This window comes from Odontesthes bonariensis, chromosome 21 (assembly GCF_027942865.1).
Source record: "Odontesthes bonariensis isolate fOdoBon6 chromosome 21, fOdoBon6.hap1, whole genome shotgun sequence".
NCBI classification, from domain to species: Eukaryota; Metazoa; Chordata; class Actinopteri; order Atheriniformes; family Atherinopsidae; genus Odontesthes; species Odontesthes bonariensis.
In genome coordinates, this window is record NC_134526.1 from 21246315 (window position 1) to 21368210 (window position 121896).

The 121896-nt window shown below is 42.6% G+C and overlaps 4 protein-coding genes across 12 annotated transcripts in view; 2 read left to right on the forward strand and 2 right to left on the reverse strand.

The window, feature by feature from the left end:
- Window positions 1-9888, reverse strand: part of atf7ip2 (activating transcription factor 7 interacting protein 2) — a 14743-nt gene extending 4855 nt beyond the window's left edge. For 2 of the 5 annotated variants that reach the window (XM_075453335.1, XM_075453333.1), the window contains exons 1-6: window positions 7686-9888; window positions 6392-6481; window positions 5487-5768; window positions 1749-1812; window positions 770-901; window positions 463-531 (exon numbers count right to left, since the gene is read on the reverse strand). In XM_075453335.1, coding sequence (XP_075309450.1) covers window positions 463-531; window positions 770-901; window positions 1749-1812; window positions 5487-5686 — 465 coding nt within the window. In that variant the 5' untranslated portion in view covers window positions 5687-5768; window positions 6392-6481; window positions 7686-9888. The remainder of the gene's footprint in view (window positions 1-462; window positions 532-769; window positions 902-1748; window positions 1813-5486; window positions 5769-6391; window positions 6482-7685) is intronic. The other 3 variants (XM_075453334.1, XM_075453337.1, XM_075453336.1) reach the window with 3 other exon arrangements.
- A 31209-nt stretch (window positions 9889-41097) lies between these two features.
- On the forward strand, window positions 41098-54512 carry nubp1 (nucleotide binding protein 1 (MinD homolog, E. coli)). Its single transcript, XM_075453612.1, has 10 exons — window positions 41098-41180; window positions 42558-42662; window positions 42757-42890; window positions 48994-49062; window positions 49304-49336; window positions 49443-49533; window positions 49626-49780; window positions 52467-52577; window positions 52812-52998; window positions 53355-54512. Exons 1-10 carry the CDS (start codon window positions 41150-41152, stop codon window positions 53405-53407), a joined length of 969 nt encoding a protein of 322 aa, XP_075309727.1. The 5' UTR covers window positions 41098-41149; the 3' UTR covers window positions 53408-54512.
- Window positions 54513-55831: 1319 nt separating this feature from the next.
- Window positions 55832-76626, forward strand: ciita (class II, major histocompatibility complex, transactivator). Of its 2 annotated transcripts, none has more exons than XM_075454992.1 (22): window positions 55832-57200; window positions 65616-65675; window positions 67279-67314; window positions 67479-67538; window positions 67938-68039; window positions 68148-68210; window positions 68891-68932; window positions 69728-69955; window positions 70462-70512; window positions 70627-70740; window positions 70831-70884; window positions 70998-71215; window positions 71380-72683; window positions 72909-73445; window positions 74687-74866; window positions 74976-75047; window positions 75126-75206; window positions 75300-75383; window positions 75513-75596; window positions 75697-75780; window positions 76014-76097; window positions 76184-76626. In XM_075454992.1, exons 1-22 carry the CDS (start codon window positions 55850-55852, stop codon window positions 76257-76259), a joined length of 4965 nt encoding a protein of 1654 aa, XP_075311107.1. In that variant the 5' UTR covers window positions 55832-55849; the 3' UTR covers window positions 76260-76626. The 2 variants fall into 2 exon arrangements, with proteins under 2 accessions (XP_075311107.1, XP_075311108.1); XM_075454993.1 differs by lacking the exon at window positions 55832-57200 and adding an exon at window positions 59951-60107.
- A 4958-nt stretch (window positions 76627-81584) lies between these two features.
- Window positions 81585-103407, reverse strand: LOC142371597 (protein CLEC16A-like). Of its 4 annotated transcripts, none has more exons than XM_075454293.1 (11): window positions 103279-103407; window positions 102883-103016; window positions 101792-101940; window positions 100200-100305; window positions 98033-98156; window positions 97668-97827; window positions 97129-97179; window positions 96660-96776; window positions 83525-83825; window positions 82239-82350; window positions 81585-81880 (listed from the first exon to the last, which is right to left on the reverse strand). In XM_075454293.1, the coding sequence occupies exons 1-11, from the start codon at window positions 103401-103403 to the stop codon at window positions 81745-81747; spliced, it is 1515 nt and encodes a 504-aa protein (XP_075310408.1). In that variant the 5' UTR covers window positions 103404-103407; the 3' UTR covers window positions 81585-81744. The 4 variants fall into 4 exon arrangements, with proteins under 4 accessions (XP_075310408.1, XP_075310407.1, XP_075310406.1 ...); XM_075454292.1 differs by having other exon boundaries at window positions 83525-83822; window positions 97653-97827; XM_075454291.1 differs by having other exon boundaries at window positions 97653-97827.
- Between the last annotated feature and the right edge of the window lie 18489 nt (window positions 103408-121896).

Consider the following 121896-nt stretch of genomic DNA (forward strand, 5'->3'; position numbering starts at 1 on the left):
GAGATCAGAGGGAAGAGGTTGAAAAGGGTGCATTTGTTCTCTTTCACAAGCATTCTATGAGCTGCTTTGTTAAATGTGATGTGATCCCCACTTTGGACGGGAGGTGTTGGAATCGTTTTTATAGAGAAATGCAGCCGCACTGGTGATGTTTTGGCTTTTGGCATTTTTTACAGCGTATTGAGAAGCAAGCAGCAAACGGCCCTCTGCCGTCTTTGCAAGTACAGTTTTGTCGTTTGCGAGCAGAGGCGCATTTTTCGGGTGCTTCTTTGGGACACCGGAAGCAAAACATTTCAGTCGGCAGCTGAGGCACTTGAGTAGCAAGCGAGAAACGGAAATATGCGCTCAGAATCAGTGGCGTAGATGCCGATTTAGGGAACCAGTGCAACGTCAGCACCGAGACTCGGTGCCCAGCCATACCTGAACAGTTCATGTGTATGCATGTGTGTGTTTATGCTTGCAAACCTTCTTCTGTGTCTTTCTAATGTAAGACAGAGCCACCTCTGCTCTCCTGGACACGGTATCTATTCGAGCCTGAGGAAGATAGGAGCATTTTGTAAAAATATTGAAACTGATGGAAATTATATGGTGGGGGACTGATTGTTCAACACAATGGACAACACTACAAAGCCTCTAAATAACATAGTGCTCAAACAATGAAATGGGTTGAGTCAGAGGCTTCTTCAGCTGTGCCCACAGCAGTAACTCTACATAACTGTGATTCTTTATGAGAAAACAATAACCGATAAAAGCAAGGAAAACAGCTCCCCACCTCTAGGTTTTTAATCGAAATGTCAAGGCTGACGTCGTTATTCAGCTGTTGAATGGTTTCGCTTAAGCCCTGCAGCTTGGTTTCATTCTCTGCCACTGCTCTGTGAACCTCGCGCTCGATCAGCGTTTGCACCTGTGGAGAGACACCCACAAATAAACATGAAGGTTTGGATTTTCAAAGTGAAGGGGACTAAACACAAATGCAGTCAAAAGCACCCCTAAAAATGACTGAATCTAAGATTGAAAGTCAGAACACGGTAAGCACCAATTTAGCCTGCAAAACAATACCAACTCTTACTTGGAAACCTTTTCAAATTGAGATATTTTTTTTTAGCCCTCTTTCACGCACAGAGTAGGTGAAATTGTCAGAGAGCTTGAATCATTTCAAGTTGGAGCTTGACGTAAAACATTACTCTCACATCACTCAGTGACGATTCATAAAGAGAGTGAAACCCTATGTCAAACACCCGCGGTCTTGTGCCGCAGTTTCGTTTTCCTATGAAAGCCAAACTGTGGCTCTACAGTCAAGGCCTAGAAGGAATTGTGGATTTGATGAGTTAATGATTTGTTACACCCTTCCAAGTGTTTCAATTCATTAAATAACTGCATTAAATCCTTATCCAGAGTTTGGCAATATTTAGCAGAATCACTCTAGGAATCAACTGACTCCTGGTTTACTGCTGTATGAACAAAAGCGAGAGGGCTTAGCTACTAAACAATGGAAGGACAGTCTATGGGAGTGACTAGGATTTGAGTTGGTATTGAACTCGAACTTTTCAACATACGTCAAAAAAAAAAAAAAAAATTCCCCAGCTCAAGGCATTTAAAAAAGCGTGAGATGCAGGAGATATCCTTTTTTTTTATTTTAGACTTTAAAAGGAGAAAAGAAATCGTTTACACATAACATTAAACTTCCATACGTGATATACACTCACAGATATAAGCACAGAAGAAGTAAGAATCGCATCGTTTTCTCTTACTTCTGACTTTGTCTTCAGATCGCTGGTTTCAGCTGAAGCCGATGTCGGGGGTAACCTCTTCATTCTTCATGCAAACACACACACACACACACACACACACAAAAAAAAAAGATGTCAAGAACCACTACGTATGAGGTTGGTAACATCCACTGCTTTACACGTACGCGAGTATAAAAATTCAGCTCTGTTTGTGCTGTGCACAACTCTTCCCTCAGAAACACAGACCTGGCAACATAAGAGGTTCAAACATTCCATCAAAGACACACATTTAGTGGATAAGAGGAGGGGACAAGAGGAGGGGACAACAGGAGGAATTTCTGTGTAAAACTGGAACCTCCACAGAGCAGCCACAGCAGCACAGAGCGAAAGCGGCAATTACACGCCAGAGAAAGCAAAATGCCGGTGAAGAAGTCTGCAAAATTAGCTTTTCAACTTGCGAACAAGTCTTGATCCCCTGCCACACACACACACACACACTCACACCCATTATTAAGATGTGTAACACTGCATATTTGTTCAGAAGAGTCTGAGAGACACATTAGTAATGAGCAGAATGAGGCTGGCAACGATTGCAGCGCAAAACAGACAAGACACACTAAATTGAATTGTGCGGACAGAGACATTTGCATAGAAGCTGTAAAGCAAGCTATCGAGTATTAAATGAATACACTAAAACAAAACCCTTCAAATCTCAAAGGAAACCGGAGTAGTATTGATTCCTGATTTCTTTATGGTGAAACTACCTATCCGATCCAGATGAGTCCCTGCAAGTTTATACGTATGGATAAAGAACTAAAAAGGCATGTCATCTTATCTTGTGTTAACACAATCGAGCACACATAACACCTTAAATGACTCGTACAAAGATAATAAGCACATTTAACATGGTTTTTAATAATCCAGATGAAAATTAAACCTGACTGGTCCCTTTTCTTTTTTCTTTTGTGGTCCTCTTGGCGGGAGATAAGAAAGGTCTTCCTTTTGTCACCTTGATCTCCCCTTTAAAGGGAGGTTAATAGAATGTCAAGGAATCCATAATTTTCAAGGTTTTGGAAGGGGAAGAAACATTTGGTCTGTCCTAAACCCCAACTCCTCCTCACATTCCAACTGGTTCTTTATCTATTCAAGCTGACAGCCTATAAATTAAAGGTCTGTTGGTCTGGTTAGCACCAGGGTGTTAATGTCTCTTCCCCCGAATGGTAAAGTATCAAGTATCTTTAGCCCCTTTCACACTGCGACCCGCTATCTTAGCGGGTCCAAATTGCACCTTCGACCCGCGTCGAGCAATGTGAACGCTTGGCGTGTCAGGGTGACCCGTGTCGCCTGAAGCCGAGTTCAGGGGGCGTTGCCTAGTGGCAGAGCGTCACACGAAACACATAAAATGCTGGGCGTGTACAATGACGTAGGCACAAGCCATGCGTTGGAGGTAGGGTTAAATACACCTGTCTGCATCAAATTTTTCAAACAAACGATGGCGGGACACCTTGAGAACTCATTTTTGCAATCCAGTTCATGGAGATATTACTTTACGGTGTGTCTTGCTGCGTGGGAAACCGCACTCTCCCATCTTTCTCGCCAGCCAGCCCTTCCAGCAGAGGTCCATCTTTCACCGTCCCCGACATGTGGCGGTAAATAACGTCCTCTGCTCGGAGGCTGAGGAGCTCGCGGACCTCCTTGTCTCACCAGTTGGCCATATTAAAAAATGTCTCCAACTTGATGTAGGCTAAAACAGAGTAAAACTTGTCCTCACCTGTCGCTGTTGTTCTGAATCAGTTGTCCATTCTGTCTTTTAAACTCCTCACGTCACGCCCACGTCCGACCCGCGTCGATTGTGTTCACACCAAACTCGGCTCGGCAAAAAGACTAGGGTCCGACGCGGGTCGAAAGGCGAGTCGAGTTGACACGGCAGCCCGGGTCGGCAGTGTGAACGCAACAGCGGACACGCTAAATTCGCGAATTAAACGCGGGTTATTCGGCAGTGTGAAAGGGGCTTGTGTTAACATGCGGGTAAGAGTCCCCAAATCCACACAGTGCAGGGTTTCCTTTGATCCACACCGAATTCACAACACTGAACGTGGTGAGGACAAAAGAAGAAGTGGCAGGCCTAAAAAATATCTCCAGCAGATGAACGATATCTGAAAGTGACATCCTTCAGGAAGAGGAAAGGAAATCCAGCAAAGACCTGAGTCAGAACCTGAGAGAGGAAAACGGTCCAGATGCGTCTTCGGAGGTGGTGTCAATGGAAGGGTGGCCATCAAGGAGCCATTCTTAAGGAAGTGGGCCGAGGTGTGACAATTGACACAAGGATTGAGTAAAGCAGGTCTTTCTATTCTCTTATGGAGGGCCAGACGAATCCTCCCCAGAACCCAGACTTCAACATTATTCAAGCAGCGTGGGATCATCTTGACAGAGAATGGAACAAAAGGCAACCAACATCCAAAGAAGAGCTTCAATTTGCACTGTAGGAACCTTTGGCAGGAACCTTTGGCAGTTCCTATAACCTTTTCAGGAACGGGGCTGTTTTTCCCTGCATTCGCACATACAGGAACTCGGGACCATCTCCCTCAGTTCCTATAACCATTTTAGCTCCTTCTCCGAGGTCGGGTCTTTTCTGGGTTCTATAGGAACACATCTGACGTAGGTGATTGGTGGTCGGTAGCTCCGCCCCTTGTCATGCTATTACGGCTGAAATGTTTCCTCATACAACACGGACACAACCGGCGCGTTTAATAAGTTAAACTTACACATCGTCACCTTTGTCTGCGGCGCTCTGCTCTCCTTCCTTCATGAAACAAAGAAGTATCGCCTGCGCTCGATCCCGACTCTCCTGACTCTCTCTGTGTGCTCTTCCAGCCTCGATATTAGACGCCCGATGTGATCGCCCATGATTAATATCACCATCATGCAGACCATGAACACGGTGGCCTCCCCGCTCTCCATATAAGCTTCTTGGTGGTGTTTTTTCTTCTCTCCTTACTTTTCGCGGGTTTTGTTTTGTTTTGTTTTCACTGTCGCAGATGGTTCCGTCCCATCAGTCTCTATCAGGTCCCGACTCATGTGCGAATGCAGACTGAAACAGTTCCCCTGGGGAAGGGCAGTTATCAGAACGAAATTCGAGGAGGACCGTTCTTAGAACTGCTGTGTCCGAATGCGGCTAATAAGCCTGGAGAACTATTCCTGAAGACTACTTAAAGAAATGACAAAGCTTGTCTCAGAAGGTTCAGGCTGTGTCGAAGAATAAAGGTGCTCATACCAAACACTGAATATCATTCTTTGCAACTGTGCAAACTCTGTTTGTGTCTTATACACAGTATTTCCATTTAAGTTTGTAAATGTTTCAATCAATCACTGCACCTACTTCCCTTTTTCCTGCCAATATAAAAAGAGGTAAGCGGTGACTCAAGACTTTTGCACAGAAATGCACATCAAACAAAAGCCAAGAAAAAGTCTGCAAGCGCATCAAAGGCTCTGAGAATGTATCCAAACATCGCATACTGCTTGAATGAAACACAAAAATGATTCAGTTCTATTGTCATCAGTCTGTGCTTGCTTAGTCCAGTGTAGTCACAACTCGCTCGTAAATGTCTAGGTAAGGCTCTAGATGGACACACAATCTGCAATAAGATGAAATACAAGCTTCCCTGCCCAAACAAATCCAAATTTAACTTGGACACTTTAAAAGAAGGAAGAAGTTACAGAGCTGCTCTGGCGTTGCAAAGCTGTCAGAAGTCAACTCACGCATCAAGAAGATAATGGGCCACCTCTGCATCAGTTTTCAATCCATATGCTGCTTTCAGGCTCCGCCAATTATTAAATGCCGCTCCAATGGACACTCTGGTTCTTTCGTTTGTTTTAGGTATAGGGGATGGATTTTTTCGGGCCCCAGCTGGTCTCTTGAAGCCTGTGTAATCTCGAGCTTTATCTCGTCTCCCTGACATGTCATGTCCCTGACAAAACCTGCAGTGTACCGTCCAAGTTTATCAGATCACTCACAAGGAAACAGAGGGTGCTGGCGTCAATCTATCGAAACACAGTAGACAAAAATGTACACATTTAAGACGAGCAGTTACTAAACACCTGGCATGTTCTAACATCTCAGCTCGACGTCACTGCTGCAAAGTAAAAAAAAAAAATCCCAGACTCCTTCAAATGGATGAAACCTGAAACCTTAAACCTTATACAGGCACTTTAAAAATCTGTCGGACACTTCTGACAATGTAACAGCTTTTAGTTACAATAATAAACAGAATTCCAATCAACAGTATACGCTTTTCTAACCATTTCATAACACACGTTTTCTGATTGGGTTTTTATTATTATTATTATTATTATTATTATTCAAGATAAAGCAATAATCCCATCTCTTTAACATTAGCTTGGGAATGAACTACTACAGCGTCAGGGTGCGCCAACGGTTAATTACGTTGGTTAAGAGTTAAAAGTTAGCCACATGCTAATATAGCTCACCCAAAAACTACCCAATATCAAATTTTAGAAGAACGTTATTCGGGAAAGCAAACAACTAACATGACACTTGAGGCCAACGGGCAAACCACCTAGCTGCCAAGCCGCTGCATACGCTCGAGACAAACCGCTCAAATGAAATCAATATTAAATGTCTAACTGGAAATAAAGTCGAGTACCTCTCTGTACCTCTTTGTTTCTTCTTCTTGTGTTGCCCGTATAGTAGCTTCTGCTTCTGCTTCTGCTTCTTCTTCTTCTTCTTCTTGACTCTATAACAGAAGTAAACCATAGCCGCCACCTTTTGGTCTGGCATGACAACGACGATGACAAATTTCTTACAAACAAGCTACAAAGAGCGAAAGATTCACATTTTCACTTCTTTACACATCATTAATTGTGGTTTGTTTAATCACAAGCGTAATCTTATTTACCTTTTCATCTCCTCTACTCCTGGTACTTGTCTTAAAATACCAACTAGTGGCTCAACAGGGAATACCCCCGTTACTGTCAGAATTCCATTGTTTCTGCAAAGGATCTTCAACTTTGTTCTTACTTGTTGACTTTAGCCTCTGTTTTACCTAAATCAGACCTCACAAGAATGCCATTTGACCTAATACCTTTCTTAGCATTATAACCAGCAAGTCCCCCTCCCAAAACTCCCACAAGAACAGGAACGCAAACAAAATCCACATCATCTGCCTCCTCCTCTGCTGATCAGCTTAAAGATGCATTACTGACACATAATGGGCTGCAGTGAGAGGCAGGGGGCCGGCAGGAAGGTAAAATCATCAAAAAGACCTCTTTGTCAAACAACTTGCCTTTTTTTTTTAAACATAGAATATTATTATATAGTTTTAGGTTCTTTTTCTTTTTATCTATAGGAAATTGGGCCTTTTGAATGATTGTTGGATTCTTCCAAAAGTCAAAAAATGAGAAGAAATGAAAAAGGATATGGCTCTACTTCCACGCAAGATCAAAGTGAAAACAGAATTCCTTGAACTTGACATTTAACGTGAATTCTAAAAAAAATGTATCATTGAACATTTGACTATCAATTGTTGTTTTATCATTGCAAAGACAGAATGTATTCATTGAATGTACTGTATATCGTTTATGGCAGCATGTATATGACAACATGACACTTCATGCCAGTGTCAGGCACCACAGAACACTCCCAAAGACATTGCATCCATCATACCTTGACTGGCCAGAGCTGTTTTGGCAGTACAACTGGGCCTAGGCAGTTAGCCCAATGGTCCCCAATGGCTTAATGTTTCGCTGATCAGTGTGAAGATAAGAGGGTCGCTCAATACTGTGATTGTACACGAGCCAGACGACTTACTCTACCAAGATTATTTTAGCTTCTGTCAAAAGTACAGAGAACAACTTTGGACGTAAACGTGGAAAGATTAGAAATCTCTTCCACAGAAGAGCAGAAGGTAAGAAGGCAAGCGGGCACAGATTAATACTCACATTTACATTTATTGAGATCTTTTTCCAATGGGTGAAGGGCAGCACTCTGTAGCCTGAAACCAACTGGCACACACGGTGCAGTTTTCGCTCAGTCCACTGGGTGTTGATAGCAGACAAAGGTTTCAGTTTGACATGTGATACATGAATCTTTCAGATGATATTTTACAGATGACTGGAGCTGCCACTGATGTTGCAACACGGGTCAAAATAAATAGCACGTTTTCATTTGATTACTTCAGAACAATAAAAGCAAAAAAGCATGTCACAAGAAACTGGACATTTAAGAATCGGTCAAATGTAACAACGAAAGTGGGGAAATTTCCCTTGCTGTGAGGAAAACTTGTTGTCTATCCAAGCTCTTAAATTCTCATTGCTCGTTAAAAGCAAAAGGAAATGTTCAAACAATGCAAAATAATACTTTACCCAAAATGAGAAAAAACATTAAATACAGTTTTGGCTTCAACAACTTGGGATTATTCGTGGGCACGGTCATGTGTTTAGACGTCGCTCCAATAAGTCGTCTCTTAAGAAAGATTGCCGTGGTGGTTTGGTTCAACCTAATATCGTCAGGATTTGGGATATATTTAAGTCTGACTGGAAAGCACTATAAAGCATTTACACCTGCTTTTGACCTCAGTGTTAAATTTTGAGATTTTCTGAAACATGAAAAAACTTTAAAGGTGACTCCTTCAGATGACAATTTAGCCAAACTCTACCATAAACATCACAATCTTGGCCGCTAGTGTTATTCTGTTTGTCTCTGGGTATCAACTTGAGATAGCCGAGCGTAATTCCTTCTTCCGATTTCTGTCATAAGCCAACTGTCGTAAGCATTTCCGAAGTCCGAGCTGAACATCTGCTTCAGAAGGTTTTTTCAGGTCATATCAGCTGTAAAGTTAACATCCCGCTGATCTCCCAATGTATTCCGCCCCCAAAAGCCAACAGCAACCAACACTGCCATAAAGACTGTTGTTAGAAATGATTTAGGGAAATATGACACAGCACCACATTTATCCTTTTTAAATACTGGAGCTTATGGGAATAGCGTTAGCAGGAATGTTCCAGCAATGAACCTTCAGTAGCCTGACCAGAGAAGGGAAATATGGCGAGACTTAATGACTTGATGCGTCTTCAGTCAGGTGATGCTAAAATGCAACTAACACAGTGGTTTTTAAACAATAAATAGCTTCTGCCATTTTGAAATAGCAATAATAGCAAAGAAAGGTTCATTCTCATTTCAAGTTTGCAATGTTTCTGTTCTTCATGTGAAATCCCAGGTTTCGCAGCACATCATTGGTTCCATTTTTATTATTAAAACACAAGTCAGTAATAAAAGAATACAAAAAAAAGGGTAAAATCCTACACATTATATTCTATTACTTCACTACAATTCCTGTATGTTAAGGTTAACACAGATTTTTAGTCATTTTTTTTATTTTCTTTAATCTATATACTTCTACTATGGGAGTCTACGGTGAACCATACATACACAGCAAATATGTACAAAACAAAGAATGCAAAGTCGCATTAATAAGAATGGATCCTTTGGCAAATCCAGGCGCTATGTCAAAGGCAGATAAATCTCCGCACACGTCTTCCTGACAAAACATTCCTCTGAAAATGAATGCAACAGGTGGGCAACAATGAGACAAGAAAAGACTTCATGAAAGGAAGATGATTGAAGGTACATAATGTTCTCACTAAACACTGCAAGGAGCCTCAGGAGCCAGCGCTCCACAGTAACTGAGAGATGAGTACAGCTGCATGTGGTGTGCATTTGCTACATGTGAATGAAGTTATCCACCACAGTGGACTGAGCTGGCAAAAGTAACCTGACACTTTACAGTCGAGGCTTTGCTGGTGCATTTTTCACCTCAAATGTTTCCAGAAACATAAAAGCAGAAATATAAGGTTTGGTCCTCCTGCACATTTGCCATGTTTAGTGAGAACAATGTATCCTCAGGAAGAGGGGAGGGGGGGCGTCACAACCTTGAATCAAAATGTGTTTGCTGGATATGTTTTTGGGAATTGTCCAATCCTGAACCTGTGAAATGAAATTATCTCTGTGTTAGCAGTGGTTTTCCTTCATTTCAGTACTAAGGGAAAAATCTCAGGGTTAAAGAGAGAATGAGTGTATGCATATTTGTATGCACATGTGTCCAAGTTACTATCCAAATGTTTGAAGATCCTGCATTTTAAGGGCTGTCGCATCTATTTGCGTTTCCGGAGCACCAGGTACATGAGGCCACTGATGAGAGTCATGGGGAAGCTGACCCATGCTAGGACATAAGAGGAGCCGTAGGAGCCTTGTTGGAGACTGGTCACATGAAAGCTCTTATTCTCAGCCGTGTAGATGGAGGCCGCAATCATCACACATAGAGCTGGAAGGAGGATAGATAAGGAGAGGCATGGAAGTGACATATTACACACAGATTGTGAATGGCATTATATCAATATTCATTTCAGCTTGTTGTCATCTCCAGTCTGTTGCAGGTACCCGTAAGTTTCTTAGTGACTGGAATTCTTGCACTGAGTTAAAATACTGGACACTAAATAGAGACAATGAGCTAAAAGCTATACTCTCTTCCCTTAAATATGAGGCAAAAACTCATCATGGTCAACGATCATTGAACAAAAGGCAAAGTATACTAACTAATACAGCAAAATCCCCCAAAACGCTGCTCTCACGAACATATTTTTCTGTTTCTGGTGTCAGGCAGTGAAACGTGTCCGGGACTGTAACTGAAAAGCAGCCACTGAAACAACATTTTAACTGGCAGTCACAATTTCGAGCATTCCGAGACTGTTGTTCCGCTCTGATAAGCTCCTGATTCCAGAATTGCAGGCGGTGATCCCTCAATGCCAGACAACTATCGCCCATTTCCAGATTATCAGTAACTGCTAAAATATTTGAGTCTTTAGTGAATGAGCAGGTTAAACATTACTTGTCTGATAATGGAATTTTAACATCTACACAATCAGGATTCAGACAACATCATAGCACGATCACTGCCACTACTTTAGTTGCCAATGACATCATCTCTGCCCTGGATAACAAGAAGTCCTGTGCTGCTCTTTTTGTTGACCTTTCTAAGGCTTTTGACTGTGTGAACCATGATCTTCTTTTGCAACGTCTTCAACATATTGGTTTTAGTGACATAACACTGAAGTGGTTTTTAAACTATTTATCTGGGAGAACCCAATGTGTAGCTGTTGACAGCAGTAGTTCAGACCTAGTGGAGGTCAAAATGGGTGTGCCTCAAGGGTCGATTTTGGGGCCTATTTTGTTCACCATTTATATAAATAACCTTTGTGTTGGTCTTGATTCAGCAAGGGTGCATCTCTATGCTGACGACACTGTTTTATATACATCTGCCCCCTCTGTAAAGACAGCAGTTGATAATCTTCAATCTGCTTTTAGCATTTTGCAGGCGTCTTTGCTTAGTCTGCGACTGGCTCTAAATGAAAAGAAAACAAAGTACATGGTTTTCACGCGTACCCGCTCATCATTACCTAATGTTGAAGTGTCCACTACAAATGGGACCTTGTTAGAAAGGGTTAAAACATATAAGTATTTAGGGATTTGGCTTGATGATAAGTTAAATTATGAAACACATATTGCCCATCTTCTTAAAAAGCTTAGACCAAAATTGAGTTTTTATTTCCGCTTGAAAAAGTGCTTTCCTATTGCTGCCAGATTAAGATTGGTACAGAGTACATTTTTACCCATCCTAGACTATGGTGACATATTGTATATGCATGCCTCCACCTCTCTTTTAAAAAAGCTGGATGTAGTTTACCATGCAGCGCTGCGTTTCATCACTAATGCAAACATGAGAACACATCACTGCACACTATATGAAATGGTATCATGGACTTCACTACCACTCAGGAGAAAAATCCATTCACTCATTTTTATTGCGAAGGCATTGGTTGGTAAACTCCCATCATACATCAACTGTCTGTTGTCACGCCAAACCAGTTCCTATGGCACTAGGTCAGGAAATAAAATAATGTTAAATATTCCTACTGTACGTACTGTACTAGGCAAGACTTCTTTTAGTTCATATGCCCCATATGCTTGGAATAACCTCCAAAACATCTTAAACTTGGAATCTGTCCCCTCTATAGATGCTTTTAAAAATCTTTTAAAAACAACTTTGGTAGAGGAGTGTCACTGTTTTTAGGTTAATCAGTTTTACTGTTTGTTTTTTATGTCATTCTGTGTCTTTTGTGGTCCCCTGTATTCCTATCTGTTGTGTGTTTGCTTTTCTTTTCACTTTTTTCCTTTTTTTTTTAGTGCTTGCCTGTCTGGCTTACTAGCCTTTGTCTAATGTTTGTTTGTCTTTATGTCTTATGCATGTGCATATGCCGTCTTGGCCAGGACTCCCTGGGAGAAGAGGTTTCACACCTCAATGGGACCTTCCTGGATAAATAAAGGTCAAATAAATAAAAAAAAATTATCTCTCGAAACCACCATCTAAACCGGTTAAGGACAACAGCTGTGCCTTGATTTCAGCTGCATCTACATGAACGACGATCTCCCAGATAGAGCATGACTCCAGAGTTTTTCTCACACAGTCTGATGACACACTGCAATGCTGTACATGTGCAGGCAGTTTACAGGCACTTTGTGCTTTTGATCAAACTTATAAGAGACGCGTAGAAAGGTGTTCCTACAATGCAGAGGAGACCTTGCTTTTGTGGGTCAGTAAATTGCCAAACTGACAACACTAATGGTGTAAGTCTCCATGTTTTACACTGCAACATCCTAAATTGTGAATTTGTTTTTCACTGCATGAGAAAATGGATGTGGCGTGAGAGCATGTGGAAAGTGTGAACTGTGGACTCTCACGCTACATGAGAGTCAGCACATTCAAAGGTAGATCTACTTTTCTCAGCAGTCGAATTTATGACATAACCAGTTACGTACTTGTGGCATTTATCTTATAGCTTAATTATTTACTTGTAAAAGTAACATTACCCAACACTGGTTGCAATTAAGTGAAGATGACAAATCCAAAAAGTTGCACTGGATAATTAAATGCATGTTTTGTTTTTTTTACATACAGGCCAACAGCTGGATGATAGCTGTGAAAATGAATCTCTCTCCCTGCTTGATCCTGAAGAGCTGAAGGATGAAGACCAATAGACTGACAGTACATAAAATGGCGGACAGGATCATGGTCGCCTGGACTGCTTGCAGATAAGCTGGGGAGAGAAAAGAAAGAACGTTTGCGCACGAACATAATCCACACATGCATTGGAAACACAGAGTCACACACAAGTCTCACCTGCATCGACAGTGTGGCTGTTTTCCACGGGGTAGCAGGTGGAGTTACAGGAGTACCACAAGTCAGAGTAAATGACCTCACGTCCGGATGTCGACACAACCCACCATGCCTTTGTGAGAGCGGGACACATTGGCAGGATAGATTTACAACCTTGCTCTGTTTCAAAGGGATGTTCACTCTTGTTGTGTACTTACATTGTGAATGGTGGCAACGTAGAGCAGGATGGCTGCAGCCAGGTGGAAGAAGATGATTAAAGCTAGGATGATCAACATGGCTCCCCTTCACTCTGGCTCACTTTGGTCGCAGCAGTTACAGGCTGTTTCAGTGGCTGGTTGGTTGGTTCTCCTGCTGGCTGATAGCTTATTTGAAGAAGTATGATGTTGTTTTGGGTGGAACTGCTTCTGAGTGTTTATGCTAGTCGTCAGACAGGCAGGCTTCCAGGCTGATAGTCGAGATGGGATCAAGGTCTCTCACATGAAAGGAATCTGTTGGTAACAGCATATTTGTAATACCCTAATAACACACACAAGCACGCATGAAAGAACAATTGTTTTGCCATCAGGTAATATTAAGCACAAAGGCAGATATACCTCTTCACTGCACGCCGCAAAGGTTTATATACATGAGCGTATACCGACAGCTCAAAAGAAACTGCAGAAACCGTAGTTTTGGTTTAACTTTAAACTAACTGGGAGGTAAAGAAAATAACATAAAGGCAATTCAAGCAGAGTGTATATACACTTAAAGCTACTGAAACATCTGGAGCCAATTACCAAAATACAGCATTTCCAAACAACCGAGAAAAAAAATGCACAGTTAATGAAACAGAGAAAAACTTGTCGCCTCCAAGTCTCCCCTCAAATTACAGAAAATGTGCGTGTTGCGTCTGTATGTGAGCCAAAGTGTGTGTGTGTGTGTGTGTGTGTGTGTATGTATGTACACATTTACATTATGTGGGAGTGCAGTGTTTACACTGCAAAAATTGAAGGCCTTTATCCAGAAGATGAATCTTTGAATGCACAACGTGTGCTGTTGTTGAGTCTTGCACTGGAGCACAGTACAACATGTAATAAAAGCAGAACTTCTTCTGATAATACATCTACGCGACATCCTTGTGTGCATGTACAGCACATGGAAGAAGAACACACAACGTGCGAGTTCAAATGCCAGCTTATCCCTTTGTTTTTTGTGGTGTGACCTTCAAATCTGTATCATCTTACCACAACCGAAATGTTCAGCAGTTTACGCCAACAGAAAACACTGTTGACAGTCATAACAGATGTGTGCGTGAGCCTCTGCTTAGGAGACGATTCTCTGTTTAGACATGAATTTAGCGCACCTCCCTGTTCACCTCAACATTTAAAGTACAGCAGCCCCCATCACGCTAAAATGGAAGCAGCTTGAAACCACCAATGTATTTCCAAAATCTGGCTGGCCAGCCAACCTGGGTAATTAGGGACAAAGGGTCTCAGTCAGATGGGCAACCAGCAAGCCAATGGTAACTCCACCAATCAGGCCCAATAATGTAGATAGAAGCCATTCCTCACAAAAAGGCACCTAAATGTGTCTGAGACGACAATTTTACGATCTGATTAAATCAAGATTGACCTTGTTAGCCACAATTCCCGACGATGTGGGAAGATCATGCATGGAGCATTTTCTCCTTGACACTATTCCCACGGTCAAATAAGGTGATGGCAGCATCATTCTGTGGGGACATTTTGTGAATCAGGGACTTGGGGAACTCCTCGGGATGGAGAAAAAAGATGGGTGCAGAAAAACAAAAGGCATTTGTGAGTGTAAACCCCTTCTAGAATCCCTAGCTGGGTCATAGGTTTACATGTCCACAAAACAATGGCCAGAAGCATACTGCCAAGAAAACACAGGATGGGTCTCAGGAAAACTCCCCAGACAAGGCCAGCAGTGGCCAGCATTTTATGTAATGGAATTGCCTGAGTTGTTTTTCAGAACTTGAAAAGACGGCAGAATAAGGGCTACATCTCTAAACCAGCCACGAGTACCGTCTCTTCTCTACGTACAGTGTCAGACATTAGTCTGCGCAGACTGTGGGGATGATGCATATAAAACTACACATATAGCTTACACATGATTTTGACTTCAGGAGGAGCCTCCCATTCGCACTTTAGAAGTGGAAGAGGCAGACACACACACACACACACACACACACACACAGCCAGACAGCAGAGGAATTAGCCTTGTGTGCCAAAATGGAGTCACAGTAAAAACAGCTTCTGCCCGCCAACAGGAAGCTGGCCACCGTTTTTGTGAGTGAGCATGTGGCTGTGGGATGTGCCAGAGGATAGATCCTCCCTGTCTGAGGTGGGGGAAGGGGGGACAAGTGGGAAATAGCGAAAAAAAGGAAGTGGGGAAACATCAGAAGTATATGTATTGGGGTTCGGTTTCTAACAACATTGCAAACAGTAACGGCATTTCTAGAGACGGGGTCTCAGTAATACCGACAGAAATGAAAGACAACACTGACGTAAAGCCATTTACGTCAGTGTTACGTCATTTCCCACTGTTATTTGGACCTGACGCTGCTGAGAAAATAAAAAAATTGATCAAATCGCACATGTGGAGGTGAAACTGATGATGTGAAAGTCGTGACAGCGTACAGACGTATAAGATTGTTTTGTAAAGGATGCATGTGAACATAGTATACAAGTGAGAGGTCACACTGGGCAGATTTAGGAGACAGAAGCTTATTTTTATGCCTGGCAACAACTTTAGAGAGGTCTGGTTCTTGCATCATCAGACCTCGACATAGTCCCTGACGATCATTAAGAACATTTTGTAATAAGGGTGTGTGGGATTTAAACTTAAGTTTTAACCTTATGATAGTGAGCAGGGAAAGGGGCAGGACAAAGTAAAGACCAACAACTTAATATCATCTGCAGAGCACCTCTTAAGCAACTGAGTCTAATCTGACCTGCGGGAGCATTCTTTGGAGCAGCAAATAATCTCCCAGACATGTACGCACATACACATATACACACAGAGACACACAGCTGGATCTTCCGCTGTTTGCAGCTGCTGTCTCATCTCAGTAACAAAAAAAAAAAAGAAGGAGAAAAGGAAGGAAGGAAGGAGGAGCGAGGGAAGAGGGAGGAGACAGTGAGGAGAAGGGAGGGAGCCCCATTGGAGTAAAATGGAGGGAAGAGAGAAAAACAAAAACATGAGTGTAAATGCACACACACATGACTGTGGTCTACCATGCAGCTAAAGAAAGAAAAATTATCACAGTTCATGTGATTAAAGGCAGTTTAAACATCATTGATACCAGACATGAAAGCACTGGCAATGACAAGGTAGTGTTATGTAAATGTTAATGCCTAAAATGTAGCGGCCTGTATTCTCATGGACGGCCGTTGCCTTGCAGAGGTTGAGAGCTCTGACACCAGGCAACATGCAGGCACACACACACACACACACACACACAAACACACACACTTAATTTTATGCATGCTGACTACATAATACCTCCTACTATGGTATGAATAACATTGATGTTTTACAGATTTTCAGGCCCTATCTATCATAGTAGGCACATTATATGCACACACAACATGTCAGTCAGAGGGGGAAGCAACTACAGTCTTCAGTCTATGAATTAAGTTATCTGGACTAAGATGCTTTGATGCCAAGCCAAAACAAATAGTGACATTTACTGCTGTCAGAGATAGAAGAAAAGAAAAAAAAAACTTATAGAGGTTGTGAAAAACAGGTTTTTGCAGATTAATATTTTTCTCTGTAAGGCTCCTGTTTTCAGAGCTAGTCAAAGTGGGTTTGTATCTGGTTTCAGTGGCTTCAGATTTATGAGACCCACTCTGCACATAAAAAATGACCACGGAAAGTCTGCAGTTGGGGGAAAAAAAAGGAAACGTATAAAAAAAAATGAAGTGGTGCTTTATAATGCAAGTCACTTGACTCTAAGCACACTATCCTATGGTTTGTTTGTGAGACAGTATCCTTTGTGTTTGACTTTTGGAAACTCTGGCACACGCCCGCTGGAACCAAACGTGAAGAAAAAGGTTAACAGAAAACTCCAGCAGCCTTCGCCGACACAAACAGTACTGACATACGCCGACAAACAGGCCATTCCTCCCCTCCACTCAGGCTTATAATAGGAGGCTGGGGGCCTCGGTGTTTGAGTGCGAGCGTGCGTGTATACGTGTGCGTGTGTGTGTGCATGTGTGGACTGATTCCCTTGCCTGGTGGAAAATGCTGACTTTTAATGTCCTTTTTTTTTTACTCTTTCATAAAACACAAAGCCACAGACTTAACTGGGCCTCTGAATCTCACTCCCCCGTCTCTCTCACTGTCCCACTGTCTCTGCCTCTGTGTGTCTCTTTCACTCGGTCTTCAGCCACGGAAAATTGAATTAAGACAGAGAAACGTCAAAAAAGACTGCCAGTGGAGCCACTGAACAACCTTTATTCTGGAGTACTTGTCCAGGTTCACAGCAAAGAGATGCGTAGTTGTCCAATGTCTGTTTTTCATTATGTTAGGGCAAGCAGTTTCAATCCAAAGACACGGCGACTCGCCCTGCTCGCCACTCCGTGTTGTACCGGTATTTAACTGCAGTAGCTCACACTGGACAGCTTCTGTAATTTGTGAGTAGGTGGGTGGTATTTAGTTGGTGGCAATTTGCAATTTGTGCCACCGGATGTCTCTTCGTCCCACACCGGAGGCCTAGCCAAAGCAAGAATTTTTAACTGACATTATGTGTTTGCAGAGGATCAAAACAGTTGGTGGGATTCTAAAACATTCTAACAAAAGAAAATACTTGAGAGTGTAGGCAGTCGAGGACTGTACACGCATGCTCAGGTTGGGGCGTTGAATTGCAGGGAAGATTCCATGTGTTGTGTTGGTGTCCTTGACCATGGAACCTTTCTCATTAATTAGCATTAGGATTCCAGTTAATTGAATTGGACTTGTATCAAAACTGTTTGCTTTCTATTTAAAGAGCCACAAGATGACTTCTGTGATGATTTGGAGCTATTAGAATAAATTGAATTTAATTGTACTGTCTTCCGCTGTGGATGGGATTAAATTAGTCTTACCAACAAACTGTTGTGTAGGGCTCAAGATAAAATCTTTTTTTTTTTTTTTTTTTTTTAATATACAATATGTTACAGTTACACTTTATACACCACCCCTTTTACCGTGAAGACAATAAATGCTATTGTTTCAATCTTGCATGACATGTGCACGCCGTGAATTAGAAAGCACGATATCATTACATCCACATTGCTTTGTTATCTCAAGCCCCGCAAAAAATTAAAAAAAAAATTTAAATTAAAAAAAATTAAAAAAAAACTCCCCAAGCTTTAATGTATATTTACTTCTTGGTCTGACCACTCCCGAAATAAGCCCAATTTAAAACAAAACAAAAAAAAAAGGTGTTTCGTCCAATTAGAAGATAATCAGAGCCAATCATTAATCGCTGGGTGGGACTTTGGATGAATGGCCGCGTTATGGCCGCCCATTCATGCTCCAGAGGGCGGGAGTCAGGTAAGCTCTGAGCTACGTCACGGGTTGAGTTATTGGGAGTGGCTGATGTGGCGTGTCAGTCAAGATGACGGACAGATTCTTCATCCAATCACATGCACAAGTTTTAGAAAAAATAGTCCCATTTGAAATCATGTCGGTTGTGGGCTCGTCCCAGATGGTATGCGAATACCAGAGGGCGGGAGTCAGGTAAGGGTCCCAGCACATACTTTTACTTTTCCTCTGCAGCTCTCAAAGAGGGCAAACATTTGAGGCCAAATTTAGTAGAATAAGTCTGGCGACATTCTAGAAAACTCAATCGATCTAGAAGGAGCAGTAAGCTCACATCTTATCTGGTGTAAAAATAAAATAAAATCTTATTAAGTCAGGTGTTTATTTTGACCTCTTTCAAGAAAATGGCCTGCTTGGGTCAGTTTTTGGGCATATTCTGATGATACCGCACCATATAAACAAGTTTAATCAATATGAACTTACAGATGTAGGTGCCGAGAGCTGCAGCCCAGTTGCTTCTCTGTACTTACTTCTCACTACCTTCATCGAGTAACTATGCTGGAGGGATGCATATTTTGCACAATGTGAAATAGAGAGTGCGTACCGGGCTGGTCGTTTCTGTCAAAGACTTTTTAACTAGCTTTTCATACTCTGCGGTCCTTAACCCATAGCCACCTAAGATTTCCTTTGGAAAAACACAAACGATTAACGTGAGCAATACTTGAAAAAACAAGTATTTTAAAGGCAAATCCTTTATCTGTTTGAGAAATTGGGAAATGCATTGTTACTGCATTTAAATAGAATATATAAATTGAGCAAGCAAAGTAGGGAATATTTGAATAAAATACAAAAAGGATACTCCTGTGTGTCCTCCCACTGTCCAACAAAGACATGCATGTTAGGTTAATTGGTGATTCTAAAGCTGACCCTAGGAGTGAGTGTAAGTGTGAATGGTTGTTATAATCCTTGTCTGTGTGTGGCCCTGTGTTGGACTGGCAGCCTGTCCATGGTGTACCCCACCTCTCTCCAAATGGCAGCTGAGATAGGCTCCAGCTCCCCCGAAACCCTGAACTGGATTAAGCAGGTGTTGAAAATGGATGGATGGTTGATAGTTCACCAGAAAATAACTCCAAAATATCAAAATAGCCCTCAACAGTCTGCAAAATTAGATGCGATAAACAAATGCTACATAATGATTAAGAATTTTCTTAAGGCACGTTGTTGGTGTGTTCAAATAAGTGATTCAGTCTCATAGAAATGAAAAATAGGGGAGCTAAACACTGATGCCACTCAAAGAGACAAACCCTAAGAGATGAGAGCCACACTGAAACACTTCAATTCATACAGTTAAGAGAAAGCCGGAGGAAAGCAACTAAATCCCATCGAAGGTAAGAAAAGAAGACCTGTTGTTGGGGTCAGAAGGAGTATCTCCTCTAATGTGTATAAATCCCCCTGATGTGAAAGCAGGTAAAAAGGAATTCTCCCCCACTACTGGAAAATGAATTTCCGGCCATGAGTAGTGTGCTTGTGTGTACGACCTCAGCAGTCATGCTATGGCTTATTTTGAGAGAAAACACAAAAGGCACATCTTCCCTTGACCGAGGCCAGTGACCAAATAAAGGTTTGTTTTGGAAGTGCACACAAAAACACACAGACAAAAATGTAAAAACACACACACGTGGTTTGATTTAGGAATGTACGAGGAGTCATATAAATGGCCTCTGGTGCAGCTGTGGGATTATAGATAGAAAAAAAAAGATCAACTCATTTCATGTATGTATTCCTTGACACGTCTCCATTTGGATTTATGAAACATTGCATGGACGAGAGCTGGCTGCCTGCCCTCTCAAAAAAGAATATTCAGCAGTTTTGTTGAGTACAAAGAAAAACAGGATAACAGTTCCAAATATTCTTCCACAACTTAAACAATTCAACAACTATCTGGGCAAACATTTAGTGGTTTGTTCTGAGGGTGTCACCAGAGGACGAGCTGCCTTTCTGTTGTTTTTGGTCAACACGCTTGTCCGAATTCAATGATTCATTCAAACAGAGCCAAGTCATAGGTTCCGTCTGAATTTAGAGGATATACTCATTAACTGCAGACTGTAGTCTACTGTGGAGAGGAGGCTCAGTCTGAGTCATCCAAATCAAGCTTTTTTGTGCTGCTTTGTTTATCCGTACATTCAGGTCATTTTAAAGTTACAAAGCCAAAGACCACTCACTTTAAAGGGAGTTCTTCTCTCCAACAGAAGCGACTGCTTCTGAGTAGCCTTAAACAAATTGCAGTTGAGGATTTTCCTTTGCAACCTGTCTACATCACCATGGAACACATTTGCATAATGCTGGGCACGGATTCCGTTTGTCACGTCTGGTTTAAGCTCGCCATCCTACCCAGTGTCATTTTGACCGATCGTGCACCTTGTGATTTTGGTAACCAGGTGTATGCTGCGAGAGGGGCACGCTTCAAATACAGAAAGAGATTCAGGGAAGAGGGTGCAAGCAAGCCCGTCTCTACAGGCATCTGCACGAGCGCCTAAAGAGCTATGCAAGAGGTTATGGTGCTGCGTTGACGCCACAATTTGCCTGCACAATGACCAATGCGGCGAAAGAATAAGCAGAGCCATTGTTGGATTGGATAGAATAGTAGGAGGAAGACTCCACAGTGGTGGGGTTGAACATTGCTGCTCATAAAATCTACTCAGTTCAGTTTATTTACATATTATCAGTTCACAATGAAAGCCACCTAAAAGCCCTTTAAAGAGAAATGTAAAAACATTCAGTACAAGGCCAGTTAGAATGGTCCAATTCAATCAAAGTATGACTGAAACCAGTTCATTTTAATCCAATTCATTAACTAAGGGAATCAACAGATTGCGCTGCATGGGGCAGCAGGCGACAGTGGAGAGGAAAAACCTTTTTCCAACGGGAATAGACCTCCAGCAGAACCAGACGAAGGAAGGGCAGCTATCTGCCTCAACCAATGAGAAGCTCCCTTGCAGTCCTCTGATCGATTGGCTGACCAATCGGAGCAGACTGGGGCTTTTGGAGGGAGGAGGTTTTAAAAGAAAAAGAATTGAAACATTGAAACATTGAAAAACATTGAAACATTGAAAAACATTGAAACATTGAAAGACATTGAAAGAAAGTACTTCAATCAGGAGGTGACAGGAGTCACTGCAGCCAGGATTACACTACCGCTGCAAAACAGCAGGTCTTAAACCCAGATGTCGAAACTCTTAGCCGTGCGCTTCCGTCCACGCTGTCTACCAAGAGGGTTTACCCGTGTTACCTGCTGACGCCGCGCATAATGTCATCAGCTCAGTTGCTGCCAAGCTACAAACACAACACCCTGATGCATTCATGGCAATCTCTTGAAAATGAACCATGCCTCTCTACTACACTTTTCATATATTTATCCTGATTGATTTGCACTGCAACAGCATGATTTCCCTTTCAGGAATAATAAAGCATTTCAATTATTCAATGTGAAATCCCTGCAAATAACCTGGCAGAGCGTTGATCTAATACAGCGACTGTTAATTACTTTCATCCACAGGAGTAACAAACAAACCTAAATCTGACACCGCCTTTTTTTAAATTTATTTCTTGCTATTTACAACAGAAGCCTACAAATCTGTGTATGTTTGCATCTGCCTCACGAACCAATAATGGGCTCCTTGAGGTACTGAAATATTTTAGTTTGATGGAATTTTGTTTGGCACCAGAACCCATAAAATCAGACATTAAGGGCAACACGGGTGCCAAATAATGCAAGAAACTGCACACGATTGTTTTCCCTCCGACACAAAGACTTCCCTCCGACTGAAGAATTAATTCAGGTTGGACACTAACATAGCTTTTATGTGTGTGTGTGTGTGTGTGTGTGTGTGTGTGTGTGTGCGTGTGTGTGTGTGTGTGTGTGTATGTGTGTGTGTGTGTGTGTGTGTGTGTGTGTGTGTGTGTGTTTTCTCATAAATTCCTGATATGACAGTGCTGAGTAATGACTTCCACATGGCATTGGGAGGTTGGGCAGCAACTGACAGAGAGGTGAAAAGAAGATCTCTGCACATCTCCATCCCCGCCAATCAAACATCACACAACTCTTTTGTCTGGGAAATTCTATCGAATTACCACTGGAACTCTGCCTTCGTGTTATAAAACATGACAGAAAGAAATAAATGATTATAAGAGTCATTCTGAGCAGATTATTCCATTTGATAGCTATTTCCAGGATCAAACTTTGGTTACAATACATTAACTAGTAAAACATTCAGAACCCCCAAAGAGCTTCACTCTAGTGGGATTCAAACATTAGCCTCTATTGATCCACAGTCACAATCGTGAAACTGCGAGTCAGTTTTCATGCATTTGTTTCTTTAGTTGTTCATTGTCCTTATTCGTTCTTATTTGCCTTTACATTGGTTGCTTTTTCACTCACTTTAAATCAAGTCCTAACAGTCAACTTAGCAAAGAGCCAACTCTAAAAGAATTCTTTAATCACTTGGTTTTTAGTATCCTGCCATAAACGTACATCATTTGCTCCCAGTTTTTTTAGTTGTATCAATCAAAAATGCTAAATATAAGAAACTTAAAAAACTTTGGTTCATCCATCTACTGCTCACTGGAGCCTCATCAGAAATGGTCTCCATGGAAGGGTGGCTGTCATGAAGCCATTTTTAAGGAAGGGAAACGGGGAATAAAAGGCTGAGGCGTGCCAAATGACACATGAAGTGGACTGGAAATCAGTGGCAACAGATCTTATGGTGCGATGAATCCTCCCCAGAGCCCGGACCTCAACATTATTCAAGCAGTGTGGGATCATCTTGACAAGAGAACGGAATAAAAGGCAGCCAACATCTAAAGAAGAGCTTTGGAATCTCCTTCAAGAAGCCTGGAGAACTATTCCTGAAGACTACTTAAAGAAATTACAGGGGTTCACACCAAACATTGACTTTCAAGCTCGTTAGAAATGTACAAACCCTGTTTTTGCCTTATATACTGTTTCCATGTTAATTCATTTCGTTTTCCCCCAGCACCACATGAAAAAAAATTAGGGGTAGTTTCAGACAATTCCCACAGTACTGTACATGTTGCATGATATTGATGACATTTTGAGAGTGGGATTCTTTTTTTATCTCACCTTTTTGTTCATTGCGTGCAACTCTTCACGACTGCATGCTGACCTACATGGTGCAAATTAGCTTTCAACAGACTTCTGTGTATCTATCACCAAAACTCCCAGGTATACATGAAATCACCGCTCCGTTCTCCATTAAACTCAAGGAGTGTGCACCTCTGTGGCTCAAGGTGAAAAATATCCTCCAACTTTGTGCAGCTGGAGGAGGACATTGCTGCTTTCAGCCACACGAGGGCGCACCAAACGAAGGGACATTACAACGGCGATAACTGCCACATCAAAAATGAAAAAGGTGAAAAGATGAATGCGCATATGGAACTTGTTTTCTATCATAATAGGATTCTCTAATATAATTCGCTTTCACTAAAAAAAAATAAGTATTTCAGTTTAGTTACCCCCCGCCCAAAAAATATATATATTTTTTTTAAAAAAACAATAAAGTCAATGATATATACAAGTAATCAATAGTTTAATTTAAAAGGCCTTTTATTGGCAGCATAGTGACGTCTGTGCCTAACGGGAATTACAGTAGAAAGCGTCAACTGGACGTGCGCGTATTCCCTGCGTCCATTGAGGAAAATATACATTTCTCTTCCCTCGCGACGCACCGAACATTCATTCGCTGGACGCAGGCTGCATTTGACTTCTCTCACACAAAAACACACACTGGTGGCTGACAACGCCCCTTTCATTTCCACCGCCTGAACCTGGAGCCTGAGTTACGATCTGTGTAAAAATATCTGCGGGCGAAAGCACGACAGTAAGGGATTCCTAAAACTGGTCGCTGACAAATCCAAGTCAAATGAACCCATCCCCATTCCCAGCAGCTGTTACACAAGTATCCCGACAGAGCGCAACTAGAAGTAAAGTATTAGGTGTAAAGTTATCTCCTACAGCAGGGGGGGGGGGGGACATCTAAAAAAATGTATGTTTATGTGAATGGGTTGGGAACCCCTCATAAAAAGTCTCATGCAGCATTTCAATGCCAAAACAAAGCAAAAATAAAAACTTAGAACTCACTTACCGGGGAAGGAGGCAAACCTGTAAGGAGTTCCGGGTGTGGAAAGGAAAAATTGGAGGATAATAAATGGATAAATCTCACAAGAAAACAGCCTTCAAAACGTTACACACTCCGGGACTCTTACTTAGAGAAAAAAAAAAAAGCCAGCTACGCACGCTCTTTCTGGCCCGGCTGTCGGGAGCGCGTGTGGGAGGGCTCGAGACCTGGAGCTGGGTGTGGTTTTGGATTGAGTGTGCGAAGAGGTGCAAGGGCTTGTAATGTGTGCGCGGATTTTGCTCACGTTGTGGGGACATAAACTTGACACAATGGCATTGTGAGGACATGTCCTCCACATGGGGACAGAAACAAGTCCCCTTTGTGTGGCGAAGACATAGGTGGAGGATAGGAGAAGGGCAGGGTTAGGCTGGTTGTAGTGATGGATACACAGAGTTGGCTTGACCTCTGGGGGAATGATTGTAAGTTAGCTATTGGGGAGAGGAACTAAAGGGTTTGGCGGGAAATAGTGCCCGTAAAAACAGTCATTAGAGGAGTCAGAGGGGAAGTTAGAAAGTTTGTGTTTCCTCACAGTGGAGTGAAAGAGGGAAAGAATAACAAGCGGGACTGGTCAGGCGGAGAAGGAGTCGAAAGGAAATTGAAGAGATGAAAGGGGATGAAGTACAGGAGGAAATTTGAAAAGTGGAAAGGAGCTGAAAGGAGGGAAATGGCCGAGCAATGATTTTGTGCAAGTTGTGTACATAATCGTCTATATTCCCTTATTGCCCGGCCCTTCTTTAAACATTTAGTTTAAGAGGCAGTGTTTGTGTAGCTTCTCTGTTTGCATTTTAATGATTATTCCTACTCACCTTGTCATTGCTGTGGTGTTTGGACTGCACACAGTGTTTGGTTTGTACAGATATGCTGGGTCTTTTCTCTGTTGGCTTGCCGCCACCGCTCCTTTTTATTCAAAGTTTTTCTTTTCAGTTCCCGCCGCAAAAACAACCCATCACTCCTCGGACGAGATATAGTTTACTTACTTACAAAGTGCAATCACAGAACAAAGAGGGTTTTTTTTCTCCCTCTTCAACGTTTCATTTCACTGCTTTGTGATCAAAATCTCGCTGTTTTCTGTTGAAAAGCATCGTCAGCTGCTGCACAAACTCGTCTTCCATCACTTCCTGTAGTCATTCATGTACATAGCAACAATGGAAACAGTTTGTTTAGGAATATGGAGTCTCAACCAGAAGGGAACAGGGGAAAAGCTCAGCAGGCTTTCCCCAAATCGAACAATGTCCTACTCATCAGCATGCTCATGACAAGACTCCATTAAGCCACCGCACAAGACCCAGAAGAGTCCAGCTTCCTTATAAAGCAGAAATACACTAACTTTACTTCATTTGTACTAATCAGACACATGTTTGATGAGAAGATGATGGTGCAAGGATGTTTTTTTTGTCAACTGACTTCTGAACATAGGCTAATATAAAATGGACAGATGTCTGCATGGCCCCAACTTTCCAGTCTAATGTTTGGGTCGGAGAGCAAATCTTTTACAAAATTTTGAGAGACTTTGTTTCACCAAGATTGCTAATCTTTGTAGAATTACCCAGATAAATGCATGAGACAGGTCTTTATGGAATACGATGAGGGTTAAATGGGGATAGTTTAAACGTAATCTGTGCTCCGTGAGTTCTGACGGTGCTAAATGTTATGCTGCTCTCTCTCTCAGATTTTGTCACTTCTTTCAGACTCGTTGCACACTCCTACCAAGTCACCTCTGAGGGAATAAAAAAGCCTGAACTTACACAGTGCTACACCCATCTCCTATGGCACATCAGCTGTGGGACTGAGATGGCAAACAACTCTCCCATCAAAGACTTGCCATTGGCAAATAATTGTTCACCGACAAACTAACACTTACCTGAAACCTCAACAACGTTTTTTTTTGTAACTAGTATTTGTACCTGATAAATCGTAGATTAGGACCTCAGGATGTCACATTCTTTGTCCCCCGTGCCTCATGGGCCAACGTTGCCATTGTGACGAGATGAAATTCTTTTCTGTGGTCATCAGGAGACGGTTAGTTAGGACAGGCACGAGGTAGTGAAGAGGGCATTGTCACAGCGTGTTGTGCTGCTCACAATGCCACGCATTTTCCTTTCAGTCACATGTTGTGAGGAAAGCATGTAAAAAAAAAAAATAATTAAACATCTTCGCATTTAAAGAGCACTTTCAATGGCACATTGACCGACCAGATGTTATCAAACTGCACCAGTCTGGAATAAAGCTGAATAAAGCTTCAAAGCCGACGTCTCAAGAGTTTTGGATTTTTTTCGTTGTCACAAAACGGAACAGAACAGAATTTAAAATGCCACTTGCACGCTTAGAAAAATGGCGAATCTTGCTGGGATACTGATTGACCTTTCTGTGTGTACATGTTTACATAGCAGACAAAGCTGTAAAGCTAAGCTGCTAGGACGTAGCTGCCTGAGAGGTAGGTTACCACGGACAAAAATTCTCATTAGACTCCACATTACTCTCAGCATGTTATTGTTTAGTGCACCAGTAGTGCAGTTAGTGCCACGGTCTCTTTTAACTTATCTTAACTGTTGCTTGTTTTTAAATTCATTTAAATGATTTTATTTGTTTCTCTTTATATTCTTTTATGTATTTTAATGCTTCTTCCACTCCCTGCTGCAATGCTTTTATTTTATGTAAAGCACTTTGAATTGTTTGTATATGAAATGTGCTATATAAATAAATTTGATTTGATTTGATCAGAATCAGAATCATAATCATAATCAGCTTTATTGGCCAGGTTTGACTAAACAAACAAGGAATTTGACTCCTTAATTTGACTCCTATTTGACTTGATTTGATTTGACCAGTATCCATTTACAGGAAATGGCACATACGGACTTATTTGCAGGCTGGCAGAAAAGGCATGAACAGAATGTGTATGTCGAGCTGCTGATGTCATACGTAACACAATGAATTCATTCGCTTGTCAGTTTCTCCCCGATTGGACTTGCCAGCAGGCATCGACAAGTTTGCACACACACAAAGATTCACCCTTTCTTGCATTTTCTTTTCATTTATACTCCTGCTTCCCACAGCACATTTTCATTACTCTGGCGGTTCGCTCCATAAGTTCAAGCGAACAAACTTGCCGTCCTGATTCCTAAAAACGTTAGGATGCCGTGTAAAGTGTAGAGCTTTAACGTGCATTTGTGGATGGCAAAGTGATCTGTGTTTACTTCCTGAAAGTGTTCCTGAACACACACTGTGATTTCCATAACATAGTCATCCCTGTTTTTAATGCACTGCCACCTGAAGCCTTGAGATCATGGGCATCCAATTTAGACAGCTATGTCCCTTGGTGTCTTTAGATTCTTGGAATCTTTTGATATAATGCACTGTGGAATGTTAATGTTGAGGAACGTCATTCTGAAATTGCTTCTCAATTTGTAGATGCTGGTTTTTGCAGATTGTTGAACCTTTGCTTCTCTTTACTTCAGAGACACTCTGCCACTCCAAGGGGATCTTTCTACGCCCAATGTCGCACCTGTTGCCAATTAACTTCATTAGTTGTAACATCATCTTCCAGTTTATCTCCAGCCTTTTGTTGCCCCCATTATTTTTTTTTTACCGTTATTTCATCCATCACCTGTGTTAGCCCGCTGCACACCTCATTTCAACACCCAAACCGGCCCATCCACACACATCCACACATGCCAGGTGTCTGTTTAACCAACAAAGCAACCCCGTCTCTCGTCAGCCCCCTCAGGCAGCTGACTCCCACCACCGCGGTGGGAACTGGTTTAACTCCTCTGCCTGGTGTCAGGTGTCCATCACGTAGGTAAACACAAAGCAAACATTTGACATTTACTAGTGCAAATACAAAAAGCACGATATACTATACACTCCCTGTAGACACATATCAGATCAACTTTATTGTCGTAGAGCTTTGGGTGGAAACAATGAAACGAACACATCTCCACCCAAAACCCTCCCAACAAAAGTTTTTTTTTAGTACATTAATATCTCACCTTAGGCAGAAATAGATTAGGGCTTCCTCTTGGTATTCTGTGTATAGTTTTCACCGTACTTGTCTTTTTTTAACTGTATGAACCAATTTTCAGAATTCCTCTTCAACACAAAGTTACCTTGTAATAAAATAAATTACATTCCTGGACATGGATAGTCACGGACATGATGTTTGGGAGACAATCGGCGTGAAAGGAGTTCCTTTAAAATCTTGTGGCCAATGCCACACTGTGAAACGGTGCTTTAGGCACTGTGAATATGTAAGTGTGAGTATACAGCCCAGGAGCAAACAGTATTGTATGATTATGGTGGAAGAGATCCAGCTGCTGCAATACGTAATCGATATAGACTTCCTGCATGATCAGTGGGAGAATACGCTCCCTAAATTCTTTTAAGAAAAAATAGATAAATATAAAATACTTGTCAAAAATTCCAAAGAGAGTCAAACCAGGAGCAGTTTAGAGCGACTATTGTATTTCAAACATGATTTCAACAGGTGATTCCAGCATGATTTGGCACAAAAGTCTTTGAGGATCAAAGATGGGCACAGGATCTCAAGTTTGCCAAAAGAAATTTTAATAAAATCCTTAAAAAGTTTTAAAGCAATGCTCTTGCATATTTCTTCCTCTACAGGGCATCATTTGATGAAACCATTCAAGAAATGTAGAGGAATTTCAGTGTATAAAGGACGAAGGGCAAAAGTCTAAGCTGCACACCCGTGATCACTGGACTGGCTGCTGCCCCGAATTGTCTGCAGCAGAGAATGTCTGGAGAAAATGCAACAAAAGTAATGGCAACAAAGGTGGTCAAAGTTGACTTATGGCATGACTGACGTATATTAAAACATCGAATGAATGTGATGATAAAAACCTAAAATAATAATCATACTTATTGTGACTATTATTTTACATTTTTTTCATATCATCCTAACTTTATCTGATTTGGGGTTGTGCAGTATCACGAGCTTTCATACCTTGTGCCCGTATCAGTGCAACCCTGTAACACCAGTTGGGGCTTCTGCGCCGCTCGGTTGAGTTTCTCTGTGCGGTCTTAACAACTGCAACTGAAAGCAGAAGATACTGGAAGTAAGTCCAGTTCTCTGAGCACACGAGGGCCTAATAAATGTTGATGAGCACTCCCTTTAACTGAAAATACTGCAGCATAGAATAGAGGGAAGACATTAGAGAAATTTATCTGTGCAACCATTGAACCTATTGAGTCTAGAGAATATGACTTGTCAAGTAACTTGTGGTGAGAAACGAGTCCCCTCACATTTTTAGGCATCTCAGCCTTTGATTGCTTTAAACTATGATTGCTTATAGTTTATACCTGAAACTTGCCGCTGTTGTGTGGTGTATATCAGCTTCTTTCATCTATAGTTGTGTCTCATGAGTGACTGTTGAAACTAAAAATCTCCCTACAGTCTCCATCACAATTCTCTGGCACGTTTGCCACTTGGATGCATGCCAGACACACACACACAGAAAAACACACACGCCCGTGTTTACAGTTGTATGTTGTATGAGCGGTTTGTGGTGATACGTGTGTGTAGCTGAGTTTGGTTATCTGTTTGGTCTCATTTTGTCTTGAATGTTTTCTACTCTGACGGCAACAGCTGGTTCCCTAAAATCATTTTTATAGAGGTGCTTGTACTTGCTGATGAAGTGCAAATGATTAACAGCAGCTGGCTGCAACTTACCCTCTTAATTACTAAGAAAGCATTAGGGGTGTACTTAGTTGTCTGACCACTTTGTTTCATTAAATAAATGACGATATGGTGTTATGTTGTATTGTTGTTCATCTGAGGGTGCATTTATTTATTTTAAGGCCTAGTAAGGTCCAGATTACTTTTTGATATGTTTCTCTTAACTATTTGACTGTGGTTAATGCTAAATGCATTCATTTTTTTTCCATTTACGAGTATAAAACATTATAAAGATAAAAACTCCTGAATGATTCCATTTTGCTTTTCAAAGCAATCCAAATGTTGGCTGGAATGAAAAGAGGTTGTCAGGTTGGGGGTGTGGAGGGAAGACACGGATGCGGACTTTTCAAAAGAACAAGGTAAATTTATTAAACAAAAACAAAGTACCAACATAAAACGCGGCTGAGCCGGAAAAAACGTAGCTGTGGACAAAAACAAAATAAAGAACTTAACACGGCATGGATAAATACTTAGCTTGATAGAACGACGTGGAACATGGTAGCATGGCATGGATTTACCAACTTGACTTTAAGCAAAGATCCGGCAAAACTGAAAGGGGAGGCAGGAAACTAAATAGGGAGTGAGAGTGATTGGGGAGTGAGTGCAGCTGAGGGAAAAAAAAAAAAAAAAAAAAAAAAAAAAAACACAGGTGAAGTGAGTGAAACTGATAAACAGAGTGCAGGGAAACTAAAATGGCAAAAACTAAACATGGAGTGACACAAACATAACCTAAAACATGAAACTAAAAACGTGAGTCCATGGGTGTGACAGAGCCCCCCCCCCCTCAAGGGGTGGATCCCAGACAACCCCTAAGAAATCCGAGGGTGGGAGGGAGGGGCTCGAAGCCGGTCAGGCCGGGGACCAGAAATGGGTGTGTTGTACCGGCTTCGGGCAGCAGGAGGCAGTGGTCTGGCGGACGCCCAGACCGCAGATGGCATAGCAGGAACAGGCGGTGGTCCGGCGGACGCCCGGACTTCCGTCGGCGTGGCGGCAGGAGACGGCGGTGGTCCGGCGGACGCCCAGACCCCCGATGACGTGGCAGCAGGCGGTGATCTGGCGGACGCCCGGACCCCCAGATGACGTGGCAGCAGGCGGTGATCCGGCGGATGCCCGGACCCCCAGATGACGTGGCAGCAGGCGGTGGTCTGGTTGGCACCCAGACTTCCCTCTGCGTGGCGGCAGGAGACGGCCCGGCGGACACCCGGACCCCCGATGACGTGGCAGCAGGCTGTGGTCTGGATGGCACCCAGACTTCCGTCGGCGTGGCGGGAGGAGGAGCCGGGGACAGTCCCACGGTCGGACGGACCTCCGACGGTGGGGGGACCCCCCTCTTCAAGGGATGGATCCCAGACATCCCCAAAGTCTGGGGGTGGGAGGGAGGGGCTCGAACCGGTGAGTCCATGGGCCCCATGGGCTCTGAGGCTTTGTGGGGGACTGCCGCCTCGTGGTCAGGCCCGGAGGCCTCTTGGTCGAGGTCAGGCCCTGTGGCCTCGTGGTCAGGCCCTGTGGCCTCGTGGTCAGGCCCGGAGGCCTCTGGGACGGCCGGGGCCGGGGCCGGGGCCAGCTCTGGGACGGCCGGGGCCGGGGCCGGGGCCAGCTCTGGGACGGCCGGGGCCGGGGCCAGCTCTGGGACGGCCGGGGCCGGGGCCAGCTCTGGGACGGCCGGGGCCGGGGCCAGCTCTGGGACGGCCGGGGCCGGGGCCAGCTCTGGGACGGCCGGGGCCGGGGCCAGCTCTGGGACGGCCGGGGCCGGGGCCAGCTCTGGGACGGCCGGGGCCGGGGCCAGCTCTGGGACGGCCGGGGCCGGGGCCAGCTCTGGGACGGCCGGGGCCCTGGTGACTGTGGCTGAGGAGAAGCTGTACAGCATGGTTACCTGGTGTGGCTCCAAGCCGAAAATGTCCTGGGTTGCTGAGCGCTGCACGCTCACGACCTCCGCCCAGATGTCTGCCACATCCGGCAAGTGCTGGAGGACCTGTTTTTTTAAAAAGTCCACCAGGTCATCAGCCACATTCAGTTGTTGCCAGGCGGTGTCGTCCCGTGCCAAGCAGCACCAGAACTTCCCGACCAGCTTCCAAAAAGCGTTCTCGTCCGCCGCGTCCATTTCTGGCCGAATCTTTCTGTCAGGTTGGGGGTGTGGAGGGAGGACACGGATGCGGACTTTTCAAAAGATCAAGGTAAATTTATTAAACAAAAACAAAGTACCAACATAAAACGCGGCTGAGCCGGAAAAAACGTAGCTGTGGACAAAAACAAAACAAAGAACTTAACACGGCATGGATAAATACTTAGCTTGATAGAACGACGTGGAACATGGTAGCATGGCATGGATTTACCAACTTGACTTTAAGCAAAGATCCGGCAAAACTGATAGGGGAGGCAGGAAACTAAATAGGGAGTGAGAGTGATTGGGGAGTGAGTGCAGCTGAGGGAAAAAAACACAGGTGAAGTGAGTGAAACTGATAAACAGAGTGCAGGGAAACTAAAATGGCAAAAACTAAACATGGAGTGACACAAACATAACCTAAAACATGAAACTAAAAACGTGAGTTCATGGGTGTGACAGAGGTTACCTAATAATGATCATGTTCAGAAAATTCTTGTGATTTATTCACTGTGATTTTTTTCTTCATTTACTGTATATTTGTATCATCGACCCAGGGCTAATATGAGGTTACAAGAAGTAAACAGAAGAGAAGAATTATCGACGGAACATCCCTCGTAATTCCAGCCTCCACCTTCCCTTTTTCCCACCATATCCACACCCCAAAACCCATTCAACTGGATGTGTGCAACACAATCACATGCTTTCCATTGCATTTGCATAATCACATTTTCATTCATTTGCATAGCACCTGGCTAAAGGAAGAATAGAACTCCAGACACAGAGGGAACAACAGATGTACAAACTGAACTGAAAATGATGGGAAACGGGGGGCGATTGGCAATGTCAGGGTTTGCAACTTGTAAATACTCACAAGAAAATGGGTGAAGCCACCCAAACGCTTCAAGTCAGGAAGTTAAATGGCCGCTGGCACAGTTGCCGGTGTTATAAGGCCGACATTAAAGATCTATAATTTCTATCCCTCCAATAATGAGCACACACACCCAGGAAAAAACGCACACATTCTGCACAGATTCACAGGTTTAATCACGTGGACCTTTGCAAACCAATTATTTTGTGAAAAGTATCTATTGTAGTTTTTTTTCACAATTGACTCTATTTTATTTAGAAGAACAGTAACATATTTGACTATGAAAAAATACATTGTTATAGGTCTTTAGCTTTCAGCTGTCGGCTAAATAAAATCCCTTTGTACACAAATATAGAGGAAAACTGTGTCGTTGAAGCCATAAATAGACTGCTAGCCCCGCTTATCTTCCTTCCTTTACCCAAACACCATGACACGCAAGGACACACATTTACAACTGGCTTCCCTTCTTTGGAACAAAAGATATTTTCATTATCATCACAAGGGGGGTGGGGGGCTTCCTGTCAGTCAACACATGACCTCTCCAACAGCCCCTAGTTGTGCTTGTGGGTGTGTGCTTGTATGAATAATGTTGTGAGTTGGATGTTTAGAGTCACAATCCATTTTGGAACCAAAAAAACACATCCTCAAAACGTAAACTAGGAAATATTAGGGTGAGGAATTGCTTCTACTTTCTCAATTGACACACGAACTTCTGGGATTATTTCAATTTAATCATCACAAAGTAAATCCTCTGCTAGTTGCCATGGTAGCTCTAGAGTTTGGTTGAAAATATAGCTGTGTGATTAGTTTGATTCAGGGAGGTGCACACAGGTGCAACCTAATCAAAATAACTGAAATTTAGTTTCCCCTTCAGGCCCTTTGATGGACTGGCGACCTGTTCAGTGTGCACCCTGCCTCTTGCATAATGGCTCCAGTCCCCCCTCCACCGTCGACCCTGAACTGGATTAAGTCGGTATAAAAAAATGGATGGATGTATTTTCCCCTTTCACCTGCAGGTACAAGTTAGTCCATATAATGCCATTACTAATGTACAGAGCATGGACAAGCATTGGAAATCATTTTTCCAACTCCTTATTTTAATTTGCTCTTCATTATCAGTTTCTTCTTTACATTTATTTGCTCTTGTATGACTGTTAGAAGTGAAAACATAATGGTTCAAATACAACATTTTAATGTCAACAGTTAGCAGCTGGGTGCAACAACTCCATCCATTTTCTGTACTCCGTTATTCCAACTTAGGGTCACTGGTGCACAGGGTCAGGGGGCGAGACAAAGAACCACTCATGCTCACTCTTTGGGACAAGTTAGATAACCTAACATGTTTTTGGACAGTGGGCGGAAGCTGGAGTTCCCGGAGAAAGCTTGTGCACAGGAAGAACATACAAACCAGGAATTCGAACCAGGAACTCTCTTCCTGTGAGGCGATGGTGCGAACCACCGAACCACCGTGCAGTGTGTGCAATAAGTCCTCCAGACAAAATGACCATGTCGGTTGGTTTATTCATACCCTGAAAAACAGGTCTCATCCTGTAATCCCCTATAAAAGGCAGGTGGGAAATAAGGTAAGAGCTTTAATTACCACATAGGAGCAGATGTCCTTCCCAAAAAATTCCTCTAACAAGACACCAAATCCTCATACGGACGCAGGAGGTGGGGCTTTGGTGGTGTTGTTGTACACAGCACTCTCAATCATTTGCATGTTCAAGACACGTGTTCATGAGCAAAGTATGACAATTGATTTTTTTTCTTGTTTTTTTCTCACGTTTTTTTTTTTTTTTTTTTTAATAACATGACCCTTTATATTCAAACACTTTTGTCAGTTTGCGGTTGAGTTTTGACAATAACATTACTCATTGGGCTACAACATAAAGTTCTGACTGAGGAGTATTTGAGAAGTAATTCATTTATTAGGGAAAGGGTAACTGAAGTTAGAATAAAAGTGAAAGAACAAAACAAACAAAAGAAAAGCATTGTGAGTTTCAGCAGCAATAGTGAATCGTTCAGCCAGCACCTGCAGATGTGCTTTCTAACCACAGTTTCACAACTGTGGACAATTGATAGTCAATTGATATACTCCCACTCATGCGCCTCCCAAAGACTCTTCCACTGCCAAAGCAAAGTCAGAGAATATGCAGAGAGGGACATGACAAGGTTGGCTGACAAGATTTACATCACATCCAGGCCAGGAATACTTGAACTTGCTCTGTTGTGGGCGTAATTGTTCACATAAGCCGCTTTCGGACTGAAGGAACCTTTGGCAGTTCTAATAACCTTTTAATCCGCGGGGCCGTTTTCTCCCACATTCGGACATACAGGAACTCGGGACCATGGCCCTCAGTCCCCATAACCATTTTAGCTCCTTCTCCGAGGCTGGGTCTTTTCAGGGTTCTATAGGAACACATCTGACGGAGGTGTTTGGTGGTCGGTAGCTACGCCCCTTGTCATGCTGTCACGGCTGAAATGTTTCCTCATACGACACAGACACAACCTGCGCGTGTTTAATAAGTTAAACTTACACGTTGTCTCCTTTGTCTGCAGCGCTCTGCTCTCCTTTCTTACTTCATGAAATGAAAAAGTATGGCCTGCGCTCGATCCTTCGTCTCCTGACTCTTTCTGTGTGCTCTTCCAGCCTCCATGTTGGACGCCCGATGTGATCGTCCATGATTAATGGACGATCACATAAAGCCGGAGTTATAGTTGACGCGTCTGTCACGGCGGTGGCGGACCGTGACGTCAAAATGACGTTTCAGGCCTGGCGCTTCCCTTGAAAAGACGGCGCAGCGCGTTGTCGTGCACCAGTCGATTTTTGTAACTTGGCTGCGCCGAGAACAACGAACCAGATGGACCGATGTGAGACCAGGCTCAGTCAGGAGGTGCGTTTGTACAGGCAGCTGTACGAAACTGCAGTAGAGCACGTAAACTCCCAAAACTGGTGGACAGAGATTGGCAGAACTTTGGGGAAAGAGGGAGAGTTCTGTAAGAATGTGTGGAAGAAGCTACGGGACAGATACGTGAAGGCAAAGAAGAGGGCAGAGACTCTGTTGATGCCGGGGGCTTCAAACCTTCACCTCTATTAACTGAATTAAAAATTAAAATGATCCGAATACTGCAGCAATATCATTAATTACAGTATTCTTGCTCTTGACAGCGGCATTGTTTTCTTCTCCACTTTCGTAGTTGTAGAGTAGGGGTAACCTTCACGTAGCAGCGCCACCTCTGTGACGGAGAAAATTGCAACTACTGGCGCATCGACTCGCGCCACTAGATGTAGCCGGCACGAAATCGTGACGTCATCAACACCGCTCGCGCTAGCAGATGCGGCAACCATGCTAGAGCCTTTACACGTCACTGACGCAGACGGCTGCGCGCGCCGCATCAAGGGCCGTGTATACTCTCGCAGCAGTGTGTCGCAGTGAGCTTGTCGCAGACATGACGCAGTTATTTTTGATTTATGCCCAATTTTGAAGCGCGGTCTGCGCTATGTTAATTCCACGCCACAACGCAAGAGGGACAATCACGAACAAGCTAGGATTGTGGTTGTGGTGGGTGGCGTGTTTCTCATCCGGTTACGGAGGTCATTCAACAATAATGGCGACTGGACGAATGCGCAGTTTGATTGAGATGCAGCTGATCGATCTAGAAATAGAAGAAATATTGCTACTACTGGAGCTGGCAGAGAGGCGAAAGAAGCATCACGGTTAGCACGGTTAGCGTCACCATTAGCCAGTTAGCAAACCGGAAATACGCATAGTGTAGAGCGGATGTAGAGTTGACCAATCAGAGGCCTCCTTTCTCTCCTCCCTGCGACGATATCTGCAGCACTGTCTGCGGTCAGTTACAATTTTGGGGAGGTGCACCAGAGTGTCTGCGTAAGGGGGGGGGGCATGTCTGCGTTAACTGCGACACACACGCAGACGACCTGGTTTCCGACCATAAACCGCCCATCAGTCCCGACCTGGTCCCGACTCATGTGCGAATGCAGACAGTTATCAGAACGAAATTCGAGTTGGACAGTTCTGATAACTGCGTTCTTAGAACGGCTCTGTCCGAAAGCGGCTATACTTCTTTGTGCACGACACCTGTTCCCAGAGGATTCCACCAGAGCACACCAAATGACTTTTCCACTCTGTGCATCCACCATCTTACTCGGTGCACGGACGTTTCCAAAGTGGCACTGATCTCTTGCCAGCTACTTCGGCAAGCACATCTGGCAAACAACAGACAGCAGACTGTCTCTTCAAACTTGTCTTCAACACTTCCTGCCATTTTTACCACTGCCGACTCTTCATCAAATTTGGTCAGCTCCTACTGGTCAGCTGCATTCAGTCTCTTGCGAATGTGTAGCATTAATTTCTGAGGACGTGCACGAATGATGCTCAAAACAAACGCAGGATCACGACGCAGCTGGCATGATGGGAATAGCATAGTCTTACTCTTCCACATGTGATCAAATCTGCGTGTCAGCATCCCAAAAGCTCCTTTCATGTCATAACTAATTTCCATCGATACAAACATGGGTGCATAAACCAGCACATACTATTGTCACAGATGAAACATAAGTAATTGATTCATATTTGGAAGTAAAAGACACCAGGTTTGGATGTCTTTGGACAAATACAGTTTCAACTGAAGTGGTTCACTGTAGATCTTCTGCATTTCCATGTTGTAGTAAAGACAAGGGACTTCCTGCTAAGCATGTAGCTATCTGCATCTACATCATGCCAATGGAGGCTGTTCCCAGCACCATGGAATCTTTATTATTTATGTTCTTGCATCTTTTTCCAGTATTTCTATCAGAATGCAATAATTGTGACTTGTTTAAAGCTGATAGCTGATAGTCTACCCAGAAATGAATGATTTCATTCACACTCCATCCATCCGTTTAAATCTAAAAAGGAACAAGGAAATAAATTACATTCATAGAACTTGGCCGAACGACTTCATTCATTTGCATGTCTTGTCTCAAGGGCTGAATCCTTATTCACCCATACAAGCACATGAACAAAAATCCATGCATGCGCATGTACACAATGTATTCCGTGTAATTGTGTGTAGTTGTTTTGCATAGCCCATCATTTATTCCTCATGTGTGGGTGTTACTTTGCATTTCCGTTGCTTGTGTAGAGTAACGACCATTCCAGTTTATTAACATTTGTAGCAGAGTTTCATTGAAGACAAAGAAACATTTTGTACAGTTTGGGTTTTGCTTCATTAGATGTCGAGCATGAATATTATAAGCTTCGTACACAGACACACACAGCAAGTTGCATGTATGCCAGCTAGGTGCTGTTAAACTTTTAAAATAGTCTCAGAAGAGATGACCCACAATGGCCATAGCAGCTCAGAGTATCATAAGAAACGAGGACACAGGAGGTGATAGATGGACTAAAGAGGGCAGGTCGGAGCCAGAAGAAGAATAACTGTGGTGGAACCAAAGCCAAACGGAACAAATGAAGCTCTAAGATTGTGTCATTCTGCTTCTGGGGGGCGGTATCTCTGAACACAGCTCTTTGGGGGGGAGTTATTGGATTTAATCTGACAAAAATTTTAATGGAAAAGAAATCGAGACCATAGTTTGTGTAGTACTTATGAGCTTCTTGCAGTATCCAGAGAGTCAAGCCTGAACGCATAAACACAAATTAAATAAACACATTGTCTCCAGCAGTAGTTAATTTTTGTCACACTGGTAAACTGCGTGTCCGGGTCACACCCATCTTTTTTTTTTCCATAAACGGCCTGCTTCCTCTTTCCTGTTCACTTGTGTGACACTCACTCTCAAACACACACACGCAAATCCATCTGCTAATCTTTATGTTAAGGCTGGTTTTGTGAATGTTCATGTGTAAGTATGGCATTTTTTTTAAGAGTAATAGCTTAACTTTTCTGCTGACTAATTTACCAGAATACAACTTGAGCTGATTCCTGTATATGTGTGTGCTTTTGTGGTATATTTTAGCTAGTTAGTGTGTGCACACACCGCTTGCTGAATAGGCAGAATGTGCCTGACTTCATTATGTGCCATCAAGTCAACTGAAGATGTGTCTGTGATAACGTCATCACGCAAATGCCACACATTGAAAATGTCATGGCCCTTATAATTAAATGTATTTACAGTGCTTTTCTGGTCTTCTTAACCGCTAATTCAAATGGAATTTGAGCTTTTCTCATTTATAAATACACTCACGCACTGATGAACACAAAGGGTTTGGTATCTCAACCATGAACACTTTGACATCTGGACTGGAGAAGCAGGGGATTGAACCACAGCCCTGGATGGCCGCATTATCTGCTGAGCCGCAGCTTCCTCTACACAGTGAGCAAAAAACACAACAGCAAAACCAAAAACACAATCTTTCAGGAAAGTATTTTCCATGAAGCACAACAAAGCCTTAGAAAACACAGTAAGACTGAAATGTTTTATTTTTCATTTTGGCGTTGCGGTTTGTTTTTGTTTAAAAAAGTTTTTGCTTTGCTGTTCGTATTGAACATATGAACTACATTTAAAGGGTGTGTCAAAATTAAAGAGGAAGGATGTCACAGCCATTTCAAGTCCAGAATCCAGCTGTTTTGTTATTATTCCCCTCATACAACTTTAAAATTTAAAGACACATAAAACATATTTCATGGAAACACGACGTGAATTTCTTCCATTTGTTGTTGATGCAAGGCATAATCTTTAAAATCCCATTAAATCTTCTCATGCGTTCCTTTCTACTGGGACTGAATGCATCCTCTACTATATACAGCTCACTGCTCAGGCAACACACCGAGGTTCAAGACAACCTAGCATGTATTTAAAAGCACGGGGGAGCAGAGAGCAAAGCTTGTTTATGGTTTGTGTGAATACATTTGACAATTTAAGACAGATGGACCAACACAAAGAAAATATCACATTACACTGTCTCAACAGTGCAAACAGTTGGTATGGGTGAGTGGGGGGCATGCACATACAAACACAGACAAAGTCACGCATTCAATACCACTGAGATACACAAACAGACATTTGCACATACAATCAAAGCGTCATTTTTCTTAAACCAAAACACAATATCTGCAGGCACATGGATTCACACATGCACTTACTTGCCCACTAAACATATTTCCTTTGTTCTTTGATTACAAACCCAAATAAATAAAGTCCTCCAGTCAGCTTTTTCTCCATTGCCAGCAAGCAAATAAAAACAGTTTGTTCATAAAGTTTCTACATGATTCTATAGAGACTCTGGCTAAAGAAGTGGAGAAAGACGCCACTGTAATTGTACTCCTGATCTCATCAGGCGTATGTCTTATGTACAAAATTCATATTGAAATAAAAACGCTGAAAGGCCAGATGGTGTAGCTATTTCTATGAAACTGAACTTGACTGGATTTTACTTTGTGTCAACACACATAAATCGTTGGAGACCTATTCGGTAACTTTAATTCAAAATTGTAAAGTCTTGGTGATTGTGAACAAGGTTAAAATCGGTTTACTTATTCTCTGTCTTTCGTTCACGCAGTGTGTTCCCTAATATTTCTAACATTAAAGTTTTTTCCTTGCATAACTGAATAAACACTGCTCCCTGTAAGATATAGTCCTGTTCAGCAAAGGAATCCTGCAATAACAATGCATGCTTCTACTAATAATAATTACAATAATAATCGAACATATTTCGTCTCTTGTGTTTTTATTTCATCGATCTATTCAAGTATAATTATTTAAACGAGAAACACATGGATGCGGAACCTTTGAAAGGGAGGACTATAGCAAGAGGACGCTCCGGCAAAGATGGCAGACGTACCAGATAATGCACCGGAGCGTGAGTATATTAACTTATTATTTTAATCATTTTCCTTAAAATTGCTAGTTCTGTGTTTTGGCCGTTCAAAGTTTTTTCGTAAGCATACGGTTGTGGGGACTTCTGTACGAGTGTCGGTATTTTCCCCTCACGCTGCTGTCTGCCTGAATTAATGTCGCACTTGTAAATAATTGGGTCCCCCCGCCGAAGTTCTCCGTCACTGGAAACATTAAAGACATGGGTTTCAAAACTGAATCCCAGCGCTTAAACAGACCGATAAAACCCTGAATGTTACTTATATCCTGCTTGAAAAAGGCTGAAAAGTGACACAGTAATAAATGTTGAAACAGCAGCACTTCAGTGACGTTTTAATCAAGAATTCCTCCTGTAATTCGGAAGTGTAATGTGGTGCAGTACACTGAGGTTTTTGTTTGAGGAAAATATAATGCAAAAAAGAAACCCCGTCAGAAATTAAATGTGGCTAATGTAAAAGGCTAAAGCAGTCCTGAACGTGCTTGTGTGCTAAAATGATACACTTGTGAAAAAGTTGCTGAGTCAGGCTGACTCAGCATTCAGGATTGGTGTGTAAAGTGATAAGGCAAGGCAAGTTTATTTGTAGAGCACAAGGCAGTTCAAAGTGCTTTACAGCTACATAAAATCACAAGAAGGCAAATAAAATGATTTAATAAAGCATAAAGAATAATCATTAACTAATTAATTAACTTTCAGGTGTCATATACACAGCTAAATAGAACTGTTTTCAGCCTGGATTTAAACATTGTCAGAGTTAAGCCCTGTCTCACATCTTCTGGAAGACTGTTCCAGATTTTAGGAGCATGAAACTGAAACGCAGCCTCACCTTGTTTAGTCCTGACTCTGGGCACCAGCAGGAGACCCCTCCCTGAGGTTCTCAGAGCCCGTTTAGAGAGCCCAGTGAGCAGGCCGTTACAGTAGTCTAACCTGCTGGAGACAAACGCATGGATCAGTCATTCTAAGTCTGGTTTAGACACTATTCCTTTGATTCTGGCAATGTTTTTTGGATGGTAAAAAGCTGCTGATGTTATTGATTTAATGTGGCTGTTAAAGTTCAGGTCTGAGTCCAATATTACCCCGAGATTTCTAACTTGATTATTAGGTCCAATATGATCTGTTAATTCTCATCAATTATTGAAGTAATCATTAAATAATAGTTTTCTTTGCTACCTTGTTTAACTTGTTTAGCTATTTCTCTGTACCAGTCCTTCCAATAGCATAATACTAGATGCCTTCTGTAGCGTTGTGTAGAGAAATCCTCTTAAATTAATCCTGAGCAACCAGAACGTGCTCAGAGTTCTGATTTAGTTTATCATGGTCAGACGGCTATGACAAGGACTCTAAATGTGCTCTTTATCCTTTTAGACTGCCCAGGTACCACAAGTGAGCAAGCAGGGAAGTCTGCATCATGCGAAGGCTGTCCCAACCAGAAACTATGTTCCACTGGAGCCACGAAAGCCCCGGACCCTGGTAAGACTGCATCTACCCTGTGTTCACAACATCCTGGTGTCTGCGGTTGGCCAAAAGCATTCCCCATCCTTCATCTCCTCCTGTCTCATCCCAGCTATTGCAGAAATAGGAGCGAAGCTGTCAAACGTCAAACACAAGATCCTGGTGTTGTCGGGGAAAGGAGGAGTTGGAAAGAGTACCTTTAGTGCTCATCTGGCCCACGCCCTGGCAAGTGACAGCACAAAGGAGGTAAATATTTATTGCTAATTTGCTAGTGTGGCTGATGCATAACAGCTTCCTGTTTTAGAGTTAAGGAAAACGGTGTTGTCCTCCATCACTGCCGTGTAGTGTCTCTGTGGGGGTTAGAGGCAGATTAAAGGAAAAACAAAGGTGTTTTATAATTAATAAAACTATTCAGTGACCCCTTGTGTTCTGTGGGTGGCTGCGTTGTTATCTTGGATGAGACCACCCCCATCAGGGCAGAGATGATCCTCCTTTTTAAGTGGACAAGCGTCCCCAAACTAGACCAGCCAAATCGGCCATCAACACAGCTTAGGGGACCATTGTATCTTTCAAAGGTTCATGTTTTTCCTTGAGAAGAGATTTCAACTCAAAGGCTCGTGGGTGGATGATCACTAGGTATACACAGATTGACCTAACATCGGTATTGGACGACATACAGCTCATTGACTGCAATTGGCCTATCGTCAAACAGGATAACATAAACTGATGGTAGAAGCTGATGTTTATCTGATGTTGCATTGACTTTGCCCTTAAATTGACAGCCTGCAGCTGCAGATTGCGCAAATATCCAATAGGTGGCAGCCTTATTCCTCAGCAAGCAAGGTAGTTTTCACTAGAACATTTTTATTTGGCCATTCAAGTGAGATAATCGACAAGCTGATAGCGTCACAGGCTAAAAAAAGCTTTTGAAACTGTTTCACACAAAGGTTTTTTTTTTCTCATGTGACAGGCTATAATTAAGAGGGGTTACTACATGTGCACAAAATACGTGCTCATTCGAAAATGGAGTGATGAAAGGCCAAAATACCAACTTACTTAAAGTTTAACTCTGTGGGGAAAGTCCACTTTCAGTGTGGCGCTTTAATGTCCTCTAAGAAGATAACTGTTGGCCAAGTGTTAATTCTTTCTATTCAAGGTTTGCCCTTTTATAAAGCAATAAAAAAAATTATCTCTGTCTTTATATGGCCACACACTTAAATAAGCAAACAAATAAGTTGGCATGTCATGCACTGGCCCCATGTGCTATTGTAAACAGAGAAACTCCTGCTGAGGGCAGTCATTGGTGCTCATCATAGTGCTGACCGACTGAATGTTTGAAGAGAGACGGTGATCGACCAATGATGGTAAGTCTCTATAGTCAGAGATGAGAAGAGAGGACATAATGAGAGAGACTTGCACTTTGTCTTCTCCCCTCCCATACTCACTTCCACTGGATCTATGCTGTATGCCGAGGCAATTTTTTGGCTCTCAAAAAGAGGACGTGTCCGGGTAGAAGAGGGCGTCTGGTCACCCTAATTGGTATCTGTGCTCCCTGTGGCGATATGCACGCTTAAAAAGTGACCGTTGGTGGGGAAATAAAGCAGAAGGTAGCAGTGGTCGCCTTAGTAGTTTGTTTTCAGTGAGTGGATGACAAAAATCAGAAATGAAAATTTTAAATGAACCGGTTTGTAGTCGCTACTGTTGTACAACTGTTGGTATAATGACCTACCAGCGGGCTGAGCAGGAGAGAACGACGGCAGCCGAGGAGAGACACGGAAGCAGTAGTGAGACTGAACCCAGACTGAAGGTCCCACTGTCTCAGTGATGTGGAAGTGGTCAGGATTCAGTAAAAATGATGAGGAAGAGATAAATACACGCGCAAAGGTTGTCGTCTGTTGGTGAACGCCAAAACAGGAAACAAAACCAACAAGGTTAATCCCTGTAATGGTGTCACCCCAGCAAGCATGAACATGCGGGTGCAGAGCGAGCTTCAAACAGAAAAGCATCATCTCATCATCTGTGGGTCTATTAAAATTAAATATCAAATCAAATCAAATTTATTTGTATAGCACATTTCATATACAAACAGTTCAAAGTGCTTTACATAAAATAAAAGCATTGCAGCAGGGAGTGCAAGAAGCATTAAAAATACATAAAAGAATATAAAGAGAAACAAATAAAATCATTTAAATGAATTTAAAAACAGGCAACAGTCTAGATAAGTTAAAAGATATTTCATGCATAGACACATGAGAAAAGAAATGTCTTTAACTTGGATTTAAAAATGTCTACATTTGGTGAAAGTTTAATCTCCACTGGCAGTTTGTTCCACTTGTTTGCAGCATAACAGCTAAATGCTGCTTCTCCATGTTTAGTCTGGACTCTGGACTGGACCAGCTGACCTGAGTCCTTCAATCTAAGAGCTCTGCTGGGTTTATATTCTCTTAACATATCACAGATGTATTTTGGGCCTAAACCGTTCTGGGATTTGTAAACCATCAGCAGGCTTTTAAAATCTATTCTGTGACTGACTGGAAGCCAGTGTAAAGATTTTAAAATTGGTGTGATGTGTTCAGATCTCTTAGTCCGGGTTAAAACTCGCAGCAGCGTTCTGGATGAGCTGCAGATGTTTAATGCTCTTTTTGGGAAGTCCAGTTAAAAGAGCATTACAGTTATCGAGTCTACTGGAGATGAATGCATGGATGAGTTTCTCCTGGTCTTTTTGGGAGAGGAAACCTTTAATTCTGTTGATTTTACTGAGATGGTAAAAAGCTGCCTTGGAGACAGCTTTGATGTGGCTGCTGAAAGTCAGATCTGAGTCTATCAACACTCCGAGGTTACGAACTAGGTCAGTGATTGTAAGAGCCCGAGTCTCAAGATATTTACCAACGCTGACCCTCTTCTCTTTGCTACCAAACAGAATGATCTCAGTTTTGTCTTCATTTAATTGTAGAAAATTCTCTCTCATCCAGGTGTTTACTTCCTCCAGACACTGACACAGTACGTCTGCGGGGCTGCAGTCGTCCGGTGACAGAGACACATAAAGTTGTGAATCGTCTGCATAACTGTGATAATTGATGTTAAAATTCTGCAATATCTGACCCAAAGGGAGCATATACAAGTTAAACAGAAGAGGTCCAAGAATTGACCCCTGGGGGACTCCACAAGTCATGGCCACTCGCTCAGATTCATAGCTGCCAATTGTAACAAAATAACTCCGGCCTTCTAAGTAGGACCTGAACCAGTTAAGGACCGCTCCAGAAAGTCCAACCCAGTTTTCCAGCCTGTGTAACAGGATTCTGTCATCTACAGTATCAAACGCAGCGCTGAGGTCCAACAGAACCAGGACTGAAACATTACCAGAATCAGTATTCAACCTAATGTCGTTTAACACTTTGACCAGAGCTGTTTCAGTGCTGTGATGACGTATGAAGCCTGATTGAAAGTTATCAGGACTTCCACTTTCATTCAGAAAGTCGTTGAGCTGGTTAAATACAACTTTCTCACTAATCTTGGATATAAAAGAGAGATTAGAGACAGGTCTGTAGTTGTTCATCATAGAGGCGTCTAGAATTCTCTTCTTTAGGAGTGGCTTAATGGCAGCTGTCTTTAGTGACTTGGGAAAAATGCCTGATGCCAGTGAGCTGTTAACTATTTGTAGGAGATCACTTTCTACTGAGGTAAAAACAGTTTTTAAAAAGTCGGATGGTATTATGTCCAGAGAACAAGTGGTTGAAATCAGATGCCGAACTGTTTCCTCTAGGATTTTTAAATCAACAATATTAAATTGTGACATAACCTCAGAGTTATTTCTAGGTTTTAGACACAGATTAGTTTTCTTGTTTGTCTGTGTTGCGTTAATGTTTTGTCTAATAGTTTTGATTTTTTTTTTTGGCTAAAAAGTTGGCAAATTCGTTGCATTTCTCAGTGGAGAGGAGGTCTGGGTTTGACTGTTTAGAAGGATTTGTGAGTTTTTCAACCATAGCAAACAGAGTTTGAGAATTGTTGACATTCTTATTAATCATTTCAGATAAATGCAGCTGTCTGGCCTTGCACAGCTCATTGTTATAACTACGCAGGCTTTGTTTGTATAGCTCATAGTGAATCTGAAGCTTTGTTTTCCTCCATTTACGTTCAGCTTTCCTGCATTCTCTTTTCAGGTTTTTGACCGTAGTGGTTTTTCTCCATGGGGTTTTCTGTTTGATCAAGGTGCTCTTGATTCTTATCGGTGCAACAGCTTCCATTACATTCAAAATTTTCAAGTTAAAATGATCCAGCAGTCCTTCAACCGACTCTGCGCTCATTGTTGGTAACATAGTTATGGCCTCCCTAAACTGAGCACTTGTTTTCTCATTGATGTACCTCTTCTTAACTGAGAAGCTGGTTGTTTGAACATTCTGAGTAATATGTAAATCAAATAAAATACAAAAATGGTCAGACAAGGCCAAATCAATAACCACAACAGAAGAAATATCAAGACCTTTAGAAATGACCAGGTCCAGAATGTGACCTCGAAGGTGGGTAGGTTCTGTTACATGTTGCCACAAACCAAACATGTCCAGCACAGAAGAAAATTCTTTGGCAGTACCATCCGTCATATTATCCATGTGAATGTTAAAATCCCCGGTCAAGATAAAATGGTTAAAATCAGTTGAAATAACAGACAATAATTCAGAAAAATCATCAATAAAACTTGCACAGTATCCTGGAGATCTGTAAATGATTAAGAACAGGATTTTAGGAACACCCTTTAAAATAAAACTCAGATATTCAAAAGAAGTGAAATCACCAAATGAGATCTCTTTACACTGGAATGTATCTTTAAATAAGGCAGCCTCCCCCCCACCTTTCCTCCCATTTTGGCATTTATCCATAAAACTAAAGTTTGGGGGGGCTGCTTCATTAAGAACAGTAGCACTTGTGCTCTCTGTTAACCATGTTTCTGTCAGAAAAAGAAAATCTAAATTGTGTGAAATTATGAAGTCATTAACTAACAGTGACTTATTGGACAGAGATCTAATATTAAGTAAGGCTAGCTTTGTGGAGTTTACACTGGTCTCTGTTGTATTATGAGTTGTACGTGGTACCGTTAACAGATTAGATAGATCCACCCAGCAGGCTGACTGTTTTCGATTCCTTCTTTTACTAAATAAAACAGGAATCCTATTGGGTCCCAGCTTGTTCTCAGAACAGCTGTCAGTAGTCGGACTACTATAGCAGGGACCCTGAACGCATCATGGCATGGTATCTTTGTTTTGAACTCTGGATGTTGTGCTGCTCCTTGAACACCCTGCACATCCCCTTGTGTCCTGCTCTGCCAGGACAGATGATGTAAGAGGAGGAGGAGGGGGTGCCCTGCGTTTCTCGGTTGATGAAATGATTAATATTAATAGTAATAATAAAGATAATGATGTTGGCTGTGGCATCGGACTGCGGGGGGAACGGTGCTGTTTAACTCCTGGAATGAAAAGTTTTTTTTGTTTTTTTTTTTTTGTCTCGTTTTTAAATTTCTTATTAATTAATGTCATAATGAAAGTCAGTCTGGCTGAATGAAGTGGTTGAGAGACTGAATTTTGCATTAACATTAATGATGGATGTTCTTTGAGGGCCCCCAATAGTGCAAAATGGTTGAGTCCACACCTGCACTGGTCAGTTCAACCGAGTTATGTATGTATAGAGTGCAGCCAGAGGAGAAAGTGATGTCGTTACCTAAGAGAGCGAAATCTGGATACCAGGAAAGGAAAGACGGAAAGGAGAGGGAGAGAAAATGAAGTGAGGGGAAGCAGCTTTCTTACTCGTTTCTTTGACAAGAGAGGTGAGCAGCACAACTGAACTAACACACACAGTTTGAGGGGATATCAGCTGCAGTTGTCCCAGAGTGAAGGCGGCACGTTGAGCTTCATTCAGGGACCACACAGGCTAATTACTATCAGAGGTTCATCAACGCTATCTGAAAAAGTGAATGCACCAGACCCCCGAAACTGTAATCTTAGTAGCGATTGATCTACCATTTTTATTGTGCTTAATTATTATGTTTTTCTCTATATAGAGGTTAAACTAAGATCGTATTTGTTATCTTTGTCTTATACCATGGGGGCCCACCAAGATGGTTTATACGTAGGGTTCAGAATTTCGTGCTACGCCCCTGGATGTTGGTAATGAGAATAGAGCTCATAGCTCTTAGTCGAGTTGCCAAAAAATTCTCTCTTTATTTCTAAAGATATATCCGGTGGTCAGCTTTCTTATCATCAGTGCTTGTGGTCGAGAGTTTTTGCGACAACAAAAACTGTTTCCAAGTGTAAGTTCAGGCTTCAGACTGTTTTCTGACTCTCTGCTTTTGTGTCTTCAGGTTGCTTTGCTGGATGTAGACATCTGCGGTCCGTCTATTCCCAGGATAATGGGCCTGGAGGGAGAGCAGGCAAGTTGTCCCCAGAAATGTCAGCACGCAGAGTGAATAAGCAATATTTCTAGTACAACAGACGATGATCTTCATATGAAACCTACATGGGATTTCTTTTTTTAGCAGCCCACTTTGAGATCCTCATACATTCCTCACAGCGTGCACAGCCACTTCTCCATGACATGCAGAACTCACAAAGGACACTCAAGGAAAACAACTGTGTGCTCCGTAGGTGTGTTACCTGTTCTTTATCTTTTAGGTACACCAGAGCGGCTCTGGCTGGTCTCCTGTGGTGAGTCACTTCAGACATTTCTTAAATCCTTAAAGTTTGATTTATTTATTATTATTATTAATGTAGGATTGCATACTTTAAGATGTTTTTTGGCTGTTTGTTGCAGTATGTTGATGACAACCTGGCGGTCATGTCCATTGGCTTCCTGCTTAGTAGCCCCGATGATGCTGTGATCTGGAGAGGACCCAAGAAGAATGGTGTGTGTGCAATGTTTTTTTTTTTTTTTTTTTTACGATTTCCGACTAAATGTCATAACACTACAGCCTTTGTGGTGTTCTGCTCCAATCAGGGATGATCAAGCAGTTTTTGAGAGATGTGGACTGGGGGGAGCTGGATTACCTTATCGTGGACACTCCGCCTGGGACCTCAGATGAACACCTATCAATTGTCCAGTACCTAAGTTCCACCCATGTTGACGGAGCAGTCATCATCACCACGCCCCAGGTACGCAAACAGTTCCGCAGTGCCAGTCAAACATTTGAACACACCCTCTCATTCAGATGAACAGAGTCTCCCTTTTTTTTTTTATATATTATTGCGTATATATTCTATGTGCTGATATTCTATATCAGCACATATTCTAACTACTGAATAAGTGTAAAACAACATAACATTACCTCACTTTACTTACATGTGCAATATGGGATATATTACTATTATTACTATTATCTGTGAAACAGGTGTCATATTCCCTCTATTAACCATTTATTATTCTTTCCTCTCCTGTTGTTTAGAACTGCATTTAAAAGTGTGTACGTGTCACCACCTTGTATAGTGTCTCCATATTTTATATATTTTTTTATATATATATACATTTGTTTTTTTCTATTTTTCTTACTACATTGCCTTATTTTCCTAATGTTATATAGTGTCTCTATATTTTATACTTCTTATTTGAGTTTCTTATTACCTAAACTGTCGACTAGGAGAGAGCCTCTTCACGAGCATTTCGATGTGTCCGGACTGTTGGTTTATGCACAAATGGCAAATAAAAAAACCTTGAACCTGATGCACAGAGCCAGAAGAGCAGATAAATTCCGAGTCATCACAGACCGGAGCCTGTGCTGTTTTACGGTTAAAGCAATCATTACAATCAGAGACTGTTGAGGGGAATTCCCATCTGTAAGCTGCAATACACATGCTGTCACTCCTTCTCATTTGTGGACTTTGACTTCAGTTGATTGATTTATTTATCTCTGATTTTTTTTTTTTTTTTTTTTTTTTTTTTTTTTTTTACATTTCTCGAAATGATTTTTAACCTCATGAGATTTTTCATACAGAGGGTGGTTTACTTGGAACTTGAACAGTTATGGAAGTGACACTGAAACCACAACGGTAACAGACAGCAAATGAGAGCTGCTCGGGTGGGCGCTGAAAAGCACCAAAGATCCCACTGCAGTCAGAGTGCAACATCTGCAAGGGACCCGGCTTGTGTTATGCGTTATGTTGTCTTAGTACTGCTCCTCGCATCGATTTCTGGCACCTGTTCTTCTTTGTGGCACACGTTATAATGACATGTTTCCAGCATATTTAGAAGACAATTTTTAGTGCGTTAAAAAACGTTTTTGCCAGCAAATATTCAGAAAGGACACCAGAAAACCACAAGACTTAAAAATAAATAAATGAATAAATAACCTCATGTAAGCTTAGCAGTTAAGGTTAATGATTGAAAAGCAGGTATGAGGATGTATCAGTAACGATGCTGGTTGTGGGTCTGTGATCATCACCCAGCTCATATATCCCAAACTGTTTTATTGGCGTAAATGAACTACACTTTTAGAAATCATTTGCTGCACCTTTTTTGAACTTTTTTTTTTTTTTTCCTTCAAATTGCGTAAAAGTAGCGTCTGCACGAGGTGGTGTTTTGTTTTTGTTTGTTTTTTTCTGGACAGGCAGTCGATTCCGCTGCACTGTGTTGGATGATGCCGTTCTGCCATAAACCAGTTACAGTCTGCGCAAACATGACCAAGTTCGACATTTTACAGCACATTTATTCAACGGTAAAGAAGAAAAGGAATGTTGGCGGGCGGCATAGTACATAGAATGGATAACATTTGTGGGGAAACCTAAAACTCTGTGGAGTCGCTAACATTCGGTCCACAGGTATGCGTCTCATCATAATCTGTTAATGGTACTGACACACGGGTGGAGACGGCACAGCACTGTCGGCCTTTAATCTCTGACTGCACTCGGTGTGACCTCTGACCTCTTTGATAAGGACACAAGTTAGGATAAACGGTAACCAAACAATGGACCACCATAATGGCAGTGACGCGTCTATATTGACATAAATACTATGAATCTACAGGCAATGCTCTTCATGATTCAGATTAGCACTGTAATTGCATACTGTGGAGCACCTTATTTTCAGTCATGTCAACAGAATTACATTCCGTCTCTCTTCTGATACCTCTTCTCAGAGTCTGGTGACAAAGGCACGGTGGCAACAAATATTCAAATGTTGTTATCGGTGGAAGCTATTTTTAGTTGTTAGGACTTTAATCGGTGAGAAACTATTTCAAACAAACATGTCCTGGTTGGCATGGGTGAAACCATAACACAAACCCTTCCTCATTCCTTCAGTGCCACAGCCAGTCACACATCAGGTTGGAATTACCCGGAGAAAGAAGACTATTGTCCAGGTCTTATAACCTTAGAACTCATAGTATTAGTTTATTTATAAAGCACTTTTAAAACAATCTCAGTCGACCAAAGTGCTGTTCAGAAGCAAAAGCATAATAAAAATAATCATAAACACTACAACAACAAATACAACCTAAGGGATACTAATCATTCAATATAAAACAAATTCAGATTAAAAGTGAAAATAAAAAGAGAGGAAGAGGAAGGCGAGAGAGTCAAGATTCCTCGCTCAGCTGGGAGTGAACGCCAAGGAGAAGAGATGCGTTTTGAGGAGTGTTTTAAAATGCTCAACAGACTGTGCAGCTCTAACATGGAGAGGTAGGCTGTTCCACAGCTTAGGAGCCGCTACTGAGAAGGCTCGGTCTCTGGACCTGGAGCAGCTGGTTTGATGACCGAAGTGCCCGAGCAGAATTGTGGAGCTGTAGAAGCTAAACATTTTTTTAAAAAAAAGGCTCAACGACCAACACGCTTCTGTTTCTCCGTGCAGGAGGTGTCGTTGCAGGATGTGCGGAAGGAGATCCGGTTCTGTCAGAAGGTGAAGCTGCCCATCATCGGAGTGGTGGAGAACATGAGCGGCTTTGTGTGCCCCAAATGCAAGGTCACTGACAAAATACAAAATATAAATGCACCCAACAGGGCAAAAGCTGTGACAGCACTGAGAACAAATGTTGCGATAGTGTAGCTTAAGATCACCAGGGATTAGGTATTTTGAACCTTAATTCATAGAGAATATCCCTGATGGTGATGCCTGAGCTCCACATGTGTGCAGCAGGACGGTAGCTGTACTGCTAATGCATATTAACCAGCTGTTTATTCTCGGCCTCTCTTGTAGATCACATCACAGATCTTCCCTCCCTCCAGCGGAGGCGCTGAGAAAATGTGTGCAGACCTAAATCTACCTCTGTTAGGCAAGGTGCCTCTGGACCCGAGGATAGCACGGAGCTGTGATGAGGGCAAGTCTTTCCTCAGTGAGGTGCCCGACTCTCCTGCTGCGGAGGTCTACAAGAGAATTGTACAAAGTGAGTCAGCTGCCCGTGCCAGGTTGGATGTCCTCACCTCCTTTGGTACAGAACTCGAATGCACACTCAGCCATATTTCCTTTTCTAGCGAAGTCCATTATTGTTTTTGATGACGGGATTGTTTGGTTGACGGCCCGATTCCTGATTAAAAGTAATGAAAGAAGAAGTATTCACTTTACAAATGGGAAGCGGTCGACTGAAGAGGAAGAAGAGTTGTCTCGAAATTTGACGCATTTGTTTTCAGCATGAGATTAAACTTTTTGGAAATGATTATGTGTGTAACTTAACTTAGAAAACACACACACATGCTGGAATCCTTAACACGTTCCAAACTCATTTCCACTCTCCTCCATCAGGTATCCAGGACTACTGTTCCAACAGCATGACAGAGGAGCGGAGCACCACCTGAGCGCGTCAGATGGCGGCCTCGTTTGACCTAATTGCCGAGGCCGACCGCACGACAGCAGTGTGGTCGACACTGGTTAACAAACGCACACGGGGAAAAAACTGTCTCTAATTCTTGTCAGGCAGCAGCTTTGATGTCTGTTTAGTGAGCCGATTGGCCCTCACTGCGCTATGATTCCCTGCCACGCAACAAACCTGTCATTAAAAAAGAGAAATGTACAATCATGAATGATAACTGTTCATTTCTAATGTATCTGAAATTAATTCCACTTTGTAAAGACGTATCTGATTACAGCTTTATGATAAAGACTCCTCCTAATAACGCAGCGACTTTCGACTGAGGATCCTGCTGAAAGTGGAAGTCTTCTTATACGAGAAACAATTTTCTTAGCGTCTTTACAAAAATGGCAGCGACTGTGGAGAAGGCCTTTTGTGTCATATCTGCATTTTTTTATTTTTTTTTTTGAGTAAGAACAGAGCTCCGTGCCACCAGGAAATCAATAAAAAAAATCTGTCTAGCTACATAGAAAGTACTTGCTGTGGGTACAGTTCCATTAGTACTTTTTGTAAAAAAACAGAGATATCATAGGACTTCTCTTTATGTAAATGGAAGTGTAGGTGGAGACCTGCTGAGGTCCAGTGACTCATTATGTTTGCACCCCACATCACATTGAAGGACAGTGTTGTTTGTTATCCCTTTCTTGTACACTTCCTTTATTTTATGATTGAAAAGACTCCGTTTTAGATGACAATAAAGACGGACAACTGTTTCTCTGAAGACTTCTCGGCCCGTTTTTACCCCCACACTGAAATCTCAACATATTATTGGACTGCACTGTCTTAACCACGGTAACCATTCCTCACTCAGAATGAGCAGGCTGCCATCAGAAGATTGTTTTTCTAAATCTGTCGAGATGGTTTTAGTTTGTTCGTGGATCTTTAGTTTTTTACGATTCCCATTCATTTCTCCGCGCGACGTGTGTGTGGAACGTGAAAGATGGATTTGCTATTTTCTGAGTTGACTCATTTACATTTATAAATGTTTATTTTTTTGGTGTTCTTTCTTATTTTGTACACAAAATAAAAGGGCCTGACCAAAACTGACCAAATGTGGTGGGAACACATTTTTAATTTGTCTATTTAGAAATTATGTATTTAATATGTTAATTATGCCAAAATTCATTAATGCCAAAAGGCTCACTAGGTCTTTTTATTTTTTTTTTTTTTGACAAGCTGTGCCAGCATTTTCTGTGTGTGTGTGTGTGTGTGTGTGTCAGGGAGAGTGTCTTTTGCTTTTAGACTTAGTTCCTCCAGAGTTCAACGAAAAATACATGTGAAACTGCATCTGCGTCCTGCTTACAGACAAAACATCTGTATCCACGGCCACACGGTGCGTCTCCCACAGTAATAACACCTACTGTATAACTTATATGTTGATCAGCACGTCTGTGCCTCTGGCAGTTACTCCAACATTTGTGAGTAGCCTGTTTGGACCCCTAAAGTTACTCAAAAAGGGCTAGTTTGATGAAAGTATGGGAAATTTTACATGTATACAGTAAAATCAATCATACCTGCAGGAGTTGTCCCATACATGACATTACAATGGCAGTACGAAAAGGGGCTTGTGAAATAAACCCTCCGCTGTGAGCAGTTTAAAACATGGAAATGTTTTGGTTTTTTCCCTTCCAAAACAAGTTTTGCATGATAACATCTTGGCGTGGCACACGATGTGGGCAAGCACACCAGTTCCCGCCCATCAGCGGAGAGTTAATGTTGGCACGGGTTAACACGTTTGTCGTGAAGGCCTTCTGTGTCTCGGTGCTTGTTAATAAATGTTTTGTTATTACAGGTAAATGTGTAAAAAAAAAAAAAAGCTCCAGAAGAGAGGGCTAAAGGTTTTTATTTCGGGGCAGTGAGAAAATGTGTTGCCTTTGCCCCATCACGCCGTGAGAAAGTTCCTAACTCTGAGATACTTGCAGTGACTCTGCGAGTGCGTTTGTGCTGAAACAATATGAACGCTTCAGAACTAACTGCTTTTGGTACTGTGCAGCAGTTGAGTGATCGGTGTATGATACAGCGTTTTAAAGTCACAAGTATATTTGTGTTCTGTGGGGCAAAAAAAAACAATGATTACCATTAGATAAAAGTAAATGCAGCTATAAACCACTGGAGGGAATTTTGTAACACAGTGAAAGCGTGAAACAGAAACTATGCCTCGTATCAATTCTCCTTGTATCGACATTGCATTCACTTCCCGATAGTAATTATGATGATGATGTTCCCACCTCTAATCAGACTTCCCATCCAGCCACACGAACACCTCCCCCGTCTGTGAGAACGCCTCAAATCAGTGTCTCTTAAAAAAAACTAAATTTCAGTCATCAAGCTTGATTCTTTGGAAGCAGGCGTTGTCACCATGGCTCAGTTTTCGGAGATTCTGGACAGAATGCGGGGGATTTTGACCTTTGCCTCCCCAGCCGAGGTCCAAGCTCTGCTGGAAGGTTTGGTGGAGGAGCGAATCGTCTCAGAGGCGTACAGCAAGAGCTCGAGTCTGCATCGGCAGAAGGGGGGCTTTTCAACCGAATCGTCTCGCAGGGAAACGGCCAGTAAATTTGGATGGGACCACGTTGACGGGGAGTTGAGTTCTCAAGGAAAAACCATCCCCCGGCACCTCAACCGTGGACGGATCAGTAAGGTGAGGATGGGTGGATCGAAATCTGCTGTCGGAGGCCACGAGCTGGCAGAATCAACGCGTGTCTCATCAATGGGGGAATGGAACGGCACAAGGTCCAGGCCACAGATGAGCCCACAAGATGTTTACATAGACGGCCCAAAACAAATTCAAGAAATGAGGGAAGGGACAGCAAAGGAAAAACACTTCCTCAATGAAAGTGTATTCTCCGTACTAACAAAATCACACTACCACTGCAGTCTCAGATTCAATGATGAACTGGTAGAACTGCTGAGCAGTGCAGTACCAATGCAGAAGCCTGTATGTGATAATGAAAGGGTGAATAATAAGGGGAATTTGGAGAATGAGAAGGAGTGGTTAGAGCAGGTTGAGGAAGCAGCAAGGAGGATAGCTGTTCCTCTGTGGCAGCATTGGGACAGAGGGCGAGGGAAGCTGCTGCCTCTGGTTCCCTGGGTGACTGCTGGCTGTTCAACAGGTGACGACATGGTGTCGGACAGCAAAGCCCAGTGCTCTATGTTGGATGTGGAAGAGGAAATGGAGCTTGCTACCGCTTGTAGGACGCTTGATGCGTGCATCGGTAACTGTGTAGAGTCGGGGATCACAGACACAAGCTTCACGCACCATACAGAAGCAGCCAGTGATGAGGGGCTTGATTTCTCTACACTCGACACCGCTGCGATAATTGAGATGGGCATGGATTATTTTAGAATCCACGGAGCAGCAGGAAATGCCTCACCTGTTGAAGCCTGCACAGCAACGGAGACAAAGCACTCTGCCGACAAGCTGGAGGGCCTCCTGGATGTCTTCTGGTCACCTGACAGGACCTCAAACACAACTGAAGGCCTGCTTTGTTTGCCAGCAGACACACAGTGCAGGCCGCTTTCTGGTTTCTCAGAAAATGCTTTCACACGTCTTCTTTCATCCAGTGACGCTAACGACACTAAAAACCCTGCACAAGACAACACTTATTACTCAAACGCACATTACAGCCCAACAGAGGGGCTCACAGGTGACACCCAAGATGTTTCCAGGAGTGCGTGTAGTGCAGCAACATGCGGCGCCGACGGACTAACAGAAATCTTTGACAATGTGGATTCACGCCAGGGTAAGTTCCCTCATGATCTTCTGATTTCACAGATATATTCCATCAATCGATGTGTTGTTTAGTATGAAAGAAAGTGCAACTTTTAAAAAAAAAAAAAATAGAACTTAACGTAGCAAAAAGAAAAATGACTTTGGTTTATAATGAAAAATAAGAATTAGAGTATTTTCCTCCTTAAAATTATTTTTGTATGGGTCCCAACAATCTAGTATCCCTCTGGCTCAGGGTCTCTCTTTCTGTGCTTACTCTTTGACACTTTCATTTCTGTGAGCCCTTGTTTTCAGCAAACATCGGGACTTACGGGAACAAGGCTGAAGACTGCGTTACATGTCTCTGTGGGTGTAACCAGGCGACTAAAAGGCAGTTAGTTTGTCTTGGCAAAATCTCTGGGTGCTTTCCTTTTTTTTTTTCAGCACTCAAAAGTATGCCTTGTTTGTCATTTGATAAATGCCCTGTGGCAACAGTATGGCAAGCTTTCACTTTCATTTTGGGTCCCTCCCAGGGTGCGGTATGGCTGTGGATTCACCAAGCTGCTACACAGTTACCCAACCCCCCGTCAAACTTTTCCAAATCATAAAGTCTCTTCCAGAATATCTTCTCTATCCGCTGTGCAGCCTATGAATCACGGTGGACAAGAGGGTGCTCTTTTCCAAACTACATGGGCTAACAGGGGAGAAGTATTCAGTTAAAATTGTCACGGCCATATTTTAAGTAGTGCAGGTCTTCAGTGAACTAGTGGAGGAGAAACTTTGCAGCACAAAAGCTTCATCTTTATATTATTTAGATGGGTTGTTATTTAAGTTGTGTCGCACAGAGCATTGAACAGCCTTGGTGGAATTGGCTGTGAGAAGCTGCCATTGGTGTACATCAAACAAAGTTTTGGCAGTGCACCAGTACCAGTAATGTTTAGCTCTGTGAGGAATGCTGCAATATTACTCAGTAACAAAGGTGGACCCAAGTTTCGGGGTATGACCTGTCTGTTTTTTGTTTATATCAACTCATAAATGTTATATAGGCCAGCTTCAAAATCCTGGCTAGATCAACTGTTCCAGTGTGACTGCACACAGAAACAATTCTGTATTTTTGCCACAAACAAAAAGGAAAGGATGAGAATAATTGGGCTGATTAAAGGGGAATCCACTCTTCTTACAATGAATTAAACACGTAACAAAAGTGGCATGTGTTTGGGTGAGCCATTTACTGCAAACAGGTAAACAGGTAGAGCCGGTACTTTCCACTTAATAGATAAAATGCTTGTGCATTGTTCCTGTCTCCAGCTGAGCTTTTGTTTGTTTCCTTTTGAAGTCAAGTGTAACGTGAATCCAGTGTCATCAATCATTTATTTTCAACAGGATGTGTTGTGATCGACACTCCTGTTTCCAAAAGAGATCGGACATTGTGTGAATTGTGTTTTTAAAGGTTCCATTTGGTTGTCTTTTGTAAAAACCAATTGATTTCATTTTTTTTTTTTTATCACATGGCAGCAACACTTCAAAACATAGACGTTGAAAACGGTTGAACGTGCTCGCACTCTTATTTCACGCCACCGTTATTTACTGATGAACTTGCAATCCAAAAAGTTTGAGGGCAAGCCCATATTTTTACTTGGCACTGGACTAACAAACACCAGACGGAGCAATGAAAGATTTCAAATTTAAAGCCACAGAAATTCAACCTCACCCAGGGTATATTCACACAGATATTTCGGGACTGTTGTTAAAGGAGAACTGCGGTATTTTAAACATTAAGCCTCTTTTCTGAGTCGTCTGCAATGTTTGACATTTGACATTTTGTACTGGATGTTCGTTGATATTACTCCGCCACCACTAAGAAAATAGTGCGACCATGAACGAGCTGCCAAATAAAACACGACAGAAGCAACTTTTCGCAACGAAATTTGATATGGATTACCAGTGCACACCAGTAACCACTCCGGTGAGTTGATGATTTTGAAAACGGACGTTTATGGTGCTTTTACAGACCTTTTTGGACATGCACAAGACTTGCCATTCTGAAGCACTTTGAGAAGAATCAAAATTAGGCAAATACCGGAGACAGCAGTAAACATCAAAAAAGCTGTGAGGGGGGTTCTGAAACATTGCAGACGTCTCAGAAAAGAGGCTTAATGTTGAAAATACCGCAGTTCCCCTTTAAAAGGAAAGGGGATGCTACACAGTGATAAACATGGCCCTGTCACAACTTTTTTTGAGACATCTTGATGCCATCGAATTTTAAGATGAGTTAATACTTTTCATTACAAAGTGGGCAACTGTCTCACTTTCAACGTTTGAAATGCCTTCTATTCTCTAATATGAATCATTGTTGCTTTTAAAGAGCAAATCCTTGAAACATGTCCTAACCTCCCCAAGGCCCTTGCAGTGACTTGAGGACAGGAGAAGTGAAAGTTGTTAATTGTCCTCCACTCTTAGACTGGCAGTGTTGAATTAGTAACATTTGAGCTTCTTGTGAATGTGATCATAGACCTTCAATTGTTATTATTTCGGTTTTAACTTTAATTTCATTCTGTTTCAACAACAGGGGTCTTGTTCCGAAGTGAAAAAACTGGTTATTTGAATTGTAAATATATATTTTTCTTAAGAAAAAAAGGTGGGGGTAAGCCTAGTACACAAAACCGAAAGTGTATGTTTGATTTATATTAGTCTGGTATTGTTGACATTCTCATTTTCAAGCCATGCCTTCTCAACACTTGGCGTTTTGTGGCAAAGTGAAAGTAAAAACCCTTGAGTAGTATAAAGCAGGTTGCGCGCAGTGGATGACTATGAGTGGGTCATGTCAGGACAAGCTATATGCAGCGTTTGATGAGCTTTCCTGTGGCTGGAGTTTATCGCACAGTGAATATACAGCAGAGATTCCAGCGACCCCAGCATCTCTTCCAGAGAGAGTCGACAGGTAAATATTCTCCTCTTTCAACGGGGCTGGATGCGCGCGTTTATCTAAAGTGCGTGGCAAGAGTGGGGATTTTCCCCTTCCATCTACTTTTATTCACTGTATTTGAATTAGCTGCATGTTGATTTATTAAATCATGTACAGTAATAGGCCTACGTTTTAATCAAGCTTGCGTTATCAGAGCGTTTGCAGAAAGCAAACTTAAATTTCCAAAGATGCACTTTTTAGTAGGAAACTTTATATTACCTTGATAAGCGTCGCCGTTTGGTCATTTTAAGCCATTTTTGGGTGGATTTACACTAAATAAAAACTTGAAACAGTCGTTGTACAGTAAAGCGAACTCCATTACGCATGTGCTTCTCTCGTTAAGCCCACCACAATGCTTTGAAAAATTGCGGACGGAGGAATTTAATTAGTTGGCCTACTATTAGGGGAATTTGGTCAAGTATATCAAAGTAGGTTTGTTGATGATACAGTTGTCGGTAGCGTGTGTGGGCACATGTATGAGAGTGCGCACAAGTAACCAGATGCAAGGTATGAGTAATATTACTCATATTCACGGTCAGGATGAAGTTGCGTTTTTTCTTCCCTCGCAAGCTGTGGAGCATTGTTTGGGAGCGTTTGGTGATTGTTTCTACGGTTGAGGCTGTTTTGTGCCATTATTATGATTAGTTTCAATTCCTCTTACTTTTGCCCTCAGATTGTACAGTAAATACAAAATAAAGTTTCAGTGTAACAGGAAGCTGTACTGTTAATAGCGCAAGGGAAACATTTAAGATTTATAGTCACTCTATAAATCTTAAATGTTAGAGTCATTGACAAACCTTATCAGAAAGTTGAAAGTCCACAGTTGGGGAGTATGTGGCTCTTTTTGTTGATGTTTGTTTTTTTTGTTTTCCACTGCTGAAGAATTTCTGTATTTTCTGCTTTAATATGACCGAAAACATCATCAGATGTTCACATACGTTCTGAAAGCATATCAGAAACATATTTTAGTTGTTGTTAGGTTTTTTAAACTATGAATTTGCAGCTCATTTGAAGGGGAAATTGGGGGGATGATTTTTAGACGGATGCTTTTTTTTTAGTCAGATGACAACAAGGCGTGAGTGGGTGTGAACACAAGTTTGTGGGTGTGAATGAATTGAGTACTCAATACCCCATTTGTTAGCAGCTGCAGCTAGCCTGGCTGACGCGTCCACATCTCGATGAGATGGTGGTCTAGGAACTAGGTGTGCATTTTCTCGTATTTGAGGCGTGGTTTACGAATGCCTAGAGCCGTTTATTGGGCGCTACGAATGTCTATCAAATGGCGTCTGGTTCTTCCCATGCTGCTTTGCGCGCGATTCATAGCCAATTGTATCACTTATACCAGATGACGTATGTAGAGCGACAGAAATTCGACGAGGAAATGCATCCTTCTTGGCAATGAAATCTTTCAACGCCAAACGTTGCTCTTTTTTAAAAGCGGATGCTGAGGCTCAATAGTGCGCAACTTTCTGCAGAGTCAATTGCTACAGACCTCCAACCTTCATGTGGCCTTCAGATTAGCTCAAGAACAGTGCGCAGAGAGCTTCATGGAATGGGTTTCCATGGCCGAGCAGCTGCATCCAAGCCATACATCACCAAGTGCAATGCAAAGTGTCAGATGCAGCGGTGTAAAGCCCGCCGTTACTGGATTCTAGATAGGGCTGAACGATACCGACAAAATTTCATATCTCGATATTCATGCTAGATATCTCGATATCGATACGATATGACTACGGGTTTGGTGAAAACCAAGCATTCTTCAGAAAAATAAAAACATCATAAAACAAAAGAGTGCAGTTTTATTGATTAGAACTCACTGCCATCAACATTAACATAAAGTCACTCAATAATCAATAAATTAAAAAAATCTAACATTTTACTGTAGCTCTGCTTTGACAATAAATAACCTATGCAGCAGCTGGTGTAAGGTGAAACATTGAAAGTGCATTGAAGTGCAACAACACCTCGCTCTGGTCGACATCATCCTTTCTAAATCCAAAATACCTCCAAATAATGGAGAATGATTTATGTTTTGGCACAAAATTAGATTCTGCACTGCCACCGGCCGAATTGTCTTCCGCGCTCATGTCACTTTTCTTATGTTTCTTTCGTTTTGATTTCGCCGTGAATTCCCCGTGAATGTGTGTGGCTGTGTGCGTCTCAGTCTACTTCTCCCTCACTCCCACCCTCCTATGTTTGTCATTGGTTGGCTTCAGCTGTCGATCCACAGCAAGCGTGAAATAAGCTTTGTGGTTGGCTGGCGGTGGGGTGCATTCAAGTGCAATCTTAACTCATTGGCTGCCAGCCATTTTCAGTTCAGAGACACCCATACTGCCAAGTGTTTTTACAGTATTTTGACTGACACACAGAAAAGTGTGTCTTATGACTATGTACACTCCGAAATTACCAAACGAAAGAGTAGACTCTCTTCTTTCATCAGGAAAAAAAAGTTTGTTTCTACCATTTTCAGTCCTTTAGTAATAGACAGTAGAACATAGGTTGGTTTCACCAAAAACAGCTGTTTGACCCAAAAAACGGAGAAAACACGCTTTTTCTTTTTTTGTGCAAAGTGGCACTGCTGCCACCTTGCGGGTAATTTTGCCAGTATATTCTCTGTTTAGTGTTTACAAGCCTAAGATTTAGTGACAAACTCCGCTAGATTGTCCCCCAGCCCGCTCCGTTAAAAAACGCAATTGAACTCTATAGACGTCTTTGGCAGTCAGCGTTTTTTTTAAAATTGACGTCTATAGACGTCCATGGCACCGAAAGAGTTAAGCGCGGGGGAAATATATCGTTTATATCGTTGCTTTTTTGAAATTACTTTCTTGAATGTTCATATCTCGATATAGATAAGATAACGATATATCGTTCAGCCCTAATTCTAGAGCAGTGGAGACGCGTTCTCTGGAGTGACACATCACGCTTCTCCATCTGGCAATCTGATGGACAAGTATGAGTTTGGCGGTTGCCAGGGTAATGGTACTTGTCTTACTGCATTGTGCCAAATGTAAAGTTTGGTGGAGGGGGGATTATGGTGTGGCGTTGTTTTTCAGGAGCTGGGTTTGGCCCTTAGTTCCAGTGAAAGGAGATTTTGGACAATTTCATGCTTCCACCTTTGTGGAAACAGTTTGGGGATGGCTCCTTCCTGTTCCAACATGACTGCGCACCAGTGCACAAAGCAAGGTCCATAAAGATATGGATAAGCGAGTTTGGTGTGGAAGGACTTGACTGGCCCGATAGAAGACAGGTTCTATCGGGTTGAGGGCAGAGGGATGAATTAGAGCAGAGACTGTGAGCCAGGCCTTCTGGTCCAACATCAGTGTCTGACCTCAAAAATGCGCTTCTGGAAAAATGGTCAAAAATTCTAAAAAATTCAATCCTAAACCTTGTGGAAAGCTTGCCCAGAAGAATTGAAGCTGTTATAGCTGCAAAGGGTGGGCCGACGTCATATTAAACCCTACGGATTAAGAATGGGATGTCATGCCTGTAAAGGCAGGTGAGCATAATACTTTTGGCAATGTAGTGTAAGTGACCAAATTAATGATTTTGTCTGATTTGTTCGAGTGAGTTTTAGTTATCTACTTCTAGGGCTTACAACCTTTCAAACATCGCTCTACGACAGGGTGTGCAGTGTGTCTGTAAGGGGATGAGGCACCTTGAGGCACCTTAATGAACGATGATGGGGTGTGTCGTTTAACCCACGAAGATCCAGTTTGACCCCTAAAATACCATTTGACATGGTTTTGTTGACTGGAGCAATGCAGAATCCCCTAATCATGGATGGTTCTTTCTCATTGCTTTGCGTCAATGACATGGGTAGATTCTCCCCTCTTATCATAAAGTCAGCTACTCTTTGAGTCTTCCTGCCCACAACCTAACTGCCTCAGATCAGCGCCCAGTTTAGGTTTTTATTTGTTTACAAGATAATGACCCATCAAGACAAGCATCTCAGTAGCTACCCTGTGCAAGAATGTTGTCTGCTCTACGTTCCAAGTTTCTGTGCACTTTGACTGTGACCATATAAAAGGCAGGGATGTGTTTTGGCGAAGCAAGGGTTCACCTGAAAACCACCATGAGTGGCAAAGCTTAAGATATGCCTGAGGTCGGGCGAAAAGCATAGAAAACCAGTGCATGGGTTACCTTTTAGTTTTTTCTCTTAAACTTTCACACCAGTAACCTTGAGAAGCATTACTATACTTGCATTTGATGTTGGACAGTCAGATGGCTCCCTTTTAAGACAATTCTACACCCAGATTGAAGGACAGCCCAGGACTTAAAAAAGCTCTTCTTTGCATGTCCATGTAAATGTGAATTTGGATAGCAAATGTAGATCATACTAAGCCTGTCTGTATGAGTCATTGGTTAAAGATTAAGAATCAAACATCCATCAAACACAAATTTGGAGATGAAATTGAAAAGTTCCCTACAGGAAGTGCAACAATTTTGGCACAGGATTTATCTTTTCACACATGCCTCAGGGTTTCAACAATGAGATCTCTTTTCCTCCTCACATACTTTCTGCATCCTCCACCTATCCATTTCCCAACCTATTTTTCTCGGAGGTTTCCAATTGCTGCTTTCCCTTAAATTCTTCTTAGCACTTCATTCATCATCTAAAACAGCCTCCATTAGTACAAGTTAGGTGGATAATCTCAAAAGTTTTACGGTAAAGCGCAGAGTTCTTTTTATTTTTTATGGGGTTTGTTTGCACTAGTGGTCTGTGCTAGAAAGTTGCTTGACAGGAAATGTGTACGTGTATGTGTGTTAGTTTGTGTGTGGGGGGTGCATGCAGCAAATAACCCAAGGACTCGAACCTGGGGATTCCCACACTGAGGAGCTTCAGTCAATGTGTATGGGACATCTACTCAACAAGCTAAACTAACCGACACCCTGTAAAGCACAGAATTGTCCCGATATAAAGCATAACAGAGCAATAAACAGGTCTTTACTGAGGGGGGAACATTTTATAAAGTGAGCCTAGGATAGGAACATAGAGATCAGATAAATCTGAATTGTTAGCAGGTATGTGATACATATAGATATATTCTAGTAAATACAAGCCCTTCTGTGCAGTATGTCAGCTAGAAAGAAAGCCAAAAAGATAGACTCGTACGGTGCAGTGTTTGTTAGCAGAACTAATTTGCTGTGGTGGTCTGTGTCATTCAGTGAAAGGAAGCCTCACATTTAAAGGTTCCCCTCTTTATTGTTGATAACACAGACTTTACAAATGTGGACTACGTTTGACCCCTTTTCATCCTTCAAGTTTAAGAGAGCAAAAACAACAGCATATAGGAATGACTTCATATAGGAGTTATTCAACGTGAGGACATGAGCAAAGCCTGATCACAAAGAATACCACCACGGGAATGACAGTGTCACATCATCCTCTAAGCTGATGATATCCGTACATTCCTTGATGCCGCCACTCTTTTATTAATCAGTACTCACCTTTCTTGTTCTCTTTTTCTATTTTTATGTTATTAGATGCCAAAATGCAAGAAGCAAACCAAGACCCCTTAATCCTTTTTGACTTTAATCTGCCAGGTAAGCACTGCTACATCTTTTCAAAGCTTCCCGAACGTTTCTCTATATAGTAAAGAAAAAACTAATCAGCTGTTGAGTTTGGATAAAAGAGCTCCACTTAGCATTTTGTCCTACATTAAATAAATAAATAAACAAATGAATAGATAAGAAGAAGAAAAAAAATTAAAAAGACTCATCACATTGAAGTATACAATTTCAACCTAAAACGGGTTCTTTTTGCGGAGTCATAACTTTTATCGGATAGGTTGAGCCCATGGGAAGAGATTGTCCTGCAGAAAAACAACACCTTGGGAAATGTGTTCAAGCAGAACTCAAATGTGGATTTGCGTTTAAAAAAAAAAAAAAAGTATGAACAAATGTGGTATCTGGTGTTGAAGCAACCAACAAAATGGCATCCCAGTTGAACGTTGACATTCTGGAAAACGATGTATTTTAGCCCGAACCAAGTTTTCTTTACTGCCTAAACCTAGCTTATCTTAACCAAGCAGTTGTGAAGCTTCAACAATGTGAGACTGAAATAAGAGAAGGAACTGTTAGATCATAGTATCATTGATTATATATACAATACGCTTTTGTTATGTAGATCTAATCGTTTGTTAAAGTAAAAACTTCAAAATTATGTTTTCTGGAAACTCATAAAAGTCAGATTTCAGTGTACAAACTAAAAGGTTTCTATAATAATCTATTCTATATTCAAGTATTATTATTATATATCATTATTAGACTGACAACTTGTTGGATACGAGCTAGACTCCTGTGAGAAGGTGGAGTAAGAGGACCTCCTCCTTCTGCTTTGCTCTCTCAGGCCAGATGCTGTTAATACAAATAGCTAGAAGAATAAAAAAAACAAAAAACAAAGATAACAACTCATAATATACTACAATCTAGAAAATGCAAGACACTTTAATATAGCAGTAAGATATAAAAAAGAATACAAAATATATCAAAGCAATGATCAATCTAACATGTTCAAGACATAAATAACGTATCCTGGAGCACTCCAGTCAGGGGCTGTGTCAGTTGAGCACATTTCATTTTCGCTTGTGTTGTTTTTGCTGTTTGGTCTTCTCTTGATCTTTCAGACCCAGTTGTGTGGTTGGAGGTTATGCCATAATTCGCTTAGAATATATTTTGCGTCGGTTTAGATTTTATCACTCCTGTATGACTACATATATGCAGTTGTGGTCCGAAGTTTACGCACACTCATCGTGGGAGCAGAATTTGTTGCACAAGTTTGAAATTATTTAGAAGCATCTCTAGTCCACACAGGGTCAAAATGATACACACAGTCATAAATATATATATGCATCCCATCAAATATTTGGTTCGATGTCCTTTAGCAAGTTTTACCTGCACACTTACACGTTAATGTTTTAACACATGGTGCTTATTCTTTGCTTTACAGCCCTCTTTAAAAGGGAAATAAAACATTGTGATAGAAATTAAGAGTATCCCATGTTTCTGGGCACCGCTACACTGTGGAATGGAACACAGCCACAGAAAAATATATTCAGGCCCAATGAATTCACATTACTTGCAAGAAAATAGGAAAACGGACTGTTGGAAATGTCTTGTCTGATGAATATTATCGCATCTGTTTCAGAGGATCTATCTGAATACTTGGATGATGATTTCATTGGTAAGTTGCAACTAAATGTCTGGAAAATGTTGACTGTGTACATAAAAACATGATAAATAACACACATGATGAACATATGTGAGTTGACTTACAGTTGCAAACTCACACAAAATCTAAAGTCAGTGTTTTTTTAACTTACCTTTTTTTTGCATTCGCTCACCTAGATCCAACTGTGTTCCTTGATCCTCGCGGATTTAATTGCATGGATGAACCCAAGCGCCACAGTGAGAGTCTCTCCTTGTTATTTTGCTGCCCACGTAACAAATGAAGGATAAAAAGTTTCCTTAATTACATTTACATTTAGATTTCTAGATAATGTAATCATTTCATGATAATGTTACTGATCTATTAATCTGGTCTTTAACACTTCAACAAGGAAGTAAGCCTGTACTCATGAAAGACAAGTCTTTTTTGTTTTGTTTTGTTTTATTTCTTTCTGTTTCAGGTGACATTTTTTCACTGTGTATCACTTCCTTTCTTTTTGTCTTAAGGATGTCTAGAAAAAGCTCACTTAATGGCCATGCTTCTCAGATCACTACTGAAATGCATAACAATTTCTAGTTACTGTATCTGCCAGCTGCTTTTTTAAAAAATTTTTTACTTCCTCTATCCATTCCCCTCAGGTGGCATTTCCATGGCAATAGAGGTCCCCTGTGCACCCAGCCACCGTAAGCAGAGGCGGAAGAGCAAACCAACAGGCCCAACAAAAAACAGGAAGAAAAGTGGTAAATAACCAGTCGCGTAAAACTTAATTTTAGGTTTGCAGCCCAAAAATACTGCATGCTTGATCGTATAGTACCCGCTTGCTTAAAAAGTCAATTTGTCCTGTTCAGTTCCTCGGTCTCAACGGTGCACTGACGAGAACGCCAGAGCAGCGAAAAGGCCGAGAAGAGCAGGTTAGAAATCCAAACTGTTTCCCCATGATTTTCTATCTCACTGTTCAAATGTTTGATTCCCCTGTTGACTATCAAGTTATAATGTTTCATAGCCATTTTTATCTCTTTATCGTCATTTATGACATTCCAGAGTCCAGATTCATGTACTAACAGAGTCTGTGCAACATAGGGAGTGTTTAATCGGAGCAAATAAATGGCACGATTATCAAGATATTGCAAGTGTGGATTTGTCTTGACCTTATTGTATAATTATAGTATAATATAATTATATTATTATTATTAAATTATAATTTAAAGCAGCCATTGGGTTCTACTTTTGCCAATATGTGCCAGTATGACCCTTTGACAGACTTTGGCCTCAGTTGTCACAATGATGCTCAGGCCAATTATAGAGCCTCCATCAGTGTTGACTTTATTGTTTGAATGTTGGAATCTGTTGGAATCAATTATCGTGAATGGAAACAAATGGCTGCTCGATTCACCCGAATCCTAGTTGAGGAGCTGAAACTCTTAAATCCAGCTGTATGATCCCTGAGACAACAATTTTCAGTCAGCCATAGGAAAATCCTTTTTGATGTGAAGTATGAGGTTTAAACAATGAGTTTATGGACACGTTTGTGACTTTCCATATGAGTCTGGCTAAGAAGTATGTTTGAATGTTGGCTCTTTGATTCTTGCAGTTCGTTCAAAAACCCAAGAGGCCGACGTTGAGCCAGCCCAAGGTAAGTTTCTGTGACTGATCATTTAAAACTGATTCCACTCTCTAGAGAACATGGATTTCAGCAAACAGAAATGCGACACCAGAATATCAACGAAATAGCTACAACACTGCACAATTAAAAAATATATATTATGACAAAAAACAACGTTATTTCATATTCAATCTTAATGTTATGAATTAAACCAACTATAACAACCAAGCTCTATGCACACTAGAGTTTACATTATTACTTTATTATTTTACAGAGCAGGCATTTCACACGATGTTACAATATGTTGGAGTTGAGGGTGAAAGGCACTCTGGTCGTTCGTGTTTACTGTGTTCCTTCAATGGTTTAAATGCCAAGAGGCCAAGAAACAGGAAGTAACATTTCTAAAGATGTCATCTGTCACATTGATAAATTAAAAGAAGAACTCCACCTTCACTTAACTTCCTCTATGTTTGTTTAAAAAAAATAGGTGTTTGTATGATGAAAACTTGTTGACATTTGCTTTCATAGCTGTATGTCTAACTTTATATCTGCCCGCAGTTGATAACTCAACAGAATGATCAGAGAAGCTGAAAGTTAGATGCTTTGCTTAGGACAGTCGCACGTAGGCTGAAATGTCGTCATGTGTTTTTATATCACTGCATCTGCAACTGGAACATTGTTGATTTCAGTTCCTTGTTTCCTTAAAGAAATGTTCAGATCTGTACTGTGTGCTTATTTACCCCCATTCTTTTCTCTGATTTCTTTCAAGTTAACAAAACCTGATTGCAGGAAATGATAGGGATGATTCATCTGGTTGTCTTGCAGGGACTGAAGCGGGATCGGCGCCAATGCCAAAAGAGATTATGACGGGCCTCTCCACCACTCCACCAAGAATCCTTCATGTTTTTCCCTCCCAGTCGATGTCTCCCATTCCCATTCAGTTCATCACGATCCCAGACACATCACGGTATCAGGTGGTGCAGCTGTCTTCTTCTCCTCCTCTACTCAGGCTTCCACTACCCAACACGGCTACCACACCGACATACATAATAGGTGAGTTCATACACAAAGCTAATCCTGGAAGGCCAAAGTAAAAAGTTATTTTTGTACAATATTTGCTTAAATGGAGCTGTAGTTGGATCCACTTAATAGAATTTTACCTATGAGATTATAAGATAAGTTAGGGTGAGCACCATCCCTGCTCATGGAACTTTTTGTTTGACTGCTCCTTTAAGGGAAAATGTCGACATTTAAATAAAGTTGCTCAGGGCAACACGAGACATCGAAACCAAATTTTCTTAGGCCTCAATCCTTTGATTGATTTTCTATGCAGGTCTGATTTCAGGAAATGAACATTAATTAATGTTAATTTAATTTAAGACTACATCTTAGGCTTCATTCACATTATACCTGTTCTCACCTTTTGGATTAATTTCACATGTTTCGGTCCATTTGTTTTATATTTGGCTGGAGGTTATTTTGTTCTATTGTATAGTGTAATTATTTACTGTCTATATACAGTACCTTCAATATATACTTTAACCCTTTTTCTATTATAGTTCCTTCTGCCTCACCACCCTGCAAACAACAAGTTCCCCCTCTCTCCCCTGGTGAGTACAGAGCCCCTGTGAATGTGTGTATGAGCCAGTGTCTACTTTATGTGCATGTATGCACAGATGTCCCTCTGGTTGTGTGACGCCATTTTTTTTCTCTTGCGTTTGTAGTGGATGGTGCAGTAGCGCCAGTTCTGATGAGTTCATCCCCGCCAGGTTCTCTATCAGACACGGCCAGCAAAGCCATGTCTCCCCCTTGTGCCTCACCTCTTTCCCCCAGCAATGGTGAGCATCACTATCTTTGCCATTCCTTTCGTCTTTGTGGGGACTTTTGGGCTTACTGGCATATGAAAAATACAATTTGTCATGTTTCAGAGACGTCCCCGTGGAAGGATCCACCCCAGTCGCCCATTGTTCTCGATATTCCACGTAAGTCACCTGCTTTCAAGGCTCTCTTCTGTTGTTACATCCACAATTTCCTCAAAATACAGCTCCCGTTTTGTGGAGGAGTAGATTTACATTCAATCGTGTTTGTCTTGTAGAGGGCGTAAGGGACCACATTCAGGAGGCCAAAGCACACATGTGTCGAACCTGTCAGGATATGGAGGCAGGACTGAGCCTGAACTCTCATTACGTAGATGTTCGAGTGAGCCAGAGAGAGCTTGCTCGCTCAGGGAAAAACACAAACAAATGTCTGGACAAGGAATTGGTCATCACTGGAGATACAGATCGGCAGAAAAGCTCACTGGGACTTGGTCAAGTAAGAGTCTTACTTTCTAAGAGTCATCATTTCGAGTTATACGACTTCAGGAAAGCCGAGTTTCAAACAATATACAAATGTGAAACTGCAGCGGATATACTGATTTGTTCACGTCAGTGAAAACATTATTTAATGTAATTGTATGTTAATCCTTTTCCCCTCAGATCTTTGAAAGGACAAATGGAGATAAGTCTAAAAACTACATTTTGCTGCTTGGCAACGCTGGCATGGGAAAAACCACTCTCATCAAGAAGCTGTGTCTCGACTGGTCCAAAGACTGCATTCCGCAGTTTGACTTTGTCTTCCTATTAGATGGGAAAGGACTCCCTTTAACAGAGCCCGTCTATAGCCTTCAGACGCTCCTCCTCAGGCTCTCCTCCTTTGCCCCCTCCTGTATGGACCCTGAAGCAGTATACAATCAAATCCTAGCTGCTCCTAAACGTGTGCTTATCATTTTCGATGGGTTTGACGAGTTGCGGCACTACGAAACTCTACTCCAGACTCAGGAAAAAGAATTGGCAACGTCCTTGCAGAAAGACAGTAAGGCGCAGAGCTTCACAGTAAGGCAGTTGTACTCTGCCATCCTCCAGAGGGTCCTACTTCCAGGCTGCACTCTTCTACTCTCCGGCCGGCCGAGGGGCGCTGCCAGCCAGTTACTCCGGCGTGTAGACAGCCTTTTAGAGGTGTGTGGCTTCACCCCATCAAATGTAGAGACATACTTGTCTCAGTACTTCACTGATCCTGCGCTCAGAGCATCTGCTCAGGACTGTTTAAAAAGCAGCAGCTTCTTCCATCTCCTCTGCTGGATCCCTGGACTGTGCCGATTGGTGTGTATGGTTTTAGAGCAATCCAAAAATTCTGAGGTTCTACCAAGAACTTTAACTGGGCTCTGTCACCGAGTGCTTTGTCTGAAAATGGAAAAAGACAGAATGTCGCACGGCGAAGGTCAGACGCAAGTATCTCAGCAGTCTGTACAAGAAACGGAAAGCTCAGACTGTTCTCAAGCTAGGCGTCCTCAGAAAAATCATCTGACAAAGTCCAGATCACTGGTGTGCACTCCATCTCGCACCCGAACAACAAGGAGGGCAAAGGAGAAACAGGTAGACAAAGAGGACGAGGAGAATGTTGGCCAGGAAGCAGGAACAGCCGAGACCAGAGAGCTGCTGTCACAGCTGGGCTCTCTGGCCTGGGAGGGAGTCAAAAGCAACTCCTCCACCCTTCCTGCCGGACGAGGCATATCTGCCAAACTCGAGGCGTTCGGTGTCAGGACGGGGCTCCTCCTCTCTCATAACCTGAGGACGAGACCTGCGGTCTCAAGAGGAGAGAGGGAGGGGGGAGACCAAAATAAGATGGAAGAAGGAGAGATAAAGGAAAATGGCAGAGACACTGACTGTGGTGACCACGTCCTGTTGTGGGCCAACCCTTTCCTTCAGAGTTACGTGGCTGCTGTCCATTTGTCTTTGTCAAGGTAAACATAAACTGTTTCTGCATTCATGAGAAAATAGTTAGGATACAGTCCCTAACTGAAAGGTTAAGTAAAATGTGGCTGACAAACCTTGATTCAGAGCTCTCCTTTTCAGGTGGCATGATATTTGGTCTTTCTGGTGTGTTAGAGTGAAAAAGAATCCATCCTTTCACTTCCAGTTTTACTTCTGCTTTTTCCTCACCCACCCTCACTTTTCCATTTCCCCAGGACTGTGTCAGATCGCTCCTTTCTCCAGCACCTCCCTTTCCAGACCAGTGCAAAAGTCCGTCGGCGACCTCAAGGGGAGGAGCTTGTGCTCACTCAGCGATTTGCAGTCAGCCTCCTTTTCCACAAGAGGACAGAACTGCAGAGGCTCCATTCATACACAGAGACAGTTTTCAGAGATATGGTGGCCAACAAGCAGGCTTTAGTAACAAAACACTTGGAAAGTTTGTCCTTTGGCGACTTGAGCCCCGCACAGATCCTGGAGGCATGCCACTGCGTCCACGAGGCAAGTTTTACACATGAAGAGAGAGGCAGAGACTCTGGCAGCACACAACTGTTGACCCATCTGGCAGTAAATCTTCCAGAATCCCTGACGTTTCACGGAGTTCCACTCAGCCCTCCAGATGTGTTCACTGTGCAGAACGCTCTCAAGCGGGCTGGAGCTGAAGGCAGAACTTTCTGTTTGGATCTGGAAGACACCGGGGTACGGATCTGTGGACTCAGAGCTCTGGTGGGCCTCGACAACATCAAAACATACAGGTAATAAGCTGTTTTAATATCAACTGAGTTTGCTTAGCCACTTCCTCAAAGTGTCCAATAAAAGTCAATCCTCTAAGGACAGGCCTGAAGACCTAACCAGCACAAAGACCTAACCAGTTCAAAGACCTAACCAGTACAAAGACCTAACCAGCACAAAAACCTAACCAGCACAAAAACCTAACCAGCACAAAGACCTAACCAGTTCAAAGACCTAACCAGCACAAAGACCCAACCAGCACAAAGATCTAACCAGTACAAAGACCTAACCAGTACAAAAACCTAACCAGTACAAAAACCTAACCAGCACGAAGACCTAACCAGTACAAAGACCTAACCAGTACAAAGACCTAACCAGCACGAAGACCTAACCAGTACAAAGACTAACCAGTACAAAAACCTAACCAGTACAAAGACCTAACCAGCACAAAGACTAACCAGTACAAAAACCTAACCAGTACAAAGACCTAACCAGTACAAAAACCTAACCAGTACAAAGACCTAACCAGCACGAAGACCTAACCAGTACAAAGACCTAACCAGTACAAAGACCTAACCAGTACAAAAACCTAACCAGTACAAAGACCTAACCAGCACAAAGACTAACCATTACAAAGACCTAACCAGTACAAAAACCTAACCAGCACGAAGACCTAACCAGCACAAAGACCTAACCAGTACAAAGACCTAACCAGCACAAAGACTAACCATTACAAAAACCTAACCAGTACAAAAACCTAACCAGCACAAAGACCTAACCAGCACAAAGACTAACCATTACAAAAACCTAACCAGTACAAAAACCTAACCAGCACAAAGACCTAACCAGTACAAAGACCTAACCAGCACAAAGAAATTCTGTTGAATTTACCATTGCGAGTATTAGTACAGCATTTAAAGGGTAGTGGGGTAAACTGTGTGCTTATTTCTACTTACATAATGTTAGTTGCCATTATTAGCTCGTCCAACTAAGTAGCTCACTGACTTGCTCACTTACTTACAAATTAGCTCACCTAATTTGCTTATATTTGAAAAGACAAGAGAAAATTGACACCGCTGTACAAGAGGAATGCGCTCTATGTCTTTGTTGTGGATCAAGAGTTTGGGAAGGATACTTGTGTTGTGCCTAGAGCGCAAAACAGACTTATACGAAAAGCCTTCTTGGTATTTTCGTCTACATCGCTGCACAAACCATTGATGCCAATGTCGGACCCTCTGAGACCGAGCCTTTGTGTATGCTTTAGGGCCTGCATTGCTGATGTCATCACCTTGTGGGGGCAGCTGGAGCAAAGCGGTGAAGAGGAGCTCCTTCAAGAAGCGGTGTCCAAGTTCAAGATCCACCCTCTGAAAGCCACACAGGTGTGTCACATCGAGCACCTGGAAAAGCTGGTCAACACCCATTTGCACAAGAGGCTATTGGACAGGTAAGACAACACACACAGGGGCACACAGATACTGTATATTTAGCTACACTTTGCAGCACACAACGGTTCTCCGTTTGGTCACTGAAATGTGAGTTATGCTCAACTGCAGCTCCGGCAAATTTGATTCCATCCTGGCCGAGGGAGTACCAGCAGTCAAAGAGCTACACAAGCTGGAATTTGAGTGAGTAGCTCTGCCATTTGCTATTAGAATGTAATGGGAGGAGGATGACTGTAATGATGACATTGCCTTTCCCAATAGGCTTGGTCCAGAAAATGGTCCCCTGGCTCTTCCTAAGCTATGGGACCTCCTCCCAGGGCTGCAAAATCTACAGCACTTAGAGTAAGTGTACACAGCTTCATTTCCTGTTTTCTCTTTGTGTTTATGAGATGCGCGTCTAAGTATCTAACAGTGTCTTTCCTGCTCTTTCTTCAGTCTAGAGAAGAGTAAGATAGGGGACAAAGGTGCAGAGAAACTGGCGACTGCATTGGTCTCGCTCCACTCTCTTGAGATACTAAAGTGAGTCCATGTTGACTCGCCCTGTTTTTGTCTGTCTGGGGAGACAAAAAGGCTGACCATTTTGGTTTGATTTTTTTCTATGTGATAAACTAAAGAAGTGTTTTAACTCCCCCCCCCCCCCCTCCTCAGTCTGTCACAGAATTGCATCGGAGACCAGGGAGTAAAGAAACTGGCACTTACGCTAAAGGATCTGCCCAAACTTCACTGTTTAAGGTAAATTATGTCTTCTAATGCAAACATATGCCAACACAACACCTATAAATTGCACCCCTCTTGAGAGCCACAGTTTCACTTCCCTTTCTGTCCTCTCCAGTCTTTACAGCAATGTGATTTCTGATGAAGGGGCAGAGAGTTTAGCAGCTGTTCTCCCACACATGGCTTCTCTCGCAGACCTTGAGTAAGTTGTTCTGACAGCCAACGTCCTCGTATAGAATTCTGTTTGTATTCCAACCGCATGTACACTGTGAAAGTACAGGAACCACACGGATGTGATGATAGTAGCTATTGAAGTCAAATGTTTACAGTTGATTTATTGGTCTGTTGTTCCAGATATGCAGGATTTGGGCACCATCTTTGGGCACTAAAATCCCATCTGATAGAGTTGTTTTTTTTCTTCCTTGTGCTCGACAGTGTGAAGTATAACAAGCTGTCAGACGTTGGTGCGCAGAGCTTGGGAGCCAGTTTGAGAAACTGTAAAAAAATGAAGACTTTGAGGTGAGCGCCCTGATCTCGTAACGTTATCAGAAGTTTTTATCCTAATCTTCTCTTTCTTAACCTGCTTTTGTCTCCTCTCATCACAGGATGTGGAATCAGTGTATTCCATACGGAGTTTTCGAGCGACTTCAGCAGCAGGACAGCCGCATCCTTTGGCATTAGAATGACAAGGCGGCGAACATGCCGTCGCATGTATCATGCATGGGGAACACTACGCAATAGCTTTCCTGCAAAGTGTGTGCTTACGAGAAAGTGACATGAACAAAGAGAGAGAGATAGATTGCTCTACAAGAATGAAATTGCTGCTCTATTCCTCAGGTGATCTTGTCAGATTCTGTCTAAGATCCCGCCATACTTCCACACAGCACTGCCTGTGTGCATGGCTGTATAATGCTATGTTACAAACTAAACCAGCAACTTTGCACTATTTTTTTGTTTTTTGTATATATTACATGAAAGGTGTTGTGTGCTGTCTTTTTTTGTTTTGTCCATCTCATTTTTCTTTTTACATAAAGTATTTTTGTTTGTATATCGTGTGGCTTTGAATCGTGGACTGCTTATTGTCTGGCACTTTCATATAAAATGGTGTCTGCTGTCGCCACCAAATGTTTGTCATCCAATAGGTTTTTCTACACTAATTTCGCTGGTTTATTTTAAACTCACCCCTTTCACTTCCTTCCCTGCATGTTTCGTTTCCCCATTTTGATGGTAAGTGGCTTTCCAGAGTATTTGTCTGTCTGTAGGGCTGCGAGCTTTAATTTCCTATCTTTGACACAAATGATCTTTTTTGTCGGCACTATTTTTGTATATGTGAATTTGTTTCTTGCCAAGCTCCATACACTTTACTCTTCCTGCACCAGCAGACAGTTAAAGTGCAACACATATAACCATTAGGTAGTGTTATTTGTCAGTCACAGACATCTTACAAAGTACATGTCCAGCATACTTTGAAGTATCTGACAAATGGGCTCTAACGTGCACCGATGCGTTGTGTTCCACCATGGCTGCTCCTGTGTAGTCCTCTAGTCCCCTCTTGTGGGTAAAATGGTACACGACCCCAACACGGCACTGGTAAACATTTCGAGATGACTCCGCGAAAGGTGGCATTCACCCAGGATTTATTAAATAAATGTCGAAAAATGCAAGTTTTTCACAATCCATGGTGAATTGGAGCATGTGCATTTGTGGAGGAATAGGGTATTACAGGCTGTACATTGATGATGAGTATTAAGAGTTGATCAGACCCCGATGAGCACTGTGTGATGTCATGCCTGGGAAATGGTACAGTCCTGTACCTGCAACTAATCTGGGATTTTAAACCCCATTTCCAAAATGGTTTGTTTTTGCTGAAAACCATTGTTAGTGAACAGTTTGTCACTGTGTCAACAGCTGCAGGTCTACCGTACAGTCCTACGCATTTTCTATTTCAAAACTCCATACTTTACCAGACTCTAATTTCCAGAAATTTTGTTTACTTCTAAATGCAGACGTTTACCAGAGATCTTTATAATAATAAAAAAAAAAGAGGAATGGGCTAATGGGCTGGTGTCTGTCTATGCAGCAGGTCAATAACGGTGAAAGAGTGCTCCACTAAGTACTAAAAAGGCTTGACAAGAAGGGGTTGAATACTTTTGAGACTGCAGTGGTTAAAAGTAGCATTTTGTGTTGGATTTGGAGAAACCACTTGTAATATTACAAGATTCAAAAGAGGACAAATTTGTGTACAATCCAAGCGAGGAGACGATAAACATTGTAATTGGATGCAGTGGAGGAAAAACGAACACTGCGAAGACCCTAAAAAGCATGAACATATAAAGGTTCCCTAAGTGATGTATCGCATATATTTCAAGTATATTTCCTGGTGTTGCTTTGGACACACTTCTTATGACTTTTTATTCAGCTTTAATTAGGGGTTGAATACTTTTGAGATTGCAGTAGTTAAAAAGTAGCATTTTGTGTTGGATTTGAAGAAACCACTTGTAATATTAGTTGCTAATTTGAAGGTTGAATAATTGTGATTGCAACTGTAGGTGACATGGAGGCTGTGTCCATTTCTATACAATCCATGTGAAAAGCGTTCTGATAGACTCACATTTCGACTGTCTTTTTTAAAAAATTTAAAAAAAAGTTAAACTAGTCTGGAAAACCTAAAGTTCTCTTCTCAAACTAATTTCAGAACGAATTTCATACTTTCCTTTTCTTCCTAAGACTGCGTAGGAACCCTGTTATGAGCATAGAGTTCAAAGGCTAACATCCATGATGGTATGCATCAGTGCACGTGGCATGAATAACTTTAATTTATGTAGGGACCATAAATGCTGAGCGATTTACAGGAAGTAGGTTTTGCAGCAGCATGCATTGCCATACTGTCTTCTTCAGGGAAGGCCTTACTTATTTTCATTAGGATGATACTGACCTGTGGGGTCCGTATAAATGGAGCACCGCGATAGTTCTGGCAGGCCACGTAGTCAACGCGCCCTTTGCCTATTGGCTGACGCCGACCCAACCCTTATGGCTGACCACAAACCAACTGCGCGTATGGGTAATCAGCTGCTGCTCGCAATTGGATGCTGGCATTTGGGGCGCTTCATTTAAACTTGGTTTGCTGTCACTGCTCTTTTTGCTTTCTGCTTGCACCCACCACCTCCCCTGCTCCACCGACTTCTCTTTGCCAAACAATGTCATACTGTTGTCATTGTTGCTTGCTCTGTTCTAGGGGGTTTGTTGCCTTTACAGCAAATGGAAGGCACTCCACCTGAGGATCCTGTCTTGGCTTCCATGGAGCTCATGGAAAAGTCGGGAACTCCCTCCGAACAGAGCCATACCGCCAAACACAAATTGTATGCATTCAGAATAAGCTTCTGAAATTTATATCTGTTTCTCGTCTCATTTTGACGAGAGTGGTTCTGACAGAACTAAACTAGTTGCTAAGAGGCTCTAGTTGCTAAGAGGCTCTAGTTCCTCGTCGCGGCCAGCCTGGGTTCCCGGCCTGATATGGCGTGCCCCACGTGCTAACTTAAGTTTGTAAAACCTCAATAAGTAGCTGTTGTGAAATGTACATTGTGGCCAGGTGATATGCCATCATAGACTATACGGTTAAAAAATGCGTTCCTGTGAACATGGATATAAGACTTTTTAGGTAACGGCAAGTGACAGAAGTGTTGTGTTCAAAAGGGTCAGAAATCAGGATCAGTCAGGATCAAATAAGGGTCAGAAAGATTTTGCACTTGTACAATGATGTTCACATGTGTAACAAAGTTTTGAAGTTGTAAAAACATTGTGTGCATGTGTAAAACATATTTGTATCTATGGGAATATTTTGTGCATGTGTAAAACTAAATCTGACGGACACACAAATTTCCCACCTTCAAGTGTGACCCTGAAGTTACAAGTTTCCAAAACTCAAGTTACATGCACGAATTTTGACCCTGTTTTGATGCCTGAGCAGTGGCGATTCTGGTGATTTTTACATGGGGTGGCAGAGGGGTGGCAGGCATATATTGTAGGGTGGCAATTATTTTAGGAAGCCCATCTTACTTTGTACTTTATATGAACCCATATACAACAGTGTTTTTTCAACACCCAAGTGTGATAAATTCAATATTTGGTCTACATACATGAGCATTCCACTTTTTAGTACATTAAAACAGTGTTTCCCTTGGGATTATTGTAGCAGCAGAAATGTTGCTCATCCCAAGCCTAACCTAACCGTGACATGAGGTAAAACGTAGGTAGCGGTTATCCAGAGGTTTTTTTGTGCAAATCCGTTCGTAACTTTAAAGACATGCTATGCAACTTTTTCATGGTCATAAAATTGCTTGGCAATCATCAGTTTGCTTGGCTGACCCGTTCAGATGAAAACGGTGACATTTCAATCTCCATCTGGTGGCCCTAGCCCGAAACAGCGCTTGCAACTTTGCCTGTGGCGCCGCGTGCTTTGTTTAGCTCTGAAAGTCTCGCGACACACGAGAGCCGAGAACTACTGCTTCACGGCAGGTCGTAAAGGTCTCTGAGCCGAGCCAGGTAGCCTGAGAGACACACCCCCTCTCCATTAGCTGTCGACGGCTAAATTGAATGCGGTTAGCTTCTAGAGTTGTAATATAGTTTGTACTAGATATCGTGATGGCAGAACCACCGCTACTTGCCCGTCTGACTGCTGAGTCACCCAGAGCCAGCGATTCAGCGGTCAGACGGGCAAGTAGCGGATCCATGCCAACTCGGAGCTTTTTAAGTTTCGATTCTGTCTCGTGACTTGACGAGCGAGCGCCCAGTCAGCAGCTACAGGCAGCTACAGGCAGCTACAGGCTCGGTTAGCGTGGCTTCATGCATCTTGTACAGTCGTTGAAAAATAATCATTTAGTGATATAGGGAGGGCAAGATCATTCCATGTTGTTTACTTGTAGGTCTAAACTCAGCATTGCCTCACCTAATGCTACCACATTTGTCGGTGTGTAAATGCACACACTAGCTGTTGTGTCTGGCTTTCAGATAAAATGGCATTGAATTATTACTTGACAAAAATAAATGAATGAACTTGTAGCCGTAGGCTACTCTTTGATTTATCAAAATGAATTGATAAATGGGACAAAAAAAAAGGCGAGGCGCATAGCCACTAAACGGCGGAAAGGTTTTTTTTTTTTGTTTTTTTTAATAAGTGACTCAAGTGATTCAAGTGGTCAGTATAACTCGAATCCCCTCCTCGAAATGATCCAATCAGCCCGGATTGCCCAAAAGATTCGAGTTAAGCATCTCTACTTCTCCAACTCTCTGCCAGTGTCTTGAAAAATAAACCATAAATTGCCTCTGGTGGGTTTACGACAATCTGGCTAGACTGTCGCCTATTTTCTACGGAGCTCCCCCTACAGCTTTGGGGTGTGAATTGCATGGTAAACAAACCCCATATTCCTGAGCCCTGCTTTAAGAACGTTTCATGAATGAGACCCGAACTGGCTTGAAAATAATAATAATAATACTTTTATTTTGTACAGCGCCTTCCATCTATGAGGAATTATAAACGTTTCGAAACCATATTACACTTTGATGCATGTTACCCACCTGTGAACAGGCTCCATCTGACAGCTTGTGTCAAGGCAAAGAGATTCTGTGATTATTTTATTGTATCTTATATTATAGGCTATCTAATTACAGTATTGGTAATTGCCAGTAACAGTCAACCTTACCACCTGGGAAAGTTAGCGGATACAGTAGGAGTACTTTCTTTTCAGTGAGAGCAAGGGCAACCAATCAAGCAACGGCAACCGAATAGCGCCAACACCTACCTGCATTTCATAATGAGGTTGCCAGATAAAGTTGTCGGGTGTATCAGAGATGGACAAGAAGCTGAGTACAGAGAGCTGGTGGACCGCTTTGTGGCATGGTGTGGGAACAATCATCTCATCTTGAATGTTAACAAAACAAAGGAGATGATTGTAGATTTCAGGAGAAACAGGGTCAGATCAAACCCTGTTTCCATCATGGGAGAAGAAGTGGAGGTGGTTGAGGAATATAAATACCTTGGTGTTCATGTGGACAACAGACTGGACTGGAGACACAACAGTGAAGCCATCTACAAGAAAGGACAGAGCAGACTGTACTTCTTGAGGAAGCTAAGATCCTTCAAGGTTTGCAGCAAGATGTTGCAGATATTCTACAAGTCTGTTGTTGAGAGCGTCATTTCCTCTGGCGTCATCTGTTGGGGCAGCAGCATCAGAACCAGGGACCAAAAAAGACTCAACAACCTGATGAGGAAGGGTGGTTCTGTTCTGGGGACGACTGTGGAACCTCTGGAGACAATAATGCAAAGAAGGATTTTGCATAAAATCAAAAGAATTATGGACAACCCTGAACATCCTCTCCATGAGACTGTTATCGGAAAACAGAGTCTCTTCGGTCAAAGGCTTCTTCAGTTTGGATGCAAAATGGACCACTACAGGAAATCTTTCCTGCCCACAGCCATCAGCATCTATAATAACTCCTTGATTTAATTGAGTTACATCAACATTTAATTTCTGGGACAATAAAGTATTTTGGAATTTGAATTTGAATTAAATTGAATAAGCTCTGAAACGACGCCAGTAAGGGCAAACGACGCATTCACATTTGAATATCCATGTGCTGTGCATGGTTAGCCTGTACGTGTACCTGCTCCTCTGTGTGTGCGTGCGAGTGGCAGCCGCCGTCTTCTCCTCATCGGTGATGTTCTGCTCCGTCAGCTCGGACACCTTACACTTCTCCATCACAACCATCTCTATTTCTGCGCACACAGTGTGCACTCACTTACATAAGCGTCCACAAATGTGGACCGCTCCTGGGCCAATATCGACTATTTACATCGACATCCTGGACCTCCTGAACACACACACAGCTCTGAATAAACTAAGGGCTCTCGTTACCAACGACTATGAATACCTGACGTATGAGTCTGACGCAATTCCTTCTCTCCCTTTGTGGTTCGGAAAAAGATTAAATGCATTGAAGCAGCAAAGGAGAGTTAGAGGTGTCCTTTTTATTAAGCACAGAGCAGGTTAAATTCACTGCATGGCATGGAAGAAACATTTAATTTAGTGCAAACGTCACTAAACTTACTATCTAATCATTTTAAATGTTTTTAACTTTAGAACTTATTTGATAAATCTGTTCAAAGTGACAGGTGTTGTTTTCCCAAGCCATTAGCTGCACATCTCATTTTGAAACCAGCTTCTAGGTCTGCAGCCCACAATGTGTGTGCTCAAATCAGCACTGTTGCAAACATGTTCATTTGGGCCAAAAGAGTCCTTAAGGTTGTGTATTCAAGCAGAGACTCCAACACAAGCAGTCAAAGTCCAGAAGGAATAATTTCAGATGAGTGAAATGGTCCCGTTAAAAACAACCAAAGAAAAAAACCAACAAAAAAAACAGATGCTGTGCTAACAAACAAACAAACACGCACACACACACACACACACACTCAGAGCAGGAGTGAGGGACAGGCGGAAAGGTGAGGAGCACAGGATGGGTGGTGTGTCACTGTGGGAATGGACAGTTTGCTGTCATGGAGACTGTGTTGAATATGATCAGTTGTAAACATGGGAAAAGTACCTAACAGGGGAAAGAGGGAGGCCTCATCATGCTTCTTCATTTTTTTTTCCTTTTCTTTCTCCTGAACTGTTTATAGTGGACCAAAAGGCCGATTAAAGCTTTTTTTGGGTTTTTTTGCAGCAGAAGCATGGAGATGATGAAAAAGCAACAAAGCTGAGCACATGTATTATTAGGAATGTTGTCGATTAAAATAAGGCTGCATCGTCTTTTTTTAATGTTTGGAGACAAGGGGTGGCTGCTGTGGTGACTGTTGGAAGACCAGACTGTATGGGAGATGACACATCTGAATGGTGGGAGAAAAGAAACACAAACACAGTCCTGTACTGCTGTGTGCAGTGAGACACACTCACCTTCCGCCATCTCCCCACTCGCTCTGCTTCCCTTAGAACTCCCACCTCCTCCTCCCTCTGTACCTTTTCCCTTCTCCCTCTCTCCTCCTCTGCCATTGTCATCATCCCAGCCCTCTTCTAGTCCTCCTCCACCACTGCTGCCACCTCCCCCTGCTCTTTCGTCGTCCTCCTCCTCGCCCAGGTTCTTATAGTTTGGCCTTTTCTGTGTTCTCTTGCGGCCTCGATGGCGGGACAACTCCAGGGAGCGCTCCAGGGACTCGGACGGTTTGATGAACCGGCGCACTGCTCCCGCACTGGCCTGCTGGGTGAGACGGGGGCAGAGTGAATAAAAAAAAAGAGAAAGGTGAGAGGAGCAAGACCAAATGTCTGGAAGTGAGGATCACAAAGAGATGATTTCATCAGCTCAACAATATTTCAGACCAACGTCATGAATTCAGCTGATCTTGGTTGCTGGTGTTTCAACCATGTTGTGGTGTCACTGTTATATATATATATAAAATATAGCACAATACCGCTCAGTAAGTGCTGAATAGGTGGTGCGGCTGATGGTTCAAAATGGGTGAGAAAACTCGGTTCAGCTTATCTACTGAGATGATTCAGTTCTGGAGAAAAATGTGCACATGCACACTACTTGGAAGAGATCTCCCGTTTAGTAAGAGCAACATCATTATAACCCCATCTCTGGTAAACGTACAAGCAAAAAAAACAACACTTGATCGGACACGTGATTTAAAAGTGTTTTCATGCTAAGAATGCAAAAAACGTTTCCAACTGAAACTTATCCGCAAAAAGCAGACTGTTACCGTAAAAGCCTCTGCACTATCATGGTTATCGAAGTCCTTTAAAGACACAAACCACTTCCTGCCTGATGCACGTTTTCACAGTCCAAGAATGATCAACAGACACACAACTACACACACACACAGAGATTTGATCACTGGTTTGGAGGCCATTTCTGTGAAAAGACACCCCTTCTTCTCATACAGCCTATAAACTTGCACCATTACCACACATGCACAGCCCAACAGGTAGCAGCTGGTAAACGATAAGATGTTAAGCAGCGATGGCAACGCTTATTTACAGTAAAACTGAAGAACTGCGACAACATCAACACCAGAAATTCTAATAATAAACTGCTTATTCTGAACTTCAGGTTATAATAGCCACAATAAAGAGAACACGTAAAATCAGCGTGGGAGCTGAAGCAGTTGACTAAGAAATAAAGCCAGAAATAAACCTGTTCAATTTCAAATAGATTTTTCTAACTGGGTGCTTTTGCTGCGCTGAGAGGTGCATCGTCCCCTCATATTGCACCACTTTCGGCAAATTCGGCACACTGCCACATGTCTAATCAGCTAAAACTAAAGTTGGCAGGCCGGCTACAGTTTTACTGTTACTGCACCTTTACTTCTGTAGCATGTAGGACTGAGGGCAGAGTAATTCTGTCATTTGTTTTCCCTTTCTATTATTTTTTTGTTGGTTATCTTCCAACCTATTCCGGTGTATGCGTTGTCCGTAACACGAACGTGATTGGTCCGCAATTAAGTGCTGGCATCTAGATGGGCACCTGGGGTCCTTGGGCAGGTAGCATTCCTCCTGTGTTAGCTGGGTGGCTGGCGGCGTTGGCGTGGCGTGTTTCACGATAAGGTATGCTGCAGTTTATCTTCCTTTTTACCGGGGATAGCCTTTGATGGGTACATTGCTGAGCATTAAATGATATTGTTTGGTTGGTCTAGGGAGAAGTAGCGGGAGCCTCTTTCCCTACGCTCGCGGCATTATCCACTGCCTTGGTACTGAAAAATTGCTTGCGTTTGCCTGAGTGTGTGGCGTCGACGAAGGCACGTCTGCTTAGGCATCTGTATGGTGTGCGTCAAGTGTCGGCCTGAGTAGTGGGGTTGCCTATGGAGCCTTCCCAACACTTGTGTGTTCAATGAAATATAGCCACAGATTCTTATGCTGCGCAGTTCAGCTGCTGTTCTCTTAAGTTAGTTTTGTGGAGTGTATGAGGTGTGTGTGTGCAGGCTGCTAGCTGCTGCATTTTGGGTTTCATCCCCCCATGTTTGTCTGTTTAATTTTGTTCTCCTGTGCAACACTTCCTGTAGGCGCCAGATGCCTATTTTATACCTAGTTTTGAATTTGCCCCATATTATGTGTATTTGAAAACCGTATTTCTTATTATAATTTCATATTGATAAGATATTTGATGTTTATTTGATTTCGTGATTGATACAATTAATAATTTAGGTTAAAAACATATGTACAAGGTTAAAATGTGGATTTAGAATAATTACAGGAAGTTACATAGTAGATATTTAATCACTTTAGAACGCAGCGCGAGGTGCCTGGGACAGTGGGCATTATTAGATTGACACGGCAGGTGGGAGGTTGGTGCCTCACGGTCTTCTGACCGTGCCGTTACCGTGCGTGGTCTGTGGAGCCATATTTAGGAGGCATATTTTCGTTTGTATTCATTTATGTTGTTTTATTTGTTTTAAAATAAAAAATACAAAACGTGACTTCGGTGGAAGATAAGTTATCTTTCTTTGGATCCTGGAACACGCTTCAGCCACAAAGCTCCAACCTATTAAGAACTTGGTTTAGCTTTTTCGAAAATACCCTACACTTCCTATGGGAAAAAGTATTTTTGATGTGTAATTTAATAAAAATGTGTATTTTTATACTTTTCTAAACATCCTTGTCGTGTGGGTTTCTGACAGAGTTCCCCTTGCTCTAAGAGTGTTAATCAAGGGGTGGCGTAGTCTACTGCGGGGGGCGCTGCCGCTACATAGTCTACAGTAGGGGGCGCTACATTGTGGCGTTGTCGGTAGGACCCCTTTCCTGTGAAGTGTTGCATTAGGGTTCCCTTTTTGTTTTGTTTTTGGCGCAGCAGAGTGTGTGTGTTTGTGTGTGTGGGTGTAGAGAACAGCAGCTGACGGGAAGATGACGGAGCTCCAGGAGCTACGCGATCGCCTGGAGCGGCTTCAAGTGGAAAATCAAAGACTGTCAAGTGCTAGAGGTGATGCTGCTCAATCTGGGCAGCGTGACCAGATATTGTACATTCCCAGAGAGAGACGTTGTCCGAAATTCTCTGGTACTCCTGCAGGTGCCTCTTTATCGGTGGAAGAATGGGTCGAGGAGGCAGAGGGCTGCATTCGGGCAAGACACATGTCCAATTATGAAAAAGCCATGTTTTTGTATGATCACCTTGAGGGTGAAGCCCAAAATGAAATCAAATATCGATCCACGGCAACTAGAGAAGACCCTGTAGAAATTGTTAAAGTCTTAAAAGAGGTTTTTGGATGTGCTAAATCTTATGTGTTATGGCAACAGCGTTTTTTCGATAGGAAGCAAAAAGAAACCGAGTCCTTGTTTGAATTTTCACATGCACTAATGGAATTGATGGAGAAAGTTAAAATGTCAAAGGGTGACTGTATCACTGACCCTGATTTAGTTTTGCGGGACTAATTCTGTGAAAATGTCCATGACCCTACTCTGCGAAGAGAGCTTAAGAAGCTGGTGCGGGATAACGCACGTTGGACTATTTTGGATGTGCGGCGGGAACCCATTAGGTGGGTGGAGGAGGGTCAGACCGGGCGTGATCGTGGCCATCGCACGGTGGTGCCCATCTCAGTGTGAGGCCACCCTTGCGCAGACCTCTGAGCTAGCTGAGTTGAAAGGTTTGGTGCTAAAACAACAAGCCCAGCTAGATTTGCTAGTGAAACATTTGGGGCAACCACATATGCAAACTTCTGCTTCCCAGCCATACAGGGGGGGTCGTTTTAGGCGGGCATCTGATGGGCGACCAATTTGTATTAAATGTGAACAGGCTGGCCATATAGCTCGTTATTGTCCGACCTCTCGCCCGCTAGCTGGTAGGCCCACCTATCAGCCGTCTGTTGATGCTGCTGCCGCCGCACAGCCCCCTCATCCGTCTGTTAGCACCACCGGCTTGCCGGGAAACTTGTGACGCCCAGTGTACAGAGCCATACACTGGGGGGAAATGCATCTGGCTCTGTTTGTCTGCCCTCTCGTAGCCAGTTAGTGGGGAAATGTCCTGTTTTAAATGTCAGCATGGGGGGGGGGGGGGGTAGTTGTCCCTTGCCTTGTGGATACTGGCTCCATGGTCACCACCATTACGGAGAGATATTTTAATGAACATTTTGCACATTTACAGAGGAAAGAGTGTAATTGGCTCGGCCTGAAGGCAGCGAATGGGCTGGACATACCGTATAGTGGCTATGTGGAGATGGAGATAGTGGTGTTGGGGCAATGTATTTCGGGGAGGGGGGTGCTGGTAGTCAAGGACCCTGAGGATGCCGCATCTATGTACCGTAAGGCAGCCATACCAGGTATTTTAGGTATGAATGTACTTGGGGAATGTTACCAGGCCCTTTTTGAAAAGTTAGGCTCTCAGCTCTTTTATTCCCCTCTGATTGAATCGGCAGGCCCGGCGGCTCGACAAGCTTTGAAGCAATGTGAAAGGATCAAGGCCGTCGTCAACGCCATCAAGCCCTTTTGGGTCAGAGTTCAAGGGAAGGCATCGGTCTGCCTCAAGGCGGGTGCCCTTACCATGGTCCCAGTGTCATGCCCCCACCTGGAGACAGCAGATTTCCTGCTGGAGCCTCCCAGTTTCGAGGAGGAGCAGTTGCCGGAGGGTCTCCTGATGTCACCCACCCTCGTCTGTGCCCGTAAGGGACTCCTGTATGCACCAGTGGTGAATGTCAACCAGGCTGAAGTGTGGCTCCCCCCACGTCGTGTCATTGGCACAGTGCAGGCTGTGGCAGCAACTCCTGTCCAAAGTACACCCATCACGGTAGACCCCTCCTGGGAAGAATGTTGTGCGTATGTGTCTGCTCAAGAGGTGTCTTCGCCAGTTGCCCCTCTTGACTATGTCCAAGACTTTGTTGGACTCACTCAGCAGCAGGCCACCCAAGCCCAGTCCCTTGTCCACAAGTATAGCAGTATATTCTCCCAGGGCGAGGCAGATCTAGGCTGTACCACGCTGATCACTCATGAAATCCCCTTGTTAGAGGATGCCCCTGTTCGCCAACCATACCGACGCATTCCGCCCTCCCAGTATGAGATGGTGAAGGCGCATATTCAACAGCTCCTGGACAGCCAGGTAATTAGGGAGAGCGCCAGCCCTTATTCTTCCCCCATTGTCCTTGTAACCAAGAAGGACGGCAGTCTTAGGCTTTGCGTTGATTATCGCCAGTTAAACTCCAAGACTTGGCGTGATGCCTACCCCCTCCCAAGGATAGAGGAGTCGCTGGATGCATTGTCAGGGGCCAAGTGGTTTTCCACATTAGACCTTGCAAGCGGTTACCATCAAGTCCCAGTGGCAGAGAAGGACAAGTATAAAACCGCCTTCTGCACACCATTTGGCCTTTTTGAGTTCAATAGGATGGCATTCGGCCTCTGCAATGCACCCGGTACCTTCCAGCGCCTCATGGAGCGTATATTTGGGGATTGTCACTACCAATCTGTTCTCCTGTATTTGGATGATGTCATCATATTCTCCTCCTCGGTCGAACAACACCTCGAACGGCTGGAAGAGGTTTTCCGGAGGCTGGAGGAGCAAGGACTGAAGGCTAAGCTATCCAAATCCAAATTCTTCCAACGTGAGGTGAGCTACCTGGGGCACGTCGTTTCTGCTGAGGGGGTATCCACCGATCCGTCAAAAATTGAAGTGGTGAAGGAGTGGAGGCGTCCAGGCCACCTCGCAGAGCTCCGGTCTTTCCTGGGCTTTGCGAGTTATTATCGCCGGTTCGTGGAGGGCTTCGCCAAACTTGCAGCCCCCCTACACCAGCTGGTGGGCAAGCTCAGTGGGCCCCGGCGGAAAGGGAAGACTCCACCTACCCCTCTGGGCAAGGCGTGGGATGACGCTTGTGAGTATGCCTTTCAGTCCCTGAAGAAGAAACTGACCTCTGCCCCTGTGTTGGGCTATGCTGACTTCCAGAAGCCCTTCATTCTGGAAGTGGACGCTAGCCATGGTGGGCTTGGGGCTATCTTGTCGCAGGAGCATGGTGGAAAGGTCCGGCCAGTGGCGTTCGCCAGCCGTGGGCTCAAGCCGACAGAGAGGAACATGGAAAACTACAGCTCCATGAAGTTGGAACTCCTGGCAGTAAAGTGGGCAGTTACAGAGAAGTTCCGAGAATACCTGCTTGGGAACCAGTTCACCATCTTAACTGACAACAACCCCCTAGTCATCTCCAGACGGCGAAACTGGGTGCACTCGAGCAACGATGGGCCTCACAACTTGCCTCTTTCAACTTTGTCCTCAAGTACCGCCCAGGCCGGTGCAATCAGAATGCCGACGCCCTGTCCAGGCAGTACTTGGAGCGGTTCGCCTTTGGTACTGCGGTACCAGGACTGGGTACCAGGACTGGGTTCCTTGACGGAGAGATGCCAGCTTTCGGCTCTGGAGGGCCACTGTGAAGAGGTTACTGCCTTGCCAGGGCGCATGCCTCAAGATCTTCAGAGACTGCAGGAGACTGACCCAGTCATTGGTCCTGTCCGGTTGCACCATCAAATGGGGCAGTGGCCGTGTACTGAAGAACGTGAGTCACTGCCACAAGCCAGTCGAAGTCTTCTCCGTCAGTGGGACCGGCTGGTGGAGCGAGAAGGAGTGATGTACCGCCTTTTTCAGGCCTCGAGTGGTGGTCCGCAGGTGCTCCAACTGCTGCTGCCCCAATGCCTGAAGGAGGAGGTGCTGCGAAGTGTGCATGACGACCAGGGCCACCAAGGAGCAGAAAGGACCCTTCAACTCCTGCGAGCCCGCTGCTTTTGGCCGAACATGGCTCAAGATGTGGAGCAATGGTGCCAGAGATGCGTGCTGGGGAAGGCAGTACTACCGAAGGTACGGGCTTACTGGGGCACACTACAAGCGAGTAGGCCAAATGAAATCCTTGCCATGGACTTCACTTCCCTAGACCCGGCAAGCGATGGCAGAGAGAGTGTGCTTGTCTTTACTGACGTCTTCACAAAGTATGCGCAGGCCATCCCGACCCACGACCAGAAAGCGACCACCGTTGCCCGTATCCTGGTGCAGCAGTGGTTCCATAGATTCGGCCCGCCAGCGCGGATACACTCTGACCAAGGGCGGAATTTTGAGAGCCTTGTGATCAAGCAGCTCTGCCAAATGTACAGTATTCAGAAAAGCAGGACGACTCCGTACCACCCACAAGGAAATGGTCAGTGCGAAAGGTTCAACAGGACATTACATGACCTGTTACGCACATTACCAGTGGCAGAGAAGCGCCGGTGGCCCCAGCACCTGCCCCAGCTCACTTACGCCTACAACACCACCCCGCACCAGACCACTGGACACTCGCCATACTTCCTAATGTTTGGCCAGCACCCCAGACTGCCCGTGGACTTTCTTCTCGGGAACAACCGTGCATCTCATGAGCATGACAGCCTGGAGGAGTGGATCCAAAAGCACCAGCAGAGCGTACATATGACCCAAGAACATGTCAGGCAACGGGCTGCCGACCAGGTGCGGAGGCGGAATCAAGGCCACAACGACCAAGTGAACGATGCCGGGTTTCGAGAGGGCCAGCTGGTACTTCTGCGTAATCATGCCCAGGGTCGGAACAAGATCCAGGACCACTGGCATGCCAACACTTTCCAGGTGCTACGGAGTGCAGGTACTGTGTACACCGTGGCTCCATTGGGCGGGGGATCCTGCCGGCAGGTCCATCGGACTGAGTTAAGGGCCGTACCGGATGGGTGGCAGTCGGAAACAGATGGGCACATCCGCCCCATGGCGCAGACCAAAGGCCAGCGCATGGGAAGGAACCCTTCTCCCACAGACGCAGACCCAACTGATGGTATGGTGGTTCTGTACAGTGAGGGGGGAGGCCAAGAGCACCCAGTTCCGATCAGACCCCCGGCCCTCGGAGAAGGGGAAGCCCTGGGAGTCCACGAGCCCATGTCTTGTACTGGAGCGGACCAAGCACAAGCCCTGCCCCCAGATGAGGTGCCTGGGCCGCTGGAAGATGCGCCCTTGCCCTTGCGGCGTACATCCCGAGTCACAGCAGGCTGCCATTCAAATCCCCACCATCTCCCGCGGAGCTGTGTCGTAGCCGGTGGAGAGGGTGGCCCACAAGAGGAGGGCAACCTGGAGGAAGAGTAAGCTGTGATCGTCGGGCCGCCGATTCAATTGGAGGGGTGAATGTAGCATGTAGGACTGAGGGCAGAGTAATTCTGTCATTTGTTTTCCCTTTCTATTATTTTTTTGTTGGTTATCTTCCAACCTATTCCGGTGTATGCGTTGTCCGTAACACGAACGTGATTGGTCCGCAATTAAGTGCTGGCATCTAGATGGACACCTGGGGTCCTTGGGCAGGTAGCATTCCTCCTGTGTTAGCTGGGTGGCTGGCGGCGTTGGCGTGGCGTGTTTCACGATAAGGTATGCTGCAGTTTATCTTCCTTTTTACCGGGGATAGCCTTTGATGGGTACATTGCTGAGCATTAAATGATATTGTTTGGTTGGTCTAGGGAGAAGTAGCGGGAGCCTCTTTCCCTACGCTCGCGGCATTATCCACTGCCTTGGTACTGAAAAATTGCTTGCGTTTGCCTGAGTGTGTGGCGTCGACGAAGGCACGTCTGCTTAGGCATCTGTATGGTGTGCGTCAAGTGTCGGCCTGAGTAGTGGGGTTGCCTATGGAGCCTTCCCAACACTTGTGTGTTCAATGAAATATAGCCACAGATTCTTATGCTGCGCAGTTCAGCTGCTGTTCTCTTAAGTTAGTTTTGTGGAGTGTATGAGGTGTGTGTGTGCAGGCTGCTAGCTGCTGCATTTTGGGTTTCATCCCCCCATGTTTGTCTGTTTAATTTTGTTCTCCTGTGCAACACTTCCTATGGGAAAAAGTATTTTTGATGTGTAATTTAATAAAAATGTGTATTTTTATACTTTTCTAAACATCCTTGTCGTGTGGGTTTCTGACAGAGTTCCCCTTGCTCTAAGAGTGTTAATCAAGGGGTGGCGTAGTCTACTGCGTGGGGCGCTGCCGCTACATAGTCTACAGTAGGGGGCGCTACACTTCCATTACCTAATAAATTCAGTATATATTGATAGGGAGGTAATTGGTGTGTGCAATACTATGGAATGTCGTCTATATAAGACTATTTTTGTCAATAGCCATTTGTTCACTGTACATTCCAGAGGAGAATATCTTGGGATAGTTTGATGGATAATTCAATGGTTTAATGGTAAATAGACTGGACTTAAAGCAGAACTCCAGTCGATTGGATTAAGCGGGTATAGAATATGGATGGATGGATAGATAATCTGGTCGACCCCTCAAAGCACTTTTACACTACAAGACACGCTCACCCATTCAGATACATACTCATACAGCGTATCCAAGTCCACAAGTCAGTGGCTAAACTGCACGTTTTTTTCCTCTATCACACACATTCAGACACCAATGGATGCATCGGAGGCGAGTAGGGGCTCAGTGTCGGTTGGACAAAACAAAACATTCAAATCTAGATAGGATGGCATCGGCCACCGACCATTTAATCAAGAAAAAAAACTAACCAATTCATAGATTGAAAGAATAATGTTGGTGATTTAGCCAGATGGGTCTGGGTGTATTCGTCTGGTTTGGAGAAACTCGATTTCGCACGGTTTCAGTTGAACACTTTCACATGCATTTTAAAAAGGCGCAGTTTAAGTCCGACTAACACAATCGTTTGTTTGATTCTCGTGCCATTCGGGTGTTCTCATTGGACTCCAGGAAGATCCCATCTGAGCGGTTTCGTTTCTTGAAAAGCTGCGACAAAAGACTAAGAGGAACATTGAAACTAGGTGGCCCCATTTAATTCAACCCCTTGCGCTCGCACAAACCACCAAACGCACACGCACGTGACCGGGCTGGAACACACTGTATGCGGACGCATTATCCTCCTATGGAGTTTCAAATCAAAGGCCAATCACTCATACTTAAATCCTTGCACAGACTCAGCAGCAGTTTCTCAGCATCACTCCAACTGAATCACCAACAAACATCGTATTCTGATAACCTCCTTCCTTATTCTCCTCCCTCCACCTAATCTTGCGTTCTTCTTTGACTTTGCTCTGTGTTCTCGTGAGAGGAAAAGTGGTCTCATCACAATTAAGCACAACAGAACACCTTTATTTTAATTCGGCCAGCGCAGAAGCATTCACTGAGGTATTCTTTTTTCCTTTAGCGGTTTCTGTTTACACACACACACACACACACACACACACACACACACACGCTGAGCAGCCCTTCAAAATAGGGCACCTTTTGCAGATCAAAGATAAACTCATACATATAAATGTAAAGTAAACCAGCTGCATGCGCTTTGACAAAAAAAAACCAACAACAAGAAAAAAAAGTCAGTGTGGTCAAAAAAAAAAAAAAGTAAAAAACTATGCAAATACTGACATTATGTATCCAGCTGGTGCAATTGCAAGAAAAAAACATCTACAAAAGCAAAAGAGAAAGAAAAAAAAAAAAAAAAAAAAAACACTTCTTCCAGGAAAGAGATCTGGGTTAGGTGAGCCAGCTCTGTCAGTGTTCCATCATGTGACCAAATTTCCTGCCACATCACAGACAAACAGGAAGTGCCATTTTACCACCTGCAAAGAAACGGAGCCTGTGCCTCGTCTGCCTGCTTTTCATCTACAATAAATCAAACAATAACACAAATCTAACGTGGCAGACACAATCAATGTCCACCTTCCAACAGGCATGTTAAATAATAACAAAAAGAAAAGAATAAAATACTTTCCAGACAATTTCTGATCATCTATTAAGCGATCTTTGGAAACCATCATAGCATTGGTGTTCAAGTACTTGAAAAAAACAAAACATGATCAATAACAGAATGGAACTGACATCAGTGCAGGTTCAATCCAAGTAACTAAGTAAAATCAACATGGTAACCAGTCTATAAGCTTATCTGACTCCTTAATGCAGACACATTAGATTTCAAGCTCGATACGACCCTGTGTGAAAAGAAAAGGTGGGATTAACTGTCCTAAAGGTCTATCACAGTGGATTCACCTCAATTCTACCAAATAGATTTTAGGACCAATAGTTTCTGTCGTTTGGAAACACTTGTTTATTCCTCCACAAAATGCAGGTAAAAGTTTGGGTATGCCTCTCCTTCTGTGGTACACCATGACTGTAAAGATATCACGCCTCGTGTCACATTCACTTAAAGGGACACTATGTAATTTCTTCCCCCATCTAGTGGTGCAATTTTATTTTGCAAAGTTGAATGAATTTGCTCTCTAGCGCCTCACGTTTTCAAATGTGTGTTGCAACTTCTTGAACTACGTCAAGATTCAAGAAGCTATAGCTTCAGACTCAAGGTCCATACAAACAAAAAGAAATCAAGACACACAGTACAAAGGATTACATAACACACATACAACAACACTATGAATACAGATGACAGATAACATGTCAGATAACATAACATCTCCTTTGGTGTGCAAGCAATGCAATTAGTCATATTCCGGGAGTTACCGGAAGTGACGTCAACGCAGCGTTAGCATTAGCCTGCGTTAGCAATAGGAGCATTAGCAGCGGTAAATAAACTCCCGGTAAACTTACAAACTTTCTAATGCCTCGTTTTGTGAGTTAAGAGCCTATGTGTACTACGGCAGAAGTTTGGTAACAATCAATGCATTATTAGTGGGATAATTTACGAGATAAAATCTATTTAGCATTTTTTTTTTAAACTTTATTAGTAAATCAACAAAATAACAGTTTACAAATGTGAGCATAACGCCAAAAAGAAGATATCCAGGGGGAGCATAGGAATAATGATAAAAAGAAGAAGATGATGCACTTACAAAAAGAAAGCTAATGAACACAAAGACATATGTGCCAAGGAATAAAATCTATTTAGCATTAGCGGCTGTAATAAGCCATTTGGCGGAAATGACGTCACAGTGACGTCATTTCTGCTTGTAGGCCTGGTGGGGAAATCGCGATTCGAAGTGCTTTATGTCCCTCTCGGCACTTCGTCATTTTTCATAGACCGGAAGGACATGGCAGCCTCCATAGAGCTTACCTGCTCTATGTAGATACAGACAAGTTATTCTTCACTCAGGAGGATAAGTGAGATTTTTGACAGAGATCATTTTACACCAATGAGGACTAACTTATGAATGAATATGTTGATTTGAGCTAATAAATGACTTAATTTATTACATAGTGTCCCTTTAAAAGGTAGGCTGCTTCTTACAACAGCCACAGACTGAGCATACACAGACACACACACAGCACAGAGAATAACCACAAGGGTTCTCAGAAACGCTCACTATTTCAGCACACCCACCTGCCAGTACATACAGATGGTCAAAACCTTTAGAATTGTGTGTGTGTGTGTGTGTGTGTGTGTGTGTGTGTGTGTGTGTGTGCGTTGGGGGGAGGGCTGAATCAAGGGAGGAGAAGTAGAAGCAAGAAAGAGACAGAAAATGAGAGCTGAGGGGAAACGGATGGGGAAGAAAGGGGGACACGGGGGGTATACTGAAGACTGGGAAATGACACGACCGTACAGACTGAAACAAAAGCAACGGTCAGAGGAAAATATTACAGAAGCAAAGTGAGAAAGAATGTTTCAATTCAAAGGCAGGAGAGAGATGGGCAAAGAAAAAAAAGAAAGCGTGTTTGAAAAACGAAAAGAGGAGGAAAAAAAAAAAAAGGTTAAGGAATTTGCATTTTGTTGTTTTAATGTGGGTGAAGCACGGAGAAAACCAATGACCCCGGCCATCTCATAACCGCCCCCACGCGCTTCTGGAACTCTGATGTGCGGTTGCACATGTAGGTGTGCACTTCTCATTCAAGAACTGTACTCCCAGTGCGTGATTTGTTTTTTTTTTAAAGTCCAGGTCACAGTCTACACTACCGAGTGCGTCAAAATGTTGTTATGGTTATGTTCAAAATTGTCGTGTGGTTGAATTGCATACTGCTCAGTCCTGTATGCTCATGTGAACATAGCACGAGACTGTGGCGTGGAGAGTGTATGCGTGTATATATTCAATCATTTACGTTTTGTTTCGTTTTTAGAGTGCCTGTAGTTCACAAATCTGTGCACGTATATATACACACACATATATATATATATATATATATATATATGTTACCGTGGCTTTCTGCGTGCTGTGTATATCCGTCTGAGGGGTGAAGACGGACAGGTCTCCATTAAGAATAACTTCTGCGAGGGCGTGGACCAGTGGCTGATAGTGGATGATCAGAAACACCTGGAAAACAAACGGAGGAAACGCTGAAACTTGTGGCCTTGCACACATTTACCACAGCAGGATTGAAATGTTACTTCTCTTTAGAATGAACTATATAAGCCATTGACTAAACTTCCCAGAGAAAAGTCACTAAAACATTTTAAGGAGTCAACGTTTTACCGTTTTTCAGTTTAGGTGGGAGGTATTTGATCTTCTTTGGAGTGTAAAATGCTGACAGTCTATTCTACTCTTTGAACAATAATAATTGACCACATATTAGGATTTAACTTGTACAAGAAATAGGAAGAATGACCAATACACCAGTATTTTGGTGATGGCTGGTGGCCGCATCTAGTGTGTGTGTGTTGCTTACTTGAGATAGCAGGTAGAGGGACACTTGAGGATTAATCTTTCGCTCTTCAGACTAAGAAAATAAAAGGCAGAATATATAAGATCAAACATGAGGAGAAACAAACCTGTTTGAAAGTCATTCCGTGATTTTAGGAGCTTTTGCAGTTTTAAATACAATAACTACTTTTATCTTGTACAATTACCCTAACTAGTCTCCCCCCCCTTTTAAAAAAAAATAAAAATAGGACAGAACTGGAAAAATAAAAAATAAAACGCTCAGATGACACCAACATAATACATTTAAAGCTCATAGTTATCATAATTATGTTGCGTTTCCAAATATAATGTGTGACAGAGATGAAAAGAGAAGCTCTATGGTCAGACCTTCACTTCTGCATCCGAGCACACTTACAGGAACACGTCACTCTAGATTTGAATGCTTTTAAAAATCTAAAAACGGCCTTTAAAACAACAAGCTTTCCGCGCCGGACCCGTGAAGACCAGCGTGACAGAGTGCATTTCAAAACGTGCTCGAGGCTGACGCACCGTCTCGGGACTAACCAATGAGTACACGTAGAGGGGCAGGAAGAGACGGTTGAGGAGGTGGTCGGTTAACACGTCGTTGAGGAACTCGCAGTTGATGATGAGGATGTCGTTCAGGTAGTGGAGATGGTCAAGGTGCTCTGCCACCAGGTCACTTAGCTTCCCTCTGTTCTTATGCCTGCCACAAAGCAATAATATATATATTTTTTTTTTTAAAAGACACACACTGAGAAACACTGACACAAAAACAGCCCAAATACAAAAAAAATCTGTCTTAAAGTGCAGAATGTACAATCTAATAAACTGCAGGACAAAGTTTAGACAGCCGAGAGAAGCCTGACCCCTAGAGGCTAAAGCGAGGAGGAGACCGAGTGGGGACTTACTCTTCGTCAGTCTGCACACACTTGTCCAGTTCAATGACATGGCTGCCGATAAACCACACCAAATTACTGAAATATGGGACCGCTGTCTTATCTCGAATGTAGTGGAGCATGTGCTGGTTGTCCACTAGAGAGAGAGTGGGGTCAGGAAAGGGAGTCGTTACCAGGGTTGTCCACAGATGTCACACAACGTACACACAGAGTTACTTATCTGTAAACACACCGAGATCCCAGGGAAAAATACCAGAATGTGACGGTTACATGTGATCAGAAAACAAAACACGGACAAAAATCAGTAAATTAACCAATACAGAGTTAATATTACAAAAACAAATCGATTTGTTGGTAGTATAAATCAAAGAAATACTACTGGGAGCACCAGCTTGTGATTTTCCAGTTTTTCTGTCCACTTGTTATCAGAGCGGAGAGGGGACTGCCTTTAAACAAAAACAAGCCTGAAACCAGATTTCACCCAACACCACCTCGTAAGAGTGCTTACTGCTTTTTGCAAGCTGCGTGAAAGCTGACCAACTGCTTTAAGCGAGGAGTTACTTGAGTCAAATTTCTGAGTCTGAAAAGTTAATAAACTCTTTAACTTTTAACTACTGAGATAGAAAAACAAAAAAAATAAACAAGGGTGTGAAGTTAGAAATAAGTGAGATTGGCAGTCCTCTGGGATGTAGCTCAAGGCTACTTTAGCCTCCAGTGACAAAACTAAAAAGAAAAATCCTAACCCTAACTCATCATCCCCTAAAAATATGGAAAAAAAACATGTGGAGCTCAGCTAAAATGAAGTGATCTGAACAATTCGGCCATAAAAAAACAAAAACAAACAATAAAGCATGCAGGTTTTTCTGCATGTATGCAGATGGGTGACACGTGATAAATGATTTACAATTATTACACATACCCATACAATTAAAACAAATACACCATTAGGAACAAACAGGGCTGGGTAACAACAAACAAGGGATGAATGTGTTTTTTGTTTTAATTGAAATTTGAATCTTCCAAAGGTAAAAAAAATGGGGTGATCGGATCACTTGCTGTAGAAATGCTCGGCCTTGGCATCAGTACACAGCACGAGCAGCTGTAACAGCGTTTTAAAGTCCATTCAACATGTTGCTTGGATACCCAGCCCCAAGAAAAAGACTGAATGAATGGAACCAACCCCCCCGAGGAGCCCAGAGAGACGCACAGAGAAGAACACAGCCGCTGGAGAGCGTTAGTAAAGCATCACTGCGGTACGGCTACGTGACATTTTGAAAACCCCTGCGGTGCACGAAAGATCAGCAACGACGTTACATGCTGGGCGGAGTAGATTTGATGAGGATTTAGATTTGTCGTGGTGAGCAAATATGAGCATGTGAGATCAGTGAAGCGGTGATGCTGAACTCTGAGATTCCACAGCCTCGGGGGTTGCACAGTCAACATAAACCCCGTCGGCTACAGTCGCAGGCGTTTTAGTGGGCAAAGGCAAGATTTTATTTAAACTTGAGAAAATCTCTAACATTAGACATCATTCTGAAATCCACACATATTGCTGAGCTTAGAGCTTATCATCAAAATCACATCAATGATAGATGGGTGTCAGTGGGTAAACATTTATATTATGATCGGTATTTATCTGCACCCAAATGAAATCTGATTCTAAGGAAACTCATTGAGACCTCAGACACTCTATACTAAGTGTGTTAACAGGTACGCTCACATGTTGCGTCAGGTCTTAATGGTTTAACAGATCGTGCATTAACTGTCAAACAGGCATGTCGCTTGTTGAAACTGCAGTCGCCTCCTGGTTGACTGCAGTGTAAAAGACTAAATAAACATCAAATATCAATCTGTATTTCTACTGTGGGCCACAACAAACAAGGACCTGACGTCTTGACGCTGACCTGCATGACATCTGTTAGCTTGAACGACAATAACCCGCAAATGGAAGGCAAAATGGAAAAGAAAAACATCAGACTGTGTATTTGTTTCAGCGTTACCTGTTAGTCATGCTCATGCGCCAGAAGTAGAAGAAGAAGAAGAAGCAGCAGCAGCAGGTAGGAGGTTGGAAGCAGAAACAAAGGCGGTAGGCAGTCCCAGCATCCCCTGAGTCTGTGTGTGTGTATGTATGCGCACGTGTGCGGTTTTGCGTGTGCACGTGCATGTTCTTGGCACTCACCTTTGTAGACGTTGAGTGTGATGGTGCGGACTGCGATGCGGACCATGCTTTCAGGGTGGTTGAAAAACTTAATTGCTTCGGTGTACAGGGCAAAGTCATTAGTGTGCTGTGTGTGGGAGACAGAGAGGGGGCGCCGGTGAGCAAGGCATTGCACCGCCGCACTCAGGCCGTGAATGACCACAGAGAGAGAAAGAAATCAGCTGGATAGGAATGCTGGGCATTACTGTGATTTGATGAGGCTGAATGAGAATAACATCAACATACTATCATATATCTTCGACTGAAAAAAATGCAGGAATTTGCACGGGAAGCAAAAGTCAGAAAGAAAAGCAAAGGTTGTGTTGAGGTGTACAAGGATTACACCAGGTGAGCTCTCGAAAGAGACTAAAGCTGGACTTCTCTACCCTCAGTGCAAAACTAGCCGACAAGGAGACCGTGTGACACGAAACTAAACTAAAACCTGAGAAATGAATCTTAGTTTAAAGGTTTAGCATTTAATCACGCCGTACAAGGCTGCTGCAAATCTGCATGTGCCCAACAGATAAATTAAATCTCTCTCTGTGCCCGTGCCTGATCCTCCACCCTAACCTTCTTCAGTCACTGCGACCTCTCAGTTATCACAGCTGAGACTCGGAGGGGTGTTTGAACATTCAGAAGTCACAGCAAATGAAGAAAGTGGCCCTGAAACCAAACCAAACCAAACCAAACCCAACAGCTTGTTCTCAGGATTTTAAAATCTGACTTGTGTAGACCTGACAGGAAGAGCGGACGGCAATCAAATGGCGCCATCTGGAGGAAAATAAACTTTAAATCCAGAGTGTTCTTATAACAAATGAAGAGAGAAAAGAATTAGAAATGTGCTGATTATAAGATGTTTTAAAATGTTGGGGGGGGGGGGGTTAACTGAGACAAACGTAAAGTCAAACTAAATAAAAGAAACAAAATAAAAACTCGCTCTCAGATCTACACAATAAGGTTTGGTTTATGGCTTCAGGGGTGCAGCTTCCAACGACAGTACACCATTAACTTTCCCCGGCGCACGCGGGCCCAGTGGAAATATTACAGATACCCACTGAGAAAATGAAAGGCGACAACATCAATAACGGCTGAGGTGGACGGACAATTTCGGATTAACATTCGTCACCCTGCACACACCCAAACTGCAGCGAATATCTGCTCTTTGTCAAACGTTTGGCTCATATTCTAAAGATGAAAGATTCTTTGTTGCACGGTCTGCTAAATCGACCAACCTTCACAGGAAGCTGCCGTTTTCACAGGAAGCGTGCTACACATTAGAGAAGAGATGCAGCCTGATAAGGGCACACTGACACAAATAAGCTGCCTTAAAAAACATTTGTAGAACACGACAATAACTCGGTTCACATGCTTCTTCTTTTGTACAACTGGAAGTTTTATACATGGTAATCAATTTGGGCAAAATCCACATTTTCAGTTGGTATTAGCAAAACTCCGTTCTCATTCTCATCTTTAAACTCATCCTTCCTTCTTCATAGACTGCCATGCAGAGTGTGCAACAGTGAGAACTGATACTCTTTATGTTCCCTCATCCACCCATCCCTCTGTGGCCTCACCTCGTTGTAGAAGAAGTGCACTGTGTGGTTGTTTAGTTTGAGTGACAGAGTCTTGAGGAATGAGATATAGTAAGCCATGATCTCCTCGTCTGAGAAGTCAAACTTGTGGACGATGATGGAGTTGACGTGGTTGTTGGACAAAAGATAATCTGTAAGCGGAGAAGGGGAGATTCAAATCAACCGCAAGAGTGGCTTGAACAGACTTGTTTCACAGCAGAGTATATAGTATAGCAGAGGAAGCTTTTTCTGATCCGGCGACATTCTTGGTAAGAATCGCAGATCTTTTCAAAGACACACACACCCTTACTGGACTGTTCCATCACATGTTCAGGAAGGAGTCTTAAATGCATCCTTGAGTTTTAGAAATAGATAGTGTGTCATCTGATGAGTTGTTGGTTGCCAAGTAACAAAAAAAAAACAACTAATCTGCACCAGCTGCTATACACTGAATATTCAAATAAAGGCTGGCGACATGACTTGCATTAGTTACATACAAAGCGCAAGAGAAAAGTGTGTGAAAATCTGCAAACAGTACGTTTTAGTGCAATCCAGCATTTCCCTCATACTTACTACACTAAGACATCTCTCACAGCTTTTTGTTTTCAAATGATTCATGAATTGTAAAAGCACTCGTGTAGTCTAATAAAACAACAGACCATAAACAAAGCCGGTACATTCGGAATCATCTTGTAGAATATTACATCAACGATATCGGCTTCTTAAACTGTGGAGTTACTGTAAAGTTTAGCGCACTCCAGTACAATGTTACTACAAAGTTCCCCCTCAGGATGGATCGTCTGCCCCAACACAAACACTCTCCACTCTCTGCTCAGCACAAACCATCTGTGGCCGAGTACAGACGGCACTTTAACCAAAGGACAAGCCCAACAACCGATCAACATTAGTTAGTTACAGCTGACACAATCTGCTGCTGGCCACGTCTGTCGTTTTAGTTAGTGACAACAACAGAAAAAAAAAAAAAACAGAGACAAAAGGAGCTGCCTCTTCCTACCAAAACGGTACCAGCTACCAAAACCCACGACTGCACCATACAACTATTGTCTTTACAGTCAGTGCAGGTAAATACTTACAGAGGGAAGTCTCATGGCTGATGTTTTCAAAAAGTATGTTGAGTGTCTGGAGGAGCTGGACACAGACGTAACGACCAGACTTCTGACGCAGGATGTTCAAGAAGAAGGCGAACATGTTCTTCTCCAAGAAAAAGCTGAACACAAACGATAAAGAACTCTTTTCACGTGTAAAATGTAAAAGAACATTCACCTTTGTTTCAGTGTTTAATTGAGTCTTGACTTATGTATTCTGTTTAGCAGAGATATGAAATTTTCCCACGCACAAGCATAAACGTTGAACGGCAATTCTCAACATAAACAAGTCCCAGCGTTGGACAAGAAAAGCTCCCAAGTTAATGCAAATACGCCCCTTTAACTCCCACGCTGGGCCACACAAAGAAACTGAGTGGGACTTACTCAAACACAGAGCTGTCATTCTGGTCCCCCCAGATGAGGATCTCCGTGATGGAGCGGATGGTCTCGACGAGGAGATTTCGATTGTGGTCCGTTACGGTGGTGTTTTTTGTCAGAACGTGGTACATGTATCTGAAAGGTCGGGGGGATAGAAGACAGAGGTTGAAGCACAGCTCTGGAATCATTTTCTAATATACAGCACTGTGCATAAGTCCTGAGCCATTTCTGTACAGGTATCCAGGAAAATGGGTACAGCAACTTTTTGCAGTATGTGCAAACATAAATGGAAATACAGTTTAGAAAGCAAAATGGAGTTTGTGCAACGTTTGAAAAATGATATTCGGTGTAAGCACATTATTTCTTCAACACAAACGAGGTAGACGAGCTTTCTTGTCATTTCTTTAAGTATTCTTCAGGAATAACACTCCAGGCTTCTTGAAGCCTTTTCTCCCTGTTTCCCTTCCTTCAGAAAGGCTTTCTTGACAGCCACCCTTCCAATAAGACCATTTCTGATGAAGTTTGGTTGAACAGCAGATGGGTCAGGTGAAGTGTCAAATGCATCTCTCAGGTCCTGTGTCAGGTCTTTGCCAATTTTGTTTTTCATATCTCTTTAGGACGCCACTTTTAAGATAATCCGTTTCCTCAGCTATAGATAGTTTTAAAGGCCTCCGCTTGTTTGCCCATCTTTTAAACTAAACAGTAACGACACATTCTGCAGTGATCCAGGCACATATGAGGAAGCTGTTCCACCCGTCTGATCGATTAAATCAGTTTTACAATGAAAGCCTCAGTTCCATTGAGGTTTCCGGCCGATGAGGAATTTGTCTTCATGAAAACTTTAAACTAAACCTCATCTGGATGTCGACATTATTTCTTGTCAACATGGTGTCCAAAAAGGGGACCGTGATAGCCACCACACCTGGGTGCACCCACACATGAATTTCCACTTATTCTTAACGGGGCACCTATTGGGGTGGGACGACCTGAAGTTTAGCCCCTCTTAAAGCTGCAGTCGGCAAGTTTTCAAAATTACGAGTCTAAAGTCGGAAAATTCGAACTGACACAACTTTCAGGTCCCTCCCCCAACCTCTAACAAGCTCCGAATCGCCCCCCAAACCCCTCCCCCTCTGTGGACGAGGTTGTGCACGTGAGTTCACACCAGTGTGAGCGCACACAAGCTGGGGCAGACTCACGCTCAGCAGCGTGTGCACAAGCTGTGATTGACAGGTAGGATTCCTCCACCCTAACTTGATTGGTTAAAAACAGCCGGGAGCGCTCGGTTTTTGCAAGCATGATTACAGGCTTCAGAGGGAGCTACAGATTTCGTTATTTTTCCTAAACAGCCTATTTAATATTCTACTTCCTGAATCCCATGACAGTTCAAGCTAATATGACTAAAAAAAAGTTGCCGACCGCCGCTTTAAGTACGTGAAATCCAGCAACCCAGATCCTTTGCAGCATAGCCCAGTTCAACCTGCTCCATGGTCTAATTAAACCCAGCATAGTAACATAGCTGTTTCAGAGAGCCTTTTAGGGAGGTTCTGAGTCATTACAGACCAAACCAATTTTTTTGGGGCTACATATCACATCACAGAACAAGGATTAATGCCCCATTCAACCTTTCTCTATCACCTTTAAATAAATCGAAGCCGTCATCTGGAGATCAAAGATGAAATGGACTATCCAGACGCTTATCAGCAAGTCCAAGAGCCAGGCTCTGTGATGGTATAAGGTTGTCAGTGTGCTCGGCAAAGCTTATTTACACTACTGTGATGGCACCATTAATTAAGAAAAGTACGTTGAAATTTTGGCACAACATATGCTGTCTTAAAGATTACATCTTTTTTTCAGGGATATCCATTCATTTTTTAACAAAACAATGTGAAACCACTGCATACATTACAAAGCCATGGCATAATGTTATCAACATGTCGAGAGCACATGCTATATATCTTAAAGATCGCGTTCTGTTTTTTTTATATCACGCGTGGTATAAGGACACCCGTAAAAAATAAAAAATTAATTTACAAGATCAACAGGAGAAGGGGGCAGCAGCACGGCCTGATCCGATGGAAGTAGTGGCCGTTAAGGCCAAAGTCTGTTTTTGTTCGAACGACACTCACGGTGCTGTAGGGATGTTCGTAGGAATATCAGAGTGCGATAGCTATAAGATGCAAGTCAGAAGAGAAGCAAACAACAAGATTGAAGGTTAGACAAGGGTAACTTTCCATGCCCCAGATAAACGAGAGAGTAGGACCCTGTGGGTTAAACATGAACTCCTCCCTGTAAATGTGACCATTGGAACCTTTAAAGACATCTGGTGGGTGTGTGGTAATAAGGTGTATCTATTTTTACCATATGGATGGACAGGTTGTTGTTTTATGGCTAGTCTAAAACTGCCATACGGGGTCGTTACAATCCAACAAGAACCACCAGTGTGCTCATTGCGGAGTTGCCAGTTGAGTGAGGAAAGGTTGTAACCAGACTAGAAAAGAGGTTCTGTTTCTAGCACCATGCTCTCCACTCCTGGGATGGAAGGCTTAGCGGTTATTATCACAAACATATTTTATAGTTTTATACTGAGTGTGACGTTTTTACATGGTTTATCACTTATTTCTGACAGTGTGCAGTCTTATTAACCTTGTCTACGTTTTGGATACAGTGTTTTACTTAACAATCTGCTATTGCAGTGGTGTGGCCAGACGCCGAGGTGTTCCAACTCTGTACGGGAGTTTGGACAGGTGTAAGGGGGGAATGACTATGCTGAGGCTAACAGGATAAGATGGGTGGACACAAGTAGATACACATGTCACATACACACCGATATAGAAATAAGGGGAAGTAGTAAACAACATATACAGGTATAGTAAGTAGGACTCTGGAAGCGGAGTTTGGACACATCGTGCGACAATTATGTAATCATGCAATATACTGTGGCATAAGTTAATTTTCCGGCAAGATACTGGTGGGTGTTTTCTTTTCTTTCTTCTCAGGATGACATTCAGGGAAATGGGAAACGAACTGAGAGACACTGGCTGTCCAGGGACCCCCACGGAATGGACTCAGAGACTTGAGACGGGTTGATGCAAATGGACTGTGGGACCCTGGACAGGAGAATACGATAAAGGAAAATGGACGTTGGATAACAAAAGATGGAAACTAAGCTGCACGGCTACTCCACTGCAAATGCATTGATATTTTTCAGTAGTACTAGTTTGCTAAAACTCTAGAATTGTGTGGATTGAGTTATAATCATGAAAAATGTAATCGTTTTGATGTTATAATCTTGGTTGCTGTTATGAACCATTTCAATCTGCATTGTATGCCATAATGGAATGTGAGCTTATATGTTACTTGTGATATTGTTGTCATTATGCTTTTGATATAGCCTATTCTCTGTATTACAGTAGGAGCCACGCTTTGTGGACATAATAGGACCAAATTGGACCAAATTGACCATAAAGGTCCTGAAATTAGACGTTAATGGTAATGGTAATTGTTTTGTTTTTTTTCATTGTTTTTATTGCAATTTTCATTTCCATACAACAAATGGTGTCTACTAAACTAGACACCAAACAAAACAAAACAAAACAAAAAAACAAACATGACAGCTCTTACATAGAGATTAACATACTGCACGATACAGAAGGTGGTGAATCAGTCTTACAGTACACGGATAACGTTCAAATCCACAACAGTCCTTTTAATAGGGTGGAGGAAAGGTCTGGACCGATATAATCCAAAAACGGGCGCCATACTCTGTAGAACTGATCTACACTGTGATGTATGACATTAGTGAGAAATTCCAGAGGTATCAGATCAAAAATTATTTTGCGCCAGCCACAGACAGAAGGAACCTTATTACTGACACACTGTAGAAGAATATTTTTCCTAGCCGCAAACGTTAGAATGTTATACAATCTTTTGTTAATTGCCGTTTTCAAATGATCGCTTGGAAGACCCAAAATCAGGGACATGGGGTCCACGTCCACACTAATATGAAAAATTCTCTCCATTTCACTAACAATTTCAACCCAATATCTTTGAACTTTATGACAAGACCAGAAACTATGCGTTAACGTTCCCACATCAGTTTTACACTTGAGACACAGAGGGGAGAGGGAGCGGTTGAAGAAATGCCTGCGGTGGGGGGAAATGTGTAATCTGTGCAGAATCTTAAATTGTATAGCTCGTGTCCGAGCGCAAATTGAGATTTTTTTTGCAAGAAACCAAATGGTATCCCACTTTTCTTCATCTATTGTTACAGACAACTCCTTCTCCCACACATCTCTGACCCCCTGCGCACCAGTAGTGGAAAAATCATTAAGGACATGGTAAAATGAGCTCAGAGACACTTTCAATTGTTGATGAAACAGAATTTTCTCGATAGCAGATATTTCAGGGTGATCAATAAGGGTTGTACTATGGGTGATATAATGCCTTATTTGCAAAAATCGAAAAAAATCTTGTTTGGACAATTTGTAATTGTTAGTAAGCTGTTCAAATGACATAAGCTTATTGTCTGAAAACAGGTCTCTGAGGGATTTAATACAGTGGAAACCGCTTATAGTGGTCACGGATATAGTAATCAACCGCTTATATGGATCAAAAGGCTTGGGACGGAATCATTTCTATACAAATGCTGTTTAAATAATTCGTTTATAGTGATCAAGAAATCCGCTTATAATGTTCATTTTTGGCCATTTTATGAAAGTAAACATGTGCAAAAATAATTTTAAAACTACGTGTAGCTATTTTATTTTTTACTCCCTTGATTCCTTTCTGGACGTCTGCTTCTGCCTCGCTAGCTAACGTAACGAGTTGACGCCGGGCAGCAAGCGCGCGAATCATGGCTGGAAAAAGGAAGTCATGGAGGAGCATGTGTCCGAGGATGGGTGCTGGAGAGCGGATTGAATGCGCGTGTGACCGCTGGAAGCTCCAGGCTGGTTCTTGTAAAATGGGAGGCCGGTGCTCATTCGATTTCTCCTACTTGTCGAGAATTGCTACTTTGTGGTTTTGCGCATGCGCCAAGCCGATTTTCTAAGTTTCGTTTTCACACCAAGTAGCACAAATCGACAGAACACCGGCACGGAGGAGCATAGATCCGAGCAGGGGTGCTGAAAGGCGGATTGAATTCAAACTTTATTTTCTGACTTGTAAGAAAAAAAATGCACCGGCGGCACAGCAGAGAATAAGTAACGTACTGTATTTGAGTTAGCCTACAGTATGTCTGCGCACTGCGCAGTACTGTAATTAAACTTGCATGATAATAAAATTCAGTAAATGCTGAAGCTATCCGTTTTATTTAGTTTTTCTCATTGAAAAACGATACAAATGGCATTTAGATGATATTCTCCATAAAAAATAAGTGAAATACCTGTACTGTAATACAACTTCGGTTTTAGTAATCAACCGCTTATAGTGTTCAAATTGGCTCTGGACCAACGTGATCTCTATAAGCGGTTTCCACTGTATTCTTATCAGACCATTTATGAAAACCAGGGTCCAAAGAACCAGGGGGAAAAGCAGTATTATTTTTTATTGGGGTGAAAGTGGATGTTATATTTGATCTTCCCTCAAGACGGCGGACAAGCCGCCAGGCTCTTATAGTGTTGATTGTTACAGGGTTTGCACAAAAAGTTTTAATATCCTTAAAATTATTAAAAAATAATAGGTCACTTAATCTGCATTGTGATAATGCTGTCTCGATATCCATCCAGATTGAAGCTTTACCCTTAATCCAGTCGTTTACAAATCTTAAATGGGCACAGAGTTGATAGATTTTAATATTAGGTAAGTCCAGGCCCCCCATCGAGCTTGGTAGATTTAATACTGCCATCTTAAGCCTGGGTCTACGTTTGTTCCAAATAAAAGAGCTGAGCCATCCATTTATATCCTTCAACACCCTTTTAGAAAACAAAACAGGAATCATTTGTATAGGATACAATAACCTTGGCAACACATTCATTTTGACCAGAGCAATGCGCCCCAACCAGGAAACAGGAAGTGACATCCATCGCTCTAGGTCCTGCTTAATTTTACAATATAAGGGTGCAAAGTTAGCCTTATATAATTGATCAAAGGAAGGGGTGATAAATATTCCTAAATACACAAACCCATTGGGAGACCATTTGAAAGGAAAGGAAGGTACAGTTGTTGGTATTGCTGAAAGAGAACCAAGGGGCATTGCCTCCGATTTAGCCAGGTTGATCTTATAACCAGAGAAACAACTAAATCTATCCATCACCTCAATAAGACCTGGTACAGATATTTCAGGGTCGGTCAGAAGGATTAAAACATCATCCGCATACAAGGTAATTTTATGACACAGCTGTCCAATCTCTAAATTACGTATCGTGGGTGTCACCCTTATGGCCTCAGCAAGTGGCTCTATGGCCAAAGCAAATAGGAGGGGCGATAAAGGGCAGCCCTGCATCACCCCTCTGTGAGTATTGAAGTAATCAGATCTGAGTCCATTAGTCAAGACTGCTGCCTGAGGTTCAGTATATATAATTTTGACCCATTTTATAAAGTTCTCCCCCAAACCAAATTTACCCAGTGTATACAGTAAGAAAGACCATTCAATTCGATCGAATGCTTTCTCTGCATCGAGAGAAAGCACCAGACCATCAATAGACCTCTGTTTAAAAGCTATGACAGCATTCAGCAAACGTCTAACATTGGTAGCTGAATTACGACCCCTTACAAAACCCGTCTGATCCTCCTTTACCAGTATTGGCAGGAATTTTTCTAAACGAGAGGCCAATATTTTAGAAAGCAGTTTCCTATCTACATTTAGGAGAGCAATGGGCCTGTAGGATCCACAAGAGTCAGAGCACTTCCCCTTCTTTAAAATTAATGATATATTGGCCTCCTTCAATGTCTGTGGGAATTCTCCTGTAATGAAGGAGTGATTAAGCATATCAAGAAGAGGATCTAGAAGAATATTTTGGAACTGTTTATAAAATTCACAACAGAAGCCGTCAGGTCCTGGTGACTTTCCACTTTGCAATGTTTTGATAGCCTTGACCACTTCGATTTTACTTATGGGACTATTAAGGGTAGCCTTCTGCTCTTCTGACAAATTTGGCAAATCCAATTGAGCAAAGAAATTGTCCATTAGTTGCTCTCCCTCTGGAACTTGTTCGGAAGAGTACAGGGCTTTGTAAAAATTCTTAAAACAATTATTTATCAGTTTATTTTCATATACCTTGTGGCCATCCTTATCAGAAACAGCTGCAATAGTTCGAGACTCTGCACGCTTTTTAACATAATAGGCCAAACATTTACCTGCTTTATCTCCGTGCTCATAAAACCTCTGTCTTGTGTATTTTATTTTCTTCTCTGCATCCCTGGTAAGAAGGCAATTTAGAGTTGTTCGGATTGCTGTGATTTCTTGCCACAATGGTGGTGACGGAGAGGCAATATATGCTTTTTCTTTATCCATCAATTCACTTTCTAAAGATTTTTGTTTCTCTCGTCTTTGGCGCTTCTTTGTTGCAGAGTACGAAATAATTAAACCTCTGGCATAAACTTTGCATGTTTCCCATAAGATGGAGGCATTGCTGGCCGATGGAGTGTTAATTTCCAGAAATGCTTTAAGTTCACTAGAGAAGTTGGAGATAAATTCCTCATCTTTAAGAATAATGGTATTAAGTCTCCAGTGACGAGACTGATGTAACGCTGTTTTGGGGTTAAAATCCATAATTACTCTTGCGTGGTCGGAGATAATTATACTGGTTATGTCACATGATAAAACTAAATACAAGTCAGATCTTGGCAGAAAAAAATAATCAATCCTGGTCTGACATTTGTGCGGGGCTGAGAAAAATGTATATTGTTTATCAGAGGGGTGGGTGCCCCTCCAAGCATCAACAAGTCCGAACTCCTCACATAGAGCGTGGAGTGTGTAGACCTGAGGAGAGGGGGACACTTTACTGTGTGGAAATTTGTCAATAAGTGGATTTAATATTAAGTTAAAATCACCGCCAACAATAACAGTGGAGTTGGAAAGGAATGGAGCTAAGTCCAGAAACATTTTGGTGAGGAAGGTGACTGGGTGGGCAGGTGGAAAGTACACACTCATCATTACAATATTTTGACCTTGCAAAGTTCCTTTGATTATCACATAGCGACCGTTCGAATCCTTAACACAGTCAGATATTATAAGAGGTAGGTTCTTTCTAATCAACACTGCTACTCCCCTACTTCTCGTTGTAAAGGATGAGAAAAATACTTGTCCGAATGGCCCTTGTTGCAACTTTAAATGCTCTGTGTCATCAAGATGTGTCTCTTGTAACATAGCAACATCTATATCATCCTTCTTTAGACATGTCATTATTTTTCTCCGCTTAATTGGACTGTGGACACCCCGTACATTCCAGGTGCATACACGCAGCTTATTCATCTTTAGTATTATTTATGTATCATAGAAAGCATATTGAGCCAAGAGATCCACCACACACTGGATAAGAGTTAGATAAGTAAATAAAGAAATAAAAACAAAGAGCTGTGCAACAAAACATTTAAAAAAAGAAAAAAACAGTAGTTTGGCAACTATCCTACTAAACATGTAGGAAAAAATCGTCCTTCTCCTCCTACCTGCGGCTGCAGGCCGACAGGAGCAACAAGTGCTTAACGCGCACCTACCCATAGACACAAACACACATAGTCCGTCAAGAACACGGCAAAGAAGAACATTTCACCTGGTAGAATACAAGCAGTAAGAAAAAAAAAAAAAAGTAGCATGGTCACACATGCCTGAATTTGGCACATACTCACATTGCTTCATAAGGCACAGTCCATGCGCAATGTTAAAGAATAATGACAATCCGCTGGTTACCGAGATTTAGGGCAGAGAATCCACGTAAGCTGCAGCTGCCTCCGGTGTGTCAAACCTCTTCACCACACCGTTGACAGACAACCTCAGCGTAGCGGGGTATAAAAGGGCATAATCTACACTCTTCTTCCTCAGACAGCCCTTCACCTTGTCAAAAGCCTTACGTTTCTTGGCCACCGCCGCCGAGTAATCGTTGAAGAAGGAACCTCTGATCCGGTCCGCTGGCTGGTTCGGCTCCGCAGCAAGGCGCCGGGCTGCGGCCATCACTCGTTGTTTATCAGCGAAGTTGTGAAGTTTCATGATAATAGGTCTGGCGCGTTGATTAGTGCCCGGCCTCGGTGCTAAGGAACGGTGAGCGCGGTCCAACTTGATCTTCCCGGCTTTAGTTGTGAGATTGAGATAGCAGGGGAGCCATGTCTCCATGAAAGTGACTGCGTCCTTTCCCTCCGTGCCCTCGGGAAGCCCGACCAGACGAAGGTTGCATCTGCGGCTGCGGTTCTCCAAATCATCTATGTGATCTGCCATGTCGGTTATTTGTTTCTCAAGTTTTGTCACTTTAGCCTGAATCATATCAGTTGTATCTTCCATGCCTGAGATCCGTGTCTCAGCTTCACCAACCCGCGATGCCAAAGCCTGCATCTGAGATGTTTGTTCGCGTATAGCAGCAAGCACATTGTCAACTTTAGCATCCAATGACTTTGTAATGTTATCGGTTATCTGCCGCAAAGCCATAAGAATACTTGGGTTAACATCGGTCCCGGATTCCTCGACCTCGGCAGCTGCTTCCACCTCATTAGCTTCTTCGGGTTCAGCGGTAGCATGCTCCACAGCGTCGCTAGCATGATCCTCCCGAGTAGAATTTTTCTTTGACTTGGTGCGAGGCATTTTCGAAAAATAGTCATTCAGGCTCATTATAGAACTATTCCTACGCACGCTTATGACATTTCACCAGGTGAACACGTATTTTAGACGGATATTTTAGTAAACCTCACCGGAGCTCAGCAGACGATGTGTTCACACTACGACGCCATCTTGCCCGGTAATGGTAATTGTTAATATGAAACAGGGATTGCTTGCTTAGATTGGCACCAGAGTGAGATTCCCTTAGGTCATCCAATCTTTTTCCCCACCTTTTAGGAAGGGTGGTTTTTTATCGACTGGATGACAACTGACCTGCAGGTTCCCCACAGGGACACACAGATTGCATGGGAGAGCAGGACATGAATGTTTAGTCATGTCAGGAGACTGATGAGCTGTATGACTGGAGGGAGACCGGTAGGCTGGTTTACTGTATACCGAATTTGGACTAATTATATGATAGATTTAGCTTACCTAGTTTAAAATACTTCAAATAATGTGCGCATAGACACGTAAATAGGAGTTTAACTAATCAGTTGACTCAGAAATTGAGAGCTTATGATATATTAAGAGATTTGGCAATCAATGATGTCAAACAAGTGAAGTCTTTGTTGCTGCAGGTTCATGGAGTGGACCGTCTATCATGACCATTTTGTGTTTCGGGACTCTAAGTAGTCCCGAAGGGGGGAATGAAGTGTATGGACTCATACAAAATGGAGGAACAGGCCTTACTATTTCATTTGAGTACACAGCTACGTAAGTTCATCAAGTGCATAATTGTTGCGCGCACCTCCGTGCAAGGCACAGTGATACACTGAAAAATAAAACACTTAACATGACCAAATAAGGTAGATTTGATAGGAGACATCCTTAAAGTTAGAGCATATCTCTTGGCTTTACGCCTGGACAAGTGGCCTTGAACAGCCTTTAAAAGTAAGGGACTTTCTCTCCAAGGGGAGAGAGTTTTCCATCTGGCGAATTGACACATTCTTTCCGGAAAGATGCATCTTTTCTGTAAATTTGAAATGGACCTGATGACAGAAATAAAGATTTCTTTGTTCGACTAAGTCCGTGTCAGCAGACTTCTTCAGCACTCATTTCTACATCGGCTCGGCAACCTCCTCTCATATACTTGTAGCAGTCACAGTGCCGTGTGGATTAAGAGTTTTTCAAACTTTGACAAAACCAACATTCCTGTGGGGGATGTTTACGTATGTGGATAAAAACCAGGTCTTCATTTTCTTTCCACAAAGGAAAAGAGACAGAAACTGCCTAATTTACGACAACCTTCTACCCTTTTGAAAGTTTTTCAACAGACGCTTGCAATAAAAATTGGGATAAACTCGAATGAACAAAGAACCTTTCTGTTGGAGATGTGGGAGACTTACTATCTTATCTTCACCATGAATCGAAGTTGACACTTTAACACCCTTTTTCCACCAGAGACCGACCAGATGGCTACACACGAACTGAGAAGACTTCACTAAGACTCACTTTTAGTCGAATCTTAAAACTATATTAAATGTGTTTGATAACCGTATACAATTTCTTTCAGGTTTCCAGCTTGATCACAAGACGCATATAGAGACAATTTGTACGATTCTGGCTTAAATATTGACAAAGAACTGATTTTGGTGGAAAATGCCCAACCTGCCTGATGGAACCACATTGCCCCCTAGTGGTCTGCAGTGTTGATTAGTTGAACATTTAAATCCCAGAGGACTCAGTAAAATGGACAAGATATATGCAACTAGTAACTTCTAACGATGTCCCTTCGGTATCTATTTGGTATTTGTTTGGTATCCCCATTGTTAACACAGGAAATTAACATTGTGTGGTTCACTATTCATATGTCACGATTTCATAGATATTCATCTGAATTTTGAAAGTCATAATCATCAATTACGTTGTGTGTTATTTTGATGTCTTTATATTGCAAGTCTATGTTATATCTTTAATCTGCATATCTTAACAAGATGTGGTGTTTTCAGAATCACCGAGACAAATGTTCTATGAGACAGAGTAATGGAGAAATAAGAGTTTCTTTGTCTCATCCAGAAATCCCCACATAAAACAGATCACCTTACACAGACACCCAGGCAGACATTCACCACAGTTCATGCATATCATTGGCTGAAAGAGTAGTGTAAGCTTACGTCACGCCCCGCCTCCGAGAATCAAAACCCGGAGCCCGCGAAAAACACACAGGCTCTTGTTCCAGAAGAGTTTCAACCCAGAGTTTCAGATCAGAACAGAGATAACAGTTGCTCAGAGAGAGTTGGAGATGATTTGAGAAGAAGAGAAGAGCTCACCAGAGTTTGGGAGTTTTCCCATAATCTCAGGAGAGAGCGGAAGGACGTGAGGATGAGCGATGCAGAGGACGACCGGAAGGAAGCCCTCCAGAACCCAGTGAGACCCCGGAGACGAGAAAGAAAGACCCGAACAAAGACAAGAACAGAATGAAGTTTTCCTACCAAGAAGCCAACTCCAAACAACCTTTTATTAATCTTCTGTGAACTTAAGTTTACTTCATCAGAGAAGCAACGGACCAACTCTGGCACTCGAGGATTTGATAATCTAACCACAGCCCTCGGCACCATCGTTCCCGTTTCCCAGTGAAAGAAGCAACTGAGAAGTCCGCTAAAGTCAGCCACCACAACCAGGAAGGCCCAGAGAGCGGAAGAGAAATCCCCTCGGACCCCGCGTGGCCGCTGCCGTGTTCCGAGCTGACTAAGCAGAACTTCAGCACAGTAAGACCGACCTGTTTTCACCTTAAAGTGGGTTTGATGGATGTCTCGAGGCTTTCACAGAATGATACATTAATCCGAAATGTCAGTATTTAGCGTCAAATAGTCAGCCAACCCAAACTATTTGAATACATCCAGTATCTCCCCATTCCCCATATTTTATTTTCCTTTCACTAAGTGTTTTATATAATTACCCATATTCAATGCATCTCCTGTTTGTTTTAAAGGTTCATGTTTTGGTCATATCATTTTAATAAATAGTTCATATATCTATATATATGTTATAATCACAGATTGTGTCGTATGCTTTCTTTACGTAATGTTTGTCCAACCAAACGAGAACTTTCACGAAAGTAGCGAGATATGAGACTGATTATTAATTGATTATTAAATTGATTATTAATTTAACATACCAGAATCGTAAGATTTTAACAGTTTTCCTCCCTGACTGTAACTTAAAGCAAGTAAAATATAGGTAGGTGGTGCCCTTAATTCGAGGTTTAAGGTTTATTTGAGACAGTGAGAACGTCTTATAAATCCTTATATTTGATGATATAAATGCCCAATAACGCTACATACTACAGCATACTACAACATAGATTATAACTTATTTATATTTACTTAGTTATAACTATAACTCTTTTCAATTTGTCCCTATTTATCTCCGCTCCCCCCTTCTGTCGTTTAATACCTCCTCCTGGTCCTCGATTCATTTTTTTAAAATTGTTGTAAGTAATCCATCCACGACATCTACCGTCCCCGTTTATCTCTTACTTTGACCAACAAGCTACAGAATGTTGAATCTTCTACGTTCTATTTTTGTTTGGCGGGAGCCGGGTAAATGAAATTCCCACAAGGCAGTGCTTTACTCCAGTTGTCTCAAACACATACAAAATATAGATACATTACTTTTAATGTATATGTACGAAGATATATTAAGATAAAATAAAATAATGTAATGTAAATTAACCATAATAAAACGAAAAGGTGCCATTGAAAGGTCAGAAAGAAGGAACTTTTAGTATGACGAGGGAGCGTGATGACCGACCGTGACTGCGGGGCCGTGATGAGCATTGTCAGGGCCTCGGCCCTTCGGGCATGTGCCCGAATGCCAGACCGCTCAGTCCGTGCCTGAACACCTTGATTATTTTCTTTTTCAGACATTCTGTTGTAGATTCCATTGTCCTGTTGCATAACATTTTTTGAGAACATTGGGCCTCATGCAAGAACATTTTCATATTTTTATTCTAAATTTCTCTTACTTTTTTCGTAAGAAGGTCTCATACGAACACGCCACGTCAGATTCAACAAGCCCTCTTAACTTCGGAAAAAGTGTGTAAACGACCTGCGTAAATAATGAATCCCACTCCTGCGTATCTAAGTGCACATGCACGTGGATAGTAGATTTGCATACTCCACGCCCTAAATTATACCATATAAGGCTACGCTCCCTCGCCCCTGTGCCAGGAAGTGTTGAGTGTTGAGTCATGAGAATGACATCAAGGTGCAAAAATAACAACTTTACGGGCTCTGAGATTGAAGTTTTGCTTTCAGAGATCCAGAAAGGAAAATCTGTCATTTTTAGCAGTGTCAGCAGTGGAATTACGGGACCTGCTAAAGCGAAGAAATGGGAAGCAATTACGAGTGCTGTTAATACCAGGTCACCGAAATAAAAGAAATAAATGGTTTGATATGAAAATGGCTTAAAAAAAACGTCTCGCCCTGGGCAGGCGCTCGATGACTGCAACTAAAGCCGTGCAATCAGTTGTTGCCTCATCATGATGACACTTTGTTGGGGTGGTCCATGAGGGGGGTCTTCAGGCACCAAACTTTCTGGTCTGCCTGGGCTGGTTCAGGTTGTAGGAGACCATCGTTCATGGCGCAATATTGCCATGAACGAGGTATCGAGACACACCCACCTGGCCTTCAGCTCAGTGCGCTCCACAACAGCACGGGGGCTTTGATGCGTATATGTGTCTCGTGCTCCAATTATGATTGGCAGTCCAGCCACGGGATGAAAGTCCCTCTTAATTTGTACTTGTTTAACAGCGATGTATGGGAATTTGATGTACCATGGGTGATAAACTGATGAGAGCTTTGATGACCAAGGGGAGCGCACGACTCACAGAGGACTGGGACACCCCCGATCTGTCTCCAATCTCCCTCTGAAAGGTTCCAGTGGCCAAAAACCCAAGGGTGGTGAGGACCTGGACATGTGGTGGAATCGGGTTTGATCGGCGTGTTTCTCTCTGGAGTTGTGGCTCTAACAAGCTGCATATTTGCAGCAGCACAGTCCTTGGGAATCTTAATCGCGATGTCAGCCATTCGTCTGTCTCCACACGGTCTCTTCCAAGAGCCTGACGCACTAAGGCATCCAAAAGTAGCAAGACAGCCGCTGGTTACGCTTCCCGTTATATACAGATTCAAATGAACCTTCAATTAGTGCACAATTTAAGTCAAACAGAATAATGTCAGCATAATTATGGGGTATAATGTATATTTATTTAGGTTTGCTTCAAAGTAATTAAATATACATCCATTAGTCAAGCAAACTTGATTTGAATAACAGCGGACTATTTTACAAAACTCCTACGACAGGTCTCGATCACTCGTAAATTCTGTGCGTACCTGAAAGAAAACGTAAAATACGAAAAGATTGGTGAATGCGCAAATTCTCTTAAATTACTCGTACGGACGATTTAAGAACAAATCTGTGCGTACGAACGGTTCTTGCATGAGGCTCATTGTTAAATCTTTGAATCTAATTTAGATATTTTTTTCTGGGTTTTTGTTGTCCTTAGTGCAGATGATGATGCCTCAGTGACGCAAGATGCAACAGGAAGAGAAGAGCCTCCTGGCTGCATGAAAAGACTGCGATCTAATTGGAAACTTCTTTTGGTCATAATTTTGAGTGTATTTTTTTCTACCATGACCAGCGTCACTTTGTATAATATCACCTTGTTGTCAGGTGAAAATATCCAGCTGAGAAGACTCTTAAAAAGCACATTGCAAGAAAAAACGCAGTTGCAGAAGGAGATCAAAGTGCTGAACATGCTCATAAATTCAACGCTGGAAGACTCCAACCTCATCGAAGAGCAGAACCAACAACTGAATCGGGCTTTGAATAAATCAATGCTTCTCATCATCACGATGGCTACTGCAGAAAAAAAAAGATTGCACTCGCTGTTAAATTACGAACGGCAAACAACGGCAGAGTTGAGGACAAAAAAATCAACAGCAGCATTCAATCTTGTCCTCAGACAAACTGTCCTTCCTGTGGAATCTCTGCGACAAAGACACGCTGCAGTGCTCGTTCTGTATGTCTGGTTGGGCTGAGCACGCTTTCTGTCCCAAGACACAGAAAATTGGCAAAATGCTCGCAAGTTTTGTTTAGATAATATGGGGGACTTGGCTGTTGCTATGAATGCTCAAGACCAAGCATTCTTGACCAACATGACTTTTCAGTATGTAATAAAACATCCTCACGAAGACTTCCATTCAGCCTGGATTGGGATGCAAGACCTGGTGAAGGAGGGCATCTACCACTGGGTCAGCGGGGACAGGGTTACATGGAATGATGGTTTCAACTTCTGGAAGGAAGGGGGGCCAAATAACACCATCGCTACCTGGGACAAGCATGAGGCAGGGCAGGACTGTGTTGCCATCGTGCCCCCAAAAGAGGTTGGAACAGATGGCTGGCTTAACTCCTGGGATGACATTGTTTGTGGTGGCCTTCAACCACTACCTGTGTGAGACACCAGCCTTAATTTTGCCGTGACTGAAAGACCTGTTTTTTTTTTTTCTTGCATATCTTCTTTTGTTCCCACAGCCATAAGGCTTTATAACAGTGACTGCTGAGTTCTTCTCAAATTGATTGATTGATTTTTATTAATTTGTTTATTTTGCCATTTAGTCATTTATTATTATTTAGTTAGCAGTAGTATTATTATTGTTGTTTTATTGTTGTTAATTCAATCATTGTAAATATTTAAATAAATGTTGAGCTACTTGACGAATTTGAATTTCCCCCATTGGGGGATAAATAAAGTATTTTTCTATTTCTATTCTATTTCTATTCTTCAGTCAAGATATCCTAATGAACTCTGGCCCTTTTCCTGTGTATTGTGCCATAAAACTGAAGGGGAACGCTGTTAGTCAGAGGCAAGGCTGACCTACCAGCTACCATGTAAGAGTTGGCATCAAACACAGCATCAACAGCCTACTTGACCTCTTGACTTTGAAATAATTTTTTGACTTTTTAATAAAGTATTTTGAATTTAATTGAAGCTCGCTCCTGTTTTCACATGTCTTAACATGGATTTTTTTCGGCAAAGTTCTGCCGAAGTATGCATTGCCGAAAAATGCATCCCCTGCTGGTCCCGCGAATGGGGATGCACTTTTCGGCAAAACGGCGTCCGCTGAGTGTCGTTGGCGCTCAGATCCTGGCCTGCAGAAACTGCTGCTCCTTGGTTGGTTGGCGCGTGGGTAGGCACCGGGTTGATTGGCAAGTCAGTAAGCAACGTGCTGATTGGCTATGTACTCAGGCGTCAAAACAGGGTTCTACTTGTAATTTGAGTTTTGTAAACTTGTAACTTCAGAGTCGCACTTGAAGGTGAGAAATGTGTGTGTCTGTCGGATTTAGTTTTATACATACACAAACTATTTTTAGAACTCCAAAACTTTGTTACATATGCTCAAACTATTTTTACAACTTCAAAACTTTGTTACATATGCTCAAACTATTTTTACAACTTCAAAACTTTATTACACATGGGAACATCATTGTACAAGTGCAAAATCTTTCTGACCCTTATTTGATCCCATATTTCCTCAGCACCAACAGAGGAGTAGATGTCGCTGGCTGCTGCCGGACTTCTACCTGCTGCCGGACTTCTACCTGCACAACGCTGCCCCCTTGTGGAAATTCGGAGCACTAACGTCCCTCTACGCTTATTGTGGGAAGATGTCTTTCCTTTCAATACCTTTCCTACCTTGAATGGCCTAATCCAGTGCTTTTTTTCCTTTGTTTTTTTTCCCGCTTTGTCACACGTTACACAAGAAATTCAAAACAATTTGCAGCTTGATTTCTAAAAAAAACTTCAAATGTAATGCGTGTTCACAGGGATTTTTTATTTTGATTTAATTTTGCCCAAATGACAGCCACACGAAAAGCTATAGCTTTGTCAAATAGACACACCTAGTTAAAGACCTTTTAAAATCAGCTGCTCCAGTGTGAGTTACTTAAAATGTATTTTAAGTGTTTTTCAATTGTCTTGAACAAATAAGTTAGTAATCCATGGAATGGATTGTCCTTTTTGATTGTCCTCTTGTCTATCTATCTATCTATCTATCTATCTATCTATCTATCTATCTATCTATCCGTATAACAGCTACAAATAAAATAAAATTCTGAAGCAATTAGAACTTATCCAATAGAGAGATGGCAACAGAATGGTTTGTGGTCATCACATTAACAGAACAGAACCGAGCCAAACCTGTTTTTGTTTTTTTTGGCCAAAGCGAAATACATCTTAAACAAGTAGTTGATGGTGACGTACGCAGGTGAGCTACAGACGCACCCCACACCCAGCAGTTTGGAAACCTGTTGACGGCATCGGTTCATAGTCATCAGATATTTCTCCCTTTTGATTCAAAGTTTCAACATCCTATGAGTATTGTTGTCTCTGAGTTACTGTCACACAAACATTAGTTGAATTTTGCACATGCCCCAACGGGGCTGCGGTAAACATCTTTGTTTACATCTCTGCCACTAATTTTAGAAAATGAGGAGTGAGTATAAATAGCCTGCTGACTAGTTTTACTGACATTGACCCCTAGCTAGCAGCTTTTTACCATCTAAAAAACATTGCCAGAATCAAAGGAAGTGTCTAAACCAGCCTTAGAAAGACTCATCCATGCGTTTGTCTCCAGCAGGTTAGACTACTGTAACGGCCTGCTCACTGGGCTCTCTAAATGGGCTGTAAGACAGCTGCAGTACATCCAGAACGCTGCTGCGTTCTGACTAGAACCAGGAAATACGACCATATTAGTCCAGTGCTCAGGTCTCTGCACTGGCTTCCTGTCGCTCAGAGAATAGACTTTAAAAACAGCTCTGCTTGTGTACAAGTTTCTTCATGGTCTTGCACCAAAGTACATCTCTGACATGTTAGAGCCATA

Bases quoted from the DNA above. Each gene is read 5' to 3' on its own strand.
- nubp1 (XM_075453612.1), top strand. From the start codon at position 41,150: ATGGCAGACGTACCAGATAATGCACCGGAGC. The intron at 42,891-48,993 runs GTAAATATTTAT...TTGTGTCTTCAG, and splicing joins CAAGTGACAGCACAAAGGAG to GTTGCTTTGCTGGATGTAGA. The intron at 52,578-52,811 runs GTCACTGACAAA...CCTCTCTTGTAG, and splicing joins TTGTGTGCCCCAAATGCAAG to ATCACATCACAGATCTTCCC.
- ciita (XM_075454992.1), top strand. From the start codon at position 55,850: ATGCGGGGGATTTTGACCTTTGCCTCCCCAGCCGAGGTCCAAGCTCTG. The intron at 68,040-68,147 runs GTAAATAACCAG...TGTCCTGTTCAG, and splicing joins AAAAAACAGGAAGAAAAGTG to TTCCTCGGTCTCAACGGTGC. The intron at 75,207-75,299 runs GTAAGTGTACAC...CTCTTTCTTCAG, and splicing joins CAAAATCTACAGCACTTAGA to TCTAGAGAAGAGTAAGATAG.
- LOC142371597 (XM_075454291.1), bottom strand. From the start codon at position 103,403: ATGTACCACGTTCTGACAAAAAACACCACCGTAACGGACCACAATCGA. The intron at 82,351-83,524 runs GTGAGTGTGTCT...CTGTGTGCGCAG, and splicing joins GAGTGGGGAGATGGCGGAAG to AAATAGAGATGGTTGTGATG. The intron at 81,881-82,238 runs GTACACGTACAG...TATTGTCTCCAG, and splicing joins ACGCACACACAGAGGAGCAG to AGGTTCCACAGTCGTCCCCA.